The following is a 144179-nucleotide window of genomic DNA, read 5'->3' as shown; positions in this document are numbered from 1 at the left end:
CTCATCATCCTCTTGTTCCATCATCATCATACCACTACACCCCCCATCATCCTCTTGTTCCATCATCATCATACCACTACACCCCTCATCATCCTCTTGTTCCATCATCATCATACCACTACACCCCCATCATCCTCTTGTTTCACCACCATACCACTACACCCCCCATCATCCCCTTGTTCCATCCTCATACCACTACACCCCCATCATCCTCTTGTTTCATCATCATACCACTACACCCCCATCATCCTCTTGTTTCATCATCATACCACTACACCCCCCATCATCCTCTTGTTCCATCATCATCATACCACTACACCCCCATCATCCTCTTGTTCCATCATCATCATACCACTACACCCCCCATCATCCTCTTGTTCCATCATCATACCACTACACCCCTCATCATCCTCTTGTTCCATCATCATCATACCACTACACCCCTCATCATCCTCTTGTTCCATCATCATCATACCACTACACCCCCATCATCCTCTTGTTTCATCATCATACCACTACACCCCCCATCATCCTCTTGTTCCATCATCATCATACCACTACACCCCCCATCATCCTCTTGTTCCTTCATCATCATACCACTACACCCCCCATCATCCTCTTGTTCCTTCATCATCATACCACTACACCCCCATCATCCTCTTGTTCCATCATCATCATCATACCACTACACCCCTCATCATCCTCTTGTTCCATCATCATACCACTACACCCCCATCATCCTCTTGTTCCATCCTCATACCACTACACCCTCATCATCCTCTTGTTCCATCATCATCATCATACCACTACACCCCCCATCATCCTCTTGTTCCATCCTCATACCACTACACCCCCCATCATCCTCTTGTTCCACCATCATACCACTACACCCCCCATCATCCTCTTGTTCCATCATCATCATACCACTACACCCCCCATCATCCTCTTGTTCCATCATCATACCACTACACCCCCCATCATCCTCTTGTTCCATCATCATCATACCACTACACCCCTCATCATCCTCTTGTTCCATCATCATCATATCATTACACCCCTCATCATCCTCTTGTTCCATCATCATCATACCACTACATCCTCATCATCCTCTTGTTCCATCATCATCATACCACTACACCCCTCATCATCCTCTTGTTCCATCATCATCATACCACTACACCCCCCATCATCCTCTTGTTCCATCATCATCATACCACTACACCCCCCATCATCCTCTTGTTTCACCACCATACCACTACACCCCCCATCATCCCCTTGTTCCATCCTCATACCACTACACCCCCCATCATCCTCTTGTTCCATCATCATCATACCACTACACCCCCCATCATCCCCTTGTTCCATCCTCATACCACTACACCCCCCATCATCCTCTTGTTCCATCCTCATACCACTACACCCCCATCATCCTCTTGTTTCACCACCATACCACTACACCCCCCATCATCCCCTTGTTCCATCCTCATACCACTACACCCCCCATCATCCTCTTGTTCCATCATCATCATACCACTACACCCCCCATCATCCCCTTGTTCCATCCTCATACCACTACACCCCCCATCATGTCCTTTAAAACAAAAAAATCTTTACTCACCTGAATGGTTCCTCTAGTCTTCTAGTCACGCGCGCTGGCGGGCTTCCCGCGGCGGGGGCGGGGCTTCCCGCGGCGGGGGCGGGGCTTCCCGCGGAGGGGGCGGAGCTTCGCGGGACCTGTCTTTTTGCCTACTTGATGCTCCCAGCCCCGCACGTCAGCCGGCCCCGTCCCAGCCTCCTCTTGTGATCGCAGGCAAAACATTGCTTGCGGTCACAAGAGGGAGTGGGAGGGGAGCAGTGCAGTGGCAAGGGGGGGCCTCGCGGGCCCCCCCTTGGTAGCGGCCCGGTCGCGGCGGCGACCGCCGCGACCGTGGTAGCTACGCCACTGCAAGCAGCTTCGGGGACACAGCAAGGTGGCATGGGGGGCCCAGCCGGGCCCCCCTGGCTGGCGGGCCGGGTCGCAACTGCGACCGTTGCGACCCCTGTAGCTACGCCACTGCACTCCAGATGTCTGATGATGTGGATTAGGGTCAGTGTGGCAGTATGTTACATATTATATCCTGTGTTCGTCTTCTTGCAGTCTTTCGGTGACACACGGCTCGGATGAAGGATCCTATGGCGGCTGCAGGAAGATCAGAGGTGACTCTGAAGGTCAGGACTTGTCTGGCGGGATCCTTATGATTGAAGCTTCTTATCTTCTGGCAGCCTACGTCTCACAATCAGACAGACTTATGATCTCATAAGTTGAATGCAAACTGATCTCTTCTTGTCTCCGATGGTTGTTCTCACGATCAATAGACTAGGCCTGGGAGCAGAGAGATCGGGAATCAGTCAGTGGAGAAGTCTCTTATTTTTGGTCAGTAATTCCATCTTATATTGACTCTTTACCTTCTTACCATAAAGGGATTAAAGGGTCATATAGAGGGCCTGAACTGCTGACACTGGTGTGACCACCGCATTCTCCTGATCTCACACAGGGTATGAGGAGTCACTAATACCATCAGTCCATGCATGCAAATACTGAGAGCACTGCATGGACTTTATATGCTTCCTCTTTGACCTTGTTAAATCCATGAGAAAGATCGGATCTCTATCCCTTCCACACTCCTCTGTCCTCTCCAGACTCCTTTGCCACTCTCAAGACTCCTCTGTCCCTTCTATACCTCACTAATCCCTCCAGACTACTCTCTTTTCTCCAAGCCCCTCTGTGTCCCCTTCTTTAGACTCCAGTGTCCCCTCCTCCAGACTCCTGTCCACTTCTCCAGATTTCTCCTTTCCCTTCACCAAATTCCTTTATCCCCAATCTTCCAGACTCCTCTGTCTTCTTTTTGCAGAAGGTCCAGGTGTCTCAGTGAGGAAAGTGCAGGAGGCAGTGTGTCCCATCCAGAAGGGTGCAGGACATTGGGGTGTCTCAGTCAGGAAGGTGCAAGAGTTGGGATGTCCTAGTCAGGAAGGTGCAGGAGGTGGGATATCTTTTTCAGGAAGGGGTGGGGTATAGCGTATTTACATGTGAGTAGATGTGAATGTGTTTCATAGATTTCTATTCAGGGATTATTTATGTATTGTAGATGGTGCTGAGTAACTGGTTTAGAGGAGAAGACTGTGGCCCCCGTCTCAGTACACCCAGCAGGGGACCAGTAATGCCCAGTACACCAGACTGGAAGACGGCTGTGGACCCTGTTGGGGACAGAGTTGTGGTCTCAGCCTCTTCCCGTCTCCTCACGCTGACTCATCCCGAGTGTTTCTAAGGACACCGTTGACACACTTACTATTTCTATCTCACACAGAGCTGTCAGAAACGTCATGAGACATCTGTGACAACACAGAAATCTGTCCATACAGCACAGATGCCACCACAGATCGAGGCGGCAGCGGGGGTCACCGGGGGTCCTGGTATCCTGGGAATACATTGCACTCAGGAGATAAGAGTTACTGTACAATGCAGATTCCCTACCACATATTAGTGTATCATAGTCCCTGTCCGATGGAAGCCATCGTTACTCCTTAGGCTATGTGCACACTACGGAATCCTGACATAAAATCCATTGCGGATTCCACAGCTCGCACCCCCTTGCAGACTCTGACGGCCGTACGCGTCTCTGCCCACTAGAGTCCACGAGTGGGTGCTAGCTGCGGGATCCGTGACAGATTTTCCATCAGGATTCTGTAATGTGTTCATACCCTCATTCTGGTTCTGTATCAGCTTACGGGCTATAGAGTATATTACAGCAGTATATAATTATACATGACCAGCCATCACAGTAAAGGCCTCAGGATGCCAGAAGGCATTACAATGCACCACCAGCTTGTCTTCTTCCCAGAGTGCCATCTTTTCCCCGGGTAAGTGGCGAACACGCACCCAGCTGCCCACATTATAAAGAACATGATCCATCAGACCAGGTGCCTTCTTCCATTGATCCATGGTCCAGTTCCAATGCCAATTGAAGACACTTTTAGGGGTGGCAGGGGTCACATGGGTTCTATGACCGGTTTGCATGGCCCCATACACAACAAGCTGCCATTTCCTGTGTGATCTGACTATTATTTCCAGCAGGATGTTTTTCAGCAGTTTGCTGTACAACAGCTTTTCTGTGGGATTGTACTAGATCGGCTAACCTTTACCTCCCACACACATTAGTGAGCCTTGAACCCCATGACCCTGTTCCTAAGGTGTTCTTCCTTAGGCCCTCATGTCCCTGGTTGTCTTTCCTTGGTCCACCACTTTCCTTGGTCCACCATAACTCCAGTCACTGGTTTTCCTTCCTTGGACACTCTTCATTAGTAGTTGTGTTGAGCGGACTTGCCCAACTGTATGGGTTCGACATCATTCCCTGAACCCGGACTCTCGGCATATGACTTCCGACATCGAGAGAAGTTGGATGCCACCCCAGGGCATGCCAGTAAAGCATGTTTTCCAAGACTCCATAGGTTGGCACCAAATTCTCCAGATCCCGGGAGTCAAATGCCAAGTGTCCGGTTTGGAGAACATTGCTGAACCCAAACAGGTTGGCAAGTCCACTCAACACTAGTGGGTAATAACCACTATATACCAGGAACACAGCACAAGACCGGCCGCTCTGGAGATGCTCTGACCTCGCTGTCCTACATATCAGTGTTCGGCACTGGTCATAGTTCAATTCCTGTCAGTGGTATTATTGTTATGGCTGATGGTTGTTTATTCGGTTGTCTTATAGATATGTTTGTATTGGGTAAAGTGTTACCAACGGAATCTAGTCTTTCTTTCTTGCTATCCTGTGTCGTTTGCTTCTGTAGCATTACTTTTTAAGGCAGTTTTTGAGTGTTAGAAAGCTGGGTGCCAGATACTGTGAAATCTGTATTGATTATCACCCAGCTTTCTATGGCTCAGATGTCACATACCAGGAGATTTGAGGACTGACATTTCCTCGACTTACTCCAAGCTGTGCCGCAGTTCGTAATGTGAACAGTGAAGCAACAAAATGCAAACCTTGTGCATGTAAAGATGAGAGATGGAGGCCGCATCAGGGCTGGAAATGCTTTGTGAAGGGGCTTCAACGGAGGCCGGGAGGGAGGTCGCATTGCAGCTAGAGATGACATCATCGCTGCCACAGGACCAAAATAGCTCTGCTTGGCAGCACATTGCAGCACAGCCATACTACTCACAGCAGCCTCGTACCATGTCACCTCCTCTCAGTCCCCCAGAGCATATCCTGAAGGTGACATAGAGGGGGCGTCACAGGAACAAAGTGCATGGAGAGCATGGGAGACACCTGAGGGACTGAAGAGCCACCCCATCAGTACATGAATATTACAGCAGAGGATTACGGGCCAGACCATCCATCACACATCAGATATCCACAGCCCACACTATCCCCATCACACATAACAGATCCCCAGCAAGGAGCTAAGAACAGGGGGCCTCTGCTGCTAGGGACCAGGTGGGTGGCATAAAAAGACCACCCGGTCCATCTTGGTCGTCCTTATATTATCTCCTCCTATCTTAGGATAAATATACATTTATTTAGTTTAGATTTACCAACCACATCTGCTGGAAGTTTCCTCCAACCATCTACTACTTTTTCAGTAAAGTAATATTTTCTCATGTTGCTTCTGATTTTCTCCCTCACAAACCACATGTTGTGCCCCCTTGTTCCAAGGGGGGCACCATTGAGGATTCCAAGAGGGAGCGACCATCCATACAGCTGATCACTAAGGGGCCTATTCCGCGGAGCAATAATCGGCCGAATCGGAGCGATAATCGGCCAAATCGGCCTGATTCGGCTGATTATCGCTTCGTGGAATAGAGAGAACAATCAGCCGATGATCGTGTCATCGGCTGATCGTTCATTTAGGTTTAAACCTAAAATCATTGTATCTATTCCACCGTAGCGATGCGCTGGTGGCGGCGACCGACGATTTCAGCAGCATCATACATTACCTGTCCGGGCTTCAGGTCTTCTCTCTCTTCCTCCCGGTCCTGCGCCGCAGCAGCTTCGGAGCGGGGCTGTCTGAAAGACCGCTTAGCCAATCCCTGGCCGGGACCGCCGCAGCCAGTGATTGGCTGAGCGTTCTGTCAGTTCAGACAGGCTTAACGACCATCGGGGCCGTGGAATCGGTGATCGTGCCCAGCTTGGCCCGTGGACTGGAGCGTTGCCCCTGATCATACACAGTACAGGGACATCACTGCCACTAAGTCAATTCTCACTAATAAATATTATGGCCCCACTGCCTCCTCTGAGGGACACAGAGTAGGAGGAGGCCACAAAGAAGCTTACAATCTAAAGTGAGGGGAGATAGAACAGATAGGGTTTATGATGACCATCACCCAACCCTCTGTACTGCTCGTATAAGGGTCCATCTTCTGTTCTTTGTCCACATTTTCCTGCAGATTGTGCTGAGGCCTAGATATGACCTGTATCTGATGCTCTAGAGCTAATTTGTAACATGTATCTGATGGTCTGGGGCACGGCTTTGAGATTTATCTCAAGGTTCGGGGCACAGTCTTGACCTGTATCTGATGGTTCGTTGTCCCAGCCATGACCTGTGTCTGGTGGTCCAGGGCCTAGATTTGACCTGTATCGGATTGTTTGAGGCCTGGCTTTGACCAGTGTCTGATGGTTCGGGCCCAGCTGTGACCGCTATTTGATGGTTCTCTGATATCTTGGGCCAGGCTGTGACATGTATCTGATGGTCTGGGGCACGGCTGTGACATGTATTTGATGGTCTGGGGCATGGCTGTGAGTTTTATCTGAAGGTTCAGGGCCTGGCCTTGACTTGTATCTGATGGTTCTTTGGCCCAGCCGTGACCTGTATTTGGTGGTTCGGGGCCTAGATGTGACTTGTATCTGATGGTTCGGGCCCAACTGTGACCGCTATCTGATGGTTCGAGGGCTGTATCTGATGTCTCGGCCAAGTTGTGACGTGTATCTGATGGTCTGGGGCCTGGCTGTGACATCTATTTGATGATTCAGACCCTTTCTGTGACCTGCATTTGATGGTCAGTCATTATCTGGCTTTTACGTACAGATGGTCATCAATGTGCTGGGTCAAGATCATGTCAGACAGGTGATTGTCATCCCCATGGAACAATCAGTGAAATAACAATACTTTGATGTTTTAATGTCACTGGCCCATCATCTATGGTGAACGTTGTACTCCGCTCCAGCAGTGGGCAGTAATCCTACCATGCCCGTTCTTTTTGTTTAGTTGTGACCTGGGTGACCTTACGCAGGTTTGCCGCCCCTCTCATTTTGACAGGAGCATTGCGCCCTTTAAGGCCTGCTGCTGGATCGGTGACAGTTCGGCACTCATCCCTGCTCCGCCTTCATCTCTTTCACAATCTCGCTCTTTCAGCGGCAGCACAGAGTCTCTGATTTCTTGCCAACGTTTCTAAAAGAAGCAATTTACCAAATCCCAATTAATGAGAAAATGTAAAATACTTTGTTCTTTAGCTGGAGCCTCCGGGGGCTGAGAAGGAGGAGGAAGGGGGGGGGGGGGGGTCTTGTGCCATTTCTCTCCTCGGCCTCAGAACCAGAGTACGGCTGCAGGCACCGCGCCAGCATGAATCATAGCGCGGCACTGCTGAGAGCGGACAGCAAGAGGAGGCACAGCTGCTGCAGTGAATGGGTCCGCCGAACATGTGGAGAAATAGCAGCGCAAATACCAACACAGGTCACCACACACACACACATACATGTTACCAGAGAGACCATACAGACTGATCAGAACATGTATCACTGTGTATGACCGGCACATCTATCACTGTGTATGATCATCGCAAGTATCGTACCACTATGTATGACTATCACATGTATCACTATGTATGACCATCTTATTTATCACTATGTATGACCATCACATGTATCACTATGTATGACTATCACACGTATCACTGTGTATTACCGGCATATGTATCACTATGTATGACCATCTCATGTATCATTATGTATGACCATCTCATTTATCACTGTGTATGACCGACACTTGTATCACTATGTATGACCATCTCATGTATCACTGTGTATGACCATCTTATTTATCACTATGTATGACCATCTCATGTATCACTATGTATAACCATCTTATTTATCACTATGTATGACCATCACATGTATCACTATGTATGACCATCTTCTTTATCACTATGTATGACCGGCACATGTATCACTATGTATGACCATCTTATTTATCACTATGTATGACCATCACATGTATCACTATGTATGACCGGCACATGTATCACTATGTATGACCATCTTATTTATCACTATGTATGACCATCACATGTATCACTATGTATGACCATCTTCTTTATCACTGTGTATGACCATCTTATTTATCACTATGTATGACCATCACATGTATCACTATGTATGACCATCTTCTTTATCACTATGTATGACTATCACACGTATCACTGTGTATGACTGGCACATGTATCACTATGTATGACCATCTCATGTATCACTGCGTATGACCAGCATATGTATCACTATGTATGACTATCACACGTATCACTATGTATGACCATCTTATTTATCACTGTGTATGACCATCACATGTATCACTATGTATGATCATCTTCTTTATCACTATGTATAACCATCTCATGTATTACTATGTATGACCATCTCATGTATTACTATGTATGACTATCACATGTATCACTATGTATGATCATCTTCTTTATCACTATGTATAACCATCTCATGTATTACTATGTATGACCATCTCATGTATTACTATGTATGACTATCACATGTATCACTATGTATGACCATCTTATTTATCACTGTGTATGACCATCACATGTATCACTATGTATAACCATCTCATTTATCACTGTGTATGACCATCACATGTATCACTGTGTATGACCGGCACATGTACCACTATGTATGACAGGCACATGTATCGCTATGTATGACCAGCACATGTATCGCTATGTATGACCAGCACATGTATCACTATGTATGACCATCTCATGTATCGCTATGTATGACCATCTCATGTACCACTGAGTATGACCAGCATATGTATCACTATGTATGGCCATCTCATGTATCACTATGTATGACCAGCACATGTATCGCTATGTATGACCATCTCATGTATCACTATGTATGACCATCTCATTTATCACTGTGTATGACCGGCACTTGTATCACTATGTATGACCAGCACATGTATCACTGAGTATGACCGGCACATGTACCACTATGTAGGACCAGCACATGTATCGCTATGTATGAGCATCTCATGTATCGCTATGTATGACCATCTCATGTACCACTATGTATGACAGGCACATGTATCGCTATGTATGACCATCTCATGTATCGCTATGTATGACCATCTCATGTATCACTATGTATGACCATCTCATGTACCACTGAGTATGACCAGCATATGTATCACTATGTATGGCCATCTCATGTATTACTGTGTGTGACCATCTCATGTATCGCTATGTATGGCCATCTCATGTATCACTATGTATGACCATCTCATGTACCACTGAGTATGACCAGCATATGTATCACTATGTATGGCCATCTCATGTATTACTGTGTGTGACCATCTCATGTATCACTATGCATGGCCATCTCATGTATCACTATGTATGACCATCTCATGTATCACTATGTATGACCATCTCATGTATTACTGTGTGTGACCAGCACATGTATCACAGGGTATGACCGGCACATGTATCATTGTGTATGACCGGCACATGTATCACTGTATGACCGACACATGACTATGTATAATGTGTGGGTGCGGCCCACGTCCCGGGTGGCTGCGGTTCAGTAACCTTTCCTATCGGTTTCCTGAATTTCCTCTGCTTTGTGTTGACGCCTGTTTATGAGGAGAGGATGAGAGTAATGACAGCTCAGAGTGCCCAGTCTGTAATCCAGAACATGCAAACCCCTCAGGCAGAAGCTCTGGATCCTGCCCCACTCTCCTGTCATGCCTCCCGCCATTAATGTTTTATGTGTCTTTAGCTGGTCTTTTCCTTTAAATTGTTTGGGACACAGAAAAATCCAAAAATAAAGGTTGCTAAATAAATGAAAATATTCATATTGGAAAAAGAGAGAGATCTCAGGCATGGCTGACACTTGCGAGAGTCATGTAGGAGCAGGGCAGGTACGCAGGACTATACCCCAGCCAGTCACCAGGTGAGAAAAGACTGTGATAGACATCAAAGTTTCCCCTCCATGACTTCTCTTGCAGACTGCAGCAGGTTTCCTTCCTAAGGGACGATTATCGTTCAGATTATCGTTAAATCGTTCGAATCTAAACGATAATCGTTCGGTTGAAATGCAGTTAACGATTAACGACCGAACGAGAAATCGTTGATCGCTTTATAAGACCTGGACCTATTTTTATCGTTCGGTCGTTCGCAATAGATACGTACGCAATAGCGAATAAATAGCGAAGAAAAAACTATCGCAATTACGATCATAAGTAACGATTATCGTTCCATGGAAATGAGTGAACGTTTTCAGGTCTTTCGCAATAGCGGTCGTTTGAGATCGTTAATCGTTAACGATTATGCAAACGATAATCGACCGGTGGAATAGGGCCCTAAATCTTTGTTGCACACTGCAGCAAGTTTCCCTCCAGGTTCTTTCTTGCAGACTGCATCAGATTTCTCCAACATTTCTCTCGTGGACGGCAGCAGGTTTCCCTCTAGGATTTGTCTTGTAGACTGCAGCAGGTTGACCCCGGTGGTTTATTTTGCAGACTTCAACAGGTTTCCCTCAAGGATATTTTTTCAAATTTCTCTCCAGAATCTTTCTTGCAGACTGCAGCAGGTTCCCTCTAGAAAGTGTTTATTTCTCATTTATAGGCTCTGTGTGGTAATCCATCTTGTAAATCACTACAAGTTTCAACAAGCTCTACTCTGTAATAGTGTCAATGGTTACATGTTGCATGAATTGTTAAGTCATAAAAACTGCGCACAGACAAATATTAAAGTGCAACTGTCATCTAATTTTTTTTTTTTTTGCAGAAATCATTAGGACAAGCGATTTTAAGAAGCTCTGTAACAGGTTTTATTAGGCAAAAAAAGCCTCTTTCTGTACTCAGAACCCCCCCCCCCCCCCCTTACATCTTATCTGTGCATTATCAGGCAAAGCCATCTTCATTACAGCAAGTAAAGACGGGTTCTGCTGTGTCTATTATATCCTATGGAGGGGAAAGGGGCCGAGGGGGATGAGTGAGCATGGAGAGCTTAGAAGCAACTGTACAGTTTGCAGACTGTCTGGGCACATAAAACACTGGATTCACAGGTCAGAAAGGTCAGTGCTAATCTGGGAGCTTGGTGAGAAAAGATTGCAGGATGTTGTGTTTTGCAGGGCTGCCTTTTCTCCTCTCTGTGCTCACTCATCCCCCTCAACCCCTCCCCCCTCCATACAGCATAATGGACACAGAAATTCTGCTTCTCCTAAAATGAGGGGGAAACTCTTTAATAGTTTCCTAAATCACTTGTACAATTGATTTCTGAAAAAAGACATTTAAATAACAGTTGCACTTTAAGTTAAACACTGATCAGATTCGGTGCAAGCAGAAAACTGGTCAAGTCCAATAAGTAGATCAATAAATCAATACCATTTCCATTAAAGCAAATTCTTAGTTTAATTTCCCATTTCATATTCTCAAGTTTAGATTTTGTATAACAATGTTCTAAGACAATGTTCAGCTTAATACATGATATGGCGTTGAAACAGATCCACTGAATTTAGACTTCATATAGATATCCAGCATTGTAATACCAAAATGATGGCTGGTGTGGCTGAGTGGCACAGCAGAAGCGTGCGTTATAGATTTTGAAACAGGTAATTTTTGACCTCTGGTCTGTCACAGCTTCAAGTAATAAAGTTGAAGACCTGACCGGTGAAGAGAATCAAGACTCTGCTGTGATGGGTGGGTGTAAAATGTGCTGAATCAGCGCATCACATGTGGAGTGTCCTGGAGCGGAGATTGTCAAGTGGTAGGGAGTGCAGGGAAAAGCTGAGGAGCCCCCCCCCCCCCCCCCCCCCCGGTCACTATTCCCTATTGTAATCGTCTCATTGTTCACTGGCCTGGAATCAGAAATCTGTGCTGGAGATGAGAGGCTGACGCTGTGCCTCCTCATAATCCTTCCCCAGGGATTAGCTGAACCGATCACTTTACGCTCTCCTCGGCCTGCATGCACCTGGAGACGCTAAAACCGACTCCTCTGATGACAATGCTGCCTCCATGGCCTATAGACTTTCTGTATAAAGCCTCCATCATCTATAGCCTCCATGGTTTCTAGTCTCCATGATTCATAGCCTTCAGGTCTATAGCTTTCATGGTTTGTAGCCTCCCTGTATGAAGCCTCCCCGGTTCATAGCTGTCCTGTATGAAGCCTCCCTTGTCTATAGACACCCTGTTTGAAATCTCCCTAGTCTGTATCTTCCCTGTATAAAGCTTCCCTGGTCTATAGTCTTCATGATCTATCACCTCCCAGTATGAAGCCTCCCTGGTCTATCGCCTCCCTGTATGAAGCTTCCCTGGTCAATCGTCTCCCAGAATGAAGCCTCCCTGGTCTATTGCCTCCCTAGGCTGTCCTCTCCCTGTATGAAGCCTCCCTAGTCTATTGACTCCCTGGTCTATCACCTTCCTTGCCTGTCGTGTCCCAGTATGAAGCCTCCCTGTTCTGTCATGTCCCAGTATGAAGCTTCCCTGGTCTATCACCTCCTGTATGAAGCCTCCCTGGTCTGTCGTCTCCCAGTATAAAGCCTATCTGATCTATCACCTCCTCTCCATAATGTCTCTATAATGTGCAAACAACAATATAAAAAGTACAAAGTGATAAACTATACACAAAAATGATCCCAATAAATAATTGGTAATTAAAACCTATAAATCCAACAACAAATACTTATGACCTGTAAAGGAGAGGTGACTGGTGAAAAGCCTATGTGAATAGCTACATAGATAGCTTCCATGGAGTTGTATTTTTAACTTTTGAGGTAGGATATATTGGTCTTTGTTGTATGCTGTATTTTCAATAAAGGTTGTATACCTTTGCAGTTTTATTGGTGTGCCAGTATTGTCTGTATAGCATGCACTTTTTTCTGTCCATACTGTGCACACATGTTGTCTACTGGGGCTGTGCATGTTCAGTATTTTAGCATTGTAATATACAGTGTCTCGTGTGCAGCCTGGGGATTACAACCCTCAGGGTTCACTGGAGATTAGTTTGTGCACAGTAATGACACATGGTGATCCGCAGGGGGTGAGCTCCTCATGTCAGAAGGCTGCAGACTTGTGCATTGTACCGAACAGATTTTCAGCACTTGCTCCTCCACTGAGCTGAACTCATGACTGCACCGTAAACTAAAGCACCTGCATGATGGCAACAACACTGACAATAAGTTGCCCATGATGTGCACCGGCGGTTCCGCTTGTGGTTCTGTATGCATATCATATACTGTGGAAGGCCCATATACAGCAAAGATAATCCATGAGGCAGAGGTAAGCAGGCTATAGTCAGGCGGACTGTCATTAAAAAAAACCTTACCATGCTGTTGGCTACACTACAAACCACACCATCAGCCAACTAGCCCTGTCCATCTCCATTACACATCCTTTGGCCGGCATGGCTGGTGTTGGGATTGTTGACCCCCATCCATGGTTCCTTCAGTGTCACACGACCCTACAGACCACAGTGTCATCCTACAGCGCACTTTGCTGGGCACATACCTGGGAGCTAAGGTGCCCAATGTCTCAATTGTTCACACTGTAAAATCAGGCGTTAGCCCTTGTCTTGGTCACTCATTATACGAGTGGGTTACTTATGTGCGTGACAACCGAAAAGTGACGCAACATAAAAAACATAAAGCTCACAGTACAATAGATGCTCTGGAGGGATCTGGTGAGCGTGATCGAGTTGTAGTGTAGCGCCCCAGGGTCATGTGGTTAGGACCCCTGTATACGTCCTCGGTCTCTGAAGGTCGGGTCTTTAGTCTCCTCATGTTTCTTGGTCTCTGATCACCTCCCTCTTGTTACTGCTTCTCTTTCTCCCCATTTCTTCTCACATAACACCAGTTGATTCCATGGTCCACTCCATTGCCTTCACATTGAGGGTTTGGGGCCCATTGGGTCTTGTGCTTTCTGTGATTTGTTTGTGTTGTTGTCAGTGGAATTCTCTGGGGTCTCTATGAAAACTGGGGGTCTTCCCTCTCCAGGTCATTTGTTCAGATTTTCTGCAGCCTGAGCTGAGAAGTGAAACTGGAAACAGTGTAAAAGTTTATAAACCATTGATAATCAGTATTGATCGGCTTCTAAGATCTGTGGACGTAGAGAGCGCACCGCGGCTGACCACTGAGCTGTGTGACACAAACCTCCAGGCCTAGAGAGCAGCATGTGACATACCTCCATCATACATACACAGCTGGGCTCATACACAACATGACATACCATTATCATATACAGCTGAGTACGTACACCACATAACTTACCTGCATCATACATGCACTACATGACCTACCTACATTATACATACACAGCTCATACACCACGACACCAGGGGCGTAGCTAAAGGCTGATGGGCCCTGGTGCAAAATGTTAGCTTGGGGCCCCCCCATCTCACCTGATCAGGCAAAGTTCTATCTAACGTTATATCCGAATACTCTTATGTGCCCCCATGTTCTAATTCACTGTCACTGCCTCCATCTCATGTACTGCACTACTGCCCCCTATAATTAATGCAAAAGGACGCTGGTTGACCTCAGGGAGATCAACCAAAACACCGCAGAGACACCATCACGTGTCTCAACGTCAGTGTATTCTAGAACATTGCCCCCTGGGAAATCAAATATGCAATAGAACACTGCAGAGACACCATCACATGTCTCGACGTCAGTTAATTAGCCAGACCTTCCCTCCGGGAAGGAACAACCAAGCCAAAGGCATTCTCCAGTTAACGAAACCACCTCAGCAAGGTATCCATCCACAGACAGCTGTTTTGGGGTTTTTGCCCCTCATCAGTGTGGAGTAGGTTTCTGGCTAGTGGGAGCAATGACTAGTAAGTGCATGCAAAAGGACGCTGGTTGACCTCAGGGAGATCAACCAAAACACCGCAGAGACACCATCACGTGTCCAGGGGTGGATTAACTTTACCATAGGCCCATGGCTGTTCACCAAGCCTGGGCCCCACCACCCCACTGTAACTATGGCAGCACTAGCCTGGCATTCATAGTACAGAACAGATAATGTCATGATGTCGTGATTTGTGCATAGTTGCCATAAAAAAACTGTGATTTTTGCAAATCATGGTGGAAGTGTAGCCAGGAGACAGCACACCACTGAAAGTATAAGTCTTTTTGGGTGGTCATGGGCCCCCAGGAGCTCAGGGCCCCGGGCTGCCGCCCGAAACACCCCTATTATAATCCACTACTGCACGTGTCTCAACGTCAGTGTATTCTAGAACATTGCCCCCTGGGAAATCAAATATGCAATAGAACACTGCAGAGACACCATCACATGTCTCGACGTCAGTGGACTAGCCAGACCTTCCCTCCGGGAAGGAACAACCAAGCCAAAGGCATTCTCCAGTTAAGGAAACCACCTCAGCAAGGTATCCATCCACAGACAGCTGTTTTGGGTTTTTTGCCCCTCATCAGTGTGGAATAGGTTTCTGGCTAGTGGGAGCAATGACTAGTAAGTGCATGCAATTACCTTTAATTAATGGACTGTACTGTGTCATTGTCTAATCATTGTATTCCAATCTTTGACTCTCCAGCTGAAAAACTACAACTCTCATCATAAACTGCCGGTTGGAAGCGATGGGGGTTGTAGTGCTGCAACCTGAAGAGCCACATGCTGCAAAACTACAACTCCCATAATAAACTGTCAGCAGGGCACGATGAAGTTTGAACTTCTGCAACCTGGAGAAGTCACCTGATATCACCTGCAGTCCTATGTAACACCACAGATAACAGTGATATCCCTCTGAGTACAGATAATGTAGTAGTCACCTGCAGTCCTATGTAACACCACAGATAACACAGTGATATCCCTCTGAGTACAGATAATGTAGTAGTCACCTGCAGTCCTATGTAACACCACATAACACAGTGGTATCTCTGAGTACAGATAATGTAGTAGATGTCACCTGCAGTTCTATATAACACCACAGATAACATAGTGATATCCCTTTGAGTACAGATAATGTAGTAGCTGTCACCTGCAGTACTATGTAACGCCACAGATAACACAGTGATATCTCTGAGTACAGATAATGTAGTAGCTGTCACCTGCAGTCCTATGTAACACCACAGATAACGCAGTGATATCTCTTGAGTACAGATCATGTAGTAGATGTCCCCTGCAGTCCTATGTAACACCACAGATAACACAGTGATATCCCTCTGAGTACAGATAATGTAGTAGTCATCTGCAGTCCTGTGTAACAGCACAGATAACACAGTGATATCTCTGAGTACAGATAATGTAGATGTCACCTGCAGTCCTATGTAACACCACAGATAACACAGTGATATCTCTGAGTACAGATAATGTAGTAGCTGTCACCTCGGGGCGCCCCTACTAAATGATGTTCTACAAAAAAAATAAGAAAAGTGTCATACAGTAACTCACAGGTGACGTCTTCTTTGATCTGAGGCGTCACTTTCCCTTTTCCTCTCCATCCGGCCCAGTCCTCCATGATGATTCCTTCCAGATGTTTCATATTTTCAGAACTTGCGAGACAAACAATTTAGGCTCCGCACATTTCTAGCAACTTCCTTTCCTTTCTCCCTCCTGTAGGCTCCCAAAGTAACTGCGCTGTGTGGTGTTATGTGCAGTAAAGCGAGTAGGAATGTGGGATGCCCCCTGTATGTAGGATCCCCTGCTGTGCCCCCTGTATGTAGGATCCCCTGCTGTGCCCCCTGTATGTAGAATTCCCTGCTGTGCCCCCATGAGCTAATAATGCCCCCAGAGTTGCCCCCATTAACTAATAATGCCCCCAGAGGTGCCCCCATATACTAATAATGCCCCCAGAGGTGCCCCCATGAGCTAATAATGCCCCCAGAGGTGCCCCCATAAACTAATAATGCCCCCAGAGGTGCCCCCTATGAACTAATAATGCCCCCAGAGTTGCCCCCATGAACTAATAATGCCCCCAGAGGTGCCCCCATACACTAATAATGCCCCCAGAGTTGCTCCCATGAACTAATAATGCCCCCAGAGGTGCCCCCATATACTAATAATGCCCCCAGAGGTGCCCCCATGAGCTAATAATGCCCCCAGAGGTGCCCCCATAAACTAATAATGCCCCCAGAGGTGCCCCCTATGAACTAATAATGCCCCCAGAGATGCCCCCATGAACTAATAATGCCCCCAGAGGTGTCTTCATATACTAATAATGCCCCCAGAGTTGCCCCCATGAACTAATAATGCCCCCAGAGGTGCCCCCATATACTAATAATGCCCCCAGAGGTGCCCCATATACTAATAATGCCCCCAGAGGTGCCCCCCATGAACTAATAATGCCCCCAGAGGTGCCCCCATATACTAATAATGCCCCCAGAGGTGCCCCCCATGAACTAATAATGCCCCCAGAGGTGCCCCCATATACTAATAATGCCCCCAGAGGTGCCCCTTATGAACTAATAATGCCCCCAGTGGTGCCCCCTATGAAATAATAATGCCCCCAGAGGTGCCCCCTATAAAATAATAATGCCCCCAGAGGTGCCTCCCATGAACTAATAATGCCCCCAGAGGTGCCCCCATATACTAATAATGCCCCCAGAGGTGCCTCCCATGAACTAATAATGTCCCCAGAGGTGCCCCCTATGAACTAATAATGCCCCCAGAGGTGCCCCCTATGAACTAATAATGCCCCCTGCTGTGCCCCCTATGAACTAATAATGCCCCCTGCTGTGCCCCCTATGAACTAATAATGCCCCCTGCTGTGCCCCCATGAACTAATAATGCCCCCAGAGGTGCCCCCCATGAAATAATAATGCCCCCAGAGGTGCCCCCTATGAACTAATCATGCCCCCAGAGGTGCCCCCTATGAACTAATAATGCCCTCAGAGGTGCCCCCTATGAACTAATAATGCCCCCAGAGGTGCTCCCTATGAACTAATAATGCCCCCTGCTGTGCCCCCATGAACTAATAATGCCCCCAGAGGTGCCCCATATACTAATAATGCCCCCAGAGGTGCCTCCCATATACTAATAATGCCCCCAGAGGTGGCCCTAAAAAAACAAACATCCTACTCACCTAATCGGCGCTGTGTGGCTGCAGGCAGCAGCTCTTCCTCTTCTTCGGGCTCCATCTTGCGAGCCGCAGGGACGGGACTTCCGGCAGGCGTGATGATGTCACATCATCACGCCTGCCGGAGAGGTCATGTCCGGCCTCCCATAGGCTGCTGGTATGAAGTGGCGGCAGCCCATGGGAGGGAATACAGGAGTAGGACGCTGACAGGTCCTGCTCCTGTATTCTGATCGCTTTAATGTTCCGCCCGCTCACTGTGCGGGCGGAACATCAAAGCGATCAGTGCATCCCGAGAAGGTGCGCTGCCGCAGCTTCTCGGGATGCTCAGAGACAAGTGGCAAGGGGGGCCGTGCGGGCGACCGCTGCGACCCCTATAGCTACGCCACTGCACGACACCTACATCATACATACACAGCTAGGTTCCTAAACTACATGACATACCTATATCATACACAGCTGAGTACGTACACCACATACCCCACCTGCATCATACATCCACTATTTGACATAACTATATTAAACATACACAGTGAGCAAAGGAATCCTTGTGTGGGGGGCGAGCATTATCCTGGAGCTGGAAGCCAAAAGAGAAAAAAAAATATGGCCACTGGATGTACATTTTACTGAGCTGTTAAGTGTCCCTCGTATCACTACTAATGGTAAAGACTGTCTTATATAATGGTTTACCACATCATCACACCAGCAGGGGGCAGTGTGTCTGCCACAGCACAGGTAGGAGACTCCCAATCAGACATTACTACATAGAGACCTCCAGTAAAACATTAGTGCATAGAGACTCCCAGTCAGACATTACTAAATACCGGCCACCAGCAGGACATTACTAGACACAGACCTCTAGTGGAACAATAATACATAGAGACCCCTAGTTAGACCTTACTAAATACAGACCTCCAGTAGTATGTTACAACATAGGAACAACCCCAGTAGGACATCAGACATGTAGTTGTATCTCATGACTGTAGACCAGGGGTGTCAAACTCAAATACACAGTGGGACAAAATAAAAAAATTGGACAAAGTCGCGGGCCAACCTTGATAACTATTAAAGCACGAATGCAGCGGTCCTGGCACTGTCAGAGTAGCGTGCGGTGTTTCTGACACTGTCAGTGGTGTGAGTCTCCCAGTACTGTGCACTATGATAAACGACTTGATAAATTGCTATGATATGATTAAACTAAAACCCATGTAATAGCCAACCCCCCAATATTGCCCCATGTCGTAGCCAACCCAACCAAAATTGCCTGACATAGTAGCCAGCCCTCCCAATAGTGCCTTAATAGGAGTTAGCCCTCCCCCATAGTCTCTTATAATGTAGCCAGCCCTCCCCCATAGTCTCATATAGTAGCCAGCCCTCCCCAATAGTATAATATAATAGCCAGCCCTTCCCCATAGTCTCTTATATAGTAGCCAGCCCTTCCCCATAGTATCTTATATAGTAGCCAGCCCTTCCCCATAGTCTCTTATATAGTAGCCAGCCCTTCCCCATAGTATCTTATATAGTAGCCAGCCCTTCCCCATAGTCTCTTATATAGTAGCCAGCCCTTCCCCATAGTCTCATAGTAACCAGCCCTCCCCAGTAGTTTCATATAGCAGCCAGCCCTACCCCGTAGTCTCATAGTAACCAGCCCTCCCCAGTAGTCTCATATAGTAGCCATCCCTCCCCCATATTCTCTTATAAAGAAGCCAGCCCTCCCCCATAGTCTCTTATATAGTAGCCAGCCCTCCCCAATAGTCTCTTTTATAGTAGCCAGCCCTCCCCAAGTCTCTTTTATAGTAGCCAGCCCACCCTGGTCTCACATATTAGCCAGTCCTCCCAGTAGTGCCTAAATGTCAGCCAGCCCCCCAAGTGTTCCATATAGTAGCCAGCCCTCCCCCATAGTCTCTCATATAGTAGCCAGCCCTCCCCCATAGTCTCTTATATAGTAGCCAGCCCTCCCCAGTAGTCTCCTATAGTAGCTGGGCCTCCCCCATAGTCTCATATAGTAGCCAGCTCTCCGTCATAGTCTCTTATATAGTAGCCAGCCCTCCCCAGTAGTCTCCTATAGTAGCTAGGCCTCCCCCATAGTCTCATATAGTGGCCAGCCCTCCCCATAGTCTCTTATATAGTAGCCATGGTGGGCCAGATGTAATTTAAACTCTGAATTGCCTGGTGGGCCAAAAATAATGGCACCGAGGTCCAGAGTCTGACATGACTGCTGTAGACAGTGGGGTATTGAATACATTTGGGGGGAAGGCTCTCCTTGGAGGTATGTTGAGGGGTGAGATGTATCTATATTTTAGTGTCCTGCATCCTGATGGTGGCCCAGAAAGTTTATGTCAGTAAAGGAGTAGTCAAGTGTCAACTATAGGGCTGACATGGGACTGGAACTGGTTAAAATGCTCATAGAATGTTATTCAGACTCAGTCCTGACAGTAAAGCAGGACCCATGTCATAAGAGTGTCCAGAGGCCGGGCTGTAATTGGCACTTGTGGTCCTGTGCCTAGAGTGGCAGAGTTTGCTGCTGCTGCCGCCGCCATGTTCTGGGCTGTAGAAAAAAACCAACATATTTCTGCCTTTGATTGAATCCACGTAGATCAGAAGTAATGGAAAATTTCCCTTTACATTTGCAGCCTCCAGATTCAAATATGGCCCTGACAGGAGGCCACGCCAATCCTAACCATGGAAAGTTCGACATATTGTGGGGCCATCTTACTTCCCATCGCCGTTCCACTCGGTAGTAAGCTTATGCATGAGGAAGAGCCACAGATTCGGTAATCACCCTGCTCCTGGATATCAGATAATTCAGAATATAATATAGAGAGTATAGACACAAGAGTAAGGACCCTGATCACAAGAGCTTACAATCTGTTGTGCAATACACAGCTATGATGCCACGACGCTAATTTTAGAGACTTTTTCGGAGCTGTGCTGGGTTATAAACACTGAGGAAGGATTGTGGGAAACTCATCAGTGACCTCACCACCTCTGGATCGCTGTTATGTCCAGATCTTCTTCTGTTTGATCTGAATCTCTGGATCAGTCTGAGCCTACAGGATCCTTATGTACAGAGGGTACGAGACAACTGTAAAATCTGCCATTTATTGTAAATAAAAATGGCCGCCCTCTTCTTAGGCTTAAGGATCAGCTTTGTCATGGACAGACTGTGATAAACGGCGCAGATTAATCCAAGGGTGTTAAGGGTAGTGATGAGCAAACTTACCCAACTTTCTGGTTCGTAGTTTTTGAGAAGTTTTATTCAAAGAAAATATGCAAATCAGCTTGTTAGGAGCACCAGGGGCGTTCCTCGGCCCCACAGGGCACTCACTCTGCCCGCCCACCGCTTCTTTCAGAGACACCTACTATGTATATTCATATATGCCTAATCAGGCCGGTCATTGACGGACATGTGCAGGAAGAGCTTTTGTACAGTGCCGGGCTACTATCCCATGCATCACATCACAAGACCGGCCTGGTTATGCATGTATGAATATATATATGCGTCAATGAAGGTGGGCGGGCCAAGGGGAGGGGTGCGCTGTGGAGCTGAGGAGCGCCTCCAGTGCTCCTCACAGGCTGATTAGCAGATTAGCCTTGCTCTAAATCACAGATGGAGGTAGCTAGAGAAAAGAGAAGACTGGGGCCACAAACATGATATACACAGCTGCAGGGTGTTTGCACAAACCTGCTGATGGTTCCCCTTTAAGGATAAACTTGTGTAAACGGTGCACAGCAACCAATCACAGCTCCCATTACTAGAGCTTTAGGCTGCGCTGTGATTGGTTGCTGTTGCCAGATTACACAAGATTCTTCTTTGAACTTTGATATATCTGGACCTACATAACTGCAAATTAGGGCTGGGCGGTATACCGTGAAAATACCGATACCGTCTCTGGCGTCGGTTAACCGACCTCAACATTGCCAGGACGGCATGTGCGGTATTTTCACGCTTTCCCCGCCTGAGCCGTGAGCAGTGAATTAGTGTGCTCTCTGTGCAGGGAGGCCGACATGACAGAGCGCCCCCCTCCGCACCCAGCACGACAGAGCGCGACCCCCCACCCCGTGTGCCGTCTGTGCAGGGATGCCCATACTTCAGAGCCCGGCATGACAGCGCGCCTCCCCCCCATCTCCGTGTGCGGCATGACAGAGCGCACCCCCTCCTGCCCGACAGAGCGTGTCATGCTTCCCCACGCGGCCTGTCCCATCAGAGCGCGCTATGCCCTTCTCCATGCACCCGTCCCGGCCTGTCCAATCAGAGCCCCTCCCCACCCAGCACCTGTCCCATCAGAGCGCGGAGGTAGCGGTAGCCCAAGGGAGAGAACCTGTAGAAGATGGTACTGCGATCTACAGCTGTCACTACCCCGCAGGAAGGAAGCAGCTGCCAGCCCCTGCAGATCCTCTACTCCTTGTATGTGCCCAGTGCCCAGGTGCTGGAGCTTCTGTTTGCCCTCAGCCTCTCCCTGGTGTCTGCAGGAGCTGTAAGTGCCCAAATACTGTGCTGTGCCCCCATACAGTGCATATACTGCGCTGTGCCCCTATACTGTGCATATACTGTGTGCCGTGCCCCTATACTGTGCCCAAATACTGTGCTGTGCCCCTATACTGTGCTGTGCCCCTATACTGTGCCCAAATACTTTGCTGTGCCCCTATACTGTGCCCAAATACTTTGCTGTGCCCCTATACTGTGCATATACTGTGCGCCGTGCCCCTATACTGTGCATATACTGTGCGCTGTGCCCCTATACTGTGCTGTGCCCCTATACTGTGCCCAAATACTGTGCTGTGCCCCTATACTGTGCATATACTGTGCGCCGTGCCCCTATACTGTGCATATACTGTGCGCTGTTCCCCTATACTGTGCATATACTGTGCGCCGTGCCCCTATACTGTGCATATACTGTGCGCCGTGCCCCTATACTGTGCATATACTGTGCGCCGTGCCCCTATACTGTGCATATACTGTGCGCTGTTCCCCTATACTGTGCATATACTGTGCGCCGTGCCCCTATACTGTGCATATACTGTGCGCCGTGCCCCTATACTGTGCGCCGTGCCCCTATACTGTGCATATACTGTGCGCCGTGCCCCTATACTGTGCATATACTGTGCGCCGTGCCCCTATACTGTGCATATACTGTGCGCCGTGCCCCTATACTGTGCATATACTGTGCGCCTATACTGTGCATATACTGTGTGCCGTGCCCCTATACTGTGCATATACTGTGCGCCGTGCCCCTATACTGTGCATACAGTATACTGTGCGCCGTGCCCCTATACTGTGCATATACTGTGCGCCGTGCCCCTATACTGTGCATATACTGTGCGCCGTGCCCCTATACTGTGCATATACTGTGCGCCATGCCCCTCCCTATACTGTGCATATACTGTGCGCCGTGCCCCTATACTGTGCATATACTGTGCGCCGTGCCCCTATACTGTGCATACAGTATACTGTGTGCCGTGCCCCTATACTGTGCATATACTGTGCGCCGTGCCCCTATACTGTGCCTATACTGTGCTGTGCCCCTATACTGTGCGCCGTGCCCCTATACTGTGCCTATACTGTGCTGTGCCCCTATACTGTGCGCCGTGCCCCTATACTGTGCATATACTGTGCCCCGTGCCCCTATACTGTGCATACAGTATACTGTGCGTCGTGCCCCTATACTGTGCATACAGTATACTGTGCGCCGTGCCCCTATACTGTGCATACAGTATACTGTGCGCCGTGCCCCTATACTGTGCATATACTGTGCGCCGTGCCCCTATACTGTGCATACAGTATACTGTGCGCTGTGCCCCTATACTGTGCATATACTGTGCGCCGTGCCCCTATATTGTGCATATACTGTGCGCCGTGCCCCTATACTGTGCATATACTGTGCTGTGCCCCTATACTGTGCATATACTGTGCGCCGTGCCCCTATACTGTGCATATACTGTGCGCTGTGCCCCTATACTGTGCGCCGTGCCCCTATACTGTGCCTATACTGTGCTGTGCCCCTATACTGTGCATATACTGTGCGCCGTGCCCCTATACTGTGCATATACTGTGCGCTGTGCCCCTATACTGTGCGCCGTGCCCCTATACTGTGCCTATACTGTGCGCCGTGCCCCTATACTGTGCATATGTGCGCTGTGCCCCTATACTGTGCATATACTGTGCGCTGTGCCCCTATACTGTGCGCCGTGCCCCTATACTGTGCGCCGTGCCCCTATACTGTGCGCCGTGCCCCTATACTGTAATAACTAGTATGCACTAAATGGCTCTGCCTTGTGTTGCTGCTGAGTTATTATTTTTTTCACTTTTGTGCATCAAAATATTGCCACTTTGGCATGGCAAATAGGTGTGGCTTACAAAAGGTGCGTGTCAGAATTATCGTTCAATTATCGTTACCGCGGCTACGTGTGCGATAAACCGCGATATTTATTTTGGCCAATATCGCCCAGCCCTACTGCAAATCTCATCTCTACTTCTCTATCTTATTTTTTTTATACTCTCATTTTCTTTCACCCTCTTCCTCATCCTGGTCCTTTTTTTCTCACTTATCTTCCTCCTCCTCTGACATTTTACTTCTCCCGTCCTCCTCTCTCCATCTTCTCCCCATTTTCTTTCCATCTTCTTCCTCCTTTCCCCATCTTTTTCCTCCTCTCCTTCCCTCTGTTCTTCTTCCTCATGGCCATCTTCCTCCTCCTCCTTTGACATTTTACTTCCTTCCCTTCTCCCTTCTTCCTCCTCTCTCCATCTTCTACCCATTTTCTTTACATCTTCTTCCTCCTCTCCTTCTCTCTGTTCTTCTTCCTCATGGCCATCTTCCTCCTCCTCTCCCCATCTTCTTCCTTCTCCTCTGACATTTTACTTCCTTTACTTCTTCCTTCATCCTTCTCTCTCCATCTTCTACCCATTTTCTTCCTCCTCTCTCCATCTTCTTTCTCTTTTTCTTCCTCCTCCTCCTCTCCCCTTCTTCTTCCTCCTCCGACATTTTACTTCCTTCCCTTCTCCCTTCATCCTTTTTCCTCCTCTCTCTACCTTCTCCCTCTTCTACCCATTTTCTTTCTACACTCTCCATCTTCTTTCTCCTTTTCTTCCTCCTCTCCTTCCCTCTCTTCTTCTTCCACATCCTCTTCTCCCCATCTTCTAGCTCCTCCTCTGACAATTTACTTCCTTCACTTTTCCCTTCATCCTTCCTCCTCTCTCTACTCTCTTCTACCCATTTTCTTCCTCCTCTCTCCATCGTTTCTCCTTTTCTTCCTCCTCTCCTTCCCTCTCTTCTTCTTCTTCCTCTGACATTTTACTTCCTTCACTTTTCCCTTCATCCTCCTTCCTCGTCTCTTCATCTTCTCTACCCAATTTTCTTTCTTTTCATCTTCTTCCTCCTTCTCTCCATCATCTCCCCCCTCCCTCTTCTTCCTCCTGTTCTTCTTCCTCATCGTCATCATCTTCCTCGGACATTTCGTTTGCGCTTTTCCGACTCCTCTGAACATTTTTCTTTCCCTTTGTCCCTCTTAGTAACTGCAACAACCAATGAGAAGCGGAGCCCGTCCGCCCTGCTCTGTTACCGGCTGTTGCGGCCAAGGGGCGGAACAAGGAGATTTTCTCGTCCCCTAAGCTCTCGCGTTTTCCAGGCAGACAAAGACAGCGAGCTGCGAGAACGTCCCGCCCATGGATCCTCTCCAGCCAATGAACGCACTCCTCCACTCCCCACCGCGCTTCTACTGCAGCCAATCACACTTTGATTCCGACGTCTCTAAGCCCTGGCCCCACCCCCGCCTGCCTGTAACGGCTTTGGCTTGAGGCCAGTTTTCGGACTATACCAAGCGCGCTTTTCTCTTGACTGTTGCGGGGGGGTCGTCCTTTGGTACCGGTACCGCTGATAAAATGTAGGGGTGGTGCGGCAGTTTCGGGGCTCATCGTATTCGTTCCCTCTGCATCTCCCACCCCCCGAGGACTTCTCCCGCACATCAGGTTGTGCGAGGCTCCGTTTTTGGCAGGTCCCCGCCCACCTGTCCTCCCCTCCCGGCAGGCGAGGTGGTAGAGTCCGGCAGGTTGCCGGTTGGCGCATGCTGCTCTTATAATGAAATGTGATGAGCGGAGAGCGGAGATGGGAGCGGGGAGCGCGGAGGATGCACAGCCCGGAGCCCAGCATCATGCCCTACTCCGCCGAGCTCATCTTCTACATCGAGATGGACACCCCGCCGCCAGGTAACCCCTCCCCCATTACATCATGTGCCCCCCATAAATCGCCTGAGTACACCCCAATATATATGTCCACCCTCAATATATATATATATATATATGCAGTGCACCCCTATATATATGGTGCTTTCTGTATGTGTCCAGTGTACACCCCAATATATACATATCCAGAGTATACCCCTAAATACATACAGTGTACCCCAATATATCTATTGTGCACCTTCATTTTATATGTGCACCCCTATATATATATCCCAAGAGTGCTGAGAATAGCTATCTATGCAGAGTGTACCCCCATATATGTCCAGTGTGCATCCAGAGTGCGCCCCCTTCCTGTGCTGCGACACTTTACAGTGCCCCCCACTTCTGCTGGATGACATACATGCACCCCACTTCTGCTGGATGACATACATGCACCCCACTTCTGCTGGATGACATACGTGCACCCCACTTCTGCTGGATGACATACATGCACCCCACTTCTGCTGGATGACATACATGCACCCCACTTCTGCTGGATGACATACGTGCACCCCACTTATGCTGGATGACATACGTGCACCCCACTTCTGCTGGATGACATACGTGCACCCCTTTTATGCTGGATGACATACATGCACCCCACTTCTGCTGGATGACATACATGCACCCCACTTCTGCTGGATGACATACATGCACCCCACTTCTGCTGGATGACATACGTGCACCCCACTTATGCTGGATGACATACGTGCACCCCGCTTCTGCTGGATGACATACGTGCACCCCACTTATGCTGGATGACATACATGCACCCCACATGCTGGATGACATACGTGCACCTCGTTTCTGCTGGATGACATTAGTTCCCCCCCACTTCTGCTGGATGACATACGTGCACCCCACTTCTGCTGGATGACATTAGTTCCCCCCGCTGCTGCCTGATGACATAAGTGCACCCCACTTCTGCTGGATGACATACATGCACCCCACTTCTGCTGGATGACATACATGCACCCCACTTCTGCTGGATGACATACATGCACCCCACTTCTGCTGGATGACATACATGCACCCCACTTCTGCTGGATGACATACATGCACCCCACTTCTGCTGGATGACATTAGTTCGACCCGCTGCTGCCTGATGACATAAGTGCCCCCCGCTTTTGCTGGATGACATAAGTGCCCCCCACTTCTGTGCTCCAGGAAGGAGCGGCGGTGTGACAGATGCAGCTGTTACCTGGCTCTCGCGGAAAGGTCACTGGATGCATTACGTAATGGGGGACCGCCGGCACCGGCTTATGTGTCAGTGTGCGGAGGGGACATGTTGGGGCCCAGCTTCACCCCCTCCCCTCCAGTGTTGGTAATGGGGTGGGGGGGCACTGAGTAACTTTGTCTCCTTTGTCGCTGACATTCGGGATTATATGTTAGTGGCTGTGGAGGAGTTTGGCGCAGTCGGCATGTACAGGGCCCGGGGGGCCACTCGGTGCATTGTCCTCGGAGCCACAGCTCTGTGCCTGATGCTTTTGTTCCGTTTCTTTATGGTTACGTCATGGTAACTGGATTAACCCAGTGCCTGCCACTCTCTGAGCGATGGCTGCCGTCGCTGAACCAAGACTCTCTGCAGACGTCTCACCCCTCTCGCTTAGTGTCTGGTGGGAGTTGTAGTCTCCTGCGGCAGTCATGGATGGATTGTCAGTCCCTGGGGCCTTGTAATGAGCTTGTGGACCCCTATGTGGACCCCTGGCGCTGATCAGGACTTCTGCACAGTGTGTCAGGATGTGTCGGAGTAACTGCTACAGTATATAGGGGTTCTGCACAGTGTGTCAGGATGTGTCGGGGTAACTGCTACAGTATATAGGGGTTCTGCACAGTGTGTCAGGATGTGTCGGAGTAACTGCTACAGTATATAGGGGTTCTGCACAGTGTGTCAGGATGTGTCGGAGTAACTGCTACAGTATATAGGGGTTCTGCACAGTGTGTCAGGATGTGTCGGGGTAACTGCTACAGTATATAGGGGTTCTGCACAGTGTGTCAGGATGTGTCGGGGTAACTGCTACAGTATATAGGGGTTCTGCACAGTGTGTCAGGATGTGTCGGGGTAACTGCTACAGTATATAGGGGTTCTGCACAGTGTGTCAGGATGTGTCGGGGTAACTGCTACAGTATATAGGGGTTCTGCACAGTGTGTCAGGATGTGTCGGGGTAACTGCTACAGTATATAGGGGTTCTGCACAGTGTGTCAGGATGTGTCGGGGTAACTGCTACAGTATATAGGGGTTCTGCACAGTGTGTCAGGATGTGTCGGGGTAACTGCTACAGTATATAGGGGTTCTGCACAGTGTGTCAGGATGTGTCGGGGTAACTGCTACAGTATATAGGGGTTCTGCACAGTGTGTCAGATGCATGGTGATCAGTGGTATATAGGGGTTCTGCACAAAGTCAGGATTGTGTGGTACGAAGGCATCTGGTATAGTGTGTCAGGCTTAGTGGTATATAGGGGTTCTGTACAGTGTAAGGATGTGAGGGGGCCGGTGGTATACAGGGGTTCTGTACAGTGTCAGGATGTGTGGGGGCAGTGGTATATAGGGGTTCTGTACAGTGTCAGGATGTGTGGGAGCAGTGGTATACAGGGGTTCTGTACAGTGTCAGGATGTGAGGGGGCCGGTGGTATACAGGGGTTCTGTACAGTGTCAGGATGTGTGGGGGCAGTGGTATATAGGGGTTCTGTGCAGTGTCAGGATGTGCGGGGGCAGTGGTATATAGGGGTTCTGTACAGTGTCAGGATGTAGGGGGGCCAGTGGTATACAGGGGTTCTGTACAGTGTCAGGATGTGTGGGGGCAGTGGTATATAGGGGTTCTGTACAGTGTCAGGATGTGTGGGAGCAGTGGTATACAGGGGTTCTGTACAGTGTCAGGATGTGCGGGGGCAGTGGTATATAGGGGTTCTGTACAGTGTCAGGATGTGGGGGGGCAGTGGTATATAGGGGTTCTGTACAGTGTCAGGATGTGCGGGGGCAGTGGTATATAGGGGTTCTGTACAGTGTCAGGATGTGCGGGGGCAGTGGTATATAGGGGTTCTGTACAGTGTCAGGATGTGAGGGGGCCGGTGGTATACAGGGGTTCTGTACAGTGTCAGGATGTGTGGGGGCAGTGGTATATAGGGGTTCTGTACAGTGTCAGGATGTGCGGGGCAGTGGTATATAGGGGTTCTGTACAGTGTCAGGATGTGCGGGGGCATTGGTATATAGGGGTTCTGTACAGTGTCAGGATGTGGGGGGGCAGTGGTATATAGGGGTTCTGTACAGTGTCAGGATGTGCGGGGGCAGTGGTATACAGGGGTTCTGTACAGTGTCAGGATGTGCGGGGGCAGTGGTATATAGGGGTTCTGTGCAGTGTCAGGATGTGCGGGGGCAGTGGTATACAGGGGTTCTGTACAGTGTCAGGATGTGCGGGGGCAGTGGTATATAGGGGTTCTGTACAGTGTCAGGATGTGCGGGGGCAGTGGTATATAGGGGTTCTGTGCAGTGTCAGGATGTGCGGGGGCAGTGGTATATAGGGGTTCTGTACAGTGTCAGGATGTGTGGGGGCAGTGGTATATAGGGGTTCTGTACAGTGTCAGGATGTGCGGGGCAGTGGTATATAGGGGTTCTGTACAGTGTCAGGATGTGCGGGGGCAGTGGTATATAGGGGTTCTATACAGTGTCAGGATGTGCGGGGGCAGTGGTATATAGGGGTTCTGTACAGTGTCAGGATGTGCGGGGGCAGTGGTATATAGGGGTTCTCTGCAGTGTCAGGATGTGCGGGGGCAGTGGTATATAGGGGTTCTGTACAGTGTCAGGATGAGCGGGGGCAGTGGTATATAGGGGTTCTGTACAGTGTCAGGATGTGCGGGGGCAGTGGTATATAGGGGTTCTGTGCAGTGTCAGGATGTGCGGGGGCAGTGGTATATAGGGGTTCTGTACAGTGTCAGGATGAGCGGGGGCAGTGGTATATAGGGGTTCTGCACAGTGTTGGACTGGAGGAGTCGCTTCACTTGTTGTAACTGATATGTGGGGGGAATCTTGTGCGGCGTTGTGGTGCACCCTTGGGTCTTTGCTGAGAGCGGATGTGTTCAGTCTTTGTCCGATATGGACTTTATAAAGTCTCTGCGCTGTCCCGGGCTGATTTTTGGGATCTGTCACTTTGAATAACTTTTTACGGTTTGTGTCTTTTTCGGAGGTCTTGTGTCCTTCCCCTTCCCAAGCTGCAGGTGTGAACGCGTCCCACTGCTCTGAACCTCCCCTGTAAGCGTTAACCGCGCACGGCTGAGACTACCTGCTGCTTCCCCCACACATGCACTTTATGCAGCTGAACGTCAGTAACGTACGATTCCTTTGGCGGCCCCTGATTGGCTGCTGCTCTGTCTCCATTCAGAGATTACTTTTTGCCAACGGCGTCTGATTTGGGATTTAGGAGAGAAATCAGGCTGGATGTGAGCTGAGGAGGATTAGGGTTACCAGCAAGCAGCCATGGAGTAAGCTTACCCTCAGAGCTGCTGCTGCCAGGCACGTTCAGCCCAGTGCAGTGTAAGTGCATTTGGGGTGTTGCGGCTCCTATATTTGGGGTTTAATATGTTCATTATTTAGGGCATTTTGGCTCCTGTATTCCGGCGGTTGTGTGTTCTGTTTTGAGGGGTGTTACGACTACTGGGTGTTGTATGTTCCTTGTGGCTTTCTCTGATACTTGGTGGGGAGGGCTCTTCAGAGACAGAAGTGAAAAGATCCACAAAGCTCAGAATTGTCAAGATCCAAAACTTTACAAAGTGAATTATTATTCTGTCCGTGCACTGTGATGGGAAAAGTCTTATGTGACAACGGACAAATGATCCCATCATTAACCGAATCACCCGTTACACCCCTCCCCTTGTTTCTTTTCTAAACTCCATTCTCATTTGGGATTTTTCAGCTCTTCCTCCTAAACCCGCAAGGTCGATGGGTCCTGTGTGTAACAGCAGCAGTAAGGACAGCTCCGGCACGGCGCCCCTGGAGGACGCGGAGTGGTACTGGGGAGACATCTCAAGGTAACAAATCTTGCTGTACCCAGTATCGGGCTGTAATGTGGCGCCTGCTCTCATTGGTTTCTTACATAAATAAAAAGAAAGGATTGCAAGTCACGAGATGTTACTCAATAACACTAAGAAATCTTTTAGTACAAAAAAAGACGCCCGCAGAAAGTCCCTGATACATAGCAATTAGTGTTGAGTGAACTTGCCGGAAACTTTGGTCTGAATGCTGCATTTGACTCCTAGCGATTGGAGAAGTTAGATGCAGCCCTAGGGAGCCATAGGCTGTATCCATATTCCTCGTCAGCCCTAGGGCTGCATCCAAGTTCTCCAGGAGCCAAATGCTGAGTGTTTCGGTTCAAACCAACGTTGCCAAACCCTAATTTTCAAGTTTGTGCAAACAAGTAGCGATCCCAAACAAAGCACAAGGGCTCAGGTCACACTGATGTTAGATACTGCCCATTGTTACGTAGCAGGCAACAATGCAGGATCAAAGAGCAGAGCTGTCTACACTCAGCTGGAGTCTGGATACTGTGCCTTTACGTGTTTCACCTTTCCTGGGCTTCATCGGGGGATTTTCTGTTAATCTCTTTGGTTTCTGTCACCAGGGAAGAAGTCAACGATAAGCTGCGGGATATGCCGGATGGGACGTTTTTGGTCCGCGATGCCTCCACTAAGATGCAAGGAGACTACACACTCACCCTCCGGTAGGTGGCAGCAAACAGTGGCTGGGGTCACATGACACAGGATAAGCCCCACCTTCATTTTAGGGATTTGTTAATATGCTTTGTTATGCCTGCACTTGTTCTCTGATGAGTGGTGTGATGTATGTGGGCTGAGTTGTACATGGACTCTACTGTATAAAGATTTGTTGTTGCTCAGGGGAACGGGTGATCTAATAATGGCCGTGTGTAAATTGCATCCTGGTTTACGGTTCGATCCCAGAAGTTAGTACCTTGGGGCCCCCTGACCTGACTATAAAATTATTTTCCTCCCTTCTGACCATTTTCTGTTTGCTTCATTGCAGGAAGGGCGGGAACAACAAACTGATAAAGATTTACCACAGAGATGGAAAATACGGCTTTTCCGATCCGCTGACCTTTATATCTGTTGTGGAGCTGATCAACCACTACAGACATGAGTCTCTGGCCCAGTACAATCCCAAGCTGGACGTAAAGCTGCTATATCCCGTCTCACGTTACCAGCAGGTGAGTGACCTCCAGCCCACGAGTGATTGGTGCTGCCATTTAAAGCTTCCCCAAGTGACAGTCCGTTGCCCTTTGTTGTGCACAGGACCAGTTAGTTAAGGAGGATAACATCGATGCTGTGGGGAAGAAACTCCAGGAATATCACAGCCAGTTCCAGGACAAAAGTAAAGAGTACGATGGACTGTATGAGGAGTACACCAAGACGTCTCAGGTCAGTGATCTGTGTGATGGCAGCCCTGCTAAATATAATTATGCTAGTTTCTCATGGCCAACCATCCCCCTCCTCCGCTTATATATCAGGAGCCTCATGGCCTACTGCTTGTAGACTGATCCATCTTATGAAGACTTAATCCTCATTCAGACATGAGGTCTACCCCTTGGTCTCTTCACTATAAGGACTTAGGGGGAGATTTATCAAACTGGTGCAACCAATCAGATTCCACCATTCATCCCTCACAGATTCTTTAAAAAATAAGACGTAATCTGATTGGTTGCTAGGGGCAACTAAGACAGTTCTACTTTACACCAGGTTGATAAATCTCCCCCTTAGCTAATAATTGATTGATATTCTGATTTTGTCTTCGGGGTGGCCCCTCTGGGTTATGTGACAAGAAGAAAGTCTGTGTTTTCTGCCCCTGTAACCTGAGCATTGTCGTGTCTGCGTCTTACAGGAGATTCAGATGAAGCGGACAGCGATTGAAGCTTTCAATGAGACTATCAAGATCTTTGAGGAGCAGTGTCATTCCCAGGAGCGATACAGTAAAGAGATTATGGAGCGCTTCCGACGAGAGGCTAGCGACAACGAGATAGAGAGGTGCGCACACACTCTGTCCTGTGCCTTACTCCAGTATTATCTCTGCGGATTCTGACTTTGCCTTTCTGCCCTGCTTTTTCAGAATAATGATTAATTATGAGAAACTGAAGTCGCGACTGGGGGAAATTCATGACAGCAAACTGCGACTGGAACAGGACCTGAAGAAACAGGCGCTGGACAACCGGGAAATTGACAAGAAGATGAACAGCATCAAACCCGACCTGATCCAGCTGCGGAAGATACGGGACCAGTACCTGGTGTAAGTGATTACTTGGGGCTCCTCTCTATACATGGGTTACTGGGACCACCGTGCGATAGTGTTTAGTGCCCTCATCCCCAACCCCTCTCCATGTTTCTGTGAATCTATCCTTTGTATGGTGTAATAAAGGAGAAGTCGTTTTTTTTTTCCTCCCGGCAGATGGCTCAATCACAAAGGCGTGCGGCAGAAGCGCATCAATGAATGGCTGGGAATTAAGAACGAGAATCTTGATGAGTAAGTGTTCAGTGCCAGAAGGGCGGCTGTGGCTAGAGCATTGCGCATGTGTTCACACCCTTAACCAGTGTTTCCCTCTCCCGTACCAGGCCGTACTTCCTGTGCGAGGAGGATGAGTGTCTGCCTCACTACAATGAAAAGACCTGGTTTGTGGGGGACATTAACCGGATAAAAGCAGAAGAATTACTGCAAGGAAAGCCTGATGGCGCATTTCTTATCCGAGAAAGCAGCAAGAAGGGCTGCTATGCCTGTTCTGTAGTGTAAGTTATATTAATTGTATTTTTTTTAACGGTTTTCTTTGTCACTTTAGTCAGCCGATCTAGGACCCATAAAAGGACCCAGGGGGTATCTGCAGACATTCTTGTAAAGGTTCTTTCCACCATAAACCTGATTCACGTCAACATTTATACATTATACACAATTATACTTGCTTCTGACTGTTTCCATTATTATACCCCTAAGCAATACTCTCTGTTCTGCTGGTGTAAAGTATGTAGAGTGGGATTGTGCTGCTTATATGAATGGAGAAGGAAAATTGGGGGCTTGAGTGAAGTACATCCTTCTCAATGTGAATTTACGTTTACCACGTCACAGCGGCCTCGTGGCTGCGCTGAAGGCTCCTGTCTGTATAGTAATTGCCGCCTTGTTGTCTTCCCTTTGTTTAGGGCGGATGGTGACGTCAAGCATTGCGTCATATACGGCACGTCTCGAGGCTTCGGGTTTGCAGAGCCATATAATCTGTACAGCACACTGAAGGAGTTGGTGCTTCATTACCAGCACACGTCCCTCATCCAACATAACGATTCTCTGAACGTCAGGCTGGCCTATCCCGTCTACGCACACATATCCTCCCTGTGCAGATAAGCCCCTGCCGGAGGAGGATGACGCTGGCTATTCTGGATCTTTTCTACGGTTTTTACTAGAACTACGAGGGCATTCTTTCTACTTAGACTGCTTGTTTTGCACAAGAAGTGAATTTGTGAATGTGAAACGAAGGGAGACGCGGCAGCGCAAGATGGCGACAAATCCGAGGGCTCCCGCTGCTTCCTGCCGCTGTGCTGTGAGACCAGAAGAGAGGCGTACTCCTCACTGTACAACATTGCAAGACGCCGCCCTGGTTACCAACATCCACTGAACTTCCGCTCCACTGCGGTATTGAAAGGAGCATGAGATTTGGGAACGAAGACCAAAGGATTCTCGAGATTCACTTTTTTTTTTCCTGTACGGAAACATGAACTACTATTAAAGTTGCTTTATTTTTCCAACAGTAAACAAAGTTTTGGCTTCCACCGCACTAACTCTACACGTGAGGAAACATCAAAAGTTTTAACCAAATTCAACCACCAAAACTTTGTTCGTTGCTGGATTAAGCACTTACGTGGGAACTGCGTGGCGCCTGCACAGATTTCTATGCCAAAACTTGAAGACGAAAAAAAAAGGTGGTTTAAAAGAAGAACACTAATCTGTCACTATGGTTTCTCCTTTTCTTTGTGTTTGGGTGGCGGTCGCCTAGCACATTACACAACGTAATGACCCCCACCGCCATCCGCACAGTTATATTGTTTCCTTTTGTTTGTTTTTCCAAAGTTTGTTACAATGGACACTTTACTTTGGAATGTAAATGATCAGGAGCTGGCGCTCCGAGTCTTTCCTTCGTGGGGAGGATAACTTGTTTTGTATTGTCAGGTCGGTGCTTCTAGATGGCTCGTGATACCAAATCATTTTTCCTCCATAGAGCAGGCAGGTAATGAGGGTGCACATGATACATGGACACTGTCCTACTGTCACCCTCTCCACAGCTGCTTTATAAGGAAAACCTCTTATTGCTGTGGGTACCGTCTGGGTCTCCTTAATAATATGATGTAACTAACACTTGCAGCAGATTATGGGGGGGGATTAACCTGGTAACCCTAGCGGTTCTCTATGAGGGGTGCACTTTACGAGTCCCTTGCAATGGCGGCTGCCCAGGGAGCAGCTCCGGTAGTATCCTCCCTATCTATGAAGTTGGGAGGTCAGGGACTCTTCTCTTAGATACAGACTTGATATCTAATCATGGCAGCTATGTGATGCTTTCTTTTAATATATATATAATTTTTTTTTTTGTTTAATGGTGATTTCACCAGATAATTTATTTGAACGAGGGTGGAACTCGATGTGACCCGATGAACCACTTTGGTGCAGAGCAGATGAAGCCATCTAGAAGCATCTGCCACCTCTTCCAGTGTTCTCTGTCGTGCGTGGTCTCTCTACCCATTTTATACCCATGCTGGCCGATGCACAGCAACTTTGTTTTTGTTTTTTTGCACTCATTCGGCACTTGGTACAAAATGGGTGAAAGGCAGAAGATTAATGAATTTGAAAGCTCCAAGCGTAATGCACTAGAGCAGAGGAACAGGGGGCTGGACGGTGGGGGCTGCAGGGATCGCCACATAGACAATTAATATTATAGAACGTTATTCTTGCTCTATTAGGACGCCATTTATTGCAGAGATCAAAGTCTATTAAGTTATTGTGACTGTGGCTGGTGGGTTGACGTGTCTGCCGGCCGCTCGACCATTGGCCTCTTATTTCAGTCTCATTCCAGATTGATCCTCTGTCTTATTAAACCGCTCATGAGAATAACTGTGCAATATGAAATGTGCGTTTTTTTTTGTCTTGCTGACTTGCTGGTTTGTGTATCCTCATTGGTTGGACGTGTGTCGCTGCAGTTCGCAGACACCATTTGCCTGCTTGTTCCAGTAACTCTGATGAGGATAATTTGCAAGTCAGTATTATATTTGGTTTTGTTTTTCTGTCGCTTAACATTTGCGAAGCACTTCTCCCTTCCAGGGCCGGAGTGCTTGGGCCATATGGCTGGCCAGGGGCCTCGGCTCAATGCCCCTTGGGGGGCATATCTCTATAGTCATTTGCAGTATCCACATGTGGCTTTTACTTTTGAGGTAGTTTATAGACTGATGTCAAGTTGGTTCTGCCAGAGCTGAGAAACCTCTGTTCTGCTGATACAGTGGAGGACAACTACCCTGCCCTTTGGTATTGCGCAAATGTTAAGGGAAAACCGTTGCTGCCACGAGGCGGGAATAGTTTTCTTTTTGTCTTTATAATAGAAGACAATAGAATTCCTGGTACTTGAACAATCTGTGGGATCTGTTTTTTATAGAAGGTTGGGAGTTTTTCTACGTCTCGCTGTTTCTGCAGTTTCAGGGGAATCCTAAGTCTACAAGTTTTAGATTTTTGTTGAAAGTTTGAAGTAACCTATATTTTATGTTTGATCCATTTTTGCCTCTTAGCTTTTCCCCCCCTTAATTTTCATTGGTTACATATATTGTATCCAGACCTGAGCGTCTCTTCAGTTATGGATTAGTGGACGGGGCCCTCATTGACCCTCCTCTACTAGAAGCCTTTGTATGGCTTTTTGATTTACAATAAACCAACAAATAGTTTCAGCCTGGGACACTTCTGTATAAACTCGCTAATGTATAATCTTATGTTCATGGCAACATAAAGGGGCACTCTAGCAGGGGATGCGGTAGTTCTTTGCCTGCGCTAGTTGATGCCCTTGCATGGGTTCTGTGTGATCTTCCATTACACAGGCTGATAATTTGCAGCTGTTTCCAGTGGTTGAGGTCGACTGTGATAGTTTAGGGCCCATTAACCAGTTGCATTTTGTTACTCCAATCACCAGTATCATTGGCAGCTTCTCTTTTCTGCTGTGGCACCACAAGGGCACAACTAGAGGAAATAAGATTAGTGTTCCAGTAACTTTCTGCACTGGTCACGTTTCCTTTTGCAGACTCTGTATGTCTCTGTGCTTAGGTCTGCAGTTTCTTCTCTGATGGTCTCTAGAGGCCAGGTGCATATACAATTATATATGTAAATGTGTCTAAATTCAAAGTATCGTCACAGAAGGAAAAGTGAACATGACCATCCACAATGCTACCATATACCTCTTGTTCACCACGTCAGAGGTTGCACTTTTCTTTTTCATCAGTAAGGGTATCAGGAGGGGTGCGGTAAATCGGCGTTCATGCAGACATTGCCCCAGTTACTACATAGCACAAGCATTATGTCTCATGCAGTTTCCTACCATTGACACTATCTATAAAGCCCAGTGATCTCTATGGGAAATCCCCCCCGCCCCCAACACTACAAACACAGCATCTGCACTGGCTACAGAACTGGATTCTGGATGAAAGCCCTTGTCTGCTGTGGGTGTGGATTTACAGCCCCTGAGGTTTTACGGAGCTATAATACAGTCCTGTGCGGGAGGCTGAAGGCTAGAAAGGTTTTGTGAACTGTGCCCCTTCATGTTAGTTCTATAGTAAAGGCCCCAAGGTTTTAGAGGAGGTGTCCATAGGGCTGTGATCTCCATCCTGTGGTTGCCTTTTGCTGTCAGGAAATGATGGGAGTTGTAGTTTTGCAACAGCTGAAGAGCCAGAGGTTAGAAATCACTGATGAACGGACAAATGTGCACAGCCACAGATCTCGCCACTGGTATAGATCCCAATATTCATTAGTCTCCAGGTTTTTGGTTTTTTTTAATGAAGTGACAGTGCTCCCATTATTGAGACCAATCCGTTACATTTTAGCAGCACTGGCACAGATGACAACGCGGGCCCGGATTGTTTTATTGTTCGCCATTGTTTTGTACTCTGCAGGACAGAAAGCTTTTCAGTTTAATATTAAAGCTTAGGAGGAGGAATATGCAAACAGGTTTCCATGAACTAGAACCCAATAAGCTATTATGATGCAGTACAAGTTTGCACATGTCATTCCTGGCTCGTCTTTAACACCCGGATCGGGGTGGGGGCTTCTGGGGTCATGAGCACGCAAGATGACATTAGGATTTTAAAGGAACAAACTCAGCCGCTTTTGTACACATTTCTGGTTTGATCAGGATGTCGCTGCCTCACCTCTGATTCTTCACGGACTTTTCTTCCTGTTTTACTAAATTTCAGCATGTAACTTTGGTACTATGTTACTGACTGTTAGTGTAAAACGTTCTGTCTCTTTATGGTGTCATGAGGAAATCATGTAGCTAGATTAAATGGCTTTCACAAGAAGCAAAGTGTACGTTTTCGTGTTTCTCCAACAGATCATGCTGTAGTTGTTAGGCAGGATTCTCATCACAAATACCAGTCACCAGATGTTACCAGCGCTGGTTGGGGGCTGCTCTGTTTACTATGTGGTGTCAGGTAGAACCAGACTGAGAACGTAGTCTTGACGAAAAAAAAAACTGTCATTACCTCTGACCATCCCAGACAGACTCCCAATTCTGACTAATCTGATTCATTGCCACCTATCCTCATGGTGCCACTATCTTGCCATGTGCTGTGATTTGGTGTGTGCCCTGCGCGGTGCCATCTGGTGACTTGTGTTTACCCCTCAGTATTTGCTTTTGGTTTGGTACCATGGTGCGCTATTGTTACAAGTGAACTTGTTTCTAATTGTTCAATACTCTGTATCGGCTGTGTTATACCCCTATGTCATGGGGGCAGATCTGTGTACAGCATTTACATGGTTCCATAATACTTACCTGTCTTGCAGAATTAAACAAAAGATATTTTCTTGATTTGGCTGCAGTGTCTTATTTTACTAATTTTTAAATCCTTAATATCTTACAAAGGACATTGCTGCATATGTCATGGTCTTCAGGTCAATGATCTAATGCAGCGCATGGATAGTAATTTAATATGTGACAGAGAAGAGGTCAACTATCAATACATGTAGAGAGTAGGAAGGCAGAACTCCACTGGTTGGTGGTGCACAACGTGGAGACATTGAGTGGTATGTATAGAAGGAACCCAGCTCTCACCAGATGAATATGAGCTTATTTCTTCTGTGCAACATGTTATATCAAGATCTTGATAATAATTATTAGAGATGAGCAAATCTCAAGCATGCTCGAGTCAATCCGAACCCGAACTTTCAGCATTTGATTAGCGGTGGCTGCTGAAGTTGGATAAAGCCCTAAGGCTATGTGGAAAACATGGATATAGTCATTGGCTGTATCCATGTTTTCCAGACAACCTTAGAGCTTTATCCAAGTTCAGCAGCCCCAGCTAATCAAATACCGAATGTTCGGGTTCGGATGGACTCAAACCTGAACCCGGTTCCCTCATCTCTACTAATGATCAATACATGACACAGCTTGGCTGTAAAAGGCTCTTTAAATGCAGCTGATTGTCAGACATATGAATTTGCCTAGAAACACTCATTCCTGATAGTAGTCATGATATATTGCCGCAAGTTTGAGCTTCATTGTTCTGAATCCACAGAGCACCGCAGTAAAAATGGACCATGCTGCTGCAGTTATGTTCAGTGACTCACAGGGAGCCCCTTTGGTGATTGGAGTTGGTCACGTTTGCATTTCCATTCGGCCCAGACTACTAGGAAAATTTCTTCTAGCCACAACTAGGCTTGGCATTGTTCCAGTACCCTCCTTTATCTATTGTGCTTCAAACATTAATATTGCTCTCAAGGAGTCCTCTGGAGTAATGTGGGTAGGTAAATAAGTTGGCTGAAGGAGTAGGCAAATCACTGAAGTAAGTAGTTTCCACATTAGAAAAGTTTATTAGGGCCTATTTGGTCCATATATACTATCTATAGGGGTAAATTTCTTCCTTGGGGCAAAAAGCCAAAATTAATTAAAAAATGAGAAAAATAAATAAAAAATATATATATCTTCCTGAAATCACTGGTGTTCTCTCTAGGTCTCAAGTAGCTTCATGCCTGGAGCATCTCTTCCTTCAGTACCCACATGCACTGAAGGAGTGAGATTATGATACAGGTGTGTGTCCTGAAGGAAGAGATGCTCCTGGCCTCTAGTGACTGTAGGTAAAAGTTTCCTACAGATTATAAGAAGAGCGCTGCTGCAAGCGTGTTAGGATTTGCTTACAAGTGCTTCTCACCCCCTGCAGTATTTAAAGTGACTATACCACCAGGCCCAGGCTGAAGCACTGGAGGCGGGCCGACCTACCCCCAGTGGGAAGAAACCCCAGCACCTCCATGATGTGACTCTATTAGAATCAATGGAACCCTATCATAGAGGGGCGGGGGTTTCCTCCCACTAAGGGGGGGGGGGGTCAGTTCATTACTCCAGGATTGCCAGCAGATTTTCTAACTCCGTTGTAGTTACGGTAAAGGCCGCGGATTTTTATGTGGCCGTATCCTTACTATTTTATCCAGTAATCGACAAAAGCAGAGACAGTAACCAAAGCCATCTGTGGAAAGGTTTCTGCTTCCTTTTCTTTTTGTCCTCTGGTAAACCTCATAGGACCTAGTACAAGAGAATAGAATAGAAAACTGCATACATGGCAGTCCTCTGGTGCGGTCTGCTCTCAGAGACGAGCCTGGACTTTACATAAAATTCCCCTGAAAAAAAATCCCTGAAAATCAGTCTATGATTCATCTTAACATTTTTCACATTCGCTCAGTGATGCAGTGACAAATCCCCGACCAGAAAAGTCCAGCGCCACTCCATACAGAATGAAGGGAGTGTCGTCTCTTCACTACAGGGGAATGTATGGCAGACTATAGTAGTCATTCCCTACAGCAGACTTTAGTCTATGTCCACATGGAGGCTTCTGATCTTAAAGGGGTACTCAGTCGAAAATCTTTTTCCTTCAAATCGACTGGTTTCAGAAACTTTTATAGATCACTTCTATTTAAAAATCAAGTCTTCCCATATTTATCAGCTACTATATGTCCTGCAGGAAATGGTGTTATCTTCAGTCTGACGCAATGCTCTCTACTGTCACCTCTGTCTGAGACAGAAACTGTCCAAAGCAGGAGAGTTTTACTATGTGGATTTGCTACTGCTCTGGACAGTTCCCGTCATGGACAAAGATGGCAGCTGAGAGCACTGTGTCAGACTAGAAAGAATACACAACTTCCTACAGGACATAAAGCAGCGGATAAAATCTCTAGTCTTTTAGAACTTAATATAAGTAATTTACAAACCTTTATAACTTTCGGAAACCAGTAGATTTGAAAGAAAAAGATTCTCGCCGGAGTACCCCTCTAACGGTCTAGGCCAGTGGCATTGATTTTTGTGATTTGGGTAATAAACCTTATTTATTTGGGGGGAGATCCTTGTCTTATGGGTCACAGCTGTGAATAGTTCTCGATATTCGTGGAAGCAGTATTCTCCTTTGGAGCATGGTCAATGTGCTTGCTCACCCGTATGGCTGGTGCAACAAAGCAGAAATAGGAGCATGAGTCAGCGATGTCTTGGGACGTCCACACACACACTCTGCTCCTCATACGAAAGCCTCTTTAAGTCTTCCTTGCTGGAATGTGTCCCCCTAGACAAGTCTGCTAGATGCTGAAGGGGTTAATATCCACCCATGCTGCAGAATGCCATAAGAAGTCGCCCACAATGCTCAGATTGTTGTCAGCACCAAGTCTCTGGTGACCGTCACACTATACCAGGGCAGCAGCCCAGGCCGCTCCTGAAGCTGCAGGAAATGGGCAGAGACAGGAGAAAGACTCCACCCAACAATTATCACAAGGAGAACTACAGAGCTGAGAAGAGGAGTGTATTGGTATCAGAACTGATGACATTATACTAATAGGACGCCATGAGCCAAGCAGCAGAAGGACACAGGGCAGTAGACACTAGCTCGTTCCACCTGCCACCATAAAGTCTTCTGTTTCTGCATTGGTGACGGTTTGAGCTCCTAAGAAGTTGACCAAAAGCGTCATTTTACTACATCATCTCATGGAGCTTTGGCTGTCTAGGCATGATAGGGATTGTAGTTTTGCAACAGTTGGAGGGTCAAAGGTTCCCCGAGAGGTTATGTCAGTTTCACACAGTCATGGTCCTAGAGATGAAGGCGGTTTCATACAGTTGCGATCCATGTCGCCATCTGATTTCTGATCAGATCCCCTCCCTGTGAGACGAGGAAAAATGAAGAGAAATAAAGGATCTTATGGGCCAGGTAGCAGCAGGACCACAGCAGCAGCCAACACCACTGTCAAAGATAATTGGCAAGAATGGTGCAAAAAAATCACAGTATGCATTCAGCTGTACATTGCACCAGTGCTGGAGTACTGAATGAACAACGTCTATGGTACAGTATAAATGTATACGTGTAGCCTTCACAATTCTGTTCCTGCAGTAAGATTTCCACTGACCTCCCAGAAGCCTCTGAGTCTCTTGGCCAGAGCTGCGGCTGAGAACACAGGAGGCCATTCATCCAGTAACCAAACAAACCGCCACGTATCCGCTGTAATTCGCTCCAAAGCGCAGGTTTATTTCATCCCCGGTAAATGTGGAAAGCTGTTTATTTTCCCTCTCAGTTTTATCGGATGATTCTCTCACATCCTGGAGGAAGCAGGTGTGGTCAGGACCGCCGTCACCTCCCCCCATGTCCACAGCCCCACGACTCCCGCCACATGTTCATCGTCGTTTGATCCGAGCATTAAGCCTCGCAATTTCAATATTCCCCCCTCTCCTCCTGTTCTTTCCTCAGGTACAAAACCAACACGACACCCGCACCAGATCTACCAGATTATACCAGAAAAGCGCTCAAAAATAGTGATCAGTGAGAATGAGAACAATGGCGCTCTGCATGTTCCCGATCACATAATTTAGAAGATCCTTACAGACACTGTTGTTGGGACACTTACCTCGAGAGTTTGCCAGCTGTCATCATCTACTGCATGAAATTTAGATATATTTTTTTTTAATTTGGTGTTTAGAGATTATAAAATGGCGGTTCTCTGGCTGTTTTTAGTAAAAGCCAATATATATATATGGAGTGCAGCTCTTTGGAGGGTAAGAGCACAGGGAGCAAAATACTCCATACACGACACTCACCATCCTCCATCTTACTCTTGCAGGAAGGAGTTAAACACATTGGGGGAGATTTATCAAAGGGTGTAAAATTTAGACTGGTGCAAACTGCCCACAGCAACCAATCACAGCTCAGCTTTCCTTTCAGCACTGCCTAAAGCTGAGCTGTGATTGGTTGCTGTGGGCAGTTTGCACCAGTCTAAATTTTACACCCTTTGATAAATCTCCCCCATTATGTACAGCTGTCTTCCTTCCATTACAGGAATAACCCCATCATTTCTGAGTTGTGCACGCCACAGTTGCAGTACCTTTTAGGAGACGGTCATATGCACTTTTCTTTTTAAGTCTATGAAAGAGCTGTAGCATCAGTCATTGAATACTTCCTATACATAGCAGATCACTCCCATCATCCCTGACCCCAGAAATTTGCAATCTAATCTCCCCATATCACTACCATCATCCCCAAAGCCATTCTATATACCTGTGCTTCTCAATTCCAGTCCTCAGGCCTCACCAACAGGTCAGGTTTTGAGGATTTCCCTAGTATTTCACAGGTGATATAATTATACTCAGTGCATCAGATATTATCACAGGTGTCCTTTGTATGGAATATCCTCAAAACATGACCTGTTGGTGAGGCCTGAGGACTGAAATTGAGAAGCACTGCTATATACAATAAAGAATATGCTGGTGCGACACCAAGTACTACAGTCATACTGATGATGATGAGAGTGATGCTGATCACTACAAGATTCGGCCAGACACAGAGAATTCTGCCTCCTGACCTGAGCCTGCAGCCGGCCTCTGTGGCTGCTGCAGGTGGTCAGAGGTTTGGTTGGTGGTCAGCGCCTGTCAGGGCACAATGTGTCCATTGATGGTGGATGTGAGGTGGAACCCGCTCGCTGATCTGCCCTGCACCTGTATACATAGAGCCCAGCCTGGAATGAAAGAGCCGCTGTGATTGCCCCCGGCCTGGGCCCTGACCGCACTCCCCTCATCACCCTCCATGTAGGAAATGAGAAGGTGAAGCTGCGACCAGCAAACCAACATAAACAGATGAACATTTCAAAGCGAATGTATAGAGGATGCGAGCGGCAAGAGAAGGGGTGCGGCGCAGGGGGAGGGGTGCTGTTTGCTTTGGAGCAGCTTCTGGAAGGGGGGGAGGGATAAGGGGCGCAGTGATTCAGAAGGAAATTCAGGAACAACCAGCAAAATCTGAACATCTGGAACTTGTTGTGTGAGAGGCCAAAAGCGAAGATGGGGGATGGGGGCGCAGACCTAGTCTATATCGTGAAATACAGCAACAAAATGACAAAGAATGGACGATCGTGCTAGAACCAACAGAAATAAAATGTGGTTCTGCACCGATCTACAAACAATTTTCAGCCAGTACTTCAGTAAGTTTCTTGATTAAAAAACAAAACTTCATCCTGAAAAATTATCGGATAATGACGATGACAAAGTGGGCTATGAGCGTATGTTGTCTGTGTGGGCTGCCGGTGACGGAGAAGGCACCAATTGACTGATGACATTCATGGAATGGACTGCTGTATGACGTTGGCAATACCTCATATTGGGCAGACGGACCCTCTGAGGTCCCTTTGGCCCTCCCATTTTTGCAACTCTACCTTCAAGCTATCTTCCTTTAAATTCTATGTTAGGTCCAGGCACTGATCAACAGCTCCACCCAGCTCCTGGCATAGGTACCTGCACCTACTGCCCCAGAGTCCGATCACTCGCTTGAACCTCTTTTCATATGAGTACATAAAGAGAAGTGATAAAATCATTATATATGTATTAGCACCGGCAATGGTGCTGCCTCTTTGCTGGGTCTTGGGGGTTTTCATTGGTCCTAATTTTCCTGCCAGTCTTTATGAATACTATAAGTTACTGCAGCCTACTGTCGGTTTTACATTGGTGCAGAGAACATAGGCACAGCATTTACCATGTGAAAGAGAAGCAGCGCAACTTTCTCGAAAACCATATTTTTCATTCGATCCGTGTCCAATCACAGTGTACTTCCTGTTTTTTATTGTTCGGAATGTCCCTGTATCTGCAGAGAATCTTTACACTTGTGGTGGCGACTTTACAAGTCTCTGTAAAGCCGAAGAGCCAAAGTGAAGAACTTCCCACCCGGCCGCCATCTTCACATCTACACGTTTCGCATTCAGAGTCTCTTTCAGGAGCTGACAATGGCAGTATCATTATCTGCAACATCTAATCATCCAAAGATAAAGAAACATCCAGCGCCACCACGTGACAGGAAAGTGTGCGCCAGAAGTCGCCACCGAGGTGATTCACTGACAATGTGTGACCCAGATACAGACAGGTGGAGGGGTTAATTCAGGATCAGAGGGCTGTTCACACATGAAAGATCCGGGACCAGACACAGGATCATGTTACTGACTGTAGAGCAAATCGGTGATGCACACCTCTCACTAGTAGGTGCTCAGTGGGTTGTGGTTCTTCAACCATGTATCCAACAAATAGTAGAAATCCACGGCACTCAATGTTATGCAGAAGTGAAAAAGTTTATTTTACAGTGAAAAAGAATAATGTATACTCCGACCAATATAAGATACTATGCAATAGAGATCATAATAGTGAGGCAAGCTTTCGGCCCTTCCCGGACCTTCTTCAGGCTAAAGGATCTCGTGTGCAGTGTGTAGCTGGGGTCTGGTCTCCACCAGACCCCAGCTACACACTGCACACGAGATCCTTTAGCCTGAAGAAGGTCCGGGAAGGGCCGAAAGCTTGCCTCACTATTATGATCTCTATTGCATAGTATCTTATATTGGTCGGAGTATACATTATTCTTTTTCACTGTAAAATAAACTTTTTCACTTCTGCATAACATTGAGTGCCGTGGATTTCTACTATTTGCATGTTACTGACTGGACTTTCCCGTCCGGAAACCTTAGAGCGAGGACGCAGCAGATGTCACAAAGTAACAACTAACTGAAGTTAGTTTCTTATTCACAAGATTTTTCCTTGTTCTTATTTTTTCAGCCATTTTTCTTAAAGACAATTTATAATTATCATAAAATTACCAGTATGTGAAGTGCCCTGAGGGGAAGGAAGATAAAAATGGCCGAAAGTACCCAGTGGTTGGCATACTAATGGGCATGAAAGTAAAAACAAAAAATTGACTTTGGGCCACTCATCTCACACAGCACACAGAGAACGATGCCCCACATCACCTCCAAGAGAGTCCAGCCTGGCCTAAAGTGGTTCTGGGTATAAAAACTGGCATCAAAGTGGGCAGATCAGCAGCCCAAACTCATCTAACCCTTTGAAAACACTAGTTACTTATTTCATTACTTTCATTATTTTATTACGTTAAATCAGAAAAAAATGCCCATCTGTCCACTTTGATGCCAGTTTTTTTTATACCCAAAATCACTTTGGGCCAGGCTGGACTCTTCTAAATGTGATGCAGGGCATCCCTCTCTGTGTGTTGGCAGTGTGGCATCATTCCAAAGTCAATTTTTTTTTTAATCATAATTGTATTTTTGCTTTGATGCCCATCTGTATACCAACCACTGGGTACTTTTGGCCATTTTTAACTCACTTCACTTAAGGGTAAGTTAGGATTATTGTAAATTTTCAATAAGAAAAATGTCTAAAAAATAAAAAAAGAATAATCCCGTGAATAAGAAGCCAACACAATGAGGGCATGAGATCCACAATCTGCAGCTTCCGATAAATCTGATCAAGGACAACTGAAGAGTCAATAGAAGGAGTAAAGACCCTATTCCACGGAACGATTATAGTTCATGAACTCGCTCCAACGACCGCTTATTAACGATAATCGCTTCGTGGAATTGGTGTAAACGAGCAAACGACAAAAGCGAAATAGTTATATTGTACTTCAAAATTGTTTTTCAGCATGTCGAAAAAAAATCATTTCACTCGTTCGTAAAAAGGTTTACATAAAGTGGGTGTGTCGTATGGTCATGATCACCCGGCGAACGTTTTAAACGACCATGTAACGACCGCAAAATAATCGTTACACTACATATATATTTCATGTTCCCACGTGTGTTATGTGTTATCGTTCGCTAAAAAAAATCGTTTAGTGATCGTTGACAAGCGGTCGTTGGAGCGAGTTTATGAACGATAATTGTTCCGTGGAATAAGGCCTTAAGGGACACAGACGTCCCCAGGGTATAATGGTGTATACTAGGAGGGGACTTATCTTATGGGCTGGATAAAGGCGGACATTACTGGTCAGCACGCTGAGACCAAACGGCCCTGTTAACCGCACCTACTGTGATGGATGTGTCAGTCTCCACTGCAGTCCTGTTATACTATTCATGAAGTACAAAGCTAGTAAGAACAGATTTATGGCTTTCGTCCCCTCCAGACAGAGAAACGCTGCACTGCAGGGATTTTTGAGAGAATGTTCCAGTGCCATCACTGCCACAGAACAGTCACCTACATTAATAGTCCAGAGTTTACTGTGACAACACGGAGTCATGTTTAGTGTTGTCTTAATGTGTTTAACAATAAACCAATCACTCAGGAGGAGACAGGGCGACATCCGCCCGCCAATCAGTGATATTAACCCCGGAATCACCAGGGGGCAGGATGTGACATGATGAGCTCTGTAGGATGAGGCTGATGTGGGGACACTGAGCTGCAGATGGTTAAGATACCTCAACATCTATAAGAGCGATACATTCTCAGCAGTGGAGGAGCTGGTGCTTTACAAGTAACATGTACCACCGACTCCCTGAATTACGAAGGGTGAATGTTTGTCATTACCTAATCTGTATTGTCAGAGAAACAGTGGTTAATTACATACGTGACTGTAAAGAGCGAAAGAATGGCGTCTGCCCCAGTGACTTCTCCTTCTGCGTTTATTTTAGTTTCATTTGTGTAATAAAACTAAAAAAATGTACACAAATTTCTGCTGGAAACATTGGATATTTGAGATTACAGGAGTAAAACGGAGGATGACGTCACCGAGAATGGAATGGTAGAATGAGGCCTCCTCAGACTGGCACACATACCCCCCCCCTAACTAAAGTTCAGTCACCGATTACATGGTTCCCTTCACCATCAGTTAGAGTAAAAGAGAACAAAGACAGTGCTCCATGTACAGGACCAGATGCAATAGGATGGATAGAATTCCAGTAACGGAGTACAACCGGATCCCCTCTCACCTGACTGAGTTGTGCAAGATCGAGGTACAACTCTCCATGCGTAACCATGTTTAATGATTTATTGTATATACTTTGCATCCTTCTGATGTCACTTCCTTTTGTTGGATTTAAATATGGCTACTTCTCACTACATTAACCAAGCATCTGATGAAGAGACTGGTCCGGTCTAGAAACTCGTAGTGCTGAGCCTTTTATATATGTTATTATTATTTTAAAAAAGTAGTTTTTTATACTTCATCTGTTGGGAGTAGTTGCACCTGTTAATCCTGCTGGAATTGGGAGAGGAAGACTGCATTCACCATCAGTGGCCATATTGTAAGAGGCGGAGCTCACAGCAGAAGGGAGGGGCCTATGACCCATAGCCTTGTGACATGTCCCCTGAGGCCCAGACTCCATTGTCCTGTGATGTGTCCCCTGAGGCTAGGACCCTATAATCGTGTAAGGTCCCCTGTGGTATCAGCAGCAGATCCGGTAGCGTGTGAGGTTCATGGATTAGGCTCTCCAGCACTTCCCACAGATGATTGATCAGATTGAGATATGGTGAATCTGTCAGCTCTTTGTCATGTTCCTCATTACTGAAAAATGTCTATAGTATGGCCGGGACATTAACCTGCTGAAGGCGGCAGAATGGCCAGAGAACCAGGGCCCACTAGGACTGAGCTCTCAGGGACAGCGCCACCACCATGATCTGGCTGGTCAGGTATTTGCAAGCTGTGTGATATTTGGGGCCACATTCTCCTTACATAAAGACACCAAGTTCCGGAGTTGCATATGCGGCAGTCCTATAGTATCTGGTTATTAGGAAGATGGCTGCAGGTGGTGTCAAAATCCATACACCTGACCCAGTTACATAGAACAGCAACTTTGCTCCATGTGAACGCCCCCTGAAGCCAAAGCAGGCCCGGGTAACGTCCCACCATCCCTCATGAATGGAGCACTTGTGAAATCAGACAATTTTCGTCCCGTGCCTCCTTACACGGCCAACACACTGGATCTCAGCTTGTCAGTCATTTCCTCTCAGTCAAAGCCAGAAACTTCAAACAGGGTTAATAGCACAAGGACAGCACAACTGTGAGCGGAGCAGCAGCACCCTCTCGTGGTGTTCTGCAGAAAGTAGACCCCACATTGTAGAGCATTTTGCGTTAGAGACATCCTCCACTATATGTAATCCAAGAGCGTGCCCTTGTGTTATAAGGCTAACACTCCTGAAGATAAAGGCTTAGATACAGCATCAATAGACACAGCTCTACTGACTAATTTGAAGGGTTAATCCAGAATAGCTGCAGCGTGACCAAAGTCACTGTTACATGAAGATAAAGGACTTGAGGTCGGGGTTCATACACCTTGTGTAGTTACTGCTACACTATGGATCCAAGGAGTTTTTAGTACATGAGGATCTGCGTCTGTTCCAGCACCTAGAAAACATTGGTTTTGTATTTGATATAACCGATTATTAAGCAGAGATGAAGCACGGAAAGGAGAACTATCTGGGACAGCATGTAGGAGGATAGGAAGCTTTGTTTCCATGTGGATGATGTGACGTCATTGTCTTGATATCATACAGCAGGAGGTGGCAGCACTACATGGTGCAGCAACTGCTTCCCATACACTGGATAAAAGAAGGATCCTGTGTGGAGGAGACTGTCTTGTAATAAGATAAAAGAAGGAGATGGCACACTGGACACAGTTTCCTTACAAGGTTTCTGCCATTTTCTTGTATTTACATCGGTTTCATCTTAGATACCCCCAGGACTTACAGAAGCAGAACTTTATAACATCTAAAAAAAAACAGAAACATAAGTATTAATACTAGCAAGAATAAGAATAGGAACTCACCAGTAGAGGATAGGAACCAAAGATGGTGGAATGGACGATGGCACAGATAATTGTGGATAATAGCAGTCAGGAACAAAGCAGATGATGAGAAATTCAAAAGCAAATATAGTGGTACCTTGGTTTAAGAGTAACGTGGATTAAGAGCGTTTTGCAAGAAGAGCTCACAGTTTTTCAAAATTGTAACTTGGTTTAAGAGCTTTGCTTTGGTTTAAGAGCTCCCTGTACTTGGTGGGAGGGCATGTGGGGGAGGGGCATGGTCTGCACAGCGTGGTCTACAGCCCTGTACTCTGTACACTGTACCCAGGAATTCTCCCTCACCTTCCAAATCATAGCAGATCCACTTCAGGCTGGGGCTTACATCAGGGGACAGGACTGTGGAGTAATATCTCCATTGCTGTAGCCCCTCTCTCCCCGGACAGAGAGTGCTGCATTTGTGCCCACATATGTCCTGCTCATTCTTTCATGCTCCCTGCAGTCTGTCAGTCCTGGTGTTTCCCATCCTTTCCATTCCTGCTATAATGTGCCTGCACTCACACTCAGCTATACACACTGCTGCTATAATGTGCCTGCACTCACACTCAGCTATACACACTGCTGTATAAAAGTTTCCAACACGGTCATCCTGCACAGCTCTGTAATTCTCACTTCCTGATTGGTCCATGCTGAACACACCCCCCCTTCCTCATTGCTGTCATGTGACCACACAGACCTCTGACAGCAGCCCTGCTTCTCTATTCTAGCCTGTTGTACTACACTACTGCACAGGGGCGTAGCTAGGGGTTCAGCCTAGGGGGGGCGAGTGAGTCTGAGTGGGCCCCCAACCTATTATGTTACCCATAGGGAACCTCAGTAGACCCCAAACAAATAGAGGTATAAGTAAAGTGCAGACACATCCAGTGACTCACAGGTGACGTCTTCTCTGATGAGAGTGGGTCAGGTTTCCTTTTCTTTTTCATTGTGAAGACTCTTCTAACCACAAATCATCACAGCAGTATCTGCCAGACAAACATCTTCAGCACCTTACTTTTACAGCACCTTTAACCACCTCTATACAAACTCTCCATCATAGTGCCCTTAAACAGTAACAGAGACTTCTTTGAAGACCAATCTATAGTCATTTTTCCTTTTCTGTGCTTCTCTCTATACTTAGATCCCTTCTTTATGCCTGTATCTGTAGTTAGGATCCATCATTGTGTCCTCATCTGTAGTAAGACATCCTCTTCATGCCCCATCTGTAGTTGTGTTCCCTCTCTTTGCCCTCTGTAGTTAGCCCCCCCCTTATGCCCTCAACACTAGTTGGGCCCCCACTTTGTGCCTCCATCTGCAGTTAGCCCCCCCTCTTTGTGCTAAATAAATGGTACCCCTTTGTCCTAATGAACTGTACCACCGCCCCCCTGTATAAACTGTGCCTCTTATGAACTGTTTTTATATTAAATAGTGCCACTGTCCCCGTATTATACTGTGCCCACAATGTAGTTTGCCACTGCCTACCTAATAAACTATATTACTACTGCCCTCCAATGTACTGTACCACTGCCCCCTGTAATGTACCATACCACTGTCCTCTCTAATGTACTGTACCACTGTCCCCTCTAATGTACTGTACCACTGTCCCCTCTAATGTACTGTACCACTGTCCCCTCTAATGTACTATACCACTGTCCTCTCTAATGTACTGTACCACTGTCCTCTCTCATGTACTGTACCACTGCCCTCTAATGTACTGTACCACTGTCCCCTCTAATGTACTGTACCACTGTCCCCTCTAATGTACTGTACCACTGTCCCCTCTAATGTACTGTACCACTGTCCCCTCTAATGTACTATACCACTGTCCTCTCTAATATACTGTACTACTGTCCTCTCTCATGTACTGTACCACTGTCCCCTCTAATGTACTGTACCACTGCCCTCTAATGTACTGTACCACTGTCCTCTCTAATGTACTGTACCACTGCCCTCTAATGTACTGTACCACTGTCCTCTAATTTACTGTACCACTGTCCTCTAATTTACTGTACCACTGTCCTCTCTAATGTACTGTACCACTGTCCTCTCTCATGTACTGTACCACTGTCCTCTCTAATATACTGTACTACTGTCCTCTCTCATGTACTGTACCACTGTCCCCTCTAATGTACTGTACCACTGCCCTCTAATGTACTGTACCACTGTCCTCTCTAATGTACTGTACCACTGCCCTCTAATGTACTGTACCACTGTCCTCTAATTTACTGTACCACTGTCCTCTAATTTACTGTACCACTGTCCTCTCTAATGTACTGTACCACTGTCCTCTCTAATGTACTGTACCACTGTCCTCTCTAATGTATTGTACCACTGTCCCCTCTAATGTACTGTACCACTGTCCCCTCTAATGTATTGTACCACTGTCCTCTCTAATGTACTGTACCACTGTCCCCTCTAATGTACTGTACCACTGCCCTCTAATGTACTGTACCACTGTCCCCTCTAATGTACTGTACCACTGTCCTCTAATGTACTGTACCACTGTCCCCTCTAATGTATTGTACCACTGTCCTCTAATGTACTTTACTACTGACCTCCTAAATCATTGTTTTCCAACCAGTGTCTCCTCAGCTGTTCCTTAACTACAACCTCCATTATGTCAGGACATGATGGGAGTTCTAGTCTTGTAGCGACTGAAGGGTCACATGTTGGAGAACACTATACTAAATAAACCTCCCTCCTAAATTATGGTTTCCCTACCAGTGGCAAAACTACAACTCCCATTGTACCCTGGTGGCAGGACATGATGAGAGTTTTAGTTTGGTAACAGCTCAGGAGCCACTGTTAGGAAGCAATCATTTAGGGGTACAGTTTATTTAGTAAAGTATTCTCCAACATGTGACCCTCCTGCTGTTCTTAAACTACAATCCCCACTATCTCCTGCCAGAAGGGCATGATGGGAGCTGTAGTTTTGTCACAGGTTTGAGAACACTACTAAATAAACTCTACCTATGTGTATACACTCCAGCCGGGATTCCTCAGAAGGCAGTACTACATAAGTTCCGTAGAAATCACGGCCATTGTTACAACGGCCATGATTACTACAGAACTTACTGTATGTAGTGTGAACATAGCCTTAAACACTAAGTTTTACTTATCTCTTCTTACATCACATTACATACACCCAGGTACACACACACACATCCCATGCACCCAGGACACACACACACATCCCATGCACCCAGGACACACACACACATCCCATGCACCCAGGACACACACACACATCCCATGCACCCAGGACACACACACACATCCCATGCACCCAGGACACACACACACATCCCATGCACCCAGGACACACACACACATCCCATGCACCCAGGACACACACACACATCCCATGCACCCAGGACACACACACACATCCCATGCACCCAGGACACACACACACATCCCATGCACCCAGGACACACACACACATCCCATGCACCCAGGACACACACACACATCCCATGCACCCAGGACACACACACACATCCCATGCACCCAGGACACACACACACATCCCATGCACCCAGGACACACACACACATCCCATGCACCCAGGACACACACACACATCCCATGCACCCAGGACACACACACACATCCCATGCACCCAGGACACACACACACATCCCATGCACCCAGGACACACACACACATCCCATGCACCCAGGACACACACATCCCATGCACCCAGGACACACACACATCCCATGCACCCAGGACACACACACATCCCATGCACCCAGGACACACACACATCTCATGCACCCAGGACACACACACATCCCATGCACCCAGGACACACACATCCCATGCACCCAGGACACACACACATCTCATGCACCCAGGACACACACACACATCTCATGCACCCAGGACACACACATCACATGCACCAAGGGCACACACACATCCCATGCACCCAGGACACACACACATCCCATGCACCCAGGACACACACACATCCCATGCACCCAGGACACACACACATCCCATGCACCCAGGACACACACACATCTCATGCACCCAGGACACACACACATCTCATGCACCCAGGACACACACACATCTCATGCACCCAAGACACACACATCCCATGCACCCAGGACACACACACATCACATGCACCCAGGACACACAGCACTTACTGTAATTGCAGGGAAGCTCTGAGGGGGCCATGTGGTGCAGTTCTCTGATCTTCTCCTCACAGTCGTACTCTGGGCCCCTCCTCTTCTTCTGTCCCGACATCCAGGAGAGCAGGAAGCAGCTGGAGGAGGGAGTGAGGGAGTGGGGGAGGGGGTCCTGTCTGTGTCTCTTCTGCCCTGGTATAGAGTGAGCAGACACACAGACAGGAAGCTGCAGTGTCTGCCCTGAGTACAGCGGCCGCTACTTCCGGGCAGCCTTAAAGTGGCAGAGCAGCCTAATTAACATCCGGCCTCTGCGGCTCTTAAGTGTACTGGGGGGGACCGGCCCGGGGGGCCCCCAGCCTTGGTGGGCCCGGGGGCGACCGCCCCCTTTGCCCCCCCTCTAATTTCGCCACTGCTACTGCATTATGGAGATCTGCATCTCCATCCTGCATCTACAAACTGCTGCTGTGTTATCAGGCTTATGCAGTTACTGTACAGAATACTGAACATGCTGGTTGCTATAATGTACAGTAACTTATAATATCACATTCAGCTGTTTCTCATTGTTTGTTTCATCTGTTCTACATGTTATTCAGGATAAATAAAAATCATTATTTTTGGGGTGTGGAACCAATTGTCTGCATCTCAGTGATTTCATATACCAATTTGGTTTGGTATAAGAGTGAATTTGGATTACAAGCACGGCCCCGGAACAAATTGTGCTCGGAATCCAAGGCACCACTGTACCTGTAATGTCTCTGTAACTGCCCCTAATATTTTCCCAGATCTCACACTGAACTCTAACCTAACACTAAGTAAAGTTCACATTAACCTACATCAGGGATGTCAAACTCAATTCCCATCATGCCTGGATAGCCAAAGCTTTACAATTCCCATCATGCCTGGACAGCCAAAGCTAAAGCTTTGGCTATCCAGGCATGATGGGAATTGTAGTTTTAAAACAGCTGGAGGGCCTAAATTTGACACATTTGAGCTACATTGTCCTTATGGAAACCCTGGACTTATTCTTCTTGAGAGAAAGAATAAGGCAGCTCTAGGACCCAAAGAAACAAAAAAAAACAAAACTGAAATTTGCACAAAAAGTATTACAATCTCTTGTTTAATTCATGTGTTATGCAAATTTGAAGACAACATGGCAGACTGCAGGGTGGTGTTGAAGTTGCTATCCTCCAAAGAAATTAACTGTGGCTGGTGCAAACTTTATGCAACGAGTGCTCCCATACTTCACATTAAAATACTGTAAATGTGGCTGCAAAATTTATACCAAAAAAAAGGCCAAATCAACACAGACTCTGAAGAGTGTTCTTGGAGTCCTCCAATGGTGACTGTTCTGAAAGATGGCCGAGGTTCTCCAGAGAAAGATGCCCAACACACTGGCTGGCCTGAGCTTTGAGGTGTTTGACCCTCATCATTCGCCTAATCTGGCCTCCTCGGACTTTCTTCCAATTTTTGAATTTCGAAGAAACACCTTAAGAAAACCAAATTTGATACCATTGCATCAACTGACAAGAGTTGTCAACCAACCAAAAGAGAATTCTTTGCACATACACTTTCACAATTGTATCTTGAGGGAACATTAAACTCATATGCCCAACTCCAGGCTGATTATGATCTATCACACTCTGCCTTCTACAGGTACTTGCAACTACGACATGCGCTGGTGGCACAGTTTGGTAGAACACCTGTTACCATCTCCACACCCTTATTACTTGACACAGTACTCACATCAGTAATATACCAAGAATTATTAGATTCATACCTTACATGCCGGCCTCTGGTGGAACAATGGGAAGCAGACATAGGCCCAATACGAACGAACAATAGACAGATATACTTGCTCTAACGCCCAAATTGGAGACACACAGATCCTCTCAATTGTTCCTATTACATCGTGTGTACAGGACACCTAGATTTTTACACAGGATTGGTCTGCGTAATGATTCCAACTGCCCTAGATGTGGCTTGGCAGATGCACATATCATATATCTGATGTAGAGTTGCACTGAACTCGAGGGATATTGGAGAGATCATAGCCCTAATACGGAAGGTGTATGGGGTTGCTGTGCCAGTGGAACCCTTACAATGTATACTGGGTCTAGTACCTGAGGAAGACGAACCCATAGGTATCAAACTGGCTATATGCCGAATTATGTACCAGGTGCGTAAATTGCTCGGTACTGGATTCAGGAGACCGCACCTACTATCACGGAATTTATAGCTAGAATAATGTGGTAATCCGCTTGGAAAAGGGGGTATATCAAAAAAGAAAGGCATCCAAAAAATTGGAGAGCCCTTGGCTTGATGCGCTAGGCATACCAGTCAAGGGATCTCCGGCGTAATCCAATGGAGGCCTTTTTTCTACTGGCGGATCAAAATGCAATGACTAATAGACGTACTAGTCCACAAGGTAAAAGTGGAGACACTTGCGGTAAAAGACACTGCCATCTTTTGCCCTAATCCTCACATGCAGTTGAGTGTAGGGAGGCTCTCACTCACTCCATTGAATGTATTTCTGTGCCTTGATATTGCATAACGGACGATGATGGGGATTATTTTGTATGATCTTCTTCATGGCAACAGGGTTTGCCCTTGCTACCTCCAGGAGTTCTATTTACAACTGTGAAAGGGGGATTGGTTTGGGTGGGAGGTGGGGTTTTTGTTTTGTAAAGAAATGCCCGTTTGGAGTGTAAAAAAAAAATCTTTTAATAAAAAAAAATCTGATTCCCATTTGCGGATGGGATAAAGAAGGTGCAGTCAGGAGTTCTCTCTCAGTATTTATCAAGTCACCCTTTATTATGCACCACCTGAAGGTTGATCCCCACACCCTAATAGGAACAGGAAAATACAGGCCCCTTCCAAAACAATCTCTGAGTGGTTTTCCTGTCCCTATTGGGGCAAGACAGTGCTGTTGCTGCATGACCGATGCCTGGATGGGTGGGGGTACCTGTTGCAGCTTTGAAGATTTCTCTGGACAGGTCTTTGTCTGGGAACCATCTCTCCTCCTGCACTCTTCTGAGCTATGCTGGAGGGATTACGGTCATACGGTCTGGCCCGCCTCTGCTGGTTCTCAGACCTGTGTGGGAGAAGTGCCAGCCCAGGTTCTGTCTGCGACCATTGGGAGCTGTGGTGTGCCACTGTAAATATTGGGGCCTAGCTGCATCCTTCTGGCACTGGAGTACGAAGGCTGGAGGCATAGCCTACTCTATGGGCTAAATAAAGGCTACTTCCTGTTGCAGTAGCAGCAGATTTAAATGGCGGGATGCAGGACGGAAGTTCTGGGATGCTTTAAAGGGAAACAATCAGCCCAATTGGGCTGATATGGTTCCCAGGAGCGCTGCAGAAGCTTTATACCAAAGGAAAACAACTTTTATTCCATGGGTGCATGACAGGCAGAGGTGGGGAGGTAGACCTCTGCACGGCTCCCCTCCTGTCACTAGTCACTACTCTGCCTGTCAGCGTGCTCAGAGGGGATGAGTGACAGGAAGAGAGGTCAGTTACTGGCTGACAGGCAGAGAGCGGTGACTAGACACGGGCGGGGAGCCGCCCAGATGACCCTGCTTGTCACGCGCCCGGGGAATAAAACTCTTTCTCCTCCGGTATAAAGCTTCTGCAGCAGCCGTGGCCGGTACATGCTACAGGTGCTGCAGGAGCTTTATACAGAGCTCCTGAGAACCATATCAGCTCAACTGGGCTGACTGGTTTCCTTTAAGTTCTGGCATACCTGCTCTCCTAATCCTCTCCTTCCTGTCACGTCCTGATCTGAAGGTGACCAGGAGTTTGATTGACAGCTCTCTCCCCCTATGGGCAGCATTGGTGTAAGGCCCCTTTCACACATTAGTACTATATAAAGGGGGGGGGGGGGGGCAGAGGCATAATCATCCTCTTACGATCCAACAGTCTACAGCTAAACAGTGACGGCTGAGCGGGCAGCAGGATTTAATGAGAAATGGAGGAAGACTTCACCACAACCTGCATCATAAATTCTATTCAGAGGTTTTAAAATCGAGTGTTTTCCACCTATCCTACTCCCAAGTTTGTAGTTCGTCATCTTCTATCTTAAGGTCTACAGGAGAATGTGCTGAAAATTCTAGCTATGCAAGCGACCTCTCAATTTCCAGTGGAACAAGAGGGTCTGGGGCATTACTTGTAAAGAGGCCCAATGGCTCCTCCAGCAGGATCATTATAAACCTGAAGCCACAAAATTCCATTACTTCAAGGTGAACTCTAAACAATCAGCGTCACTTTCAGTTTATCTCCCCTTTTGGTCTATCCTCTGCTCCCAGAATCTTCAGGTAGCTGATGGCGTAAGTTGTAACCCACCACAGGAAAGAGGATGTCAACATGGTTCCATGCAGAATATCAGATTCCCTACTAGTGTCTCAAAGCAGACTTGTTTCTTCAAAACCTAGGATGGGTTTTTAATACAATAAAATCTGATATCTGACCAGTTACCTCAAAAAGTTTGATTCAAGAGGTCTTCATTGATAAGAGAAAAAAAACAAAAACTAAAATCAGCTAGACATGCCCTGGGTTCCCTGAGTCAAAAAGTCAATGTGCTAGTACTATTCAATAATATGACAGCCATGTCTCGTATTTTACATCAAGGCAGTCCCAGACTGGATATGTTGCAGGACACTTCAAGAAATGTTCATATGGGCAGAAGGTAATTTGAAAAACCTTTCAGCAGTTAACTTGAAGAGCGCTTCCAATACTTAAGCAGACTTCCTCAGTCACAAGGACTTAAAATCTGGGAGTGGTCACTCAACGACCAGGCTTTCAACTTTGTCATCCAGAAACCAAGTATAAACCTGGTTGTCTCTCGTGCCAACCACAAGGTACTAATATTCTTTTCCCTTTTTCAGAAGATGCTGTTGGAAGAAACTTTACTAATTCTCATTGCTTCTCTGTGGCCAAAGAAGGGCTGGTAACTAGAGATGAGCGAACCGGTTTCGGGTTCGAGTTCATCCGAACCTGAACGATTGGCATTTGATTATCGGGGGCTGCTGAACTTGGATAAAGCTCTAAGGTTGTCTGGAAAACATGGATACAGCCAATGACTATGCCCATGATGTCCACATAGCCTTAGGGCTTTATCCAACTTCAGCAGCCACCGCTAATGAAATGCCGAAAGTTCGGGTTCAGATGAACTCGAGCATGCTCCAGGTTTGCTCATCTCTACTGGTAACGCTCGTTATATATCCTCTGCATAGACAGTCTTTTCCTGCTTCTGTCCCCTCAGGATCTCCATCAGGGGAAGATTCTTCATCCAGACCATCTACATCTGCATGGCTTCTGAGAAGACTATTCTAGCAGCTAGAGGCCTCTCAGCTGCGGTCATTTTTACTCTACAGAAAAGCAGAAGGTTACAAATAAAATATACCTCGGTCTGGAAGACGTTCTTGTCCTGGTATGGGTCTGCTCCTCCAGAACCATTTTCTTCAGTCTGGTCTGGATATGAGTCTTCGTCCCAGCACTCAGTTTTCAGTGCAGTTTTCTGCCCAGTCTTCTTACTTTGATTCTGATCTGGCTAATCACAGGTGGGTGAAAAGCTTCTTCTCTGTAGCACCTAAGCTTCAGCCTAGAATTTCCAATCTTACTCCTTCCTGGAATCTTAACCTGGTCCTTAAGAGTCTCTTATTCCCTTTTCAAACCTTCCTGGATAGAAAAACCAATAATATCCAAGCTCTTTCCATTCAGATCCCTAAGAATTCTGGATGACAGGATTGCCTTCAAACTATCTTTAATTTCGTCCCAAGCTTGTGTTTGACTTACATAGGTCTCTGGCCACCATATAACCATCATTCTGTCAGAATCCTTCTACTCCTGGTGAAGAGAAAAGTTTCATACCCTGGATGTTCGCAGAGCTATTCTGGCCTACCTGTAGGCCCATCAGGCATAGAGAAATTATGATAACCTCTTTGCTAGGTTTTAGGGGAAAAGGGAAGGTAAGAAAACCAAAAATGTTGTCCAATTGAGCTGCAGAATCCGCAGTTGTTGATCCTCTGGGATTCTGTAGTGTGCACATACCCTAAGGTAGTTATCTGGTATTATCCAAGTGGTGCTGTCATGCGCTGGCTGAAATCAATCCCTGCTGAAGACTCCAATTATTTGTGACATCATATCACTAAGCTACGAGTGGCAGAACAAGTAACCTTATGGAGTGAAGAGCCACTGGGCTGGGCTCTCCACCAATACTGGCATACTCACAAGCCAAGCTACTTTAGGATCTAACAGAGACAAACTACAAAGGACCTGAGCCCACAATTACCCAGTAAGGCAGTTAAGGACTCTAAGTAATGTGCAATGTACAAAGTAACCACTAGAGGCTACAAGAGGACTTCACTACACAAGTTGACCTAGGTAAGAAAACATCTGCTGTACAATGTTTGCCGCACGTCTTTTTACCGGAATTTATAAATCTAGGTTTTTTTTCTGTAGCACGGCAAATGGTATGGTGCTATAACCACATATAGTCTATACCAGGGGGCTGTGTGCTGGCAGTCTAAAGTCTACACACTGACATGGAGACCTGCCGTGGTACATGAGGCAATATGGTTAGATCAAATTATATGCTAACTTCTGATGTTGGTTTTTAATGTAGCTGATAGGCTTTCGCATCAACCATGGGTGCAATGTGCAGTTATTTCTGTCCTTTAGGCTTGTGCATATTATATGTATTCTGTCCCTTCTTTCATTGTGGCTAGCACTCCTCCCTTGTAAGACCCATGTGATCCAAATTAGCAGGAAGCACCTATGTACATATGGTAAGTACCTCCTTTTTCCCCTTCTACCTGCCGGTGGATGGCGAGTAGTAAGACCTTATTCACACTTGTGTTGCTTGGTGACCGCTTTCTCCGCTGGTGGGGTTTGGTCCTGTGACAGTGGGGTGGAAGGGCCATTCTGTGGTCCTCCCTTCCCTGCTTGGTGTTCGCTGACCGGCACAGAGTCGTTTAGCGTGGGGACTCATATATCAGAGACCTGCATGTGGTACATGAGGCAATATGGTTTGATCAAATTATATACTAACTTCTGATGTTGTTTTTTAATGTAGCTGATAGGCTTTCGCATCAACCATGGGTGCGATGTGCAGCCATTTCTGTCCTTTAGGCTTGTGCATTAAGTCTACACACTCCTGTTATGTCATCATTGAGACTGTACTATATGGTTAAGAAATCTGACATTATAACTTACTAAATATATTTAAGAGCTTTACTTTCACCAGAAAAGATCTGAAATATAAATATATATATTTATATATATATATATATATATATATATATATATATATACACACACACACACACAATATTTCAAATGGGAAACAATTGGCCTATTAAATCAAAAAGTGTACCTGTTATAAAACTTTCAAAATCTAAATCAACAGGGAATGTGATGTAAAGAAGCATATAGTACATAAATTTTTTTGTTATCATGGGATACATGAAACTTTTTTCCCCATAGGCCATCTGCACTCACAGAGACAGCAACCATTTGATCAATTGACACAATGAGCCATCACTCTCTGTGCAGGTCAGACTTCATGTGTTTAGTCTCTTTCTATCAACCAGCACAAGACTAAAAAGTTTCCCTGAGGAGATTCGACCTTGATACAAAAAAAAAAAAAGTAATGACGACAGGTACACTGCAATTGCCTGTGAGAACTATGACAAGTGACCCTGCTCCTGGACAAAGTCCTCAAAGGGTGCAGAGTGCCCGGCTTAGTGACTGTTGTGAGTGGAAGCTATAATACTGATGATCCACAGAACTTTAATAGCTACAGAATGGCCGCTCACCTACAAGCCAAAACTAATGGTGCCTTTACAGAGAGATTTATCTGACAGATTTAGCCAGGAACAGACTATAAGGGTGGGTTCAGACTACGGAATTCGCATGGATAAAATCCGGCGGATTCTGTAGCCTGTACATGCTCACGGCCGCACACCTCTCCGCCCGTGCCATAAACACCATTCTATGCACAAACGGATTCAGCGGAATCGGACGGCTCTTAGAATGGCGTCTATGGAGCCGGCGGAAAGGCGCGCGACCAAGAGCGCTTTCTAGCGCTGGAATTTATCCATGCAAATTCCATAGTCTGAACCCACCCTTAAACAGAACAGGTCATAAAGAAAAAAACTAAGATTTCTCCTTTTTTCAAATCCTTTCCTGGTTTTGGCTTAAATAAATCGGTAAGATAAATCTCTGTGTAAACGCACCATTAAGGGTCCATTTACACAGAAAATTATCTGACAGATTGTCTGCCAAAGATTTGAAGCCAAAGCCAGGAATGGATTTGAAAAGGGGAGAAATCTTAGGCTTTCCTTTATGACCTGTTCTGTTTATAGTCTGTTTCTGGCTTCAAATCTTTGGCAGATAATCTGTCAGATAATCTTTCTGTGTAAATAGACCCTAAGAGAATGTTTAGTTAATTTCAGACCAAATGCAATTTGTCACTCATCTTAGGGCTCAGCCACACTAGCGTTTTTCTTTGTTTCTAACGGATCAGTCTATATTAAACGGATGAGCATAAACTGATGAGCAGACTGATGCAAACTGATTGCAAAATGTTAATTTTTTTTAACCCTTTGAGGACCAGGCCCAAAATGACCCAGTGGACCGCGCAAATTTTGATCTTAGTGTTTCCGTTTTTCCCTCCTCCCCTTCTAAGAGCTCCAGCACTTTCAGTTTTTTATCTACAGGCCATGTAAGGGCTTATTTGTTACAGGAATAATTGTACTTTGTAATGGCGTCATTCATTTTACCATAACATGTATGATGGAATTCCAAATATATTATTTATGAAGATATAAATTGGTGAAATCGCAAAAAAGAATGCAATATGGTAACGTTTGGGGGGTTCCTGTGTCTACGTAATGCACTATATGGTAAAAGCGACATGATACTATTATTCTATAGGTCAGTACGAACACAACCATATGCAGGTTACACAGATTCTCTAATGTTATATATTTTTTTTTAATGAAATCCTTTTTTTTGGCAATTAATTATAAATAAAATGGGCCTATTGTGACGCTTATAACGGTTTTATTTTTTCACCTACGGGGCTGTATGGGGTGTCATTTTTTCCGCCATGATCTCTAGTTTTTATTAATACCATATTTGTGAAGATCGGACGTTTTGATCACTTTTTATTAATTTTTTTATATATATAATGTAACATAAAATCGGTAATCCGCGCACTTTTTTCCCTCTTCGTGTACGCCGTTTACCGTTCGCAATGACGCTTGTTATATTTTAATAGATCAGACAATTACGCACGCTACGGTATATTATATGTTTATCTATTTATTTATTTTTATATGTTTTATTTATATAATGGGAAAGGGGGGTAGCATGGGCATAGCATTGATCAGTGTTATCGGCGCTCTGCTCATTGAGCCTGCCTGTGCAGGCTCAGTGACCAGAGCGCCGATCGGACCGCACGGAGGCAGGTGAGAGACCTCCAGCGGCCCGTTTTACCGATCGGGACCCCTGCAGTCACACTGCGGGGGTCCCGATCGGTAAGTGACAGGGGACTCCCCCTGTCACTTACACTTAAACGCCGCGGTCGCGGCGTTTAAGGAGTTAATGACACGCGGCAGCGCGATCGCTGCAGCGTGTCATTACCGGTGAGGTCCCGGCTGCTGATTGCAGCCGGCCCCCACCTGCTATGAAGCGCGCTCCGCTCCGGAGCACGCTTCATAGCAGGAGAAACACCCAGGGCGTACAGTTACGCCCTAGGTTGTCTGGGGACAGACTTCCATGGCGTAACTATACGCCCTGGGTCGTCTAAGGGTTAATGGTCCGTTTGTATTTTGGCTTAAAAAAAAACAGACTTTTGTACATCAGTTTGCATCAGTCAGCATCCGTTTTTCTATCCGTTTATTTTTCTTCTTTGGTTTCTTGCTGCTTCTGCGCATGCTCAGTGCATAAACGGATGAAAAAAAACGGATGTGAACGGAAATACCTTCCGTTTTTGATCTGTCCTCACTGATTGGCTAAGTGGGCATTTCTCAGTGGGGCTGTGACATCACAGGAATCGGTAGCCCAGTGGGTGACCATAAGCCGTGAGACTGCACTGCGGGGGGGGGGGGGGGGGGGCGTGGGGATGGGTAAATAGGACTTCTTTATTATCATCTCACCACCACCTAAGCCCCCTGGATTTTTCAGTTGCCCGGAATACCACTTTAATTTCTGCCTCTCTCTCTCACACACACTCACACAGCCTGCTGCAGCCATAGCACACCAGGGCTGGTGCTTTATTACAGATACATAGAGGAAATGCTTCATCCTTTCTAACTAAATGTATGTGAGAAAGTGTTTTCTGGATGTTTAAAATTAGGGCCTTAGATTGATAGAACATAAACTATATTAATGAGGAACATTTATAAAATTATATCAAAACTCAATTATAAAATTTTGAAGGAATTCTTTAAATATGGAGTCTGTACATTTTCCCCCCCAAATACAATATACTCCCAATCCCTCAGGTTAAATGCCTGGGGACAAACTCCCCCTTTAATGGAACCCAACTAAAGTATAACTTTTAATCTTACATACAAATAAAATCTGTTTATCAACTGGTAGAAAGAAAGTGTTATAAACACAACAGTCTAACTGCTACCATATAAACCATATGCAGTAGAACCAAACCAGGTCTAGGTCACTGAATATGGTGGCGCAGTGTGCCGTTGCTATTTAAAATCTGCCTATAGCCCCTTCAACATGTTTCGCTGTGTCCACAGCATCCTCAGGAATAGCATTAGCAAAAAGCAAATACAACTCCTGTTTGACTCTTTATTACAGTACAAGTACCATCATTACAAAAAGTATCATGCTCACTAGGGGACTGCCAGCACCTTGGGTAAGGCCTAGGTGTTGACAGATTTCGTTTAAGGTTTCACTTCACTAGAAATATTAGGCAAGGCTGACCTAAGAAGCACACCATAACACCATAGTAGTGATACGTACCTGTCCCCATGCCTGCACAATGGAATCACCGCTCACAGTCACCTGCAGCTCCCAGTCCAAGGCAGGACACCTCTGCAGTCACTTTATCACTAGTTTATTATTTTACTAACACCTCCCCTCTCCACCTGTCTCAAATCTGTTGGAATCTATGTGAAAAGATTTGTTATATTAGTCCAACAAGCCAGGACCTTAAAGGCCATATTACACAGAAATGATCTGCCCAATCAGGTTAATTTGTTAGATTATCGCTTCATGTAATAAACACAATGATTAGCTAAAGAAACCGAAGAATGGTTGTCGTCTTTCAACCAGCTGAAAAATCAACAGCCAACGACTGCGCATCGCTACGTGTAATAGCAAAATGTGGCTGACAGCTGATGAATGTGTGGGGGGGAAAAAAAAAAAAATTCTAAAAATAAACTGTATACATACCTGCCGCAGTCCTAGTATCCTCCTTGCTTCTGCCTTCTGTCCACAGCCACCGCTGAAACTTTGGAACCGGTCTCTGAAGTGATAGGCTGCTCAGCCAATCACTCTAAAGTTCCAGTGGGCAGAAGCTAGGAGAACACCTATACGTGGATATACATACAGTGTATTAATTTACACTTAAGTTAAGGGCTGCACGGACATCACTAACAATGTCTGTTCAGCCCTTGCTGCATAAATATCGAGTAAGAGAGCGCTGATCAACGCTAGCTTATCTAAAATATAGGGCTGTAAAAGGGGGCCCTAAGATGAATAATGCATGCCATTCATGTCAACCGCTTGCCCATTCCTCAAATATAAGCAAGAAATGACAGACAACAGAGAGCAACAGAGGCAAAAATCAGTTTATTGGTTGCTGCAAATGAAAGCAAGCACCAGAGAAATGACAGCTATTCTTCCACAGACCCCCCTCCCCCCCAGGTATAAGGGTTCCTATTCTGCAATGTAATGTCTCAGGACCACACTCAGGTGCTGCGTCTATGGTGAAGGGGATGGTTACCACCGTGGTCTGAGCGATGAGGTCACTGTGGTCTTGTGTCACTCCACACAAGCAGGTGTAGGGACATGGTCTCCACCCTGTCACCAGAAGGGCCAATTACTGCCTTGATTCTCTGATCTGAATTTGGCTAATACCAGGTAAAGAAAATGTAAGGACAGAACAAATCGACCAGAAAGACGACATAGTCAATGTAAAACACCAGCAGAAAGACCAGACCCGGAGGGCCCATGAAACTATGGACATTTATTGCCTTATCATAGCCTGAGTGGTTTTCGGTGCCTTGAGTCACAATCAGCCTCACTCACATGAAGACTCTTCCCGAACCAACGCTGTAAACATTAAACTGCGAGACACTAAACGCCACTGCGTCCCATTCTCCGAATAAGGGCCCGAACACTAACACAGCAAACAGATTAAGTACTATGCACATTGATATATTCTTTTCATAGACAAACAATAAACAGCAAGCTTCTAGAATCTGTAAACTCACAGGGGCAGTCAGATCTCAGCGCTACCGCGATGAGCACACAACACGTCGTCTTTTCGGCTCTCACAGTCACCTTGGTCTCTCACTACCGGCCGTACATAAAGACGTCACACATTAAGCAGCAATCGTCTCTGATAAAGACTATAAAAGTCGTAAACATGGATAGTACCTTATATAATAAAAAGTTAAAAACTGGACCAAACTCTGGTGACCTGCAATAGTTCTAGGATTGTGCCCTTCGCTGAGTACAGATCGTCTAACTCCTCAAAATCCACAACAATTGAGTGTTTTCTTCCAAATGAGATCAAATCTATGAAAGTTTATAAAATGTTACATCCTAATCCGCTGCGGTCCTCAGAGGAGTAATAGGTAAATACACGGTGCTAAATCTACGCTTAACTTCAGGGGGAACGGACCCTGAATGTCTCATGGGAGTAAAGACTGAGGGGCACATTTATGAAAAATGTACCCCTGGAGTACGCCACGCAAAAGCGCAGATTACCACCTTTTCCATGGCGTATGCCTGCCGCAAGCATCGTGCCTGATAGAAGGGCAGAGGGAAGGGGGCGCGACAAGGCAGGGAGGAGATTTACGCCTGGAAACAGGCGCAAACTATGCAGAAATGTACATGTGCTCCAGACCAGGTGCAGATCCCGCTGGCTTTACTAAGAGGTGCGCGCCTCTTAGTACATTTAGCCGTGTAAATGTGGGAAGGGCTCGATTTAAGACTGGCGTACTAGTACAACAGTCTTGATTAATGTCCCCCTGAGTTTTGCCATCTTTGGGAAAAAAAAGTGCAAGAAATTCTGAAATGATCTGCTACATGACGCTCCTGACAGGGGCTTGCCGCCCTGTACCCTGTATCACTACAAGCACCAGGTCAGAACACTGTAAACAGAAATGTGGCCAATTATTAATGGAAACAAAAAGTCCGACATGAAAATACAGAAAAACAAAGTCCTCTCTGGAAAACTGTACAGAAATCTACAACAAGTGAGCAGCGGCTTGGAGGCCCCGTGCTATGTGCGCCTCACAGAGTCTGTATGTGATAGACTACAGTTCGGGGGACTTTCTGTAGCCAGTCCGCTGCTCCTCTGGGCCTCCCTTTCTTCTTTGAGCAGCTTCTGACTCAGCCCGCCACTGGTCAACTGAGAGCGGACTGCCGAATGAGCAAAATCCTCCGATGGGTGCACTTTCCGAAGATCTAAGGAATCATAGCATGGGGACTGCTCATAGTTCTTGGTAGGGGGTGGGCAGTCTCTGGGCTGGGACACTGCAGACACGGTGCACTCATTCAGGGATGAGCATGTCCTAAACACTCCCTCTGCACAGACTGACCGCATATTCTCCTGCATGGACTCAGATCGGGAAATATCAGGCCTCTTTTGCCTTGTACTGTCTGCACCTTCCTTTGCTGTAGGTATGTGGAGCTTTACTGGTCCGAGGACACTTTTGGCGACTGTGGGGAGGAGAGAGGAGTCGGCAGACTCGTCAGTAAGCCCTCTGGATGCAGCTTTAGCTGTCATGTCGCTAGCACCAGAGATCTCTTTGTTCAATAAAGTGCATTGTGTGCGGTCACTGACTTCAGAGTTATATTGCACATCGGCCGGGCAAAGATCTTTAGGCATGGAGCAGTGCGCAGCTTCAGGAGCAGCTACATTACAAAGTGCTGGCTGTGTTGGGGAGCACTGGGAAGATTTTGCCACCTCTAAACTTTCTTTACTGGATGTTTGGCTGCTGGGCCCATGCTGCTTTAGACTAGATGCAACAGGCTGGGCATCAGCAGACTTCACACTGCAGCTTTCCAGGCTGCCATCTTGGCTCAGTGGTTGGAGTGGTTTAGTGGGCACCTCTTCATCAGTTATGTTGGGTTTGTGCTTTAGTGTTTGGGGTAGGGCACAAGGTTCCAGGCAAGTTTTAGGGAGTGTTCTAGACTTACAAGATGATAAGTGACTGGAGGTGGTGTCAGGGACGGGTGCACTTGGTGCCTTGGGTTCACTTCGACTCCTGGAGATGAGGGGCAGGAAAGAGTAATCATCATCACTTCTGCTCTTAGGACGAGTCTGTAAAGAATCTTTCTCATCACTAAACCCTGACCCAGAATCCTGGTCATTCCTGAGCTTTGACCTATCCAGTCTCCTTCCATCCTGACTGTCCTCTGACCCATCGTCTGTTTCATCTTCAGAGGAATCCACTTCTCTTATCGCCTCCTGTTTCTGCAGAGACTCTCGCCTCTCCACCCTGTCTTGTCGGATAGCACCCAGTTTACGTGAAGGTTTCTGTAAAGTTCCCTTTTCTGCAAGTCCTCCCTTCCCTCCGCTCTCACTCATGGACTCCGGTAAACACTGCAAACTTAAGTCTCTCTGTATTAGCTCTTTCTTAAAGTCTGAGTGGGAGATGTCCAGACTGTGCTTACGAGAGGAAGGCAGCTTCTTCTCCGACGACAAAGAGCCGGACAACTTTTCTGCAGACTGGACCCTTTTCAGCAGAGGAGACCGGGGAGGTTCTGCGCTCTTTGGTCGCGAGATTTGTCGGACTAGCGGTGGAGATGAATGCAGCTTAACCGGAAAGGACTGAAGAATATTACAGTTACCAAGGCTGTGCCCAGGTAATGGTGAGGGTGATCGCTGAGGGGAGGTAGACTGGGATGTGGGTGAAGGTGTATGCGCCAGAGGGGATAGTGGTATATTCCCTGCAGATTTTCTTCTTGGAGACCGGTATTGCCGTTGAAGCTTTGGTGCCAGTCCATGCAGAGAGCTGGGCCGAATGTGGCCAGAGCTGGCAGGGGAATTGGGCACACTGGAGCTTGGAGAACTGCTCTGGGATGAATTGCCCCCAACTGGAGAAAAAAAAAAAAAAAAAGATAACGTATTATACTGGGGCACCAAACAATACAGTTGAACTGTGAAAACTAAGGCCTATAGTTTCGTTTATAAGAGTCGATAAGCTGGGACCCCCCTGCAGAATGAGGACTTTTAGTCATGTCTTCTTCCTCAACTCAGCTTAATGATCCTTAACCAGTGTCAGAGAATTATATATACCAGAGACCCACATAAAAGCAGAAGTTTCAGAGTTATTTCTTGTCGTGGCACATGAGAGGAGCTCACCTGAGTGTGCAGAGTCTGGGGTGGACCTATAGCTTTGGGTTGGAGAGCGAGGAGACAGAACATGGGTGGGAGACCCCGGGACGCTCTCTCCAGATGACAGCGAGCGGTTGAGGGAGGACAGGCTGCGGCTGGTGTGTAGAAGCGTGGCTTGTTTTGTGATCTTCCGGAACAGGGAACATTTCTTCTTACTAAGAAACAAAATTAAGCCATCAGCTGCAGGGCACTCCTCTTAAGGTGGCTTTACACAGAGATTTATTCAACATTTTTGAAGCCAAAGCCAGGCACAGACTATGAACAGAAAACAGGTCATAAGGGAAAGACAGACATTTCTCCTTTTTTCAAATCCATTCTTGGCTTTGCCTTCAAAAATCTGTCAGATAAATCTGTCTGTGTAAAGGTACCCTTAAGGTCCTATTACAAAACAGGCAGATATCTCACTGTGTAATAGAGCGAGCAATCAGCAGAGAAGCAAGAAAACTCTTGCTTGTTGGCTGGTAGCGGACTTTCAAAATGTCAAGTGATAATCTGCCATTTGCTGCACATCTCTCTGTGTAATAAGAGATGCACAGCCAATGGCTGATTAAAAGGAAAGGGCTGCACAATTATTAAGCGGTGTAATAGGTTCTGTAAGCAGGCACAGATCTAGCAGATTGGTGTTCGCTTACAAGTTGGCTCTAATATGGCCTTGACCTATGACACACAAATCTGCCAATACAATGATAATACAACACTGCATACAGCATTGTGATGTAAACGCTGTCAGGTGGAGGTGCACGAGAATACATTTTCATGAGTACTTGCCTCTCCTGCCCATCTTTGGTCTTGTTCTTCTTGTTGCGCCGCACCATCATCTTTGCCTTGTGACTGGCTTTCCGTGCTGGTCCAACTTTGATTGAAGTGTTTTCAAAAGGGGTAGTGGATATGGAAACCTTATTCCCACTCTGTAACCAAACAAGCCGAAAGAAAAACTTGTCAATCAAAAGCATAGACACAAGACAGCTGCCATAAGTCATCATCACTGACAGCAGAGGCCATTGGCCTGATGGAATGTAAAATCCACCTCCTGTCTCACCAGACACTGAGGTTAATTGCTTTGTCCCTTCCCCCATGATTTACCCTGCAGCTCTGCTTGTTCTGATTGGCTGCTGTATAAACATAGACAGGCAATTTATATTTCAGTAAGGGCACAAGGTTATAATCTACAAAGAACTAAACCTTTAATGAGAAAGAAAACTATCAAAAAACTGGGGTACATAGACTGAAGGAGGGGGAAATTCACTATGTTAAACTAAATACCTTCAGGATCAGCTCCACCACCTCAGTATGGACCAGTCCGTGGACAGGCTCTCCATTCACATGAGTGATCAGGTCACCTTCTCGCAGACCAGACTCGTGAGCCGGACCATCCTCTTCCACGTGCTGTGCAGTAAATACAAGGCTGTGAGTGTAGAGTTCCTGCACCCCCACACCAAGGGAAATACAATCCTAATCCCTGTCATACCCAGTTAGAGGTCCATATAGGGTAGGAGATCTACTCACCCAGACCATGTGGTGGACAGTGTACACATCACTCTCACCCATGTAGACCCGAATGGCTCTCAGGGTGAATCCATACTTCTTTCCTGCCCGATGAATGAGTATTGGAGGCTTCAGGTGGGAGACAGCAGGGGAGAAATCTCTGCTCGGAGAGGAGTCTCGTGATGATGGGTTGGAGGACAGGGAATGTGGAGACATGGGGCTGACCAGAGGAGAACACGAATGGTGATCTATGGAAAGCCAACAAAAACAGTGGTGAATGCTCAATTTGTGTTCCCACAACCTGGCTACCGTGCATGGGATAAAAGGGAAACAATCAGCACAATTGTGCTGATTAAGCTCCCTGCAGTACTTCATAGATGTTTTAACAGTTTTCCCTACCATCTCTGGGGTTCCTTCCCTCCCCTAATTCACATACCGGCAAAACAGCTTCTAATCTGGAGCACAGGGCAGGGAGCTGTGAACTAGACATTGGGAAGAAGTCCAGCCTGTAAACTAGTCATGGCTCTCTACTTGTCAGCACGCTCTGCACAGGTTATTGACAGGCAAAGAGGCCTGTTAGAAGCCTCTTTGTCTGTCAACCAACCCCGCAAGGGTCACTGACAGGCAGAAAATCATTACTAGTTAGGGGCTGGACTCTTCCCCAATGCCTAGTTCACTGCTCCCTGCCTGCCTGCCCCAGATTAAAAGCTAGGGAGGAAGGAACTCCAGAGATGGTAAGGAAACCTGTTAAAACATCTATGTAATGCTGCTGGGAGCTTAAACAGCACAATTGTGCCGAATGGTTCCCTTTAACAGATATCAAGAAGACAGAGCACACAGAAGACATTTCCGTACCAGAAGGGATCATTAGCGACAGGGCAGTGGCGGATGCGGATTTGATGACTTTATTGACTGGACGAGAAGTGCGTTTTTCAATGGAGTCCCCTGAAAGTAGCCGGTGCCGGGCTCTCCTTACAGCTAAGTCACTGATGGCTTTTGGAGTGGTGAGGTCAGGGGTATCCGAGGAGATGTGGGTGCTCTGATCAGAGGAGTCGGCTGTGCTGCCAGCTGTGGATGAAAAGGTACAGAACTGTAACAGAGGTGTGAACAAGGGTGATGGCAGAAATACACCCAATATGGGGCCTGTGGTGTAAGTAGAAGATATGGACGCTGACTATTACCAGTCAATGTAGTGGAGCTGCTGTTGCTGATTGTTGGTGATGGTGTACTTGGTGCTAACTCTTCATCTAGTTTCAGCTCCCTTTCCACTGGTTGCTGCAACATGGATCCCTCTCGGGAAAACGGCGTGGATGAAATGTCTTGATGCAGTAGTTTCTTCAGCGACCGTGGTTCCTCATCTGTAGAGATGGCAAAACGTGGCATGTCCACCAGACCAGAGCAGCGTCGGCGTACCGTGAGGGGAGGGCTGGAATCACTTTCTGTATGTGAGGACTCCGATGCAGAGAGGCGTTTTCGGAGTCTTAATACACAAATACAAAAATCATAGTGAAGGTTAGAATTACGGAAAACTGTATACTGCATTCATCAACAAGCTGGTAAAGCTGGGAAAGATAATATAATGTGAATATAACGTCATGAGGAGGATGAGCATCCTCTAATGTAACGTATATGTATATTGCACTAAATGAATCACAATTGGACAGAGTTGAGCAAACATTGAGCCTGAGTGTGCAGCATTTGATTAGCGGCTTAAGTCCGATGCATCGATAGGGAGTCCGGGAAAACATAGAAACAGCCGGACTTCCTAGGGCTGCATCCAACTTTGGCAACTTAAATCAAATCCTACACGCTTGGATTCAGATGAATTAGATCAGACAACTGCAATGTGACCCCAACATTATCTGTGATAGAGCGTGATTCAGGATGTCATGGGGACCATTGGCCATCTAACCAGTGTTGTGCTCAGTTACCATATAGCCCAAATCTTAACCACTGAAAAACGGCGTAACCTTTTTGCCCAGATGCTTACATTTCGGGAGATCCGAGGACCCAGCTCCGGTCTCGGTTCTTCAGACCTCCCAGACAATCCAGTTTATCATCCTTTTCTTCGCTGAGACTGCGCTTCGCGGGTGGCGGAGTCTTCTCTTCATGGATAGACAGACGCTCCATGCTGCTGTAGACCTGCGGGAAGCAGGGGCAGATGTCACCATCGCTGTCTGATTCTTAACTTTACTATATTAATAATAATATATATTAATAATATTATATTAATATCCTGCAGCTACATAAAGATGGATTTTCGGATAGGGTACATGTCTTATGGCCATATGAAAACTCAGAAGCGTGCTCTCAGGCTTACAAGTGCTCTTCAACCTATGGCTCTAAAACTAGTGAAAACTAGAACAACTATTGAAAACTACATGCTGTCACGGCTTTAAGCAATTGACAGACACTTGGAATAACGTAGCGACTATCAGACACAAGCGTTCATATACCTTGCTGTATCTTGGGGAGCAGGAGGAGAACTGTCTAATCTCCACACGATCTTCATCATTTGTATCATCCTCCTCCTCCTCAGAGTCCACATGCTGATAACGCTCAGAGCGAGCTGTGAGAAACAACACCAACCAAATTGCATTAAGGTAATCATGTGATCAGCAACTTGGCAGCACATACAGGAGCAGAGAACTCACGTCAGCCATTAATCTATTATTCAGGTGTCGTAGACAAGAAACAGAGACCTCTATATGTTAGGTCAGTGAATTCACTACATCTACTAGCGTGGGGTTAAAGAAGAGGTGGCACTTCCTGTTTTTTGGCAGTCACACAGTGTATCACATGATCTTTCCCAGCCAGTCAGCAGCTTTGAAGGAGAACTCCGGCCAAAATGTATTTTTAATATGTTATTACATAAGCAAAGTTAGACAAATTTCTAATGTACATTAATTATGTGAAATGCACATATAGTGCTATTTCCCTCAATTTAGTAGTACAGACAGGCTTCAATTTCTCTATTAAAAAAAGAAAAAGAAAAAAAAAAGGTGGTGATGGCACAAACTGGATGTATTTACATGAAGTGTCCAGCAGGGGGGCGCAGTAATGTGTAACTATATGCAGTATAAACATTCCATTGTAAAAATAACTGGGGCCTTTCCTATGCTTTTTTCACAAAAATCAGCTAACGTCTGACTCCTCAGAATCTAGATTCATCACAAGATCCATTTCACAAAATCCTGACTGGCTGTAAGGGATCGGGGTGATGCACCACATGACTTCACAGAACCAAAACGTACATTTCTTTCAATACTTAAGATAAATCACAAATGATCTGCAACAATCTGATGAAATATTAGAGTCATCTCTTACTGTCAAAGTAGCTGGTGTCGTCCTCTGATTCCAACTGAGGAATGAACTCTGCCTTCTGTCGGAGCAGCCCGTTCCAGTCCAGATCCTTGAAGAAGCGGTGCTGCTTGACCTCAAAAGCTCCGCCTGTAAAAGAGGAGCAATCAGAAAGCAGCTACACATGCAGTTACTATAATATAAGATAGCAGAGTGTAAGTCGCACCCGTCCCCATTCGCTCCAGTGGGCTCTGGCGGAGGAGCTTCGAGATGAGATCTTGAGCATCGGCTGGCAGAGCATCTTCACCTTCTGGCCACGCAATCTCGTCTGGAACAAAAAAAAATCTAAATTATAGTCTCTACTGTGCCGAATGTTTAAATATACATTGACTGAGGTTTGTAAGCAGTGAGGTGGTATCAATCACACAGCATAATCTTGGCTACTGGCTTGCTTAGCTTTGGGCCGCATGGTATACATCAGATGATGCAGCCATAGTAGGACTGACCTGTCCCACCTATAGAAGCACACAATGCACAGTCCACAGCTGGCAGCTGGAGATGACCTAATGTAACACTAGGAGGCAGAGGAAGCACCCACACAGCACTAAAAAGCTGATGGGGTAACGCAGCATTTTCTGGGTCAGAGTGTTCATTGCCAACAAGAATGTTTTCTGTTTTCAGCAGCAACAATGTATAACTTTACTGCATCCCGACACCTGTGCAGCACTTACCGCTGATCACCTGACCAAACAGCTCTTCTGGAGTGTCTCCAAAGAAGGGGACGCAGCCAACTAAGAACTCATAGAGAATAATGCCCATCGCCCACCAGTCCACAGGCTTCCCGTAGCCCTGGCGCAGGATGACTTCAGGGGCGATGTACTCTGGGGTACCACAAACCTTGGGGAAACATAAAAAGTTTTTTTGAAGAACACTTATTACACACACACACCTCCACAATATATGAGAAAGATCCAGAAACACCAGTGACACCTCACCTCCTCCACCCACCTGCTTATCCAGAAACTCGCGGGTATCCTTCTCTATGTGCCCCTCGTATAGGTTGGTGGTCAGACTCATCAGTCCAATCTTGGACAGACCAAAATCAGTCAGCTTGATGTGACCCATTGAGGTGATGAGGAGGCTACGGTGGAGAAAACATACATGAGCTACCTAGACACGCACATGCGAGTGGCCACATAGATATGTTACTTCTACGAGACACGAGAGTTCAAGAAACTGACACACATCAGCATTTCTGACCAATGGGAGAAAATTACCCTTATAGCATCAACCGGGTAACAATCCCTCTTGGGAGACCGTGAAGGATGAGGATTTCAGAAATAAAAAGGCCATATGTGCAGCCAGTACAGTGACCCCCCCCAAGGTTGCAGACGCTTACATACTGGAGGCTAGGACAACCTTTACAACGTACTTGTCTGGCTTTAGATCCCGATGGACAATCCCATAATTGTGGAGATATTCCAACGCCAGGACAGTTTCGGCAAAGTACATCCGAGCCATGTCCACGGGAAGAGCACCGATGTTCTTCAGGAGAGTGGCGCAGTCCCCACCTGAAGGGGAAACAAAACATCAATGTAGAGATTGGCAACTAAGTGTTACACCACGGACAGACGTGGCACCTACCTTCCACATACTCCATGACCATACACAGGTGACGCTTTGTCTCGAAGGAGCAGAACATGCTGACCACGAAGGGGTTCTCAGCGAAGGTGAGAATGTCCCGCTCCACAAAAGCTTGCTGGATCTGGTTCCTTAAGATCAGATTCTGCTTATTGATCTTCTTCATTGCAAACCTCTGTCGCGTTTCCTTGTGCCGCACTAAATATACCGCACTGGAAATGACATGAGATACATCATTAGGCAGATCCTCAAAGAGGTTGCAGGGGGCACGTCTTGTTACACACTGGAGTCTGATGGTTGTGGGGGGTCAAGTTCTGTGTTACACACTGGGTTCTGATGGTTGTAGGGTGCACACTATGCTACACACTGGAGTCTGATGGTTGTGGGGCACACAGCCTATGTTACACACTGGGGTCTGATGGTTGTGGGGTGCACACTCTATGCTACACACTGGAGTCTGATGGTTATTGTGGGCATGTCCTATGTTACACACTCGGGTCTGATGGTTGAAAGGAGTATGTCCTAGGTTACACATTGGAGTCTGATGTTTATCAGGGGTCAAGTTCTATGTTACACACTGGGTTTTGATGGTTGTGTGTGTGTGTGGGGGGGGGGCACTATGCTACAGACTGGAGTCCTTTGTGGTGGGCACGTTACATTATATCTTATGTTACACACTAGGTTTTGATGGTTGTGGGGTCACCTACTAGGGTCTGAATGCTGATAGAGCCACATTCTAGGACACATACTGGGGTCGGATGGTGTGGGGAGCATGTTCTTTGCTACACAAAGGGGTTTGTGGAGGGCACGTTCTATTATATCTTATGTTACTCAATGGGGTCTGATGGTTGTGGGGTCATATTCTAGGCCACATGCTGGGGTCTGATGATGTGGGGAGCATGTTATATGCTACACAATGGGATGTGAGCTGTGGGGGCACATCCTATGACACACTGGGGTTTGATGGTTGTTGGGCACATGTCCTAGGTTACACACTATGGTCTAATGGTTGTGGGGGCACACACTCGACCTCATGCTGGGGTCTGATGGTGTGGGGAGCATGTTCTATGGTGCACAACGGGGTGTGATGGTTAAAACATCATTTTTTTATGTTGAAGGTCACACATAATTGCTTTGTTCTCTATATATACCCGTAGGCACCATTGCTGATCAACTTGATGTTCTCAAACTGTTCTTCGGAGGGCGTCTTCTTTGTCGACATTACAGTGGTGCAGCGACCCTAGAAATACAGAAATGTTTATCGGCTGCGTCTCAGACATACAAATAAGAGCAGTAAGCGGAGTTTTTTGCAGTTACCTCCACCGAGTCGTCTGTCTCTGGGGTATCCGCGCTGCTGCTGTCATAGCTGTTTAGCTGGGCCATTTCTAAAGACACAAGATCAGAGCGGACAGCCATCACATTAACACCACAGTTGCACAGAATTACCGAAACAGAGTAAATTTACACAACAGAAAAGCACAGCGAGTGGGGCTGTCAGTGATGCATCCTCATACACATGTAGTGCAGGGGAAGTTCATGTCCCTCATGGCCAGTGTTGGGGGCTTAGCAGGCCGACCCTTCTGGCAGGACTTACCCTCCAGGGGATCCCTGTTGAGCCCCAGCTGGTTGATGATATAGCGTGGGATTCCACACTTAATGCCTTCTCCTTCCTTGGCATGGCCTTCTGCAGCCTCCAGGAGATGGTAAAACTCCTCTGGGTCAAACTCCTGGAAACAAAACACAAAATCACTGATGGCGACCATCACCTGATACCAAGATAAGCAGCTATGCCATCTACTTGACTTAGAGGGGTAAAAAAAAAATAATAAAAAGTTAGTCTTGTGTCAGTTTCTCACCAACCCCAAATCTTTGCTCACTCTTGTAGAATGGTGGCAATCATCTCGAGTATCCTTAGCTCAGTCCTGTTACAGCTGAGGATTTGTCACTTTGCATCTCTGTAATAAGCTATGCATCTGAAATAAGCTCAGATCCTTCCTATCTAGATCACCAGCAGATGATGGAGTCAGCATCATTACCAGAGTACTGTATAGCATGGAGGCGTACAGGCTGGGATCACGCTCTGTGCTTATTGTATACAACGAGCCTCTCCGCTACCCGAAACGTTACACTGCACTAGACAAGCAGCTATAAGGAAGGATTTATTGACCAGTGACAATGAGTCAGACAGGCACTGGCTGCTGCAGAACATCTCACACAGACAGAACACTAACTCCTATGTAGTACGGTACAGGCTGAATACACTGTCCACCTATAGCTTTATACTCTGCACATCTACAGCTGTATCTCTATGGCTGTATACCCTGCATGCCTATGGCTGTATACACTTGCTGCCTGTTCTCTGTTGCTCGCCCCCTAATATCGTAGGACGAGGTTCATTACAGAGCTGTCACTATCCGCAGCACCATTCATTACTCAGGAGCTGATAGTGACAGGTGCGGGGACGCTCCACAGACTCCACTAGAGATCCTGGACTGAGCTGAATAATAACACAACAGCAAATCCCTAGAGGGACACAAACAGGAAGCAAGAATATAGGGGTGCAGGGAGATGAACATGTATACATGGGAAGATTAGGACAACGCTTCGAGGGTCAGACCGCAGCATAGATGGTGGCACAGATTCCTGGCTCATTCCTGTGTCTCTTATTACAGAAGATGCCATCACCTGAGGGAGAACACCATGAACAATGACCGACCCCACGAATCCCTCAGCACCTGGGATGACAGACGGGTCAGGGGCTGCGTCCTCCAGAAGATGACAGCAGCCCCCACTGTGATGGATTCATCATAAAGCTGGTGAAGGGCAGAGCAGATGAGAGAGACAAGGACACAATAACCTCACACAATGATAGCACCGCAGCAGAGACATCTAAGCGGGGGGATCGGTAGGAGTGCACCGTATAGTGTGGAGCTGCATGAACAGCCCTGATATAACATGAGTATTAAGGTGGATATACACCTTCAATAACAGACTGCCGAGCGATTGTTCTCCTCATTCACAGGAACATTCAGAATGAATAAGGGTTCCTGTGTTCTCTATGGGGAGGAGAGGATTAAGCTGCAGCCATAGAGGTCCGACTGTGGCTTATCTCTCCCAGAACAAAGGAGTCAGGAAGTGATTTTCCACCACGCCCAACTGCTATGTCAACCAATATCATCTGTCAATGGATAGTTAAGAAAGCCGCATACACCTTATAATGATAGGTGGTGGGGACAGCACACAAAAGTATAAAGGTGCATGGGGACCTATAGAGCAGACCCTGAACAAGCAGGAGAGACAGTCACAGAGAACGCTGTCAGCACTGCCTCCAGAGCCACCCATTCACACATGACATCACACCCATATCCACGAGGAGCAGCAAATACGGAGCCAGGGTTAGGTTCAGGGTCTGTACAGGCTGCAGTAACAGAAGAAATAAATGTGTTTCTTTGGAGAATCCATCTTGGACCGGTCTTGTTCGGCAGACTATCAGCCCCTCTGTAATCGCCTGTCATCTCTAAACTACAGAAACCCTTGCTCCACACCTGCCTAATCTGCTCGCTCTCAGATAAGGCTCTGTTTACATACACAGATAATTGACCAATTTACCTGACAGATTTTTGAAGCCAAGCCCAGGAATGGATTTCAAAAAGGGGAGAAATCTCAGTTTATAATCTGTTCCTGGCTTTGGCTTCAAAAATCTGTCACAAAATCGGTCAATTATCTGTGTGTGTAAACGCAGCCAAGCTTATTCCTCCTCTAAGGGTATCCGCACACTACGGAATTAAAGCAACTCTGTACCCACAATCTGACCCCCCAAACCACTGATAGCTGCTTTTAATCCAAGATCTGTCCTGGGGTCCGTTCGGCAGGTGATGCAGTTATTGTCCTAAAAAACAATTTTGAAACTTGCAGCCCCGTGCCCTACAGGCGTGGCTTAGAATATCTGTGCCCTAACTTTGCACCACCCCTCCCGTCCCTCCTCATCATTAGGAATGCCACTGGAACATTTTCTGCATGCTGAACATTGCACAGTTGCCTTAACGATCCAGCCCATGTTCAGTATTCACAATCTGCCTGGAGCATTCCTAATGAGGAGGAGGGTGGGGAGGAGGGACAGAGAGGATTGTGCCAGCCTAATGCATACACAATCTAGGCCATGCCCGTAGGGCACAGGGCTGCAAGTTTAAAAGTTGTTTTTTAGGAAAATAACTGCATCACCTGCCGAACGGACCCCAGGACAGATCTTGGATTGAAAGCAGCTATCCGAAGGTACAAGTGGTTTGGAGGGGGGGTCAGATTGTGGGTACAGTCACTTTAAGCAAGGAATTTCAAGCGGAGTCCACGCGGTGGGTTCTGCTTCAAGTTCCACCTGTCCCATTGACTGATTTCTCAAAAGCAATCCGCCAGCCGCCCCAAAAATTGACACGTCAATTCTTTGAGCAGATGGCGGATTGCACTTGAGACATCACATTGATTCAATGGTACGGGCAGAACTTCAATCAGAACCCGCTGCACGGACTCCGTCCGAAATACCTCGCTTAATTCCGTAGTGTGCAGATACCCTTAAGTATCAGAGGGTTCAGATTCTGGATTCTGTGCAGTTTTCCAAGATTGGCAGGGGGTACAGAGGTCGGACCCCCTGCAATCTCTTACTTTCCCCTTATTCTGTTAATTTTCCTGGACATCCTCTAATGTGTGTCTGAGATTCGCTCATCTCTAGTCAGCAACTCAATCATGCTCGGGATTTGATTACAGGTAGGTGAAGAACTTGAATGCAGCCCTAAGGCTGCCTGATAAACATGGATACAGCCTATGACTATGTTTTTCAGGACTCCATCTATTGGTGAGCCATTCTACATCTATAGAGACGGTCTACATTCAGATCATGGTCTGATCGCAGTTACCTGTATCCATGTGACTATGCCATAGTAAAGGGGTTCCAGCATAAATGTTTAATGTAAATAGGCCCTGCTGTGCGCACACACTTACCAGACACTCCAGGAGCCGGGCCGGGCGGGCAATGACGATCATTAACTTCTTCACTAGCTGTGTCACAAAGGTCACGTCTGAGCTCTCGGATCGCTCATGGGCCTACAGATATAAACACAGGTTAAAGGTCTGCACACAACACTATCACTAGCACAGGAGAAGGAAACCCCAAGAACCAAGCAGCTGGGTCCCTCTACACTTCACAATATGACAAATGCAGACAAGGAAATTCCACAAAACAAGGTGAGAATGACAGGCAGAGTAGCAGAGGAACCTCAGCTTCCTGTAGAGTGACAGCCAGCAGAATAGAGGCTGCCCATACACTGCTGAACAATGATGGGTGACAAGTCCAGATGCCTGTGCCTTACATACTCATGCCAACCTAGCCACAACCCTTCCTACTAACCCCAAGCCCATGCCAAACCAGACATCACCCTCCTGCTCCTCCTATATTCATCCCAACCTGGCCACAACCCTCAATGCCTCCTACCCCATATGAATCCCAACCCAGACGTGACCCTACCTGCTCCCTCTTATCCATTCCTACCCAAAATGACCCTCTCCACATCCCCATATCCATCACAACCCTTCCACATCTCCCCATATGTAACATAACCACAAGCCTCCCCCCCACACGTATAATAACCTGACCACAATACAGCCGTGCCCCTGCCAATTCCGTCAACCCCCCCCCCCCCCCTTTTCAATCCAGTCACAAACCAAATACACAGTGGAGGCTGGAGATCCTGACTTCTCCTCCAGGACATAAATACATGATATTAATGGACGCACTGGGGAGTGAGCAGCCTCAGCTCAGTAGCCTGGGGCACCATACTCTATCAGTGCGGAGATGGGATTGGAGAGGAAGCGTCCTATAACTAAGTGCATTAATCTGCACCAGACTTTACATAAAAAGCACAAAGCGACAGCGGTCCCAGGAGCGGAGAAGCAGAGATCTGTCCGATCTGCATAATCCTCACACACTCGGGGGGCACCAGCTGCACCTGCCCCGCTAAATCGTGAACACCGAACAAATCAATAACAGCAATGAAGAGCCAGAATCCATATAGAGGTAAGGACTTACAGTCCCAGTATACAGTAAGTGCCCCCACACACACACCGCAAGGGATCACATTCCCAGTATAAGAATGTGCCCCTCAGACAATGGTAACTATGGATAGGTATTCTTGCTTTAATTTCTCTGTATGGACAGTCATGGACCCTCAGAGTGTCCCAAGCTTGTGTCATTGCTCCTGGCTAATGCCAAGCCAAACTGACCATGGAAGGAGCGGGAGAAGTCTGCACCGGAGACAGATGCTGCAGCTCATCTGCCCTTCACCAGCTGTAAATATCCTCACATTACATGGACGCCAGGACCTAGACTAACCTGAAGCAGCCACCGAGCCATGATGTGAGCGCAGCGTTGTGGATCCAGCATCCCGGAGAGGACAGAGCACCCGCTGTGATCCTCACACTAGCACTTGTTTGTGATTGTTCGGATAATAACCGCTGCACGCCCAGTGTTATATAGCGAGCGGCTGCCATGCGTGACGGCTCAATACATGTCATGTAATTAGCCATTCCTGGTGACGGCATGTTGGGGGGGGGGGGGTGCAGGTTAGAGAACGCGCACCATTCCTACACACAGGAGATCCTTTATCTGAAGCCCCATCAGTCACTCACAGCAGCCGCTGGGCCATGAAATTAAAATCAGCGTCCTCCTCCAGGGACCGCCGCTGCCGCCAACAATAACACGGTAATAGAGACAATACAGCCAGACCCCTAGAGCTGAACTCCTGTCCTCAGCAGCTCCAGCACAATGTGGAGGCGCGCATCATAGCGCAAACACTAGCCCCCTGTGGACGTTCATTGTGTGCTGGATGGGACTGTGCACAATGGAAGTCCTTACAGAGCGATGCACAATTGTTATAGTAGTCCAGTGATAGCGCCCGAGAGCCAACAGACTCGGGGTCTCAGACCTCAGGCTACAATATCTGGAGGATGCGTGTCCATGTATCACTACACAGCATATGCTCGCAGGAGTCAGCCAACCTGGGGTGTGCTCTGCACTGGACACACATAGCCTAGACAGACTGTCATTGTGTTCTCATTGTCCCTGCTACAAAGCAGTAAGAGTCCAGGGCCCCTATCTGGCAGATTAATCTCGATGAGGTCATTGCCGCCATCATCTACACGGGAGATGAGGCTTTTAACTATGATTATCTCCCAAACCAGATGTTCATAAAGAATCGCAGATAACAAGGAGCCAGAGACCACCCGACGAGGACAGAAACTAAATGATGTCCTTCACAAACCAGTACACGAAGCTAAGACTGTGACCCGATACTACAGAGCACAGAGCACCTCTGCCCCAGCAGTAATAGTATAGATGGTCAGTCACCCAATATTACAGTAGAGTATAGAGGGGGCCGTGCGGATTCCACCCGTCCTTTATGCAGTTGTCCTGTCAATACATACTGGGCTGAACTTATAATTCAGAGCCCATAAATCAGGGAGAAGTCCCATCCACAGACATGAAGCCATGCAATATGGGGTCTATACATATCACTGCAGCATGTAGGGATTGCCGCTATAACACATTTCAGTCTGTGATGCCTCCCCTTGGTATATTGGGGGGGGGGGGGTCTTTGGCTCCCTCTTGTCGCTGACAGCTAATGACTTGTTCTACTGCAAGGTGTGAACACTATGAGAGTGGAAAGGAGAAGGTGACAACTGACATGCGGCCCCTGTTAGGAGATAAAGTGCTGCAACTAACAGACTATTTTACTTCTTCTCAAGTTTCAAGATCGAGAACAGAATTTATTCATATTAAGAGGCTGAAGATCTGCAATGACAATCGTTTCAACAGCAGAGGGTTTGTTACTGTGTAGCCTGATCTCTCATCATACTCACATCCTGCAGCAGCTTCTCCAGGTTTTCCTGCAGCTCATAGAAGTAACGGGAGGTGATGAGCCCGTCCCGGGATTTGCCCAGGCAGTCGCGGGCCAGCTCGATCACCTGGTGGTGGATAAAGCTTAGGACGCCATCCCCAAGGGGCAGGACATTCTCGGGGGCATTGCTGATAATGAAATCTGCCAACCTCTCCTCCATCTGAGCCGTGGCCTGACGGACAAAAACAAAAAGGTGATAGTGAGCAACATCTTGCAAACTCTCTCCCCCCCCAAAAAAAAAGCCACAACCTCCCCATATCAACGTCATCTGCAATACAGGAGGACACCTCACCTTTGGGAACCGCTCCTTGTACACGTGGTTCATCATTACTATCTCTCCATCGTATGAGATGGGGGAACGGCCAGGACTGTGGAAAAGGAAACCAAAAAGATGGATGAGAGCAGCCACAGCATTAGATAAAAAAAAAACCCCAAAAAACAGGGAGTTAGTGGGGACATAGAGGAGAACTGCATACAGATAGGCACAGTATGGACAGATACAGAGGTGTATGGACAGGTACAGAGTACAGTATATGGAGTACTGCACATTGAGTATACATGAACATTTTAGGAAATATGGGGTATTCATGGAAATTAATCATATTTAATCTTTATAAATATAACACCAACTTATTTCACTGAGCAGTACATCGCTTGTCATCACTCAAATTGGCCCATGTTCTCCGCCCCTGGTTCACAACCTAAATTCACCAATTTGTAGTTTTTGAAGTTTGAGAGCAAATCCCTGCAAACCATGCTGCCCCCAGGGATATACACATGTATATATAGAGCACTGAGGTATATAGGTACATAGTATAGGAGAGTATGGAGTATAGATATGTACAGAGTATATACAAAGCAGAGGGGTGTACTGTATATAGGTACAGAGTATAGGGGAGTATGGAGTATAGATATGTACAGTATATACAAAGCAGAGAGGTGTACTGTATATACAGTAGGTACAGAGTATAGGGGAGTATGGAGTATAGTGTAAATACGAAGCAGAGGTGTACTGTATATAGGTACAGAGTATAGGGGAGTATAGATATGTATATAGTAAGTATAGCACACATGGGGTGTACTGTATATAGGTACAAAGTATACAAAAGTATATTTGGAGCATATGATCTCATCTAATCCTGGATTTTTAGTAATAAATGTCCGCCACAAATGGCTCTTCTATAGATGATCCTTCTTATGGATTGTGAGCTCAGGTGTACAGGGGACGGTGTGGATCTACCGCTCGCTGGTGACAGAATGAGCTCATCGTTGGGGTAGTCAATGTACTGCAATCGCAGGGTAACATGTGGTGACTGAACACTGGAACGTGTGCTGCATGCTAAGCAAGCAGAGGTAGCGGTGTAATGCAATGACTCATCCCCAGCTCCAGGCACAATGATGTCATCCATATACCAGATTATTACACCTAATCCTTAGCCAAGCGTGTCCTGGAGATGGCCAACCAATGGATCTATGTATACAGGACAAAGGGGTAGGTCGCAGCAAATCTTACCATCGAGTCCTGTATGACTCCAGTGCCACAACAGGGGACAGTTGTGATCTCAGCGGCCACATTTACTTGTAGCGTCCGTTCCCTGGACTTGTGTGCAATTTAACCCGTTCACCGCACACGCTACAAACTAATTTCTGAGCGGGACTAATTGTTTTCAGGACACGCGTGGATAGGAGATTGATGGTGTGTCGCACCCCGGCTACAGCCAGGCACGCGCGTTTTCCAGATGATACATGTCTCTAGAGTATTCCCTGGGGCCCTGGTGACAGCAGATATTTAATAGGGGGACGGATGAGCGAGCGAGAGGTCACCGCAACAACCGGAGGGGAAGGAGAGCCTAAAGACTTACAGACAAATCCCCTGTCCCGGCTCATTACAGTCACCTATCCATTGCACCACCGCTAATTACAGGTGTGAATGACCCCCTAAACCCTCTGCACATCAGGCAACAAGGGCGATAAAAATCCATGGGACGCCATATTAGGGATGGACACAGGACTGTAAGGATCCTAAAGATGACCAACCCCCCCCCCCATTGGTGGCAGATCTATTAATACGAATATGAATACAATTGTTTGCTAGAAAGGTGGAGAAGAGACGAGTAGCCACAGTGGACGACTGTCGTAGCCTCCGCCAGCAGCGAGAAGCCTTTATGACTATGTGTAACTTTCTGGGGGGAAACAGCAATCGGCGGGAAGGAAATGTATCCTGGAAACACAACGAGGAGTCTGCGACGAATCCCCAGGGAGATCAGATCTGCATGAACAAACCCGAGCAAAAAGAAAATGTCAAATTAAAGTGAGATTGACTGTGGCGGTGGCAGCATAAGGTAATGGATGGCATCATAAAGACTGGCGATGGCCGCTGCTGCCACCCAAGTAATTACACGGGTAATCGGCCGCCCACAAACATGGGCGCGCCCATTAGGACAGAGCAGGCGCTGCCGCAGCTGATGTGGTATAAACAATAATCAATTAAATAATAGAGCGTCTTAACCTGCAGAACAATGAGCTGCTGAAGGACCCTCATGGTCAAAGGACACATCCCAGTGTGACCCCAGAGAGGTGGTCAGAGAGAAAGCGAACAGGTAGACATGATGTACACCGCAGGATAAAGCGCTTATATAGGGTGTGAAAAAGATAGCGGGACACTTCCAAAAACAGCACCACACCTGTCCTCAGGTTATTTGTGGTATTACAACAGAGTCCCTTTTACTTTATTGCCACCAAGCTGCAAAACTCACAACCCAAACTGAGGACAAGAGCGAAGCGGTTTCAAAAAGTAAGCAGCTATGGCATCACATGTGATGGACGCACCTCTAAGGGGGCACACTTTCCCTGTCCGGGGTGCTAACCAATTCGGTCATCATATTCACAGCCCCTATAAGATAAGGATTACTATTAATAATGTCTAGTGTAAAATCTGTGAAGGTTCAGGGGCTATGACCTCCAACAATTCCTAACACTAACCGGCAAAGATGCTCCATGGATACAGGGGGGTTGTGACCCCTAGAGGGAAGAGCTGGAGCAGCTACACCTGGCACTACTATCCCATCTGCGACTGCCCGCTTTGTGTATCACCCACATAACTTACATGTGACACTTCAATGGCCACCAGAGCAGGTGTCTCCAGAAACACAGCCTCGACCCTCATGTGTACGTGTGAAGGCTTGTATTGAATACACCCTGTGGGGATCACCTCGAACATTACTGGGTACAAACCATTACACTGTATATAAGAACCTGGGGATCAGGATGGACATCACACAGCCTCAGCCCCACATCCACCCGGTCAGATGTGAACAGCGCTCCGTATATAAGAGAAGGACAGGTAGGCAGAAGGGGGTGATCACCTGAGGCTGCGGGAGCGGGGACGCATGGCTGGAGATTGGCGGCCTTCCTCGTCGGTGATGTTCTCGGTGCTGAAGTGCTTTGTCAGGAAGTGCAGCTCGTCCGCTGTCGGCTGATATGGCAGCTGGTGCAGCTTCTCCTGAGATGAGCAGGATGACTGAGTACAGAAAACACAGAAGAAAGAAACACTAAAACGCACGCATACAAGACTGCCGGAGGATGGAGGGGGCAAGAGAGGTCAGGGGAGACGACAGGTTCATCCCGCTCTAATACAAAATGACTGGGGCTGGAGCCCTGGTTCTATTCACCTGTTCTGGGAAGAGATTGTGGAGTGTCTGCCCTGAGGCAGCAGCAATGGACAATATTGCACACAATGACTGTGCACACAATTCCCTGGAGATGGACGCTGCATGGTCAGCGCACACTCCCTGCACATGATCATCCAATATATTTACTGTATCCAGCACTATGAGCTGCACCATGTACTGGAGTCTGAGAGGGACCTCATCTTTGGTGACATCAAAGGCTCTGGGTGCAAATCCCTCCTCCATTTTATACTCTGCAGCTGTACTTCTCCTCCCTCCATGCTATACACTGCAGCTCTGCTCTTCCTCTATCTCCATGCTATACACTGCAGCACTGCTTCTTCTCCATGTTGTACACTCCATATAGTCTCTTCTTCCTCCTCCTCCACACTATACACTGCAGCTCTTCCCCTCCTTCATGCTATACACTGCAGCTCTACTTTTCCATCATGCTATACACTGCAGCTCTGTTCCTCCTCCATCTCCATGCTATACACTGCAGTTCTGAACCTAACAGAACCTGAGGTGGACAAAGGCAAAGCAGTAGACGTGACACTAACCAGTCCTGACTTTCCTGTCCAGCAAAGAGTACACAGACCCGGGGGACAAATGCGCTGCCTCAACACATGAAGGATGCAGTTTTACCAACTTCTAACTAAAGTGTGAAACAGCCCCAAGGACGGGGATGAAGGGCTGGGACAGAATCTCTGAGCACAAAGACCCCTCTGGGCCATGTAACTGAGGGGGTGGGGGCACAAGGAGACAAGATGGACACTTCAGCTTACACTTACTGAGACTGTAGAACTGGGAGTGTTGGTTCCATATCCAGAAGACGGCAGCGATGCCAGCGACCAGCGGCGTCCATCCGTCCTGAAACAAAAGGAAGCAAACGTTAAAGCAGACAAACATATCAGGAGGGAGAAGATGACGGAGAGCTGGTCTGATGACAATGCAGATGTATGAAGTGCAACGGGCCACCGCACTTACATTCAGGTTAATAGAAGGAAGCAGCTGGGAAATCATGAAGTGTTGACTATAGAAAATGACCCCTAACCATGATATGACCCCTGGCCACTACACAGGGTGGGGTGGGGTGTGTGTAGGTAGCATGGTTTCTGACTGCAGCTTCTAAACGTTACATTATAGGTAATAATTATCAATATCCATTTTATTGTAATGTTGAGAATCCACGTAAACATGGTGGACAATGACCATGACTGACAAATCCATGACTAAAGGGGAGGAGCCAGTGAGCAGTGCAGGATGACATCAAACTGCATGCACCATGATGGGGTGTGAGGGTGGGGGTCACATACATGACTATGGACACAACTTAGGTGGGGGACCGGCGGTGCCCTGTTACCTGTCTGCTCTGTGTCCGTGGCTGGATACAAGAGATGACACATTAGTCACAATGCTCTACATAAGGCACATAAGTAAACATACTGCCGACACAGCCAGGGCCCCAAGGGCTACTTTTATTGTTTGCACCCCCCTCCCCCCCAGAATTCCTCATGTAAATCTATATCTATTACCATGACATGGGTGCGTGGTCTATACAGGAAAGGAGGTCTCACCATCATCACTGACAGTATTCTTTACAGTAAGGGCAATGACACGATGGAGCCAAGATGGGAGCAGTTACCAGGGATTCATGCTGTTGACAGGTGAGGGGGGATGAATTTTCCCCCATCGCAGCAGGTTATAGGTTATTCTTATTGGCTATATGATCTATAAATTCTTTGAAAGCTCGGAATCCAGTCACCTGTCTACAACATTTGCACAGCAGGGAACACTGAGCGCCTGCACCGCACAATATCACATCTCCAGTGATGATACTGACATCTAGAGGAAGCAAAGAGCTACAACATAAAGACCTCACAGCAAATCTCACCACGTGGGTAATCACTTCATATACCAGAGAAAGAAGCAGGGTGCAGCTAATGCAAATCATTTTCTACAGGTGTATAGCATTCTTACACAGACAATGTAGAAGCGGTCCTATGCAATCCTATGTATTACAGATAGCAGCAGCACCAGACATTCAGCTCTGCTACATGAGTGCACACATCTGTCAGGTACTCACCTCCGAGCAGGGACAAAGGAGAAGTGTGCGGCAGCATTGGGGGAAAAGTTTCGGGGGCTGTCCAGGGGGCTGTTGCCTGTGGAGACAGATGATTGTGTATGGGTGAAACAGTTTAGGATAAGACCCCCACCCTCCCCTGGCAGGTGCGCCCTCCACTCTGTGGGCTCATTGTGTGGCGCAGACAGACTGAACAGTAATTGCAGCATCTGAAGAGGAATTTGCATCTCATGCGGAGCTCTGGGGTCTGACAGCCCCTTACTGCTACCCCAGTCACATGCAGTGCCGACAGAAATGCATTGTGGGATCTTCTGCCAGTCACTAAGGGGCTGTAGATACATGCTGAGCACAATGGCACCCTGCGCTGCTCCCGTGACCTCTCTTTATGAGGTGATGGGGCTCTCACAAACGGGAGACACTCTGCAAACCTAGACCAATCTATGGACCCCTGAAGCAGCCACTATACTGGCCTCCCCATGGATGGGAGAGGGATAAGACACGGAGTGTGGCCTCTGAAGAAATGGTGTATATTGGGGCCACATAGCTGATTCATTGCATTGTATTGGGATTGGGGGGGGGAGAGAGAGAGATGTGCAGTGGCTTTGCTCATCTTCCGATGGTAAAGGGTAAATCTGTGGAATTAAAGAGTCTGCGGGGGTGTGGGCCCTTCATGTGTCAGTGCTCATCTCAGGATGAAGATTTCCATATTAAGGAGATTTTCCTATTAAGACTTATGAAGAAATAGGGCAGAGAATTAGCCACAATCTTATTGTAAATGAATCCACAGAGAAGCTCAGTGTTATCTCACAGGAAACAGATCTCGGGGCCCCAGTCACCCACCTCCAGCTCTACGCCCTGAGGGGACCCTACTACCACAATGCACTGTTGTCCAGATTATGGGGTCACACAGGGTACCCCACTACTACAATGCACTGCTGTCCAGCCTATGGGGGCACAGAGCAGACCCTGCTCCTACAATGCATTGCTGTCCAGACTATGGGAGCACAAAAGGGACGCCACTTTTACAATGCATTGCTGTCCAGATTATGGGGGCAGAGAGGCGACCCTGCTCTCACAATGCACCACTGTTCAGACTATAGGGACAAAAATGGAACCCTGCTCTGACGAGGCACTGCAGTCTAGATTGAGGGCACAGAGCAGACCCTGCTCCTACAATACACTGCAGCCCAGATAATGGGGGCATAAATGGGCCCCGCTGTGACAAGAAAACTGTTTCCAAACTACGGGAGCGCAAAGGGGTGCAAACTTTTACAATGCATTGTTGTCCAGATTATAGGGGCACAGAGCAGACCCTGCTCCCACAATGCACAATGTCTAGACTATTGGAGGAGGAGGGGGGGGGGGCAACTCTGCTCCCATAATACACTGCTTTCCATCTCAACTATGACCTCTGCTTCTCCTAGTGACAGAGCTGTGCAGACATGACCGCTCGGAGCCCAACAGCATCACCAGGAGAAGCGACAGCGAGTGGTGATCATTACTCTTTTATTACCAGTCTCAACCCCTACCAGGTCGCATACTGTACCCACATCCCATCCATATTGGGGCCCTGTACCTGTGTGTCCATGGAGAGGAGAGTGTGGTCGAGGCAGGGTCGGGGACGTGCTGGAGGCCACTATCAGACTCTTACGATTACTGGTGCGGCAACTGAGGAAGAAACAAGACAATTCCATTATTATTTTTTTAAACTTGTTTAACTAAAAACCATTGCATGTGTACAAATAGAGAGAACAGTCAAAAGGAGAAACACCACCATTATTATACAGAGTAGGGTGTGTGGGCTGCTATGTGGGCAGCATGCATCACTGAAAAGCTTCACCACTCTCACAAACCTGAGAAGGGGCCCAAGAGAGCGAGGCCCCCGATGTGATGTAACAGCACACGCTACATAGTGATCACGGCCAAAGAGTCTATTGAGGTGCCCTGTGTTACCTGGACTACAGGCTTTAGATGGTGTGACTGACAGCCTGCCCATCTCCCTGCCTGCAAGGGACTGATATAAACGACAGTCCTGCTGGGGGTTGTAGTGATGTGAGGGTCAGGAGTGAATGTGAGGTAGAGAGGAATATACTGTCAGGGCAGCAAGAGAATCCCAAGACACCAAAATCACTGAAAACATGAGCGAGTGTGAGCGCTCACGTGAGTCACAAAGCAGAGCTGCAACACGATCTGCTGCCTTCCTGAAACACAATGACTTCCTATTACTGGCAGACGGGTAAATGAAAGGAGATACCGTGCGGGTGCGAGCCCCCCAGCACCCGTCCTTACCAGTAAACACTATCTGTATACGAGACAATACTGCTGTCTGCCACCAGCAATTGGCGCCGGTGCTCAAAGAGTGCAGTGACCCCCAGAGTTGCATCCCCGCCCCCAGCCGAATCCTTTATCCTGCTCAGTATAAGCGGCAGTCTTTACTGTAACTCTGAAGTTTCATTCATGCACCAGGAAGTATCTCTTACACAGATGATATTTAAGGGGGAATCCTAAAAAGGGACACAATGGCAAGAGGTTATTATAGCAGCACAGGGGAAGCATTACTGTAAGCCGGGTGATCTCTGACCACGGGGTCACGTATCTGCATTAGGATTTATAGGAATATTACACCGCTGTCAATGCTGAGAGGATCCGGTGTCTCTAATGATCAGACCCTATAAAGGGCAGGCGGGGGTGGGGTGATCTGGCATTGTGTCAGCTGCTGCAGGGTGCAAGGTGGAAATGATCATCTTTAACAGGATTGGGGGGCTGGACTCCATTGAACAAGATAAACAGCAGCAGGTGTCAGACAGGACTGAGGTATGGCCACCATCTGAGCGAGCACAAGCTGCACCAATGCATCTTCAGACGGGAGCAGGCTGCCTGCAGGAGGGAGAACTCCACTAGGAGAGGGGGAATCCTGCAGGCGGGAGCACTCCACTAGGGGGCGGGGGCAGCTCACAGGCGGGAGCACTCCATTAGGGGGTGGGAGAAGCTGACAGGTGGGAGCACTCCACTAGGGGGCGGGAGAAGCTGACAGGCAGGAGCACTCCGGTAGGGGCGGGAGAAGCTGACAGGCAGGAGCACTCCGCTAGAGGCGGGAGAAGCTGACAGGCAGGAGCACTCCACTAGGGGCGGGAGAAGCTGACAGGCAGGAGCACTCCGCTAGGGGGCGGAAGAAGCTGACAGATGGGAGCACTCCACTAGGGGGCGGGAGAAGCTGACAGGCAGGAGCACTCCACTAGGGGGCGGGAGAAGCTGACAGGTGGGAGCATTCCGCTAGGGGCGGGAGAAGCTGACAGGCAGGAGCACTCCGCTAGGGGTGGGAGAAGCTGACAGGCGGGAGCACTCCGCTAGGGGCGGGAGAAGCTGACAGGCGGGAGCACTCCGCTAGGGGCGGGCGTCTGTCATGCTGCTGCTCTCCATTCTTTGTTGGCGTTCTCCCTATTTCCATAATTTCATGAAAGAAAGTTATTTTCATTAAAACGAGACTCATTGAGGAAGAAACAAACATTTAGGAGGTTTTGTCTGACAGTCCTTCCGGTCTGGGATGTGTGTGCTCACAATAGCGGCAGCTGCGCGGTCAGCCACGAGGAGAGCGGCGGCTGTAATTACAGTCATTTGCAGATGATGTGAATCTGAAAGGCGGAAAACAAAACCAGGCAAGAGCAATAATTAGATCCTGAAAGAGACGAGCGGCAACAAGCATCTGCTACGCGGCCATTACACCCCCCCCAGAAGAGGCTCGGCGAGGAACATAGACGTCGCTGTCACATGACTGCAGAACCTCACATGGAAGTATAAGTTCTTTATGAATGAATATAAATCACAACCAATCGGGACTCACACCCTGCCGTCATGGTGGTGGACACAGCTTGTGGTCATGACCCCTGCTGATCCTCATAACTAACAGGATGGCACAGTGTTCCAGCACATTTTGTAGCGCCCCAGTCCCTTCATCTTCAGAACCAGTGGGATCTTCAAAGGAGGAAGCACAGGAGTATGCAGGAGGGTCATCCTCAGTGTATACACCGGGTAGAGTGGGCCTTAAATGACTAAAGGCGGGCAATAGGCTTCAGGAGACTTCAGGTCAGGTGAACATATATGTCAGAGGTGAGGTTTTCCACAGGAGAGTATGCCTAAGGTGGGGGCCAGCAGAGATCTGGAGTGGGACAATCCTGGGGCCTCCACTTGCTGTCACAACACTCTGGGCCTGGGGTTGGTGCGTTCTTCTTTCTTCCTTCCTGGCTCAGTCTCTCTGGGCTTCGGTCATATGATCTCCCCTTGAGTGCAATGTGGTCATCGACTACGGAGTAATGAAAGCTTTCACATGAGTGGAGGCAGCTGCGGCCTCCTCAATTATTAATATGGGAGATGAGAGGCCTCCACACCAAGCAGAGCGCCCCCCCAAGTCTGTGAGCCCATCGTCCCTCTGCTGCTCCAGGGACATCTGTCTACTACAGTATAAAGCAGGGATGGGGAATCTACGGCCCCTCCAGCTGTTGCAGAACTACAATCCCATCATGCCTGGGCAGCCGAAGCAATGGGAATTGTAGTGTTGTAACAGGTGAAGGGCCACATGTTGCCTTCCCTGGTATAGAGGATGTGGGAGATAGGCTAAGCGCTGAGAACACACGGTCAGGGATGATGGGAGCTATATACTCTACATATGTGAAATAGGGAGATTAGACGGTTAGTCGTACACTGTATATGATAGGGAGATTAGACTGTAAGCTCCTGGGGCTGGTCATACACTTAAGCACCAACATCTATTTCAGTGCTCATCTGATGCAGACGTTCTTCCCATTCTAACAGGACACAATAAATTCTACCAAGGGTAAGACACAACTGAGGTGCGGCACGCAGAAGGTGTCCCTCATCTCATGGGGGGGTTCAGAGACCAAAGTTCCCCTTCCATTAGAAGGCTTCCCCATCCATGTACAGGACACTTACAGTATGGGTCATGCTACATCCAGACCCATCCCCTGAATCTTTGTGTGTCACCTGTGGAGTCCATTCAAGTGCTCAACGACACATTGCACCATGATTATAATACCCGGACACAGCTGCACCACAGTTATTACACCTGGACACGGCTACACCGCGGTTATTACACCTGGACACGGCTTCAGCACAATTATTACACTTGGACACTGCTGCGCCATGAATATTATACCCAGACTTGGCTGCACCATGAATATTATACATAGACACTGCTGCACCATGAATATTATACATAGACACTGCTGCACCATGAATATTATACATAGACACTGCTGCACAATGAATATTATACCCAGACTTGGCTGCACCATGAATATTATACCCAGACTTGGCTGCACCATGAATATTATACATAGACACTGCTGCACCATGAATATTATACATAGACACTGCTGCACCATGAATATTATACATAGACATGGCTACACCATGATTATTATACTCAGACATGGATGCACCATGAATATTATACCCAGACACAGCTACACCATGATTATTATACCCAGACACGGCTACACCATGATTATTATACCCGGACATGGCTGCACAGTGATTATTATACAAGGACGCGGCTACACCACGATTATTATACACAGACACGGCTGCACCATGATTATTATACACAGACACGGCTGCACCATGACTATTATACAAGGACACGGCTGCACCATGATTATTATACCCGGACATGGCTGCACCGTGATTATTATACAAGGACACGGCTGCACCATGATTATTATACCCGGACATGGCTGCACCGTGATTATTATACAAGGACACGGCTGCACCATGATTATTATACCCGGACACGGCTGCACCATGATTATAATACACAGACACAGCTGCACCATGAATATTATACACAGACATGGCTGCACCATGAATATTATACACAGACACAGCTGCACCATGATTATAATACACAGACACGGCTGCACCATGAATATTATACACAGACATGGCTGCACCATGAATATTATATACAGACATGGCTGCACCATGAATATTATACACAGTCTTGGCTGCACCATGATTATTATATTCAGACACGGCTGCACCATGAATATTATAGGACATGGCTGCAGCACCATTATAATATGCAGACAGGTTTGAACGAGGACACAGAAAGTAACAAGCCTGTCACAACTATTACAGCAAGACACGGTTGCACCAGAAACCTGTAAGAAACAAGCCGCCCTGTCACCACTATTCTACCTGGACATGAGTGCACCAGGACCCTGTAAGAAACAAGCCTGTCTCTGCCCCAGCTTGTATCTCTCTACACATTGGAGTATACTGTGATGCAGCAGTGTTGGGTCAGCGGGTGCTTCAGGGTCAGTGTAACCCTACATGCTGTTTACCATCCTCTGAGCAGGATGTAAAATATGCAGCCATTACTGGCACTCAGGACTTACTGCACATAACAAGCCATCTGGAGAACGAGTCTCCGCTGCAAGAAAACAACCGGCCCGCCACCCAAGATCACTACTCCGAGCTCATTCACCCCGCAGCGCAGATTATCTGTCAGCTCTGGGCAGACGGCCAGCTTACCTCAGCAAAAGGTGAAAGACATCGCCACCAGCAGAGCACACCTGGCGGGGCGGCACCAGCAACTCACATCTCCACAAATAAACAGAACAAGACAATCCCAGATGCCTGCACCTGAGGATAGCAGAAGTACAAGAACTAAGTACAGAGCAGCGCTCATCTAAGAGACGAGACTCTACCTCTTGGATCGCCTCAGCATCTCAGTCTCCAGAAGAGAGAAATTGGACAGAACAGTCCAAGAAGAGTCAGACATGATCCCAGCGAGTCCTCATGGCCGGCTGAGCACTGCCTACATAACGCTCAGGAGTGCCCCCGGAGCGCTGGAGTCCCCTGGGGCTGAACACACGAGGAGGCAGCATGAATTGTGATGCTGCCTCCTCCTCTCTGGATCGATTTCCTAAGGAGCCACATCTTGAGAGGGTGAAGTGACGTATCCTGCGATCCAAGAGAGGGTTAATCTCCGGGGCCGTGCAAGAGGGCGTCTCCCGATGTGACAGTGTGACACGGTAATTAGAGCCCAGATCTGACACGTCCCAATTCACATCCAGCAAGAGGTTTTATTACATCCAAGAAACAGCACAAGGAAGCTAGGGCACCCCCAGAGAGAAGCTGTAGGACCCACAAAGCCACAGAGAAGACAGTGCACCCCCTGAGAGAAGCTGTAGCACCCCCAGACACAAGGCAGTGCACCTCCAAACCCAGAGAGAAGACCGTGTACCCCCAAAGACACTGACCCCCTGACATTCAGACGTCAATCCAAAAGGGGACAAAAAAAAAAAAAAAGACAGTGCACCCCCGACACCCACAAAACATGGCCCAGAGCAACAGAGAAGCCAGTGACAATGACCTAATGTAGCTACCCAGAGCACTAAGAGCATCACATGGTGCAAAGGGGGTTGGTGTAATGTGTCTGAACTGAGGGACCTCCTGACTGATCCAGTCTGTAACAACCCGTGATAAAGTCAGTCAGCAGCTTGTTGACAGTTTCCATGTACATTCAGAGTTAAAACAAGCCAAGTACTGAGAGAAGTCATGCAGATCCATCATACGCTGCACAGATATTCGTGTCCTGTGCCGCATGGCCCCGAGATAACATCTCATTTACATACAAAGTCTCCAGAATAAATCATCCAGAACAATAAAGATGACCGCTAGGAGACCATAGAAATCACAGAAAGGGAAATTAAAGTTCCTCCTGCAAAAGTTCCTCCCCTCACTGCCATGTGCAGACTGAGGGGAGAGACCTTCTGCAGACGCCAATCCTGTAGCTTCCCCTCCCCAAGTGTGAGACGTTCTGCAGAGACTTTCATCTCAGATTATATTTCGGTCTAAGCCGATGTACGAGCCGCCAGCAGAGCTCTGATAATCCTCAAGAAGAAGTCGCGCCCCTTATGGTTATAATTAAGAAATTGCTGAACACTAGGGGGGACATTTATCAAGACCTCGTCCCCATTAAACCCGCTAGGTAGTAAAGACCCGGCCCTGTCGCACAAATCTATACCTGCTTTGGAGCAGGTGTAGGTTTCTGCCATGATTTCAGTCATAAGTCATAATAAATTACACACCCTTCCCGCCCATAAGGCGAGTGAGCCGTACACCATGAAAAGGGCGTTTTCCTTGGCGTATGCTAAGGGCACAGAGGATAACTCTACCCCAAGATCAGTATCCAAGAAAACTAGGGAATTCCCGGGGGCATCACTCAGTGAGACCCCCAGCACACTAAGGGTGCCTTCACACCTACCGTATCGCAGTAGAAAATCCGCTGCGGATCCGCAGCAGATTTAACTAAATGAATGAACACAGCACTAAATCCGCACTTACAAATCTGCTGCGGATCCGCAGCGGATTTGACAGTGCGTATTTAATGCTGTGTTCATTCATTTAGTTAGTTAAATCTGCTGTGGATCTGCAGCGGATTTTCTACTGCGATACGGTAGGTGTGAAGGCACCCTAAAGGTCCCCTTAGACGGCCCAATATGGGGCCATCAACAGAAGAAAGCAAGGATGTGATCAGCAGACGGGCGGACGTTTTCCTGCTGATCTCTGGGTACTATTACACAGAATAATAATCAGCCAAATCCGGCCGATTATTGATCTGTGTAATAAACACAACGATCAGCCGATGGATTGTTGATATAGGTTTGGACCTATAATGGTTGGGCACGGATGGCGCATCGCTACGTGTAATAGCAGAGCGCGGGACCCGGGGCAAAAGCAGAGCGCAAGAGGAGCCCTGCAGCATGGACAGGTAATGTATAGAGTTTAAGCAACAGCATCAGTAACAATGTCCATGCAGCCCTTGTTAAACGACTGTCGTGCCGTGTATCGGGCCCAGTAAACGAGAGCTTATCTAGCAGAGCGGCGCTGGTTTACAGTTTTTATCAGGCCCCCATCGGCCCGTGTAATAGTACCCTTTATCAGCTGAATGAGTGTTTCTAGCAATGTTCCTTGATTATAATTGGCCAGTGTATTAAGGCCCTAACCCCATATTTACATCCAGGGAAGCTGGGTAATCCCCCGAGGCATCAAGTGAGACCCCCAGCACACAGAACTAGCCCTGTAACCACAGGGGCGAGTTAAAAAATCATAGGACATTCCTTTTAATTTCCGAAACGACAGGGCAAAATGACATCTGAATATCCCAGCAAATAATGGGTGAGGGGGGCCTACCTTTTGGGCTATGTCCATACATTGCATTGTGAAAGCAGCCATATTGGATCAAGGGTCAGTTTTTCCAATGGAAAGGTGGTCATGTACCATACGAAAGACGACTAGAATGGTCTAAGAAATTGATTGCCGCATCTCTTGTGTAGTTCATAACAACTAGATTGAGCTCTGTGTTCAGCACCATGGGCAGCTCTGCTCCACACAAAGCTGAAGGCGCTGGATACAGTCATAAATTTTTCAAACACATTTACTACAAAACTGATGGTGGCAGTCAGTCAGTTTTGTCTTCACACATACCGGATCGCAGCTGAAGCTGCAAGTTCCGCTGTGGATCCTGTACATGTGAAGGCACACAAATGATATTTTATGTATAAAACAATGATTTATTCAATAAATGTATATAGCAAAAAAAGCAATGTGTCCCATAGCTTTTCCGGCTTCTTTTTCACAAGTTACAACACTTAAAGGAGAAGTCCGGCCAAAAGTATTTTTTGATATGTTGTTACTTATGGAAAGTTAGACAAATTTCTAATATACACTAATTATGGGAGATGCACATAAAGTGCTATTTCCCTCAATTTAGTAGATCAGGCAGACTTCAATTTTTCTAAAAACCAGTGACGTCACGAACCGAACCAGAGCAGGGCTGGGTGTAATTCCTATGAAGCGTCCAGCAGGGGCGCGGTGTATGGAGAAATTCCATAGTAAGAATAACTATCACAAGTGCCAGCAGCCCCATCCACGGCACATAGGATGGGGCTGCTGGCACTTGTGGTGCAGCTGCCCCCGTGCCAGCAGCCCCCAAGTGAACACCCCCACCGCCTAAAGACCCCCAAACTACCCCTATCACAAGTGCCAGCAGCCCCATCCACGGCGCTTAGGACGGGGCTGGTGGCACTTGTAGTGTGGCTGCCCCCTCTCTCTCCCCTCCCCCTCCACTCCACAGGACAGTAGACCCCAGAGCCCAGTGGATTTGTTAAAAGGTAGTACATACTACCTTTTAACAATTTACAGTGCTAGTTAGTACCATCTCTCCTTTGTTTTTATTCTACCTTTATATTATGGTTTTACTGTCAACAAGTTATTTTAGCACAGTGCCTCATTTGCTCTGTGCAACAGGTCTTTTTAGCAGTCTTCAGCACAAAATTTTTGAAAACAAAAAAAATGTTTTTTTCTTGAGAGCATTATGTATGGATATATGTTCTTACAAGGTCCTATGTGACCTTTCACCTTTATACTGACATGCTCTGTACTGTGTTGTATTTTATTATGTTCAATAAAAACTTGATTAAAAAAAACAAAGGATTTGGATTACAAGCACGGTCCTGGAACGAATTATGCTCGTAATCCAAGGCACCACTGTGTGTTTTTTTTAATAAAATTATTATAATATATTTTTATATATTATATATATATATTTTTATATATTATATATATATATATATATATATATATATATATAAAAATTTTGTAAACCTTCCTTAATACATAAAGATGCCATGTATTATAGATAATATAGTAAAAGTGGAGGGGGAGAGAGATTACAAAATGTATGGTAAGGGAAAGACAAGAAACAAATCATGATAGACATATGCACCTGGTACCACGCTCCTGCCATAGAGGTTACAGCAGTGCGGCATGTGGACTGGATCAATTACAGGTCAGATCTCTACAGATTATACATCCCCATCGCGATCAGTATGCTGTATATATACACACAGACTCCTCTACAGATTATACATCCACAGCACGGTCAGTATCCTGTATATATACACACACAGACTCCTCTACAGATTATATATCGACAGCGTGGTCAGTATCCTGTATATATACATTGACAGCGTGGTCAGTATCCTGTATATATACAGACTCCTCTACAGATAATACATCCACAGCGCGGTCAGTATCCTGGATATACACTCACCGGCCACTTTATTAGGTACACCTGTCCAACTGCACGTTACCACTTAATTTCTAATCAGCCAATCACATGGCGGCAACTCAGTGCATTTAGGCATGTAGACATGGGTCAAGACAATCTCCTGCAGTTCAAACCGAGCATCAGTATGGGGAAGAAAGGTGATTTGAGTGCCTTTGAACGTGGCATGGTTGTTGGTGCCAGAAGGGCTGGTCTGAGTATTTCAGAAACTGCTGATCTACTGGGATTTTCACGCACAACCATCTCTAGGGTTTACAGAGAATGGTCCGAAAAAGAAAAAACATCCAGTGAGCGGCAGTTCTGTGGGCGGAAATGCCTTGTTGATGCCAGAGGTCAGAGGAGAATGGGCAGACTGGTTCGAGCTGATAGAAAGGCAACAGTGACTCAAATAGCCAACCGTTACAACCAAGGTAGGCAGAAGAGCCTCTCTGAACGCACAGTACGTCGAACTTTGAGGCAGATGGGCTACAGCAGCAGAAGACCACACCGGGTGCCACTCCTTTCAGCTAAGAACAGGAAACTGAGGCTACAATTTGCACAAGCTCATCGAAATTGGACAGTAGAAGATTGGAAAAATGTTGCCTGGTCTGATGAGTCTCGATTTCTGCTTGAACATGACAATGAGTTCACTTTACTCAAATGTCCTCCACAGTCACCAGATCTCAATCCAATAGAGCATCTTTGGGATGTGGTGGAACGGGAGATTCGCATCATGGATGTGCAGCCGACAAATCTGCGGCAACTGTGTGATGCCATCATGTCAATATGGACCAAAATCTCTGAGGAATGCTTCCAGCACCTTGTTGTATCTATGCCAGGAAGAATTGAGGCAGTTCTGAAGGCAAAAGGGGGTCCAACCCGTTACTAGCATGGTGTACCTAATAAAGTGGCCGGTGAGTGTATATGCGCTGACTCCTCTACAGATTATACATGCACAGGGTGGTCAGTATCCTGTATATATACACTGACTACAGATTGTACAACCACAGGGCGGTCAGTATCCTGTATATACAGGCTCCTCTACAGATTATACATGCACAGGGCGGTCAGTATCCTGTATAAACAGACTCCTCTACAGATTATACATGCACAGGGTGGTCAGTACAGTACAGCAGCATGTTTCCCTCTTGTCCCGGCTATTTGTTACAATGTATCAGTGTAGAGACCACGCTGAAAGGATTGCTTTGCTGTTTTAGCATTTAGTTTAAGGGCTTTTCCACTCAAACCTAACTTTTCATATGTTGCTGCCCATGGTAAGACTAAAAATTCCTTCCATACTTATTAGCTATTCAGTTTCCTTCCCTCAGTTTTGAGCTGCTGCTTTGTGCTGAAATCTGTGTGAGCTTTTCTCTCCATCTCCCCTTCCCCCCTTTCAGAGACGGCTGATTTAAGTCCCTATCTGCAACTCTGTAATGCCAGGAGGGATGATCAGTAAGTTCATCAGCAACTTGACCTCAAAATAACCCTCCGAGCATTGCAAAGTTGCAGATAAAGTCTGCCAGGGACTTGTTTACATCAGCCATCTCAGAAGGGAGAGGGAGGGGGAGAGAGAGAGAGAGAAAAGCTCACACACAGATCTACGGTGGATCCTGGACAAGGAGGGTCTGGGATCTACGGTGTATCCTGGACAAGGAGGGTCTGGGATCTACGGTGGATCCTGGACAAGGAGGGTCTGGGATCTACGGTGGATCCTGGACAAGGAGGGTCTGGGATCTACGGTGGATCCTGGACAAGGAGGGTCTGGGATCTACGGTGGATCCTGGACAAGGAGGGTCTGGGATCTACGGTGGATCCTGGACAAGGAGGGTCTGGGATCTACGGTGGATCCTGGACAAGGAGGGTCTGGGATCTACGGTGGATCCTGGACAAGGAGGGTCTGGGATCTACGGTGGATCCTGGACAAGGAGGGTCTGGGATCTACGGTGGATCCTGGACAAGGAGGGTCTGGGATCTACGGTGGATCCTGGACAAGGAGGGGCTGGGATCTACGGTGGATCCTGGACAAGGAGGGGCTGGGATCTACGGTGGATCCTGGACAAGGAGGGGCTGGGATCTACGGTGGATCCTGGACAAATAGGGGCTGGGATCTATCTACAAAAGGGAGCCCTGGACAAGGAGGGGCTGGGATCTACAAAGAGAGCCCTGGACAAGGAGGGGCTGGGATCTACGGTGGATCCTGGACAAACAGGGGCTGGGATCTATCTACAAAAGAGAGCCCTGGACAAGGAGGGGCTGGGATCTACAAAGGGAGCCCTGGACAAGGAGGGGCTGGGATCTACGGTGGATCCTGGACAAACAGGGGCTGGGATCTATCTACAAAAGGGAGCCCTGGACAAGGAGGGGCTGGGATCTACAAAGGGAGCCCTGGACAAGGAGGGGCTGGGATCTACAAAGGGAGCCCTGGACAAGGAGGGGCTGGGATCTACACTGGATCCTGGACAAGCAGGGGCTGGGATCTACTGGGGGAGGGGTTTAAGGTGTTCTTGTATTTCCCCTTATGTCAGAGGTTGTGGATTGGCAGCATGCCCCCCCCCACCAGAGCATTCCATGTATAGGACACAGCAACACCACTATGACCGGATTTCTGAATGCCCCTAAAAGCTTCCATACACAGCAGAGCATGCGGTGTTATACAACCACACGATCAATGTCACTCGCCTCCTTACCTCCATTGTAGCGGACTGCTGTAACACGGGCTGCCGGGGTTACTCTGCAGCGGAGAACAGGTGAAAAATGGCGCAGCATCCAGCGCACAATCCGCACTGTACGGCACCTTCAGAAGCTGGAGGTTTGGTGCAGATGATGAGGACACAATGTGGGGGTCACCTCCTCGGCCATGGTTGTGCAGCGGGCAGAATATTCTGACAGGACACCACAAAAAGGCGACATTAGAAGATGAGGGCACAGAGGTCAGCTTGGGGGGGGGAATCCAAATATCTCCGGCAGTAAAGAAGACGCTTAATGCGAGGATTCCTGAACCCTCTGGGCAAATGCTACACTGCAACATGTGGGAGCACAGCAACAGAATATATCTATCTATATCGCCCACAACCACATCTACTACTATTAGTTGCAATGTGACAACTCCCATCATTACTAGACATCCTGCAGCTGACCATGCAGCTGCCCACAGCTGAGGAGCCACAAGTTGAGAAACACTATCAAAGATAGATGATACCTGGACCCCAGTAGCCAAGTGCCTCCCCCCCCCCCCCCCCCACCCCGGGTCACAGAACCCACCACCTGCACAGAGGCAAGCTTACTGGAGTCGTAGATTCGGCGCTCCCAGACGCTCTCTTCTGCGTTTCATCATGGTGCGATCTTACAGGGAAAACTTTAAAGACGAAAGTCTTAAAATCCGAAGTCAGTAGACTGTGGTGCTGTGAGCACAGAATTCCCCTGGGACCATGGTCTTCCTCAAAGGCTGAGATCCTTGTGTGGGTGTCACTGCCACCCCCATGGTCCACCTGAGACTCTCTGCAGTCATATAAATAGCCGAGCACGCCTGATATGGGTGACAGCAGATCACAGACACCCAGCACAGCCCTCACCTCGGCCTCGGATATCACAGTAGCAACAGCAAACACTTCAGCAAATCAGAGGCCAGAAGAGACGTGTGGGTGGAGGAGGGGAGCAGGCACAATGCTGGGGGCCCAAACATTGTGAGTGCAGCTGTTCCTCTCACACAGTGCGGACATTCCTCTCCATGGCTCAAACCCAGCGGATTAAGTCTGCACCGGGTGATTCATGATCAGGAGGCAGAAAGTGGGCAAGTTACGATCTGCACTGCCAACCCGCTAAACCAGATCAATACCCTCACTCCACTCAGTAACCATGGCTCCTCCAGTCTGATGTGTGCCAGTCACGGCACAGCCAACACTGAACCCAGAGTGTATCAGACACTGCACAGCCAAAGCTGAACCCAGAGCGTACCTGAAACTGCACAGCCAACACTGACCACTAAGTATATCCCACAATGCACAGCCAGCGCTGAACAGAAGTATGCCCAACGCCGAACAGAAGCGTGCCCAACGCTGAACAGAAGCGTGCCCAACACTGCACAATCAGCGCTGAACAGAAGTGTACCCAACGCTGCACAATCAGCGCTGAACAGAAGTGTACCCAACGCTGCACAGCCAGCGCTGAACAGAAGTGTACCCAACGCTGCACAGCCAGCGCTGAACAGAAGTGTACCCATCGCTGAACAGAAGTGTGCCCAACACTGCACAGCCAGCGCTGAACAGAAGTGTACCCAACGCTGAACAGAAGAGTACCCAACGCTGAACAGAAGAGTACCCAACGCTGAACAGAAGAGTACCCAACGCTGAACAGAAGAGTACCCAACGCTGAACAGCCAGCGCTGAACAGAAGTGTACCCAACGCGGAACAGAAGAGTACCCAACGCTGAACAGAAGAGTACCCAACGCTGAACAGAAGAGTACCCAACGCTGAACAGCCAGCGCTGAACAGAAGAGTACCCAACGCTGAACAGCCAAAACACAGTGTACAGCATGGAGAAGCAGCTTCTGATACAAGAGGTTTCAGTCTACCTTAGACTCCTAGAGACAATGCAGCTGAGCTGGAGTCCCTGATCCAGGTCCTCGGGGAGCAGAAATGACCTTTGCGGTGATCTATTCTGATCTATTCTGATGACCACACGCACTGGGATTGTTCTTGTTCCTGACAGCCACAGTGGACGTTCCTCAGGTTACCATATGCTATTGGCTAAGCAGCCTGTGCTGGGTCATCAGCTCTTTACTCAGGTGACTGGATATGGCTGCCTGCACAAGGACGAGACATTAACCAGAGGAGGGTGTCTGGAAGCGTCCGTTCACTCCAGGAGAAGATCAGTGTCCTGAGGGCATAGGATCAACAGAACTTCCATTACAATATTCCACTTTAATAACTCCCCTGCCTCAGTTGGACTCCAGACCCATGTGCAGCCCCCAAAATCTTGAGCATTTAGTGTCCCTGGTCACCCCTTAATAAATTTCTGCAATGGAATCTGCCATGTATGAATGTACATTATGGAGTGCACTTAAGGCATGCAGTATTATCTGATATGCACAAGCCTGAAGGACAGAAATGGCTGCACATCGCACCCATGGTTGATACGAAAGCCTATCAGCTACATTAATAACCAACATCAGAAGTTAGTATATAATTTGATCAAACCATATTGCTTCATGTACCACGTCTGGTGGTACCTGCAGCATAGTACCAAGAGGAGAAGCAATGTGAACAACATTAGACGCTGCTACACGCTGGAAGCATGTATACTGACCTGGAAGAGAACTACACCAGTGACACCTGCAGGCAGAGTGAGGTACAGCAGTATGGAAAACACTGGAGCAATGGGCTGTACTGAAGAGAGTCTACCTGTACGTGAAGACAGACTTCTCTGTACATACGGAAAGGTCGACTGATCTGCTTCACCAGTTAATGGCCACACACCAGCTGATCTCTAACTAGTTAGTGCTCTCTTTGGTAGTGCTCTCTTTGGTATCAGCGCTGCCCAAAAGATATCCAAAGATTGCTAAATGGAGTAAAATAAATGATTTATTTTTAAAAGCACAACTATTGACGCTTTTCGGAAACTATTAGGTTTCCTTTCTCAAAATAAGGTGCCTTATTTTGAGAAAGGAAACCTAATAGGTTCCGAAACGCGTCAATAGTTGCGCCTTTAAAAATAAATAATTTATTTTACTCCATTTGGCAATCTTTGGATATCTTTTGGGCAGCGCTGATACCAAATATACCTGCAATTTTTATTACATTTACCTCTACTTGTCCTTACGGGCCCCATTTTCTTGGGAGTATCCCGTCTTGGGTATTATCAGCTTTAGCAGCCAACATCCTAGCCACTGGAAACCTCGGATCCTCTACAGGACCTTTTACCATAGTACCCCCACGGAGTGTGAGGGGAGACACGCATAAAGCCCAAGGGGCACAAAGGTGAGCAGCCCTTTATCCTCCATCTTATACTGTTTATTAGTCAGTATTACACGAGGCGCCGGGCCCCCTCTCTCTTTTTTTTATTTTGTTTATTTAGTTAGTGCTCTAAAACTTGTGCCTTTCCATTTATTGCAAAACTACAACTCCCTGCATGCCTGGACAGTAATAAAGTACAGTAAATGTGCCAGGCATTCCCACTACCGCTCAGCCCCATAAGAGGTGCAGAACAGGATATAGTAGAACATAATATTTTGATTTTAAGGATTATACTGTGACCTACATGCGCGTTTATAGGGCCCCCAGAGAGAAGAACGGGGCCCCATTGGACGACTGCACAATGACTGGAGGGGTATAGGACAGTAGGGCCGTGTGTGGTAGGCAATCAGAAGTTAACCACTAGGAGGCACTGTACACAGAAAACCAGCAGTCCAACGAGTCCAGAATGAGTTCTGGAATCTTCTCCCTGCGCACTCTCACCATGTCCTGCATTCATGGACCGTATACCACCAATTATACCGTATACTCCTAGAGATCAGTGATAACTGGTAACCTGCTGTATACTCCTGACAAATAGTAATAATTGGTAACACAATGTGTACAATGAGAAATCAATGATAATCAATACTATCCTGTATAGTGAATACTCAGATCAGAAACAACATGTGACATACTGTGTACACTTGGCAACACACTGTATAATCCCAGAAAATAGTATTATCCAGTCAGGCTGGGTTTACACTGCATTTTCACAATGCCTTTTTTAATTTTAATTGAAAAAACAGATGCATTTGTGTGCATCCCATGCGGTTTTCTTTTAGCGTACCAAAAATTTGATGGAGAAATGGAAATGGAATGGAAAAACAGAAGCACACAAATCCATTTTTTGCATAAAACAGTTGAAGAAATGGATTGCAAATATGCAGTGTGAACCCAGCCTAACAAGTAACCAGCGGGGGGCGGGGGGGGGGGGGGGGAATCATCATGGCTGTACCAAACCCCACAAAAAGAATGTGCAAAGCTGGGCAAGACACCAGGGAAGGGGGTACAGGATGGCTATGACATGCGGGGAAAACCGAAGCAAGGGCTGGGTAAGACACCAGAGCAGGGCCTGCAGCGGCAAGCCAGCACCGAAGAGGCATGGGGAGAGGCAAGAGGGACTTGGGTCTTGACGTGTCAGCCCTGCTCAGCCAGTCAATCGGCTGTAGCGGGGTCAAGCCTTGGCCACAGACTGGCTGAGCGAGCCGTACATGCCACAACCTGGGTCCCTGCTCAGATCAGGAGGCGGCCAGGGGAATCGGGAAACGAAGCAGAAGACAGTGGACCCCTACGCTGGAGCCAGGTGCATGTTGTTACGTGCGGCCACCTTCTCCCCGACTCTTTGGGAAAAAGTTGTCAGGGCTGAAGGGGACATGTCAGTAATGTATACTTACCTGTCTCATTCCCCTGCCGCTGTTGGATCGCGCAATCTGCAAATCCATCTGTATTTTGATAAAAAAAACACTGACTTTCCTCTCCCACCAAAAATGGACGCTCAGCATAGAGTCTGTGCTGAGCAGCGGGATGTCATTGTATTTTACAAAAACACTGAAAGCTCTGCAAAGCAGGCAGCACGGCAGCGGCAGGGGGATGGGACAGGTAAGTAAACATTACTGACATGTCCTCTGAAGCCCTGGCAACATGCTTGAGAATCAATTTTTCCCGGACAACCCCTTTAAGGCCCCCATACACTTTCAATAAGTGACAGCTGTCAGTTATCTATCTCTCCTGACCACTGCCCATCCACAGGAACACAGTGCTCTCTATGGGAAGGGGAAAGGTAAGCCAGAGCGGGAGCACTCTCGATGCATCATCTCTCATATCTCCGAGAACAAAAGGGAAAAGGGTCAGCTGTAATTTTCCAATCACGGCCAATATCATCTGTCAGTGGTATTTATAAACAGCCCCACATACCTTAGATGGATGGCCATTAAAAGTCTAAAGTGTATGGGGACCTTCACGAAGCACTGTCTGAGGAGTCTGCTTTCTTATTCAGGTCTCAGGAGTGAAGACAACCGCTACCACGATCCAAGTGTGGACCGCGGTCTGCCAGATGCGGACCCCTGCCATATACTTTGATGCACCTCTTCAAAAGTTGCCCCCATGACCCCTTCCAGATGACAATAGCTGCCTACACTGTCCCAACGCTTTCTTACAGGCTCTCTGCACAGGACATCACAGTGCACCCGTGCTCAGGGCTGGGCCTCATACACAGCACTGCAACTAAGTGGGCTAGGAGCATCAGAACCTGGCGAGTCAGTGACACCACTAGGGCTTCCTTCACAGTCCACTATTTTTACTTTGTGATCCATGAAAAATGGTCCCTAACTGCATCTTTAGTGAGTCCGCTAAGGTTAGATAAATACACACACAGTCAACAATAGAAGGAAAAGAGCAGAATATCAGAAGGAGACAAGTTTCCTAAATGAATTTATATGCAAAAGTATTTAAATCTATGAGCCCTACAAGTCTAACTTTGCTAGCTGAGAAGCAGAGATGAAAATCCCACCCCCCCCCCCCATGGTGATACATTTTTATCAAGGCAAGAAATGACCCCACACAGAGTCTGTTACTCGAGACACTTTCTGGTCACGTCTGCAGTGTATGAACACAGTCTGATCCAGACCCCTCCCCTTTCAGCACACGGCTCCAGCATTACAGCCAGTAGCTACTTACTGAATCCCCGGGGGCTGCGGCCTCACTACTCTGACACCTCCAGGGACCCCTCAGCGCCATGTAGCTCCCCAGAGGCTTGTAGCAGCCCGTCCAAAATGCGAGCATCCTGCGGGCTGTCAGCGGCGACCTCTGCTCCCACAGCCGGTAAGCGTCTTAGCGGCTCAGAGTCTCTCACCTGCTCCGTATTACAGCCAGAAACAAACCATTTGTTCTCATTAATCCGGCTAATTTCCTCCTCAGCCTTGTGTGACCCAAGGAGTCAGCGGCCATGACTACCACACAAGCGTTCATTACTGCACCGCACTACATCCTGAAAGCCAGAGCAGCGTCAACGCCAAGAGTCGCAGTGTCCACCACAACATTAAATACTTCCTACAGATTATCATGTAACGGAGGAGACAATGTGACAGAAGGAACGTGACCAGTGACTGAAGATAATCTCCCAACCACCCCATGGGGCAGAGAATGTGACCCCCAGAGTCCTGGAGCGCCTCACTACAGTCACACAGGTCACAAACACCAGATATGCTGCAATGCAATTGTGATCCTGTATTATACTCCAGAGCTGTACTCACTATTCTGCTGGTGGGCTCACTGTGTACATATATTACATATCCTGTACTGATCCTGAGTTACATCCTGTATTATACTCCAGAGCTGCACTCACTATTCTGCTGGTGGTGTCACGGCGTACATACATCTTTCAATGACTCTCTGGTAGCAACTGGTATATGGATATAAAGTGGTGAAGCTGCACAGTGTGAACAGGCCCTTATACACATACTACATGTTAAACCGACTAAGAACAGACAGAGGGCACACATAAGCCGTAGTGTTGTACTTACAAGCTTCCTCTTCTGGGGAGACTCAGCTCCTTCTGAAATAGAAAGAAAGAAAATTGTGTCAGTTCATTGACAGAAAGCAAAATCAGAACAGAGGGAGGCGCTATCATTATCCTGAGGGGCTGCTGGATGTATAGCACTTAAGTGCCTCAGACCAGGGGGGAGCGCTACTGAGGGGAAAACACTCACAACTATGACAGGAACAAGGAGCAGTAACACCATAAGGCTCCATGTGAGCAGAACAGAACACTTAGAGAAAAATTAGCACAACAGCCACACCCCAGCGCCACACCCCAGCCTCCGCCACCTCTCCCCCAGCGCCACGCCCCAGCCTCCGCCACCTCTCCCCCAGCGCCACGCCCCAGCCTCCGCCACCTCTCCCCCAGCGCCACGCCCCAGCCTCCGCCACCTCTCCCCCAAAGCCACACCGCAGCCTCCGCCACCTCTCCCCCAGCGCCACCACCTCTCCCCCAGCGCCACGTCCCAGCCTCCGCCACCTCTCCCCCAGCGCCACGCCGCAGCCTCCGCCACCTCTCCCCCAGCGCCACGCCGCAGCCTCCGCCAACTGTCCCCCAGAGCCACACCATAGCCTCCGCCAACTGTCCCCCAGAGCCACACCATAGCCTCCGCCAACTGTCCCCCAGAGCCACACCATAGCCTCCGCCAACTGTCCCCCAGAGCCACACCATAGCCTCCGCCAACTGTCCCCCAGAGCCACACCATAGCCTCCGCCAACTGTCCCCCAGAGCCACACCATAGCCTCCGCCAACTGTCCCCCAGAGCCACACCATAGCCTCCGCCAACTGTCCCCCAGAGCCACACCATAGCCTCCGCCAACTGTCCCCCAGAGCCACACCATAGCCTCCGCCAACTGTCCCCCAGAGCCACACCATAGCCTCCGCCAACTGTCCCCCAGAGCCACACCATAGCCTCCGCCAACTGTCCCCCAGAGCCACACCATAGCCTCCGCCAACTGTCCCCCAGAGCCACACCATAGCCTCCGCCAACTGTCCCCCAGAGCCACACCATAGCCTCCGCCAACTGTCCCCCAGAGCCACACCATAGCCTCCGCCAACTGTCCCCCAGAGCCACACCATAGCCTCCGCCAACTGTCCCCCAGAGCCACACCATAGCCTCCGCCAACTGTCCCCCAGAGCCACACCATAGCCTCCGCCAACTGTCCCCCAGAGCCACACCATAGCCTCCGCCAACTGTCCCCCAGAGCCACACCATAGCCTCCGCCAACTGTCCCCCAGAGCCACACCATAGCCTCCGCCAACTGTCCCCCAGAGCCACACCATAGCCTCCGCCAACTGTCCCCCAGAGCCACACCATAGCCTCCGCCAACTGTCCCCCAGAGCCACACCATAGCCTCCGCCAACTGTCCCCCAGAGCCACACCATAGCCTCCGCCAACTGTCCCCCAGAGCCACACCATAGCCTCCGCCAACTGTCCCCCAGAGCCACACCATAGCCTCCGCCAACTGTCCCCCAGAGCCACACCATAGCCTCCGCCAACTGTTCCCCAGAGCCACACCATAGCCTCCGCCAACTGTCCCCCAGAGCCACACCATAGCCTCCGCCAACTGTCCCCCAGAGCCACACCATAGCCTCCGCCAACTGTCCCCCAGAGCCACACCATAGCCTCCGCCAACTGTCCCCCAGAGCCACACCATAGCCTCCGCCAACTGTCCCCCAGAGCCACACCATAGCCTCCGCCAACTGTCCCCCAGAGCCACACCATAGCCTCCGCCAACTGTTCCCCAGAGCCACACCATAGCCTCCGCCACTTCGCCGCCAGAGCCACACTGCAGCCTCAACCACCAACCCATAGAGGCACACTCCAGCCTCCACCACCTCAACTTTTCTTGATTAAATTCACAGAATTCAAGTCCCCAGAAAAGCTGTGCAGAAGGATTTCATCTCTAAAGCTACAGTTTGCTACAAGCTGTCCATGGTGCATCCAAGCAGAGTTGAACCATGTATCTAAGCCAGGTTAGGTACAGGGGGCAGTTGTGGGTCATTACTAGGGTGACATTTCAGCTCTCTGTGCTGGAAGGCAGATATATGCAGCTCTGTGGAAAGTTCTGGTAGAGTTGCTGTGATGTGCTGCAGAGCTGTCATTCCTTGAAGTACAGCTGAACTTTCATTCACTCTCTGCTTTCTAGCGCAGAAACACCACAGGGAGGATCGGCAGTGGCCACCCCAGGCATTGGGAAACCAGTCCACAACGCTGGCACAAATATGGCGCCATCTGTAATGTGACTTGCCTTAAGGCGCAGCTATTAATTCTGTCTCCTTACAACAGATGGTGCGCAAAAAAAAAAAAAAAAGCCAATTACTACAGAGACGTCATCTGCCGCTGATCACCCCACAGCGTAGACACCGGATTCAGAGGGCGAGAAAGGGCACAAGTGGCACCAGCGTCACCCTGAGGATCTGCAGGATGGGTACCTACCGCTCACCAGGGAGATGAATAACCGGACTAGGTGTAGACAATCCTCCGTGAGGATCATTTCTGTAAGGGCCTTATTCTACGGGACAATTATCTACGGGACAATTATCGTTTAGATTAAAGTTAAGTCGCTCGAATCTAAACGATAATTGTTCGGTTGAATAGCAGTTAACGATTAACAACTGAACGAGAAATCGTTGATTGTTTAATAAGACCTGGACCTATTTTTATCGTTATCGAATAAGACATAGTTCGGATGTTCGCAGTAGTGACGAACGCAATAGCGACGACAAGACGACCGCAAGGATGATCATAAGTAATGATTATCGTTCCATGTAAATGGGTGAACAATTTCAGGTCTTTTGCAATAGCGGTCATTTGGATCTTTTATTGTTAACGATTATGCGAACGATAATCGTCCTGTGGAATAGGGCCCTAAGTCTATAAGTGTAGATCAGGGCTTCTCAAAACTTTTTGTTCTTGGGCCTCAGCAGGTGATCAATGTTGATGCTGGGTTCTAATCAACCTACCACTACTACACAGCGTCAGATATTGCCCCACCTGTAGCGAACCAACACTGTACTGCAGCAGTAAATACTTTGCTACCAGTGACAAACCAAAACCTCCTGTGCCTGGATGAAAGTTTCTACTGTGACGACAAGTGAGACGTCTGACACCAGAGAGCAGTAACTGGGAGAGAAGAATGACTTCTCCTAATGTGAGCCAAGCCGAGAGGGTTCAGCCGCTGACTGCGGGGACATCGGGGAGCAGCTGAGAGGTGACGCTGCAGACGCCGGTACCAGGCGCACACATCAGCTGATCATCAATGGAGGATTGTTCTAGAATCAGCTCCAGAACACAGGGACCTGCGAATGAGGGGGCCACAGAAGAGCCAGACCCAGGGGCAAACAAGTGCAGGAACACACACACAAAGCAACCCCATCCTACTGCAAGCTACTGCTCTATGTTATCAGCCAGGGGAGAGACGACTACAAACTGTTGCTCTCTGGTATCAGCCATGTCAGGCTGGGGAGAGGTGACTATAGGACAGGTGACTACAAACTATTGCTCTCTGTTATCAGCCATGTCAGGCTGGGGAGAGGCTGACCCTCTGTCTTACACTGTACCTGTCAGTACAGCTGTACAATGAGACCATAATGCAAGTAACCCCCCCATTCGGGGAGACTCATAATCAGGGTCACAAGAACAGCTAATCCTATTATTCTCAGACACAAGACAGACCGCCAGGGGCCTCAAAGGGCAGAATGCAATATACTAGGGCAGCAGTAGCCTCTCTGTATTATGGGGGTCTCAGAGGACGGAGGAGACACCCTGCAGGACTCAGCATCTGTGAAATGCACCAGCGGAAAACTCAGTTTTTTAAGGAAATTTCTCTTATTAAGCTACATTTAGACGCAGTAGAGCTGACCGTACTACAAGCTGTAATGCTATGTGCTGCACATTAGCATAGTGATCCTCAGGTCCTATTTCTTTGCGGCACGGATCGCGGCTCCGTACACACGTACAAACGTGAACGGGACAATTAAAAAACATTTGTCCTGCGTCCTGTCCACAATTGCGGACAGGACAACGGACGTGTGAATGTAGCCTAAAGTGTAATGGTATATAAAAGGTCAAAAGGCAAACAGAGAGCTAAAGGGCCAGGGCAGTCAGCAGTATAACAGAGCTAAAGGGCCAGGGCAGTCAGCAGTATACAGAGAGCTAAAGGGCCAGGGCAGTCAGCAGTATAACAGAGAGCTAAAGGGCCAGGGCAGTCAGCAGTATAACAGAGAGCTAAAGGGCCAGGGCAGTCAGCAGTATAACAGAGAGCTAAAGGGCCCGGGCAGTCAGCAGTTAACAGAGAGCTAAAGGGCCAGGGCAGTCAGCAGTTAACAGAGAGCTAAAGGGCCAGGGCAGTCAGCAGTATAACAGAGAGCTAAAGGGCCAGGGCAGTCAGCAGTATAACAGAGAGCTAAAGGGCCAGGGCAGTCAGCAGTATAACAGAGAGCTAAAGGGCCAGGGCAGTCAGCAGTATAACAGAGAGCTAAAGGGCCAGGGCAGTCAGCAGTATAACAGAGAGCTAAAGGGCCAGGGCAGTCAGCAGTATAACAGAGAGCTAAAGGGCCCGGGCAGTCAGATGTATAGAGCGCTAAAGGGCCAGGCAGCCAGCAGTATACAGAGATAAAGGCACAAAATAGACAGATCTATGTGGAACGGTAACTTTCTATTACACTTGGAGGGGTATCTTTTAACCAGGGCTGTAATGGTGAGTTTACACAGATAGATTTATCTGACAGATTTTTTCTAACCCAAAGCCAGGAACAGACTATGGGACCAGGTCATAACAGGGAACAGGTCATAAAGGAAAGATTGAGATATCTCCTCTTTCCAAATCCATTCCTGGCTTTGGCTTCCAAAATCTGTCAGATGAATCTCTGTGTAAATGCACCATAAACCGCATCTCCAGCTTAAACTGAGTCATGAATTTTATCAGGGACCAACTTAAACTCTCAATTCCGACTCCTGCTCCTTCATAAATGGCCAGACAGGGTAGTTATTTATCACAGTAGCTCAGCAGCTTCTTCCTAATGTCCTCCATGATCCTGGAGTGTGCACATGCGCAGTGGATGCAGCCAGTCTCCAGTCACCATGTCCTGAAGAACTCAAACAAGACTCAAATGGAGCAGGGGGTCTTTTCCTGCTAAAAATCTATTTTCTAACCAACTATTCACCATACACAAAGAAACACTGCCAGATCCCTGTCATATAGAGGTCAACCATAGTGAGAGAGAGTTTAGACAGTGATATAGGGGTCTGCAATAGGCCCGCATTTATCAGCTCTGACAGCGTGCGAACTCCTGAGTCATGGCAGCTCTATAGGAACTACCCGCTCAGCCAGTCTCTGCACTGTGAGGGCACAGGGATGGGTAAATAGAACTTCATTATGATCCCACCACCCCCTACTCCCCAGAACACCCCTTTAATTTCTACCTCTCTCTCTATAACACAAAGCCTACTGCAGCCATAGCATACATACACACACACACACACACACACACAAAGCTTGCTGCAGCCACAGCATGTGAGCGCACACACAGAGCCTGCTGCAGCCACAGCGCACGCACACACAAACACACACAGCCTGCTGCAGCCACAGCATGTGCACACGCACACACACAGCCTGCTGCAGCCATAGCGTACACACACAATCTTCTCCCAGAGAGAATCCACCACACTGAGGACAGTGGTTACTGCTAGGGCTCGTTCCCACTGAGCAAAAGCAGCTGAATTTCTGCGCTGAATCAGCGCTGAAATTTCAGCCGTTAAAATAGGTGCAGAGCTAATTTCCATTGTGTTGAATGGAAATTCTGCTCTGCAGTTCACACAGTGGAATTTCCGCACTGAACTAATCCGCTTTCCGCCAGAAGAATGAACATGTTCATTCTTCCGCTAGCGGAAGCCTATACAAATCAATGGGGCTCTGATTTTCTGTTTCAGCGCGGATTCAGCGCGGAATACAAGCGTAATACAAGCGGAAATTACTCGCTGAATCAGCGCGGAAATGGGGAAAAGGGGGGGGAGGAGGATTCTAGTATATGTTCTGGTATAGTCTAGTTTACTCACCAAATACTCGCTGAATTTCAGCGCTGAATGCATGCGGATTCAGCGCGGATTCCTCGAGTATTCCGCGCTGAATTTGTCAAGAGCTGATTACGAGCTGAACACTTTCCTAGCAGAATACGCAGGGATTCTGCTTGCATTCTGCTTATATTCTGCTCGGAATTCAGCGTCAGTTGATTTCAGGCTGAAATATTTCCTTGCGTAATCCGCTCCTTTTGCTCTGTGTGAACGTAGCCTACTTAGGTCTTCTCCTCCTTCTCTATATTACACAGGATATCTTCCTATTACACTGCTGCTCATATATAATCATCCAGCATTCAGGAAGAGATTTTAAAATTTTTGAAAAAGGTGAAGCCCAAGTTGGTAAATTTTTGCAGACTCAGTCCTGGTTTTAACACATGCATTCTAGAGATAAGCGAACCTGAGTGTGCAGCATTTTAATAACCGATGCGGCCCTAAGGTCGTCTGGAAAACATGGATACAGCCTGTGGCTAGGGCTGCATCCAACAACATCGATAATCAAATGGCACATGCTAAGATTCAGATGAATCCAAGTGTGCTTAAAGGGGCAAGTCCGGGCAAAATAATTTTAAGATGTTATTGCCAAACAAAAGTTATGAAAATTACTAATAGACACTTATTATTGGAAACATAGCTATAGTGCATTTTCCCTGCACTTACTACAGCATTGCATAACTTTTGTTGGGCAATAATATATCTTAAAATTATTTTGCCCGGACTTCCCCTTTAAGGTTCACTCATCTCTAGTGTACAAGCAAAATATGCACTTTGTTACCAGTTCAGCATGGGCGGGGCATTCTGGTATGGGATGTGGCCTCCTGCAGCCTGTGTGTAACATTGGTACTTCCTCTAAAACTTTTAACAACTTATAAAAGAAATGATGAAAACTCGTGCGGAGCACTGTCATGAGTGGGCAGTGGAGTGCCGCCATATTGGGGGTCATTATGGATCTGCACAGACGTCCTCTGCAGCTTTGAGATATACTACTCGCATTTACATAAAGGTTAAGATGACCTAGATGGTCAGAGGTAGAGCCCACACACAGGGGGGTGTAACATGGCAGGCGGTGCGCAGGTGGAGCAGTGGCGGTGGTGCGCTTCTCCTATCTATTCTCACATCTTCTCTTCCTAGTGACAGATTTTCACACAACGCCCTCAGTTTAGTCAGAGAACAGCCAGTGCAATGCACATAACAAGATGCAGATAAATAAGTATCAGACGAGGATGGAAACCGCCCACCACCCAGGAATAACCGGGAAACGTCACAACATACAGCGAAGCTTCCTCCACTCTTGTACCGCTGATGTTCTAGACTCCATCCAGCTCTCCCAGATACAGCAGTCTGACAAAGAATGAGGCTCCAGGCAGTCTATATACATATGGGGGGTCTCTCTTGTAGGGTCCAAGACGCCCCCTTCACCCCCCAATAATTCAACAGTCACCCCCCAATAACGTGACAAGAGATGAAACGTTCTGGAAACTGTAAAGAGAAAAGCCCAGCAAGTCTCTGGGAACATTTCCAGTGACGGCTGCAGCCGCCAAATAAAGCCTGGGGCCTCATCGACGCGCTTTTGTCTCATTGCAGAATGAACTATTGTGAAAGGCTTTATAGGGGCAGGGTGGCCGCAGGAAACACGCGGCGCTCACATTAATGCCACATGGAGCAGATTGATCCAGTTCACGTGTCGCTAGAAGTTACTGCAATGTCACCAGAACATGGAGCTGAAGCGGCAAATCCTCCTTAGGTGTAGAGAGAAAATCCCCTCCCCAATAACAGCAACTGGGACTGTAGACAACAACTATTACTACTAAGGAGGGTTGTTAAGAGGTGAAAGCGCGGGGAGACCTCCTGAAGATATGGGTGCAGATGATCAGCTGACAGGTCTCTATGGCGTTTACCATTCAAGAACTGTAGTACGATGGAGAAATAGAATATCGCTCCCCACACCCTTACATCGCCACCTCCAGCCTGCTAAATCCCCAATATGCACCCAAGTTATATGGCTACATGCCGTTTACACCACGAGGACACAGCCATCGGTAAAGATTCCCCCAAGCGACCACCTGCCACATATCCTGGGTCTCTCTTTTTCCCATGTGAGGCGATGAGGGTGGCCAAGGGAGCACTTATCAGTCTAGGGCTATTAAATCACAGTCAATATGAGGTATGGCCAGTAGTAACTGTGGGAAATGTACTGCTGGTTTAGCAGGTCCACCACGGTACATCACTGCTCAGATACCAAGTGTACCACCTGACGCTTGCTTCTTGAATCTGCCACACATGACGGCCACTGTGCGATCTTGTGGCTTCTCTAGTCCTGGTACACACTACATGCCACGGCAAACTAACCTCCGGGCACAGCGATTCAGGGCACCATGCTTACACCTGATTGGCGAAGGTCGCTTCCTGCTGTTCAAAGAAGGTCACAGGTTTTCCAAGGGCTGCCGGTGCCACCACATGGAATCATGTTATTGGTCACAAGATTCAGAAGCCAACTATTCCTAATACAGTCACTCACATGCACATCCGTATTACAGAGCCCCACACACTTACATAAACAGCCCTATTAAAGAGACCAACATGTCCCCTACATATAGATCCATATTATGAAGCCCCGCACATCACCTACATACAGCTTCATTATTATAGAGCCCTACACATCACCTACATACAGCTCCATTATTATAGAGCCCTACACATCACCTACATACAGATCTATTATTATACAGCCCGCACATCACCTACATACAAATCTATTATGGAGCCCTACACATCACCTACATACAGATCTATTAGAGCCCGCACATCACCTACATACAGATCCATTATTATAGAGCCCCACACATCACCTACATACAGCTCCATTATTATAGAGCCCCACACATCACCTACATACAGCTCCATTATTATAGAGCCCCACACATCACCTACATACAGCTCCATTATTATAGAGCCCCACACATCACCTAAATACAGCTCCATTATTATAGAGCCCCACACATCACCTACATACAGCTCCATTATTATAGAGCCCCACACATCACCTACATACAGCTCCATTATTATAGAGCCCTACACATCACCTACATACAGATCTATTATTATACAGCCCGCACATCACCTACATACAAATCTATTATGGAGCCCTACACATCACCTACATACAGATCTATTAGAGCCCGCACATCACCTACATTCAGATCTATTATGGAGCCACACATCACCTACATACAGATCTATTATGGAGCCACACATCACCTACATACAGATCTATTATGGAGCCACACATCACCTACATACAGATCTATTATGGAGCCACACATCACCTACATACAGATCTATTATAGAGCCCTGCAAATCACCTACACACAGATCAATTATCATAGAGCTCCACACATCACCTACATACAGATCTATTATACAGCCCCCACATATCATCTACATACAGATCTATTATACAGCCCGCACATCACCTACATTCAGATCTATAATACAGCCCACACATCACCTACATACAGATCTATTATACAACCCCCACATATCACCTACATACAGATCTATTATACAGCCCGCACATCACCTACATTCAGATCTATTATACAGCCCGCACATCACCTACATTCAGATCTATTATACAGCCCCCACATACAGATCTATTATACAGCCCGCACATCACCTACATTCAGATCTATAATACAATACAGCCCCACACATCACCTACATACAGATTATAGAGCCCCGCACATCACCTACATACAGATTATAGAGCCCAGCACATCACCTACATACAGATCTATTATGGAGCCCGCACATCACCAACATGCAGATCTATTATTATACAGCCCGCACATCACCTACATACAGATTTATTATAGAGCCCCAGACACCACTGACCCTTACACATGATGGACTCCCTCACCAGGACACAATGAACACTGCAAAAGGCTCCAGAACCCTGACACACACAGGTGAGACTCTCATACAGGATGGAATCCATCAGCACTAAGGACCTTCATCATCATCACAACCGTCATCACCTCCAGAAACATACAGGATTCATGGGGTGCAGCACCTACCTGCAGCCCCCTCCGGCGCAGGATGCTGGTGTCATCCATCCCGGCGCTGGCTTTGGTGTCTTGCTCACGGTTCTGTGCCGTTTCAGATCTTTCCTGACTGACAGTCCCCAAACTTCTCAGAGTTGCCCCATGGCCCAACAGTGGCTGGCAGCCTGTCCCACAGAGGAGGGCACCATGTAGCACAGGAGTCAGCGATAGTCACCAGAGCGCCGCTCACTCCTCAGCGTCATCTCATCCCCAACCTGTTACTGCACCGCAACAAGGAGCCACAGATCCCACATCACAACAAGGCTGCAATGGTGACGGAGCGCGGCAGCACCTCGCTTGACGCCCGCTCCCATCTGCTGTAGACAAGTGACATCACATCAGGAAGAGCAGCTGATTTACATAGCCCAGCGCTGGAGTTAAAGGAGCAGGCACTGCACATTGCTGAGCTCCCTCCCTGCAGTCATCAGCTGACAGCAGACAATGAGAGCGAACGCTGCTCCGGAGGCAATGAATTATTAATGACTGAGACAAGGTACAACATGACCAACACCAGCGGGATACAAACTATTAACCCTGAAGCCACAGGAGCAGAAACCACAGGCGAACAATGAGAAAAACCTGCAGCCATGTACACACAGATTGTAAGGAAAACAACCATGATCCATGGTCCATTTATTACATAGGACTGCAGGTGACATCACTACATTATCTGTACTCAGAAGTATCGCTTCAGCATCTGTGATGTGACATAGGACTGCAGGTAATATCTGCTACATTATCTGTACTCAGCACAGTGCTCCTACATAGGACTGCAGGTAACATCTGTTACATTATCTGTACTCGGCACTGCACTCTTACATAGGACTGCATTCCTACACAGTTGAGGTAAAAACAAACAAGTAAATCGGAGCAGTTTTGTACCCCGCCACTTTCTGAGCACAGCGCCTGCTGGATAATGCCGTTACCTTCGTGCCCAGGATATGGAACATAGTGACAGGTGCGGAGGGATCGGTAGGTCCCCAAGGACACGGCGCCCTGCACTGAGGTCTGCTGACCAGCAACATGGCGGCGCCCTGCTCCACAGCAACCATGATTAAGTATTAACCAACGGAAACAATGATCCAGCCGGAACACGCCATGACTGACAACCTGTACCCATTTACTGACCACAAGCGAAGGTCATGATGACTGCATCAGCAGAACAGTGAGTGCAGCTCCGGGTTATAATACAGGAATGGAAGACAAGATGGCGAGTGAAGGATCTTTGGATACATGGGAATCTTCCGGCTTATGTTACACCGGTTCTGAAGGTAAGTCAGTAGGGTTTGGGGATGTGGGAAATCAGGAGATAGGGTCCAGTCAACCCTTCTCCAAAGGCCACTAGCACTCAAGCTGGGATTTGGAGGTTGGTTTGTGCCTACTGAATTCTATCAGGATCCCCTTGAAGGCTTGACGTGGCTCCTATCACAAAATGTATGTGAGGGACAATCTGAAGTGCAGGAGCTCTGAGGATCAGCGTTGTCCCCAGGAGGAGTGTGGAGGCATGCTGGGAAGTGGGGAGCATCTTTTGCTTCGTTGGCCCTTTAATACAGTGGTTTACTACGGATCAAAACAGATTCGTTTTTTTTAACATACACAAAAATTAGGTCGACTACATTTTGTATACGTTAAAAAAAAAAAAAAAAAATCCATTTTGATCTGTTTTTTTTTTTTTATAGAATTCAATAGAAAAAAAAAGAAGATAAAAGCAGATGCACACATGCATTAATTTTTTTCCAAAAAATTGACAAAAAAAATGGATTGCAAACACGTAGTGTGAACTTAGCCTAAGTCTTTTGTTTTGTGCTGTAGCTAAATAGGAATATACAGGTTGAGTTTGGTTTGTTACATGTGTGCATTTATTTATTTGTTACATACATTTGTTCAGTTTATATTTGTATATAGTGTTAGTTTTAGTAGTTGTTTAGCACCTGGGGTGGGGGTTTAGTGTTAGGATGGGTGGTAGGTTAAATGGGGGGGGAGGCCTTTATAAATAGATACAGAAAATCCTGGGCTGGATCAAGGATATCTGATCATATACTGAGTGTATGGGATGTTGTGGTACTGTATTTATATAGGGTTATGGCAGTTGGTTTTTGTGTTTTGTAGGTAAAAAAAAAAATGCAGCTAGAGAGTGTTTTTTATATAGTGACAGATGCAGTATATGGTTTATTAAAGTGTGTGTGTATATAAAGGGAGGGGTGCTGCATAAACAGGAATAATAAGCGATGTGCGCTGAGAACGAAGCTGGAGCAGCCAAAAATGTAAGGCCCCTCTGCTGCCACCAATGGCTGTGTCAGGAACTGCAAGGCTCTGCTCACATTACAGATATCACTAGGGCTGCTTCATGCAGATACCCTGATGTCTATAGAATACAGGTCAGCAATAGAGAGAGGTGGTTTAGCTGTGTGTCAGTAGTGCTGCAGCCCCAGCACAGTGTAGCAGAGCAGGCAGCAGGGATAACTGTCACCATACATTCTGCTATACTGTGCCAGGACTGCAGCGCTAGTGATACAGTCAGCTTCACCAACTCTGATGCTGACATGTATTATATCGACATTAGGGGATGCTCAGTAGCAGCATGCTGCAGTGATAGCCATATTTAGCAGTGCCGAGATTAGGGGTTCTGCAGCCCCTGACACAGCCAAGGGTGACAGCAGAGGAGCAGTGTCACCCCCTTCCTGGTGACAGCTGATTTATTAACTTAAAAGGAGAAGTGCAACAGTTTTTAAAATCTAGTAGTTGACTGGGGCAGGGGCATTTTGATCAGGAGTAGGAACGCCCCTCTCCTAGTGTCTGCGGTGTGCAGCGGGACCCACGCCAGGCTCTGGGATTTGCGGCACTGACATGACATGTGAAATAACTGTCCCAGCTGGTGGACTGACGGGGATGCCATTCCAGTCACTGATTGGCTGAGCAGCCAGTCTATCAGCCAGGAGAGTTATTTCACACAGCCCACAGTGGCAATGTCATGACAACTCAGGGGAAATTAATTTGGGCGGGGTCTTGAGGCCAGGGAAAGGTAAATTCCCACTACTGATCCATCCCCCCCACTGCCAGCATCCACAATTTTTTTGGTGATCATTAAAAGGGGTGGGTCGGTGATCTGGGGGCAGGGCAGGGCTCAAAACAGCCTTACCGTACAGAGCACTATACTAAAACTGCACGGGAATAGTAGAGGATGAATTTAAGAAACATACGTTCATCCTCAGTGCTCCTTACCGTACAGAGGACTACATTATAACTGAGAGACCTACCTTCATCCTCAGCACCCCGTGCAACACATGGAGCCATCAGCAGGTGAGATTTGTCTAACCTGCTGATAGTTCCCCTTTAAGTGTAATCTTTCTTTGTTTGTTTTTTTTATTTACCGTCTAACGTATAGTTATAAAAAGCCCTTTAAAGGGGAATTTGTTATAAACCTGAGATGTAGCCCATTGTAAAACCCCTAAAATAAAATCCCCTTAAAGGGGTTATCCAAGCAGCATTTTCTTCATGTAATGGTGTGTGACTAATCCATAAAAGGTTAGCGCTGCCCAACAGACTCCAAAGGTTAAAAGCAGATAGAAAGTTAAAATAGTTATTAAAAGTGCACAATTTAATAAATATTTGAACTTTTTATCTGCTTTTAACTGTTGAGTCTGTTGAGCAGCGCTAACCTTTATGGATTAGTCATGCACCATTTTTGCACTTAGACTAGCTTTATCCCCACAGGCACTTACCTGGGAGCATGGACTATCTTAGTTGGCTCACGGCCCTGCAATCTCCACCGAAGCACCTTTTCTGGTATTTTCTGAAGGCCTAGTACCCCTTTTGGGTGATATGCACAAAGCCCAAGGGGCTTGAAGGTGAAATCCTCATCAGCACCTTGAGCTATAATTTGACTTGTTTTTACTGTATCCCACGAGGCGCTGCAGCCTGGCCTTTTTCTCTCCCGTGTCTTTCTTCATATGAGTAACATGTACATAAGGTGGGGTATCAGTGTCTATGATGTGGCCACGCTGTGTGATTAGGTCTATGGTAATAGCAGCAGGTCCTGTGTACACTGGCTCTACAGACAATGCCGGACCCCCGGCGATCCTCACATACAATTAGCTGTAATTACCCTTTACACATCCCAGACACTATAGAGGGGCCCGGTGACAGCTGCTCGCTGCCATGTTAAATAGACATGTGCTTTATGATGACCCAGAGATCAGACGTCGGACAGAAGCCAATTAGATAATGGAGTCGCCTTTGCGCACAGAATGCTAATGTTCTGGAAATGATGGTACGGAGGACGACCCACTGTGTGGTCCATCTTCATCATTGACAGCTCACGTTCCTGTGTAATCCAGTAGAGTGCAACATGTCATGAGTTTTGGATGGGTAGGGGCTGTCTAATATATATATATCGCTAGGTTCCCACTGCTCCAAATGTGCCACAGTGTATCTAGATGGACGTGCCATCATGAATCAATGAACAATACAATACACTGCACATAAGGCAGTGCTCCAGACTTGTGTGCAGCCATGATCAAAACTCCAGAGTTACCAGAGGATTTACCCTCTTCCCTTCCCTGGGCTAATGGCACGTCACACCCAGGACTTTGCACCATGCCAATGCCAGGATCCTGTAATATACAGATAATGTCACCCTGCACAGGAATGTCCTCCACAGGGAGAGGAAGGACTCATGAGAAGCAGCATGGGCCACAGTAAACCCGCCTGCCTAATATGTTGCCTTCTTCCCACAGTACATCCTGGTGCCATCTATTTCCCAGGTGAGTAACACATGCAACGGCCGTCCACAGGGAGAACATGATGCATCAGACCAGGTTCCTTCTTCCATTGCTTCAGACTAGAAGTCCATTGTAGACACTTCTGGGGGGAGGACAGGGGTCACAAGGGCCCTCTGACCCATCCGCAGGGCCCCATACACAACAAGCTGCCATGTCCTGTGTGATCTGACTCCTATCATACACAGCAGGAAGTTTATCAGCAGTTTGCTCTACAGCAGCTCTTCTGTGGGAGCGGACCAAATGGGCTAACCTTCACCCCCTCCTCCACACACATCAATAAGCCTTGAGCCCCGTGATCACTGGCTGTCCTTCTTTGGACACTTTTGGTCGGTACCACCAACTAAATACTTGGGACCCCACAAGCCCAGCCGTTCTGGAGATGGTGTGACCTCGGCATGTACACTATTCTGCTCTTGTCACCATTGCTCAGATCTGTACACGTACCTATAATCCTGCTTCCACAGAACTGACCGGTCTCTTATCCTAGTATATCCCACACAACAGACACAGATAATCCACGTTATTCATGTTGTCGTCATCGGCAGCGTTATGGCTCATGGCTTTATATCGTGACCAAGCGGTACAGAGCACTGTCTGGTGGTAGCTGCCGCTATACAACCCTGCCAAGTGCAAGCCATGGCAGATGTACTGCAAGCTCACTTTACCGCTCTGTTCACATGGTGCCTGAGCCTCCAGTTGGAAGTAGGGATGTCACGATACCAGAATTTTGAGTTCGATACCGATACCATCTTTTTTTTCCCGATACTCAATACCATTTCGATACAATACCATTTCGATACTTTTGAAAAAAAGCACTTAAAATACAAATATAATGACATCCCCCCCCTCACCCAGACTGTGGGTATGATGCCCCCATGCACCACATTTTTATTTATGTGACTTTTTTTGTTACTTTTATTGGTTTGGACAATTCCGCATGCAATGATGCCAAATGTTTATTTTTTTACATGAATAAAAGGGAAAGGCGGGGATTATTAGAACTTTTATTCTGAAATTTTTTTAATTGTCATCTGCCTCATAGGGGTTTTCGCCTTCCCCTGGATCAGCACAGTAGGATTTCCCTAGGTTTTTTTTTTTACACTTTTTAATTCCCTTGTACCTCCCAGCATACCTCCTTGTCCACAAAGAGGTATGGTGGGGTTGTAGTACACAAGAAGGTATGCTGGGAGGTACAGTGGTGCAGCAGCAGCCTCCCAACACAACAACTCCCAGCATACATCTTTGTGCACAAGAAGGTATGCTGGGAGTTGTAGTGCACAGAGGTATCCTGGGGGTTGTTGTGGTTGTCAGGAGGCTGCTGCTGCACAACTGCAACTCCCAGCATACCTTCTTGTGCACTACAACTCCCAGCATATCTTCTTGTGCACAAAGAGGTATGCTGGGGGTTGTAATGCACAAAGAGGTATGCTGGAAGTTGTTGTGATGGGAGGCTGCTGCTGCACAACTACAACTCCCAACATATTTCCTTGTTTGTTATAACTCCCAGCATACCTTCTTGTGCGCTACAACCCCCAGCATACCTCCTTGTGCACAAGAAGATATGCTGGGAGTTGTAGTGCACAAGAAGGTATGCTGGGAGTTGTAGTGGACAAGGAGATATGCTGGGAGTTGTGTCGGAAGGCTGCTGCTGCACAACTGCAACTCCCAACATCTTCTTGTGCACTAGAACCCCCAGCATACCTCTTTGTGCAAAGAGGTATGCTGAGAGTTGTAGTGCACTAGAAGGTATGGTGAGAGTTGTAGTTGTGCAGCAGCAGCCTCCCGATCCCAGCATACCTCCGTGCGTCTACAACTCCTAGCATACCATCTTGTGCACAAGCAGGTATGCTGGGAGGGGACTGGCCGGTGTGAGGGACCGCAAAGTGCAGCGGCGGGTCCCAGGGGACGGAGGGGAGGGGTGGATGAAGGGCTGGACTGGCGGTGCAGAGGTGGCTGCCGGGGCTGACAATGGGGGGCAGGACTGGAAGGACGCAGCCGCGGCGGGGGAATAGTTAAATAACTGCCACCCGTAATATCGCGGGCTGCAGTCATTAGCAGTGGGGGCCGCTCCATATACAGCAGACTTCTGCTGTATATGGAGTGGCTCTGGGGGGGGGGGGGGGGGGTTAAATGCCGCTGTCAGTTGTGACAGCGGCATCTACCCTGTAAAATAGCCGGCACTAGCGATCGCTATGTGCCGGTTATTTGAAGTTGGCGCCACCGGGAGCGGAGAGCGCGCGGGCGGAGGAGGGGACACCAGGGGGCAGCACACAGAGAACACGGCCGGCGCTCAGCTAGCTGCCGGCCGTGGTCTCTGCGCTGTACTTTATATTAAGCTGCGCTATTATGCAGCTTAACATAAAGTATCGATAAATATTTTTATCAGATGCAATGTCTGTAACGCTGCATATGCTTTAAGTCCGGCTGTTCAACAAGCGCCAATAGCAAGCACAATGAATACACCGCTGTTTAGTCTGTATTCACATCACAAATTCTCACTAAAACCATTCAGAAACCCCACCCAGGGATCCACCAATGCTCCATCCACTATTGTGGTGAGTGTCCTTAGTGGGGTCACTGGGGGCTACAGGCCGTTGCTGAGGATGACACACAGGAACGTACCGTACTGTATGCCCCCAGATACCAATAGTAAAGGTGTTTAATTCTGGAAAAATAATGAGAAGAAGAAGCTCATTGCTAAATAGAATTATGGAGGACAAAGATCCAGACCACCAGCAAGATGGAAACACAGCAACCCTGAGCAGATGAGGTGCCCAGGAACACCTAACATAACCACAGAGACTGCAGACCCCAGGATGTGTCACCTCCAGGGCCGGAGGGGTACAGGCTGCAGCCAGAGCACTGATCTCCCTGTGAGCTGGAACAGTGGACTCTGATTTATGATGTTAGGTCACGTGCTGTTAACTGTATTGCCTTACCTCTAAATAGACACCAGGGGGCAGCATTCCACCACATCCCATTATTACAGCAATCAAAACATTTTTCCCTGGATTTCCCAAAGCGCAACGTTCTGCAGAGATGCCAAAAACACAACACAAGTCAGCACAACATGCAGAGCATCGCGGCCAGTCAGGAGGGAACCTCCCATCTCCTCACCACATAACCCTGAGGGTTCACTATGGGACACTTATTTGTAGGATGTCTGGACACTTCGGAGTTAAAGCTGCAGGAAACAGAAGGATCTGGGATCACTCTATTCCTCCCTTGGCACAGAGCAGATGCTTCTGGCAGGACTTGTGTTCCCGTGACCTGACAACCCGCACACATCACGTCAGCCCCTCACACGACACCGCGGCCTCGTAGGAGCCGCTCACTACATCAACACATCTCAATGTCCTGGAATTTAGCATACAAACTTTATACACATGTTAAAGGGGTAATCCAAGATTAGAAAAAGCAGTTACTTTCTTGCAAAAACAGCACCACCTCTGTTCTCAGGGTGTGTGCGGTATTGCAATTCAGCTCCATTCACTTCAATGGAACAGAGATGCAAAACCTACACCCAAACTTACGACAAGAGTGGTGCTGCAAGAAAAGCATTCCCATGTTTTCTAAGCCTGGATAACCCCTTTAAGGAAGGACAAGGAGTCTAGGCTAGCGTACTGCTGATGTACTGTACGAGAGCAGAAACACAAGACAATGTGCAGCTGGTAACCGAAGCGTGTAACACGCCTGACACTACATAACACTCCTCCTGCGTCCCTGTTATACCTCTGCCGCATCCCCTACCCCACCGCAAGAATCTGTCCATATATCACACAGGATGGGGGGGGGGGGGAATAGGCAGCAACCAGAGAGCACTTACCAGGCCAGCAGTCAGGGATGGCGCAGACTGACCCAAAGACTGATTCCTCATCCGGACCAGGTTGGACGACTCTCCTGGTGGCTGCCATGTCAGCTGAGCCACGCCGCTGTGCACACTGCTGGAGAGCGGGAGCAGCTGCTTCCCTGTGAGAGAAGGAAAAAAACGTGAAGACAAAGGGTCTGAGGCGAACAGTGAGGCTGGGGGGGGGGCGCAAGTGCAAAGGCCCGGATCGACACAGGGTATCTAGGGTGACACTACACATCTCCATGTATCCCGACTGCGGCTTCTACATCACAGCTTTCCCACACTGATGCTGCTCACAGCTGCAAGTTTGTTACAAAGCATCAGCGCATACATTTCTCTCTACATATCAGTAATCGCTTTGTTGCAATCAGTCTGTGGCCATTGCTGTTTAGTTTACAGAGGCCAATGCAGCAGAGCAGGACAAGACAGGTTCCCAGCATCTCGATGAGGAAACGTGTCCGAGTTTTTTAGAGTCCTGTCTGTATGTGGCACATGAACTCATCATCCACAGATTACTCACCTGTCATGGAGGTGGTCAGGCTCCCGCGCCGCAGTTTGCAATCGTCCTGGCTCAGCTGTCGGTGCAGTTTTACTTTTGCAGCGGAGGAATGGAGGTCGGGGTTACTAAGCTTCCTGAAGAGCAGCGGAGCGGACGGAGGAGTGATATCCTGAAATACAAGAGGATAGGAGGGTTACTACATGATCTGCTCCAAAACATGGCACCCTGACGGGCAGCAGTCACATTAAACAAGAAAAAGTCAGGACTATGGGAGACTGACACAGTTACGGTGCATAGAGGGAACATGCCATCTTAACAACCGTCAAAATGACAGTCGCTTTTATTTATACCAGCCGTTATTTAACAACAAATGACAACCATTATTTCCACAAGGCAGACACCCCCCCCCCCCCCATAATCCATCCACCGCGCCCCAGTAAGCTCCCCTGAGTGGGAAACATCCTGCACCAGGCTATACAGCAGGGATATGAGGTGTAAATGTCGCCAGACGTGTAATCACTGCTGAGCATCACCTTCATCTGCTAATCCCATAATCCTCCAGATAATAGAGCCGCAAGTCATCATCCCTGAGCTGCAGCCACGTGGTGCCCGGCGTGAATGGATCATAGGGAACATCCATATGGGGGGGGGGAGGATATATCGGGGGTAACTCCACACATCTCAGCCTCCAGGAGTGTAATGGTTACATTAGGATGCATTGTGGCATCTATACTGTAGGAGGCGCTTCATGCCGACTACAACCAGGAGGATAAGTGGCTCCAGACAGGGATAGATGGAAAAGACATGCTGCTAACGCCAGAAGCTTCCCACAGTCACCCCTGCATTGGACGTAGCTTTAATACTACACGTGCCAGTGGGACTGCGCTCCTTCCAAGAGGCGGCGTCTTGCGTCATGTAAACACTTAACCCTTTCCTACCTCCAGCTGTTTCACACACAATGTAACACAGACCCTCCAAAATGGATGGGGGGGGGGGGGTGACTGATCTTATACCTCTAGATGTGTCCTCCCACAATACACCAGGAAGAACCACTCATCCCGAACCTCCTGGGTCATGAACTACAATACAAGAGGGTAAGAATAAAGAAAAATACAGCTCTATGCCATGCTGGGCACCTGGAAAGCTGGGTGACGGTGCCTGTAATGGAGTCATAGTGGTCATCACTGCAGAGGAGACAAGGAGACCATAAACACTCACATAATCGGGGTGTGAACAAGAAGCAAGGTACCAGGCAACAGGAACAACCTCAACCATAAGAGACGGGAACATAGCGGACGTTTTCTCATAGACGCCGCCACCGGATCCTACAAATCCTCACAAAGTACTGCAAATACAGGAGCGATCCCCATCATCCTCACCACAGGGACCGCAGGAGTCCTGTGTACTGTCTGCAACAAGACAGAAACAAGGCCACTACTACGCCACCTATCATCCTCACCACAGCAGCAGAGTTGGTAAGAAGCTCCCAATCAGGGCTCTTCTATCATCAGATGTAACATGGGGCAGAGAAGAGCCACGAGGGGCTGCACGGAGTGGCCAGATTGCCCTCATAGTAAACCCCAACAAGGGCAACTGGCTGATCTATATGGATTACATGGAGTTTCTCAGCTTGGCTCTTGTATACCCGGGAACATATTGCACAGATATCACTGCATCAAGGACAAACGCTCCACAGAAATAAGAGGCGAACGAAGGGCGACTGAAGGCATTTGCTGTTACCTATGACCACCATGAACATGCGGCTTCAGAGGCGTCTCACCAACCTTCACTTGTATCACAAAGTACAACACATAGGAATCTGGAAAAGGAGGGCAGACTGGAGGCTAAACATTATCACTGCCAACCCATACCCCAACACATGGCATAGGGCAAACACTCACAGCGTAACCGCCAACACATGGCATAGGGCAAACAACCACAGCGTAACCGCCAACACATGGCATAGGGCAAACACCCACAGCGTAACCGCCAACACATGGCATAGGGCAAACACCCACAGCGTAACCGCCAACACATGGCATAGGGCAAACACCCACAGCGTAACCGCCAACACATGGCATAGGGCAAACACCCACAGCGTAACCGCCAACACATGGCATAGGGCAAACACCCACAGCGTAACCGCCAACACATGGCATAGGGCAAACACCCACAGCGTAACCGCCAACACATGGCATAGGGCAAACACCCACAGCGTAACCGCCAACACATGGCATAGGGCAAACACCCACAGCGTAACCGCCAACACATGGCATAGGGCAAACACACACTGTAACCCCTAACACATGGCATAGGGCAAACACACACTGTAACCCCTAACACATGGCATAGGGCAAACACCCAGACCGTAACCGCTAACACATGGCATAGGGCAAATACACACTGTAACCCCTAACACGTGGCATAGGGCAAACACACACAGTGACCCACAGTACATGGCATAGGGCAAACACCCACACCGCAACCTCTAACACATGGCATAGGGCAAACACCCACACCGTAACCTCTAACACATGGCATAGGGCAAACACTCACAGCGTAACCGCCAACACATGGCATAGGGCAAACACCCACAACGTAACCCCTAACACATGGCATAGGGCAAACACACACAGTGACCCATAATACATAGCATTAGGGCAAACACACTATAACACATGGCATGGGGCAAAGACAACAGGCACAGAAAGACGCCAATAGTGTTTTAAGTGCTTGAAGACAGTATCATGTTATCCCCTAGTAGAGAAGCAACAGCATCATACATACACTAATCCATCACTGAGCTCCTACTACTACATCATCCACATCCAAGACACTGAGCCCCTAGTACTACTACATAATCATTGTCACTGAGCTCCTACTACATCGACATTGAGCTCCTACTACTACATCATCATCATCATCACTGAGCTCCTACTACATCGACATTGAGCTCCTACTACTACATCATCATCATCATCACTGAGCTCCTACTACTACATCCTGGGATTATTTCTCCCAGTTATAGGGAGGGGGGTGTCAGGGCTATAGTTACAGGGATGAAAACTGCTCACAGTTACAGGGGGGCTGGGCTATAGGTTTAAGGGAGTCATTGCTCCCAGTTATGAGGTAAGGGGGGGAGGCAGGGCAGTAGCTATGGGGGGCATTGTTTCTAGTTATGGGGGGGGTTACTTCTCCCAGTTATGGAGGGGTCATTGCTCCCAGTTATAGGGGGGTCTGGGTTATGGAGGGTTCATTGCTCCCAGTTATAGGGGGGTCTGGGCTATGGAGGGGTCATTGCTCCCAGTTATAGGGGGGTCTGGGCTATGGAGGGGTCATTGCTCCCAGTTATAGGGGGGCCTGGGCTATGGGGGGGGTCATTGCTCACAGTTATAGGGGGGGTCACAGTTATAGAGGGGTCATTGCTATGGAGGGGTCATTGCTCCCAGTTATAGGGGGGTCTGGGCTATGGGGGGTCATTGCTCCCAGTTATAGGGGGGTCTGGGCTATGGGGGGGGGGTCATTGCTCCCAGTTATAGGGGGGTCTGGGCTATGGGGGGGGGGGTCATTGCTCCCAGTTATAGGGGGTCTGGGCTATGGGGGGGGGGGGGGTCATTGCTCCCAGTTATAGGGGGTCTGGGCTATGGGGGGGGGGGTCATTGCTCCCAGTTATAGGGGGTCTGGGCTATGGGGGGGGGTCATTGCTCCCAGTTATAGGGGGTCTGGGCTATGGGGGGGGGTCATTGCTCCCAGTTATAGGGGGTCTGGGCTATGGGGGGGGGGTCATTGCTCCCAGTTATAGGGGGTCTGGGCTATGGAGGGGTAATTGCTCCCAGTTATAGGGGGGTCTGGGCTATGGAGGGGTCATTGCTCCCAGTTATAGGGGGTCTGGGCTATGGGGGGGGGGGGGGTCATTGCTCCCAGTTATAGGGGGTCCGGGCTATGGGGGGGGGGTCATTGCTCCCAGTTATAGGGGGTCTGGGCTATGGAGGGGTCATTGCTCCCAGTTATAGGGGGGTCTAGGCTATGGAGGGGTCATTGCTCCCAGTTATAGGGGGGTCTGGGCTATGGGGGGGGTCATTGCTCCCAGTTATAGGGGGTCTGGGCTATGGGGGGGGGTCATTGCTCCCAGTTATAGGGGGTCTGGGCTATGGGGGGGGTCATTGCTCCCAGTTATAGGGGGGTCTGGGCTATGGAGGGGTCATTGCTCCCAGTTATAGGGGGTCTGGGCTATGGAGGGGTCATTGCTCCCAGTTATAGGGGGTCTGGGCTATGGGGGGTCATTGCTCCCAGTTATAGGGGGTCTGGGCTATGGGGGGTCATTGCTCCCAGTTATAGGGGGTCTGGGCTATGGGGGGTCATTGCTCCCAGTTATAGGGGGTCTGGGCTATGGGGGGGGGTCATTGCTCCCAGTTATAGGGGGGTCTGGGCTATGGAGGGGTCATTGCTCCCAGTTATAGGGGGTCTGGGCTATGGAGGGGTCATTGCTGCCAGTTATAGGGGGTCTGGGCTATGGGGGGTCATTGCTCCCAGTTATAGGGGGTCTGGGCTATGGAGGGGTCATTGCTCCCAGTTATAGGGGGTCTGGGCTATGGAGGGGTCATTGCTCCCAGTTATAGGGGGTCTGGGCTATGGGGGGGGGTCATTGCTCCCAGTTATAGGGGGGGGGTCATTGCTCCCAGTTATAGGGGGTCTGGGCTATGGGGGGGGGGGGGGGGGTCATTGCTCCCAGTTATAGGGGGTCTGGGCTATGGGGGGGGGGGGGGGTCATTGCTCCCAGTTATAGGGGGTCTGGGCTATGGAGGGGTCATTGCTCCCAGTTATAGGAGGTCTGGGCTATGGGGGGGGGGTCATTGCTCCCAGTTATAGGGGGTCTGGGCTATGGGGGGGGGTCATTGCTCCCAGTTATAGGGGGTCTGGGCTATGGGGGGGGGGTCATTGCTCCCAGTTATAGGGGGGTCTGGGCTATGGGGGGGTCATTGCTCCCAGTTATAGGGGGTCTGGGCTATGGGGGGTCATTGCTCCCAGTTATAGGGGGTCTGGGCTATGGTGATGGAGTCTGTCCCCATGGGGTCCTGAGGACTCAGCTCCTCAGACAAGCCCCTCCCCCGGGTGATGACTGAGGAGGATAACTCCCGTCAGGCTCGGGGTGCACGCTGGGAGTTACCTGCTCTCTGCTGCCCGCTCTCTCCTCCGATCCCAGCGTTCTCCGCCGCAATGTTGGGGCCGCCCGGCTCTCCTCCATACTGCCAGCTCCCGGCTGGGACCTGTCCTGGGCCCCCCGGGCTCTCTTCATTGCTAAAACGAGTGTGCGAGATCAGCCGGGGGCCACCATGTCTCTACCGGATCTTAAGCGATCACTCCGCTGCCCGCCAGCCGGAACTATATCGACCTCCTGTCAGACTGCTGCAAGGGCGGAGCTTCATCACATAGCAACAAGACTGAGAGACAGAGCCTAGCGGTTATTGGCTGCTACTAGCTGTCAATCACATCGATTACTACCCCGCCCATGTAACTGTACTATCAATGAGGTAAGCTGTGTCACGTGACTTCTAAATGCTATGCTATCTATAAGTAAAGCAGCTGCGCAGTTCAATAGTCCCTTCTGTATCACCTATTCTGCTTGTATAGACACTGCACAGTACAACTTCACCTATTCTGTATGTAGGAACACTGCACAGTACAACTTCACCTATTCTGTATGTAGGAACACTGCACAGTACAACTTCACCTATTCTGCTTGTATATAGGAACACTGCACAGTACAACTTCACCTATTCTGTATGTAGGAACACTGCACAGTACAACTTCACCTATTCTGTATGTAGGAACACTGCACAGTACAACTTCACCTATTCTGTATGTAGGAACACTGCACAGTACAACTTCACCTATTCTGCTTGTATATAGGAACACTGCACAGTACAACTTCACCTATTCTGTATGTAGGAACACTGCACAGTACAACTTCACCTATTCTGTATGTAGGAACACTGCACAGTACAACTTCACCTATTCTGTATGTAGGAACACTGCACAGTACAACTTCACCTATTCTGCTTGTATGTAGGAACACTGCACAGTACAACTTCACCTATTCTGTATGTAGGAACACTGCACAGTACAACTTCACCTATTCTGTATGTAGGAACACTGCACAGTACAACTTCACCTATTCTGCTTGTATATAGGAACACTGCACAGTACAACTTCACCTATTCTGTATGTAGGAACACTGCACAGTACAACTTCACCTATTCTGTATGTAGGAACACTGCACAGTACAACTTCACCTATTCTGTATATAGTAACACTGCACAGTACAACTTCACCTATTCTGTATGTAGGAACACTGCACAGTACAACTTCACCTATTCTGTATGTAGGAACACTGCACAGTACAACTTCACTTATTCTGCTTGTATAGACACTGCACAGTACAACTTCACCTATTCTGTATATAGAAACACTGCACAGTACAACTTCACCTATTCTGTATATAGGAACACTGCGCAGTACAACTTCTCCTATTCTGTATATAGGAACACTGTGCAGTACAACTTCACCCATTCTGTATATAGGAACACTGCACAGTACAACTTCTCCTATTCTGTATACAGGGGCGTAGCTAAAGGCTGATGGGCCCTGGTGCAAAATTTTAGCTTGGGGCCCCCCCATCTCACCCGATCAGTCAAAGTCCTATCTAACGTTATATCCAATTACTCTAATGTGCCCCCATGTTCTAATGCCCTGTCACTGCCTCCACCTCATGTACTGCACTACTGCCCCCTATAATTAATGGACTGTACTGTGTCATTGTCTTATCATTGTTTTCCAATCTTTGACTCTCCAGCTGAAAAACTACAACTCTCATCATGAACTGCCAGTTGGAAATGATGGGGGTTGTAGTGCTGCAACCTGAAGAGCCACATGCTGCAAAACTACAACTCCCATAAGGCCCCGTTCCCACTGAGCAAAACTTCATCATGCCCTGCTGACAGTTTATTACGCCCCGTTCCCACTGAGCAAAACTAGCGGAATTCGCCGCGGAATGCCGTTAGCCTCCCGCTCATAATGGGAGTCTATGGGAGGCGCGCACTCATGCTCTATCCACGCTGAAGAATGAACATGTTCATTCTTCAGCACAGGGAGAGCAGGAGCGCGCGCCTCCCATAGACTCCCATTATGAGCGGGAGGCTAACGGCATTCCGCGGCGAATTCCGCTAGTTTTGCTGAGTGGGAACGGGGCGTAATAAACTGTCAGCAGGGCATGATGAAGTTTGAACTTCTGCAACCTGGATAAGTCACCTGATGTCACCTGCAGTCCTATGTAACACCACAGATAACACAGTGATATCCCTCTGAGTACAGATAATGTAGTAGTCACCTGCAGTCCTATGTAACAGCACAGATAACACAGTGATATCTCTGAGTACAGATAATGTAGTATGTGTCCTGCAGTCCTATGTAACACCACAGATAACACAGTGATATCCCTCTGAGTACAGATAATGTAGTAGATGACCCATGCAGTCCTATGTAACACCACAGATAACACAGTGATATCCCTCTGAGTACAGATAATGTAGTAGATGTCACCTGCAGTCCTATGTAACACCACAGATAACACAGTGATATCTCTGAGTACAGATAATGTAGTAGTCACCTGCAGTCCACTTCTTCTCTCCTCCGTGGTGTAAGTGGTTCCCACAGGGTTGAGGCTCCTCCCCCACCGGATCACAACATTGCTGTACTCTCTGATGTTACCTGCCGGCTGTACAGTGATGTCACCTGACCTGGGGGAGGGGCCTCAGCGCTGAGGAGCGGTGGATTGCAGCTCAACCCCCGTAAAGGTACGGCCATAGGACACAGCTTGGGCCGCCAACGCAGATGTCTGGAGGAGGGGGCGCTGGTACTTGCTGTAATCTGATTAGGTAAGAGGCCCAATCAGATGACAGCATGTGCCAGCGGGTGCAGCGGGACAGATTAGTGCAGTGCTTCCCAACTCAACCTTTTCCACCTCGGGGCACCCCTTGGAAAAAAAAATTAGCTCAGGGCACCCCTACTAAATAATGTTCTACAAAATAAGAAAACCGTCATACAGTGACTCACAGGTGACGTCTTCTTTGATCTGAGGAGTCACTTTCCCTTTTCCTCTCTATCCGCCATGATGATTTCTTCCAGCTACTTTTCATCTGTTCAGAACCTGCGACACAAACAATTTAGGCTCCGCACATTTCTAGCAACTTCCTTTCCTTTCTCCCTCCTGTAGGCTCCCAAAGTAACTGCACTGTTTGGTGTTATGTGCAGTAAAGCGAGTAGGAATGTGGGATGCCCCCTGTATGTAGGATCCCCTGCTGTGCCCCCATGAGCTAATAATGCCCCCAGAGGTGCCCCCATACAATAATAATGCCCCCAGAGGTGCCCCCATGAGCTAATAATGCCCCCATAGGTTCCCCCATGAACTAATAATGCCCCCTGAGGTTCCCCCATGAGCTAATAATGGCCCCAGAGGTGCCCCCCATGAACTAATAATGCCCCCAGAGGTGCCCCTAAAAAAAAAAAAAAACATCCTACTCACCTAATCGCGCTGTATGGCTGCAGGCAGCAGCTCTCCTCCTCTTCTGGCTCCATCTTGCAAGCTGCAGGGACGGAACCTCTGGCAGGCGTGAAGACGTCACATCATCACGCCTGCCGGAGAGGTCACGTCCCTGCGTCCCATAGGCTGCTGGTATGAAGTGCCGGCAGCCTATGGGAGGGAATGCAGGAGCAGGACGCTGACAGGTCCTGCTCCTGCATTCTGCTCGCTTTAATGTTCCGCCCGCTCACTGTGCGGGAGAAACATCAAAGCGATCTGTGCATCCCGAGAAAAATGCTTAGAGAGACAAGTGGCAAGGGGGGCCATGCGGGCCCCCCTAGCGTAGGGGCCCGGTCGCCATGGCGACTGCTGCAACCCCTATAGCTACGCCACTGTCTGTATATAGGGACACTGCACAGTACAACTTCACCTATTCTGTATATAGGAACACTGCGCAGTACAACTTCATCTATTCTGTAAATAGGGACACTGCACAGTACAACTTCACCTATTCTGTATATAGGAACACTGCGCAGTACAACTTCACCTATTCTGTAAATAGGAACACTGCACAGTACAACTTCACCTATTCTGTATATAGGAACACTGCACAGTACAACTTCACCTATTCTGTATATAGGAACACTGCACAGTACAACTTCACCTATTCTGTATATAGGAACACTGCGCAGTACAACTTCATCTATTCTGTAAATAGGGACACTGCACAGTACAACTTCACCTATTCTGTATATAGGAACACTGCGCAGTACAACTTCACCTATTCTGTAAATAGGAACACTGCACAGTACAACTTCTCCTATTCTGTATATAGGAACACTGCACAGTACAACTTCACCTATTTTGTATATAGGAACACTGCACAGTACAACTTCACCTATTCTGTATATAGGAACACTGCCCAGTACAACTTCATATATTCTGTATATATGGACACTGCACAGTACAACTTCACCTATTTTGTATATAGGAACACTGCGCAGTACAACTTCGCCCATTCTGTATATAGGAACACTGCACAGTACAACTTCACCTATTCTGTATATAGGAACACTGCCCAGTACAACTTCATATATTCTGTATATATGGACACTGCACAGCACTACTTCTCTGGTGATAATATATATATACTGCCATACAGCTCCCATAAAGTATTATGGCACTTTAAGGTGACTCCTCATGATGTGAGTTCCTGTGTGTACACAAGGAGCAGCTCCACGTCGGGCCATTGTATAACTAATATATGTTCTTTTTACCAGTTTTCTCCTCTAATATCTAATATTTAGTTGTCCCTGAGCTACTGGGTGTACACTATGGGGGAGATTTATTAAAAGGTGAAAATGCCTTTTTTAGGCGCAAATTGAGGCCAGATCAGCGTAAAAATATTTGCAAATATCAGGGATCCCTTATGAAGGTGTCCGTGTACACTGAAATGCATAGGATAACTTCTGGCTTGCACTAGGATCCATACCTAAGGAGAGTGACGTCACTCAGGATCCCACTTTTTTGCTACGGAAAACTGGACTGTGTGAACTTATGTGCAGTGCTACCGGCCGGAGCATCTGCCGAGTTCAGAAGATTTCTTCCCATTGATTAACTTCTCTACACTGCATAAAAGCTGGATGTGGACTTCGGCTGAACTCCATTAATATCGCCATCTGGGCAAGTGATATATTCACCTTTCCAGCTGGATTTCCATACAGGTATTTGTCACCTATATAATCCTCCTTATTCTGACTGACCCACTAATTATCTGCGCTGGGTGTATCTATATGTTTAGTTTACAATATAAATCTTATTAAAGCTTTTAGCAACTTAGTTTATGTCTACCTCTGTCTGACCCTGCAGCTCCTTCCTCCCTTGCTCTTGATAGCCCTCTATGGGCAGTACACATGATTACACATTATAGAGCACTACTGAGCAGTATAAGCTGTCATCTATCACTGGGGAGTAACACTTACTAGAGATTTTTGCAGTTTCTGTGTATTTCTATTACTGTTTCTCTCTCTCTCTCTCTCTCTGCAATTATACCCCTAGACATCTGTAGTATTAAGGGGGGACATTTTAGAGCAATATAAGCTGTGACATCAACACTGGAGACCACTCAGCAGCACCTCTGTGTGTCGTTCTTTCACTCTGCAGCTCCCTCCCCACCCTGTATAAATGCCTATGGCCAGAATACAGAATATTATATAACAGTAGTGAGCAGTGTAAGCTGTAAATCTAGCACTGGGGGATGTTACTTACCAGAGCTTTTAACAGCTTTTCTATGTCTCTGCACCTTATCTCCTCCTATCTTCTCAAAACAATACTGATCTGATAATGTAGCAGATACAGCCATTGGGGTCTCCTATGCTGTTGCATCTACTGGAGTAAGGTGTACAGCCTAAACAATGGAAGAGGAGTGCGGACCCGAGGCCCACAGCAGCTGGTGTTCCCTCCCTGCTACCCACTCAGACCTGCCCGCCCCCCCCTCCGGTCTGCTTTGTGTCCTTCAACTTTAGATTTCTCCAATATTTTTTTAAACTCCAAATATTGCAAAACTCTGAGTCCAGTGACCAAATGTCTGATAGAAGTGTAAGCTAACCTCTGATAACAGAGTAAGGCCACCAGTCCAACCGGCTCACATAACAGGTGTTACCAGCCCCCAGAATAGGGGACTGGGGTGTGCAGGGAGGTACAGTGCTATGGAGGAGCTGTGGATGTCAGTGTTGTGGGGGAGCTGTAGATGTCAGTGTTATGGAGGAGCTGTAGATGTCAGTGTTATGGAGGAACTGTAGATGTCAGTGTTATGGAGGAGCTGTAGATGTCAGTGTTATGGAGGAGCTGTAGATGTCAGTGTTATGGAGGAGCTGTGGATGTCAGAGTTATGGAGGAGCTGTGGATGTCAGTGTTATGGGGGAGCTGTAGATGTCAGTGTTATGGAGGAGCTGTGAAGGTCCGTTTTATGGGGGAGCTGTGGATGTCAGTGTTATGGAGGAGCTGTAGATGTCAGTGTTATGGAGGAGCTGTAGATGTCAGTGTTATGAAGGAGCTGTAGATGTCAGTGTTATGGAGGAGCTGTAGATGTCAGTGTTATGGAGGAGCTGTAGATGTCAGTGTTATGGAGGAGCTGTGGATGTCAGTGTTATGGAGGAGCTGTGGATGTCAGTGTTATGGAGGAGCTGTAGATGTCAGTGTTATGGAGGAGCTGTGGATGTCAGTGTTATGGAGGAGCTGTAGATGTCAGTGTTATTGAGGAGCTGTAGATGTCAGTGTTATGGAGGAGCTGTAGATGTCAGTGTTATGGGGGAGCTGTAGATGTCAGTGTTATGGAGGAGCTGTAGATGTCAGTGTTATGGAGGAGCGGTGGATTTCAGTGTTATGGAGGAGCTGTAGATGTCAGTGTTATGGGGGAGCTGTGGATGTCAGTCTTATGGGGGAGCTGTAGATGTCAGTGTTATGGAGGAGCTGTAGATGTCAGTGTTATGGAGGAGCTGTAGATGTCAGTGTTATGGGGGAGCTGTGGATGTCAGTGTTATGGGGGAGCTGTAGATGTCAGTGTTATGAAGGAGCTGTAGATGTCAGTGTTATGGGGGAGCTGTAGATGTCAGTGTTATGGAGGAGCTGTGGATGTCAGTGTTATGGAGGAGCTGTAGATGTCAGTGTTATGGGGGAGCTGTGGATGTCAGTGTTATGGAGGAGCTGTGGATGTCAGTGTTATGGAGGAGCTGTAGATGTCAGTGTTATGGAGGAGCTGTAGATGTCAGTGTTATGGGGGAGCTGTAGATGTCAGTGTTATGGGGGAGCTGTAGATGTCAGTGTTATGGAGGAGCTGTAGATGTCAGTGTTATGGGGGAGCTGTGGATGTCAGTGTTATGGGGGAGCTGTAGATGTCAGTGTTATGGAGGAGCTGTAGATGTCAGTGTTATGGAGGAGCTGTGGATGTCAGTGTTATGGAGGAGCTGTAGATGTCAGTGTTATGGGGGGGGCTGTAGATGTCAGTGTTATGGAGGAGCTGTAGATGTCAGTGTTATGGGGGAGCTGTAGATGTCAGTGTTATGGAGGAGCTGTGGATGTCAGTGTTATGGAGGAGCTGTAGGTGTCAGTGTTATGGAGGAGCTGTAGATGTCAGTGTTATGGAGGAGCTGTAGATGTCAGTGTTATGGAGGAGCTGTGGATGTCCATTTTATGGAGGAGCTGTGGATGTCAGTGTTATGGAGGAGCTGTGGATGTCAGTGTTATGAAGGAGCTGTGGATGTCAGTGTTATGGGGGAGCTGTAGATGTCAGTGTTATGGGGGAGCTGTAGATGTCAGTGTTATGGGGGAGCTGTAGATGTCAGTGTTATGGAGGAACTATGGATGTCAGTGTTATGGAGGAGCTGTAGATGTCAGTGTTATGGGGGAGCTGTAGATGTCCGTTTTATGGGGGAGCTGTAGATGTCAGTGTTATGCGGGAGCTGTAGATGTCAGTGTTATGGAGGAGCTGTGGATGTCCGTTTTATGGGGGAGCTGTAGATGTCAGTGTTATGCGGGAGCTGTGGATGTCAGTGTTATGGAGGAGCTGTAGATGTCAGTGTTATGGAGGATGTGTAGATGTCAGTGTTATGGAGGAGCTGTGGATGTCAGTGTTATGGAGGAGCTGTAGATGTCTGTATTATGGAGGAGCTGTAGATGTCAGTGTTATGGAGGAGCTGTATGTGTCAGTGTTATGGAGGAGCTGTGGATGTTAGTGTTATGGAGGAGCTGTGGATGTCAGTGTTATGGAGGAGCTGTGGATGTCAGTGTTATGGAGGAGCTGTAGATGTCAGTGTTATGGGGGAGCTGTAGATGTCAGTGTTATGGAGGAGCTGTAGATGTCAGTGTTATGGGGGAGCTGTAGATGTCAGTGTTATGGAGGAGCTGTAGATGTCAG

At 47.7% G+C, this 144179-nt stretch overlaps 2 protein-coding genes across 2 annotated transcripts; one reads left to right on the top strand and one right to left on the bottom strand.

Annotated features, from left to right (window-relative positions):
• The first annotated feature begins 26280 nt into the window (after positions 1-26280).
• Positions 26281-36127, top strand: PIK3R3 (phosphoinositide-3-kinase regulatory subunit 3). The gene is made up of 10 exons (XM_069981179.1): positions 26281-26492; positions 31416-31530; positions 32121-32219; positions 32540-32720; positions 32806-32931; positions 33392-33534; positions 33617-33793; positions 33953-34027; positions 34117-34287; positions 34693-36127. The coding sequence occupies exons 1-10, from the start codon at positions 26375-26377 to the stop codon at positions 34889-34891; spliced, it is 1404 nt and encodes a 467-aa protein (XP_069837280.1). The 5' UTR covers positions 26281-26374; the 3' UTR covers positions 34892-36127.
• Positions 36128-66776: 30649 nt separating this feature from the next.
• MAST2 (microtubule associated serine/threonine kinase 2) lies at positions 66777-136103 on the bottom strand. The gene is made up of 30 exons (XM_069981178.1): positions 135854-136103; positions 130708-130855; positions 130164-130306; positions 111361-111392; positions 104515-104709; positions 92273-92364; positions 90700-90775; positions 89405-89483; positions 88311-88465; positions 85238-85313; positions 84908-85117; positions 81995-82096; positions 78597-78729; positions 78320-78387; positions 78154-78242; positions 77006-77214; positions 76794-76932; positions 76370-76502; positions 76093-76258; positions 75588-75689; positions 75389-75511; positions 74518-74630; positions 74052-74203; positions 73243-73541; positions 72917-73129; positions 72083-72309; positions 71840-71962; positions 71345-71484; positions 70544-70731; positions 66777-70275 (listed from the first exon to the last, which is right to left on the bottom strand). Exons 1-30 carry the CDS (start codon positions 135980-135982, stop codon positions 68456-68458), a joined length of 5874 nt encoding a protein of 1957 aa, XP_069837279.1. The 5' UTR covers positions 135983-136103; the 3' UTR covers positions 66777-68455.
• Between the last annotated feature and the right edge of the window lie 8076 nt (positions 136104-144179).

This window comes from Dendropsophus ebraccatus, chromosome 8 (genome assembly GCF_027789765.1).
Source record: "Dendropsophus ebraccatus isolate aDenEbr1 chromosome 8, aDenEbr1.pat, whole genome shotgun sequence".
NCBI classification, from domain to species: Eukaryota; Metazoa; Chordata; class Amphibia; order Anura; family Hylidae; genus Dendropsophus; species Dendropsophus ebraccatus.
Note: the sequence above shows the minus strand (reverse complement) of the source record. Positions and strands in the feature narration are given on the sequence as shown.

What these genes read in the sequence shown, in the direction of transcription:
- PIK3R3 (XM_069981179.1), top strand. Translation starts at nt 26,375, where the DNA reads ATGAGCGGAGAGCGGAGATGGGAGCGGGGAGCGCGGAGGATGCACAGC. An exon ending in AGCGACAACGAGATAGAGAG is followed by an intron (nt 33,535 to 33,616) that starts GTGCGCACACAC and finishes CTGCTTTTTCAG; the next exon opens with AATAATGATTAATTATGAGA. An exon ending in AAGAACGAGAATCTTGATGA is followed by an intron (nt 34,028 to 34,116) that starts GTAAGTGTTCAG and finishes CTCCCGTACCAG; the next exon opens with GCCGTACTTCCTGTGCGAGG.
- MAST2 (XM_069981178.1), bottom strand. Translation starts at nt 135,982, where the DNA reads ATGAAGAGAGCCCGGGGGGCCCAGGACAGGTCCCAGCCGGGAGCTGGC. An exon ending in ATCAGCAATGGTGCCTACGG is followed by an intron (nt 77,215 to 78,153) that starts GTATATATAGAG and finishes TGTCATTTCCAG; the next exon opens with TGCGGTATATTTAGTGCGGC. An exon ending in CGGGATCTAAAGCCAGACAA is followed by an intron (nt 76,503 to 76,793) that starts GTACGTTGTAAA and finishes TCTCCACCGTAG; the next exon opens with CCTCCTCATCACCTCAATGG.